This window comes from Lygodium microphyllum, chromosome 24 (assembly GCF_053477565.2).
Source record: "Lygodium microphyllum isolate KBCC chromosome 24, Lygodium_microphyllum_v1.1.10, whole genome shotgun sequence".
NCBI lineage: Eukaryota > Viridiplantae > Streptophyta > Polypodiopsida > Schizaeales > Lygodiaceae > Lygodium > Lygodium microphyllum.
The window spans coordinates 19,870,894-20,015,072 of NC_141158.1; the positions used below are offsets into that span (position 1 = coordinate 19,870,894).

General features: G+C 40.5%; 1 protein-coding gene across 6 annotated transcripts; it reads left to right on the top strand.

Annotated features, from left to right (window-relative positions):
• Positions 1–17,441: 17,441 nt before the first annotated feature.
• LOC148014894 (protein CHROMATIN REMODELING 5-like) lies at positions 17,442–102,849 on the top strand. 6 transcript variants are annotated; one of them, XM_087665781.1, is made up of 32 exons: positions 17,445–17,916; positions 18,858–19,316; positions 19,395–19,649; positions 19,732–19,805; positions 20,212–20,679; positions 50,997–51,224; positions 51,412–51,495; positions 52,356–52,415; positions 52,767–52,870; positions 66,096–66,147; positions 66,274–66,337; positions 66,429–66,522; positions 66,628–66,715; positions 67,700–67,834; positions 68,329–68,520; positions 68,594–68,661; positions 68,760–68,853; positions 68,953–69,077; positions 69,188–69,251; positions 75,913–76,125; positions 76,296–76,538; positions 76,729–76,839; positions 76,924–77,013; positions 94,171–94,356; positions 94,515–94,595; positions 97,116–97,358; positions 98,267–98,422; positions 98,565–98,742; positions 98,836–99,017; positions 99,328–99,732; positions 100,990–101,080; positions 101,175–102,849. In XM_087665781.1, the coding sequence occupies exons 2-32, from the start codon at positions 18,929–18,931 to the stop codon at positions 101,888–101,890; spliced, it is 5,532 nt and encodes a 1,843-aa protein (XP_087521907.1). In that variant the 5' UTR covers positions 17,445–17,916; positions 18,858–18,928; the 3' UTR covers positions 101,891–102,849. The 6 variants fall into 6 exon arrangements, with proteins under 6 accessions (XP_087521908.1, XP_087521909.1, XP_087521907.1 ...); XM_087665778.1 differs by having other exon boundaries at positions 17,445–17,697; positions 17,872–17,916; positions 18,858–19,649; XM_087665780.1 differs by having other exon boundaries at positions 18,858–19,649; positions 97,119–97,358; positions 101,175–102,847.
• The last annotated feature ends 41,330 nt before the right edge of the window (positions 102,850–144,179 follow it).

Sequence of the window (144,179 nt, forward strand, 5' to 3'; positions counted from 1 at the left end):
CCAAAAGCCATAGCTAGATAATTGCGCTTGATACCCTCACTCTATGCTGCTCAATGTGTGACAGACAAGGAAAATCTCGAAGCAATCAAATGAAAAGGGAAAGGACAATGTGACTTTGTGCAAAAATGGTACTCCAACCAAAGTATGGTAGCCAAAATTGGCCACTGACTAATGACACTCGTTGAGCAAAGGAAAGCCCTTTGGACATCAATACATGATCCCACGTACGTTGCCCCAACCTCATTACGAGTGTTAGAAGCCATGAGGTCCAGCTTTCTGCCACTGTCCAAAAACATCCCTTATATGATAAACTGCTTCTAGAAGGAGATCTTCACGTGGCTAGCAGGCTAGGAGTAGGGATCATGGTACTTGATGTTAGCGCATATGTCTTCTACCTCACTCAAGTCCCTGCAATCCTAGATCTCTATGCTTCCCATCAATACAACCCTGACTTCTTCAACTAGTTTCGTCCAAGCTTACATGACAGGAATCCTAAACTATCTCTTGGTTCTACATTAGAGTCACTCGAACCTCCAGAGCAAGAGAAAAACAACTCTAAACACAACACTCACTCTGATAAGAAGCAATGGAAACATGTTCCAATGGTGGGTAAGGACAAGAGTCTAAAGCAAATGCCTGACCAGGAGCAACTGCCAATGCAATTGAATGAGGGGCTAAACACAGGGGAATTAGCTGAAGAGCTAGACTCTCCAAAAAGAGAGGTAGTTGAACCCTCAGAACCTAGCAAGGCTGTCCAGTAGGTCGTGGCTATGTCCCATGAGGACACACCAGAAACAGAGAATGTTGAGGCTCGACCAAGCACATCAACAACTGATCTAGTTCAAGGTCCCGATTCTTCAAGGGATACACCTCAATTGCCCAAGAAAAAGAGGAGGAAACAACAAAAACAACAGCAATCGCAAGTGGTTGTAGACACAAGGAAGATTGAGACCAAGAGTGCTGAAGAGCTGAGGAATAAAGCATCAAGTCCACTGACGAATGAACCCATTGCCATCTCTCCTAACATCGATGAAACCTCGGACACATCCATCTGTTCTGATAAGTCAAAGCAACCATTACTATCAACAGTTGCTTGCAACACTCAATCCAGGGACAACAGAACTTGCATTGACCAATCAAGGGTGGATACAACACTATCACAACAGGTTGGCAAAACTATACCAATCACATCTGAGGAGAACCATGATGCAATAGTAGCAAAGCCTCAGGAGAAACATGAAAAGCCTGAGGACATAAGCAATCCTAGCATTGACCAATCTTTCTCATCTATGCCTAAGCCCCCATCTATACTAAAGCCTAGGAAAACTCCCAGAACCTTGCATGAGATAGCAACTGAGCAAGCCTTCATAGAACATAGAAGTGTCACATAGTGCTTGATTGAGTTGGATGCTAAACTCAAATTATTTGCACATGTCTACATCCTTGCAAACATGGGCACATTCCCTAGGGAGCATCTTGAGGAATACTTGCCATATACTCTATCTTGGGAAGAGTAAGAATATCTTAATGAGCACTATGACAACCTCCTACATGAACGCATGCAACTCATCTCTGATGCGAGGAGGCCGACGAACTGCACTTAATTGTGACATTCAATGAAGTGCTTTGCCAACCAAACCTCTTTGAGATAGAGCAACTAAAGCGACAATCAAAGGGTCGAAGTCAATTTGAAAAACATAGAAAACTGCATTACAATGGCCGAACTTGGAGCATAGATTATGACAGTCTCAGAGGAGCGACTGGCCAAATAGTTTCAAAGAGACCCAACCTATGTGGTGCCAACTTCCTTTTGAGTACCGACTACCGTTTGGGGTATGGACTTAGCCGGAACTAGCCAAGAAAACTCTCTGGTTGATAAAATTCTCATTGAGGAGGAGCTACATGTTGCTAGTAGACTCATACAAGGTACCATGCTACTCGATGTTGCAAAACATTTATTGTTATTGAGTAGGCTGCCACGAGTACTAGATACATGTGCCACACTCCAGTACAATCCTGAGTTTTACAATTGGTTTTTATCCTCATGAAGTGATATGGATTTATAAATATGTATATAAATAAACAATGTGTTTTGTGACTATGTATAAATAATGCCAAAAAAACAAGGCCAGCATATACACAAGCAATGATAACCAAGCACAAGTGATATGCATCAAAGTAAACACCATGGGATTCAGATAAGTGATGCCTCTTTGAAATGCCCCTGTTCATTATGATTGAAACATAGGACTTGCATGTACTCTCGCGAGTTGCCAAGTGAATGCAGGATGACACAGGTCTCTATATGAAAGTATTCAATGTCCAAGTCACCAAAGACCACCAACCCCGCAAAGAAACATTATGGAGAAAGTGATAGAAATACCAAGAACAAAGAGCCATGATAGAATCCCCACAGGAAGAGAAGATCACCCCTGCTGAAAGCACACATTGCATTTGAGCATGGGCCAAAGCATAGTCATTGGCTACTCTCTCTTTCTTTGCCAAACTCTACATTGGGGTAGGAGCCACACTCTCAGCAATGACAAACGTTTCTTCATCAACCACGATTCAATTCACCAGATGCTCTATTTCTTGTCTATGCATAGCTCACTCCAATTGCTAGCTCAATTGTACCGATATCTCTCATGTTACAAAGAGGTTTGCAAAATCTCAAGTGTATCTCTCCATCTCAACAGTTATTCCTCTAGCATCGAGGCTAGTAACACAATCATCTTTGTAATAACCATTTTTCATAGCCTTTGGATCTCGATATTTCTCAATCCAAATGAAAGGTTGATAGCCTCAATATATTGCATTGGTTGTATTCATTTTATCCAAAAAAAACCAAAAAAAGAGACAGAGAAGAAAAAGTAAAGTAAAGTAAAGAATAGAAAAGAAATAAAGAAAGGAAAAAAAAAAGCACTCATGATCACAGCACAACACTTAGGAGTCCTCAAATTAGGTACATCCAGTGACCTTGGTTGACTGGCTACGTCCCTAGTCCCCTAGCCCTTTACACATCCCCCATAATTGTTCAGGGCACATCAAGGGTGGGACATACCTAGGGAGCTTGTCTCTCCTATGGTTAGACTTGTCACCCTGAACCATTTGCATAATCTTTTTTCACACTCCATCTCAGTAGTACCATTGCAATCAATAATGGTAAGCAAGGCACAAAAGATCATGGAAAGTACATCGCACTCTTCGAACACTACAAGTAGCCACTAGCTACCAAAAGCTAAGGCATCAATGAGCTCAATTATGCTACATTGTGTTGTCAAAATCACAAATGATGTCTCCAGAAGCCTTCAAGTGTACTTCTCCTCAGCATCGACAATTTTTTCCACCCCATTGATCCCTCACTTCATCCACACATTGCTATGAGGAACCGGACTAGCAGTCTTCTAACTACGTAATATCTAAGTATGCACGTGCACTCACACAATATTTGCACAATAATCTATACACAATTTAGGTTCTCAAGTGTAGGACAATACTCTCATCTTGCTTAGAGTTCGACCTGTCTTCCAAACTAATCAGACTATGTCTTGTGCACAATAAGAAGGCTAACACTACCCCCAAGGAGAGACCACATATGAGAGGTTTTTCAATTGTAGGTATTAAAGACTCCAATGAAAGTATCGTCGGCTCTTCGTCAACACTCAACGCTGAATTATTATCCTTTATCATCCTACAAGCCCACCAAAGAATCGTCACCCACAGAATCCCAAGAATATCAACAGCTATGCCAACCCTTGAGTGCAACTGCCAACAAAAACCATCCCTATCACCAACTTTAACAACCCTATCACCAACCAATCATGCCAACAAAGTGCCCCCGATGACCTTCATCTGCACCACCACCGAAACTCCTCCACATCAAACTACAATAGTCCCTTCCACCCATGTATTCGGTGCATGCCAAAGCCTATTGCTTATGACGGTGAGTGCCATGGGATTGGCACTCATCAGGGAGGGGAGTAATGTTAACCCTCAGATGAACAAATTGGAAAATCCGAAAAATATAAAGCAAAAGACAAGGACAAGGCAAAAGTGAAACGGAAGATGAAGGCACGCCAAGAAAAATATGGAAACACAAGAAGTGTAGAAAAGTCCTAAATCAAGAAGAAAGGCGCACAAGAGAAAGCGCAAGTCAATACTTTTGTAAAAGAGTGCAAGGCGCATCATGATTTATTTTAAGAGCATCGGGCTCTTACCTATGCAAATTGTAAAGGTTGATGGACAGTAGGAAGGAAGCTAAGAAGATAGGAGGACAATGGGTAAAAGGGCCTAGGCCATGGTCGCCCATGTAAAAAAGGGGATAAGGGGATGACCGCCCAAAAGGGATTTAGGGTTTTGTATATAAAGTTGAAAAGTGAATGAGAAGCTCATTCTTGTGTGTGGCTAAAAGTAGCTCTCCTCCTCCTCCTCCTCTTCTTCTTCTTCTTCTTCTTCTTCTCCTTCTTCTTCTTCTTCTTCTTCTTCTTCTCCTTCTTCTTCTTCTTCTTCTTCTTCTTCTTGCTTGCTTGAGCTTGTGCTTGAGAGAGGGAGTGTGAGTGTGTGAGGGAGTGAATGTGTGAGGGTGAAGGACCGTGGTGAAGAAACTCTCCATCTTCTCCTGTTTTCTTCTCTTCTTTTCTCTTTCTCGGGGCAATGGAGCTTGGAGCGTGGAGCTTGAGGATGAAGCTTACTTGAAGCTTGCACTTGGATCGTGGAGCTATTGGAGTGCTCGGGAGAGGAGGCAACTCTATCGGGTATGGAGGTAAGCTCACTACACTCGTAGAGATAGATAGCACATCAGCTATGTGAGAGGTAGCCATTAGTGCTCGGCTTGGAACGCTTGAACAATAAGCAGTCCATGGGTCATGGTGGTTGAGCTTGAGCTCGCCTCTACAGAGAGTGTATGGTTGGGGTGTGTGTGTGTGTGTGTGATATATATATATATATATATATATATAATTGTGTATGAGAGAGTAATGCTAGGATAGGATCCAAATGTGTCACTTATGAGATGCTTGGCCAAATGCCTCACTTGGAATACTTGGGAAACATATGTTGCTTATGGGATGCCCACCATCGTAGAAGCCACATGTTGCTATGGATGTCACTTAAGCCATGTTAAAAAAGCGATATCTGTAGAGATAGCACTATGCATATTTTATGTGACAAAAGTTGACGTCACTATGACCGACAATTTATAGTAGTAAACTCTATCACCCTTGTTACATGGCCTTAAGATTGATGTCCATCACCTTGGAGATTTCTTATTTTATGGTGGTGATTGTGTTTTCCTAGATCTCTCCCTGTTGTGTGGCCTCAAGCTTGACATTCATCACCTTGGAGATTTCTTCCCCCTTCCTCCGGACAAGTGCTTTCAATACCACAATATCATCCTTTAGTTATTGAATCTTTGTATCATGATTGTCTTCTCGTTTCTACACACTCGTCAGCTCCTCTTCCCTAATTTTGCAATCTTGTCTCATAGGTTGCGCTACACCTAGTTATTGCTATTGTCTAAAAATTTTCCAAGTATTAGTAATTAATGTTTAACACCTTCTCAAGGGTGTCTAGCTTGGCATCTATGCTCACAATAGTAACTAGCCCTTGTTTTATCCAATTCATTCGTGTGTGCATAAGCATTTTTGTGAGCTATGGGAGGGGCAGAGGTGGTACAAACAAGGGGGGTGTGTGTGTATGTGTGCATGTGTGTGTGTGTGTGTGTGTAGAGAGAGAGAGAGAGAGAGAGGAAAAGGAGGTGAAACCCAAAAAAAAAAAACAATAAACACACATTACTAGTATTGCCACACAACAGACCCAATGTTGTTGCTGTCACCTCTCTATATATGGATCTTGTGTGGACATGGTTGCAACGACACATTTGGTTTTGGTCTAGTTGAAGGTTGCTTCTAATTGACCATACATAGAGAATATACTCATGAGATATCAACAATTGTATTAGTGTTGATCTAAAAGCATAAAGATCCTTACTTCGTAAATTGATCATTGGATCTTTCTTGTCTACCATTGGATGACTATCTAGACATTAACATTCTTGTGGCAATTTACAATTGGCAAGCATATAAGCAACCAATCACTTTTGCATGTAGGATAGCGAACTAATATTTCATGTTTGGAAAATAGTCAAGTGAGTGATTCCTTTATATGTTTATATTTTGAAATTGACATCAATGTCAATAAAATCCTATATACATACAAACCTACATTAGTTGTTCAACAAATCCTACATGTCATTGAGAAATTATGATCTATGCTAAGATTTGCACCCTATCTATGACTAGGCACTCACGTAACAGCTACTTTACACATTAAAATCTATAATCATGGCTTACATGCATGACGATATTGAATAATTAAAATAGGTATAGTACACTACTTTTGCTTTACCCTATGGAAAAACTAAGACTATAATTTATTTAGTTTTCCATTAATATAAAAGAAACTTGGTTTAAGTAAATTAGATTATTTTCTTAATCATCGCTCCTTTATTCCAAGGTTAAGTAAGTCAATTGATTTTACCACCATGGTTAAGTTATTATCCAATGTCATCTCAATCAACCAATCCTAAATGTTCACTTTACATTGAGAGAAAGTAGGGCAAATCTATCTTAATTGTTTGCAAATTATGACTTAAAACACCTTGTTCTTCTCATTTAGAATGGACAAGCTTAGCTTAGTGCAACACAATTACCAAACATTACAACTTTCTAGCTACTTGTACATAGGTATAGTCATATGTTCATACATGAAACTACTAGAACTAAAGTAGAGAAATCAAATTGTTACACAATTAGCATCATGCCACATTTTGTTGTATGACCATGCCACTTTACTCAACCAAAATTGCATAGAAGTCACCAAGTTGTTCAACCAAGTTTTTCATGGTCTTACCAAATTTGTGACTTATTCTTAAATAAAATCAAACTTGATTTCTAAATATGGAACTTGGTTTGCATGGCTAGGGAAGCATCCCAATGCAACCATAGAAATTGACAGGACCTATACTCTTCACATCATTCGAATTTTCATACCTTGAATTCAACATTGTTGAAGAGGTAGTTGCCTCCATAGAGCTTTTTTTTTTACAAGAGTTGCCTCCATATAGTTAATGTGGCTCAAAGCCAAATCTACTCTCCTAATGACACCACTACTACTTGACCTAAGCAAACTAAAAGCAAGGTGCCACTAACAACTAAGCAGACTAAATCACATCTTTTGAATGAGTTACTTGCTTTTCTAGGGTATTGATATAGGTTCACTCTTATGATATGTTGTAGAAAAAAAGAAAGACAACATGGAAACAATGACTAAGTATGAGCTACTTAGAAACTACCACCCATCCTCACCTTGGGGAGAAATGTGAAGTTGCCTCATTAAAACTTGAAGAGGAGGTGGTTCTTGAGATAGTAATAATAGAAACTAGGTGGGGGGAAGTGATGCTTTCCCTTCTCGAGAGGTCATCACACAAGTGCGTGCTTAATTGGAATATTCCCACAAAATGGACTAGCCATCAAGAGCCCAAAACCTTAAGGTGATGGATGACAGTTGATTTATCCAATTATGAAAATGCCTAGGATTCAAACCCAATCTCAACCCATTGTCGCTACACTAATAGCAAGTTGGTTTTCCTTGGGAAGTGTGGATTGCATTTCCAATAGTTAACACTGATATCACACCCTATAATCGAAACAAATTTATTGCAACCTTTTGTGCATAAAATCAACATCGTGTAGCACTAGTGGTGAAAGCTCAATGCATCATTCCAACCTTGGCATCCAACCCAGTTGGTACAACATTGAAAGGGCTTGAGTTGTGTTTAATTAGCTTTAAACCTTATTTTTGAATTGCGCACTATGCCAATGGCACAAAAAAACAAACATTTGACACCACAAGTAGATTTAGACAACATTTTAGGTGCAAGACATTGTTACACAACTCTATCTCAAGTAGGGCACGAGTGTCCTATACCCTCTCTTTGAAATTTGAAAAAATAATGGAAAAAGAAATGAAAATGATTTCTTGAAAGCCCATGATAAGTGAATGTGTTGATGAAGTAGAACCCAAGATCATATAGCCAATGCTTAGTGGCACTTAACCACAAGTGGTTAGCATAGGTCCTTACATATACTAATGTATAGGGAAGCTTTCTTTTTTGCATACAAACACTATTATACATACTCTAAGTTTCTTATTTTTGTCTATAGAAGATTGTAGTTATAGTTGAATCTTGTGAGTGTTATTTCAAAACCATAGCCATGGTTTCTTTCTCTGATTGTGATTTCTAAAAGGTTTGGAGCTCGAGTGAAAGCACAAGCAAGCAAAGGTAAGAGAGATGCAAGCTATGGCAAATGGAGAGAGAGAGAGAGAGAGAGAGAGAGAGAGAGAGAGAGAGAGAATATATGGGAACTCCAATAGGCACAATGTGTGACCGACCTTTTCTTATTCAATAGTCACTAAAAGAATAAAGAATAAAGTGACAGTGATGGGTGCCTACCATTTGCAATGTACAAGTATGCGGTCACGATGTGTGTACTAAATATAGGGCGATGGACACATAGGCACCTTTACCCCCAACAACCTCCCACTCGAAGGCAAATGTACCTCAAGTGAGGAGAGAATAAGAAAAAAGTGACAAGGTAAAAATGTACATAAAGTACAATAGGATGAGGAATAGATATCATCTCATCCTACACCCATCTTCTTAAGGAAGGCAAAATGTTTTGCTAAGAGACTTTAAGCAGATCTACAAGATTCTCATCAGTTTTGAGATCTTGAACAAGCTCAACCTACTTGTCCTCTACCACCTTTCTAATGAATTGATAGCTCACCTTGATGTGCTTTATATTCACATGGAAGATCGACAATTGAATAGCACTCATAGAATCTAAATACAATGTAGGGGTAATAGTAATACCAACACATCCAACAAAAGTGAAGATATACCCAGAAGTGGACTTTCTACTATCTGCATGTTATGCATAGTTGAAATCAGTATAACCCAAGACTGTAGTATCATGGCCACCATAACAAATGCACATATTTGTAGTGCCCTTTGGTATCTCATGATACCACGGCATCCCAAAGTCACCGGCCAGGTGTAGCCATATAACATGCCACTCTCACTACAAATGCTATGCCAGGGTGAGTGGCTATCATGGCATATATCAAATTTCTCATTACTGATGCATAAGGGATCTTGGCCATCTCTGCCTTTTGCTCATCTAACTAGGGACAATTGGCTTGGCTGACCTTCACATAGGAAGGTAAAGGATGGCCAATAGGCTTAACATCTTGCATATGGAATTGCTCAAGCATCTTTTGTATGTACACCTACCGTGACATGTAAAGTAGCCCCTAAGAACGATCATGCATGATACATATACCAAGAATTTGTGAGGCTTATGTCCTTCGTCTTAAAGCTCTTCTTGAGCTAAGTCTTTAAAGTATCCATCTCATCACGAGCTCTCCTAGCAATCAACATATCATCAATATAAAGCACTAAGATAATGAGACTACTATCACATGCCTTCTTCATGTAAAAATATGGATTCATATCATTATGAGTATATCCATGTGAATGCATAAAAGCATTCAACTTATGGTATCATTTCTTAGGTACTTGCTTAAGACCATAAAGACTCTCTCTCAACCTGAACACTAGGTGTTCCTTGCCTTTTTCCATAAAGCCCTTAGGCTACTACATATAGATATCATCATGGAAGTCCCCATGCAAAAGCCATTTTTTATATCCATATGATAAAGGTCTAGATCTAACTACTTAACCAAGGCCAAAACCAAGCGTAGGGTAGTCATATTGACTCCACAAGAAAATACTTAATCAAAGTCAACACCATTGTCCTACTTAAAACCCTTAGCAACCAATCTGGCCTTATATGCTAGCTTGGGGCATCTAGGGGTACTCTTCGACTTGTACATCCACTTGCATGGCAATGAATATTTTCCAATGGGCAAAGGAATCAATTCCCATGTATGTTTTTTTTGTGGTGAATCAAACTTACACTACATGGCCCTCTTCAAAGAGTAACTACCACCTCTACACATGGCCTCTTAACTGAGGGGCTCACTAGAATCCATCACCATCATGGAGGGCTCAAATCGATTAGGTTGACATTTATCTCAAGCAGACCACCTCAAAATAGACCGTGGGACTTGTACATCCTATCCAACAAGCTGTCTAACTGGTTGTATTGTAACATGAGGCTCCTCTTAAAATATCACCCTAAGTATCTTAGCTGCTACTTAGGCTGCTTATGTTTCTTCTCCTCATCATGGAAAGCAACATCATGGCTATGGATAACCTTCTAGGCTTGTGGATACCATGGCCAACATTGAAAGGTAGATAATACATATGATTTGTACTTAATAGGATATGCCCCAACCTTATATGAATGATCATCAATGAATGTAAAAAAGTACTTCGCACCGTCCAATGATTGACAAGGCATGGGATCACATACATGAGAATGCATAAGAGCCAATGGCTCACCTATGCCCATAATGCTAGAGTTCTTATGAGAATTGCATGTGTGCATGCTATAAAGACAATAATCACAAGAATCAAAACATTTGTAATTAAGAGGCAAAATATATTGCAAGGAAACACAAGATTGCATGTTCTCTTTGGACCTATGTGAAGACTACATGAACTAGAATGGATAAACTTTGCTATTGAAAAGCAATTTGGCAAGTTTAAGTTGGAAGGGACAAATCTCATGGAGTATGTACAATAGTTCTTTGATTTGATGGGTCAGCTAGAGAAGGTTAGTAAGACTTTGAAGGATAATGATTAGATATAAGTTGTATGTGATGTAAAAGTTGCTAGATTCTTTCCTTGAGTTCTATATTGTATAAATACCCAATGTTTTTGCACATTGAATTACTATTTTTTATTGGGGTTAAAGGTGTGTGCCCCTAGTTTCTCATGTATCAGTTACACTAACGATACCCGCACCCTGTATTAGTTACCCACACACGTGTACACTACAAGTGACGGGCACTCATCACTATCACTTCATTCTTTATTCTTCTAGTGCTATTTGAATAAAGGCAAGGGCAGTCACACATTGTGACTATTGGAGTTCCCACATCTACTCTCTCTCTCTCTCTCTTGCTACTTCCACCATGGCTCTTGCTTCCACTTTAAGGCTCACTCCCTTCAACTAGTATTAGATCCTCCCTCTCTGTGACCTTAGTCTAGTGGCATTGCTTTAACTTTCATTTGAGCTGCCTATAGCAGGTTTCAACATTAGTAGTCATTTCTTCACATTCGAGGTTTAGTATTGGTCATCCATTGCTTTGGCACTCATTAGGGCTTGTTGGAGCTTGGTCAAGGGATCAATAGGCTTGGGTAGAGCTCATTTTTAGCTCAACATGTCATTTACAAGAGCAACCATTACCTATGCTTCATCTTGAAGTCTTGGCTTACTGCAAGCTTGATTACGTAAAGGACAACGTACTATTTTATCAAGGATATTGTATGCCTATTGCCATTGGATGCTTCTTGAGCACTTTGGATGCTACACTACGGTATACCATTGATCTTATATGCTTGGTTATGCTCTTTACATGCTCTTGAGCTGAGATTGGAGATTTGACTAGTGGGATTTATGTATTAAACCCAGTTAACACTTGGATGTTACATTGAGCATTTGGTTATATAGTTGAGCTTGAGGGTCTTATAGTGAGATTATGGGACTTGGTGGCATGTACATGCTCTCGTCATGCTTTACGTACACAACTGATACTTACTAGGCTGATCTCACATTGCTTTTGAGCTGGCACCTATCTCTGCCATGTTGTTGTCAATGATATATACATCTTGGTTGTCTATATACTTAGCTTTTGTTACATTGCTTAGTCAATTGTGCCTTTGAGTAGTCTCTTCTGTTACCAGTGATACCTACTCTATGCATGATGGTTATGCCTATGTGATGTATCTCAATTTGACACATTTATCCTTTGATAGTTCTTGGTGCTAGTTGCATATTCACTCTCACTACTCGTTGTACCTATTCCCTGGTAGTTGCAATTTATATTGTATTAGTGTGATTGCCCTCTTTGGCCATTGATTTCTTACTATTGTACTTCATTTTTAGCATGTTGTAGTTGTAGTTTATTGCATTGTTTATGCGAGCAGTCACCTCCATTTGACAGTATTTTGCATTGAGTTTGTGGATAGCTCATTACTTGGTCAGCACGCCTTATTTTTAGCTTGATCCAAAGTGGTTTTGGGACTGATTCACAAGTTATTAGAGCAACATGTTTTGCCCTTTTGTGCATTTTCTTGATCTCATTACTCGTGGTTCTAATGATTGTGCTATCTTTAATGTTGACAAGTTGGATGACACCAACTATAATTATTGAAAGGCCAAGTCTTGCAAGTTTTAATGCAAAAAATTTAGGTTAAGCCTTTGAAACATGAAGATGTCAAGTCAAAACATATTGATGTAGATGATTGGGATAAATTGGATGAGCTATGCAAGTCCACCGTCATTTTATCCCTCTCTAAGCAAATCTTCTATAATGTTGTCTCTAATGGGCAATCCACATGGGACTTATGGGATAAGATTCGCAATGTCTAGCCCCACTTAGCATATGTATTGGCTGAAGCAACTCGTAGACCTTCTCTTGTAGGAGGGCACTTCCATATTAGCTCACTTAAATGAGTTTCATTCCATTCTCAACCACTTGTCTTTGCAAGGGATTGCATTCAAGGATAATCTTTCCCCTTTGTTCCTCTTGGTTAAACTGCCTGAATCATGGGATATATTTTATACTGCTATGTGTGTAAACATACTTAATGATGGGGTAAAGTTATAGGATGTAGAGGGTGCACTCTTAAATGAAGAGATTAACAAAAAGAATGCCGATGCTTCCTGCACCTCTCATGCTTTAATAGTTAGAGACAATAATGGTAGGAGCTGTAATGACCGCCGTGTGAGAGACTCTTAGCAGTCTCGTTCTCAATCATGTGGACAGTCTCACAGTAGGTCTTGTGGCCATAAGTCCTCATTGACTTGTTATTACTGTGGGAAAGCAAGATATATTCAGTCATAGTGCCATAAAATATGCAAGGATTAAAGTATAGGACAAAAATGATGATCGTAACATTGTCCTTAGCAAGTCCAATGTTAAGATTGAAGAGATTAATGTTGTGCTGTCTGATTTCGATGATGATTTCATACTTGCAACTTATTCTCTTGATACTTCATAGCTGATTGACACTTTGTCAAGATATACTCAATGTGGTTGATAAATTTAGGGGCTTTCTTTCATATAACCTCTCGTAGAGAGTGGTTTTACTCCTATCACAATTTGATTGGAGAGATCGTTGATATTAGCGATGTCCAACTACAATTTGGTTTAGATAGCACATTCACTCTCACAAAGAGCCTTATCTCTGGTGGCACTTTGGATGTTGCAAGCTATGTTGTTTCTTTTGGTGATTCCTTATGGAAGATTACTCGTGGGAATCTTGTCACTACACGTGGTGTTAAGTTCTATACTCTTCACCCCTTGCTTGTATTTGAATTTGTTGACTATGTTTTGGTAGTGGATGCAGTTCCACATGTATCTCTTTAGTATTGTTGCCTTGGATACATATCCTTGAAAGGAATGAAAATTCTTACATGTTTGTAGTATCTTCCGCCCCTAGACTATAAGTGTTTTGAGTCTTGTGATCATTGTTTATATGGCAAGCAGACATGTAATATGCATAAAAAGTTTGGTATGACACGCATGGGTGAGTCTTTGGCTCTTGTTCATTTTGACGTATGTGGTCCCATGCCTTGCAAGTCGTTAGGTGGCGTGAAGTATTCCTTTACCTTGTTTGGACATACCCTATTAAGAAAAAATCATAAGTCTTGTCTACATTTTAGCATTGGTTTGCTTCGGTCGAGAACTAGTCTAGGTATAGACTAAAATACCTAAGGTTGGATAATGGGGGTGATTGTCTCTAAAGCCTTTGAGTAGTTTTGTGATGAGAGAGGTATTAAGTGTGAGTTGACTGCCTCGTAACTCCCCCAAAATGGTATGACTGAGCACATAAATATGACAATTCAGGAGCAAGTTTGCAATATGCTTAGCCATATAGGCTTATCACAGCATTTTTAGGCTAAGGTATGACTCAATGCAGAAAAATCATAAATGGGATTTGCTTCTTTTGCCTAGTGGAAAGTGCCATGCAAGTGGGTGTACAAGTTGAAAAGTATCCCTAGACGTCCCAAGTTGGCATACAAGGCCAAATTGGTTGCTAAGGGCTTCAAGCATGAACATAGTGCGAACTTTGATGAAGTCTTTCTGACTGTACTCTTGGTATTGGCTTTGGTTACTCAACTTGACTTGGATCTTTATCAAATGGATGTAAATATGAATTTTCTTCATGGGGACTTGCACGATGAGATCTACATGGAGTAGCTTAAGGGCTTGCCTAGTAAAGACCACTTAGTATTCAGATTGAGAAAGAGCCTTTACGGTAGGAGGCACATAGGGAATGCCACAAAAAAATTGATGCTTTTATGTATTCACAGGGATATTTCCATAGTGATATGGATTCGTGTTTATATAAGAGAAGGCTCATGCTGGCAACCTTATGATTTTGATCTTCTATGTGGATGATGTGTTAATTGTTGGGAGTGCTCATGATGAGTTGGATGCCTTGAAAGGTCAACTTAAGAAAAGCTTTGAGATGAATGGCATGGGACAAGGTTCACGTATTATTGGGATGCGCATTATGCGTGATCACTCTAAGGGGCTCCTTTACTTGTTATAGAAGGAGTATATCCAGAAGGTCCTTGAGTGGTTTCATCTATTGAATGTTAAGCCTATCAGTTGTCCTTTACCTTCTTAGATGAAGGTCAGTCAAGCTAATTGTCCACAATCTAATGAGCAAAAGGCTGAGATGGCCAAGATCCCTTATCCATCTACAGTGGGCAATTTGATGTATGCCATGATAGCCACTTGTCCTGTCATAGCATTTGCAATGAAAGTTGTGGCATCCTATGTGGCTACACTTGGTTGATTGACATTGGGATGCCGTCCAGGATATCATGAAGTACCTAAAGGGCACAACAGTTATGTGCATCTATTATGGTGGCCAGGATATAGAAGTCATGGGGTACACTCATTCTGATTATGTCCACCTTTGGCTATGTCTTCACCTTTGTTGGAGGTGCTATTTCTTAGATGTCCAAGGTGTAAAAATGCATGGCCCTATCTATTATATGGAGGTAGAGTATGTTGCAGCCACTGAGGCTTGGAAGGAGGTTGTCTAGTTAGGTCGTTCAATGGTAGACCTTGGCATTACTGATGAGGTCCCTACACTGCATTTGGATTCTATGAGTACTATTTAGTTGGTCAAGAATCCGGTCTTCCATGTGAAGATGAAGCACATTGAGGGTGCATTACCACTTTGTTAGAGAGGTCATTGAGGACAAATCCATTAAACTTGTCAAGATTTCAATTGACCAAAAGCCTACAGATCTCAATTATGATTTTGGTCCATCGATAAGTCCATTGACCATGTGTCTACTAAATCCCCACTTTGCTCAACACATCATATGCTAGCATGGTTTGCATTGCAAATTTGAAATCAAATCATTTTTGTGATTTCCCTCTTGCACTCACAATTTGGGTTTTGCTTTATTACAATCATCATATTTCAAGCCCACTCACAATAATATTTTGTCTTGTTTTGAAGATTTAACATATAATTAGAAAACTTTAATTAGAGTTTTTCAAATACAATCACATTTGCCAAGTCCTTATAGGGAAACTACTTATTCATAATTAAAAAAGTAAAAAAAGTGGCCAATTGCAATCACACTCCACCTTCCCAACATTCCTTAACCAAATGACTCCACCATGCATGTAGCACACCACCTTCCCCATGTTTGAACTAAGTAGTAACACCTTCGCAATTTCTTACTAGATATGACAATAAGTTTGGTGTCATATTGGTGGTCACCATAATGCTAGACAGCAAGTGTTCTTATCTTGAAGCTCTAAGAAGCCTATATCCCCACCTTTGATAAAAATAAGACTACCTTCTAAACTCATAATAAGTAATCATCTCTCTCTTTAAATTGCTATGCGAGAGTCAATTGTGTTACTTCTCGAATTAGTTAGACATCCATCCAATGATCCACATACAAGGGCAAGAACATCCAGTGTTGAAGTAGGTAATTTGTGTGAGAGATAGATCCCATAGCTTTGCATTATTTTTGTCACATTTGATAGTGCACTATTCTCAAAATGCTTTTGGTCCCTCTATTTAAGAACGAGGGGTTTTAGGACTTTGTGCCATTGAGCTTTGAGCCTAGTGTGGTAGCCATAGGTGTCACAAAAGTAGTCCAAGTGGATGCATGCACATGTTGTAGTTGAGTATTGTGGGGTAAAAGACATGGCAATGGTGATTAAGAAGTGAAGAATGGGGGTTGATCCAACAATTATGTCTCAATTGATAATCATTAAGAGGGCAAAATAAGGTTTATGTCGTTAGTTTGGATTTTATTATTAAGCTTTCTAACGAATTGAATAGTGAAGAGTGGTATGTTGGACTAGGTCACATCAAAGGTAGCGTGAGTTGCGTACAAGCACACATGATAGACAGATATTTGGTAGCATGAATGGTATGGTAATGGTAATGGAGAAATGAAGGAAGAGAGGTCAAATTGACTATTTAATCTTAGCTCATTACCCATAGGGAGCTAAAGAGGAGGTCTCTTATCATAGTTTATGACTCTGGTGAATTACTTGAGTAGTATGCTCAACTAGGTGACATTAAAAGTGTCCACATGCATGCGCGTGGATGTGGTTGTGGGGGATACTAGGTGGGGTGGATGATATAGAAATGAAAGCCTTGCTACTGGATAGTAGGATCAGCTTCTTTTGCTCTTCTTTTGGTCCCCCATTGTCACAGGCAAACACTTTGTTTTTTAAAGACCATGTCTGCATTTTTCAATAGTGGCAATGACCAAAAACTCCATTGCTTCCAGTAATTTCTTAACTCATCCCTTGCCAACCTTTCAACGAAGAGATTCACCACATCAAAGCTCAATGTCTCGATGCTGCAGTGGTTACTAGTGAAGACGCCCTACCCTCACCATCATGCAAGAAGATGTTATTGTTGTTATTGCAACTGCGTGCTTACGCTTTGCGTTGATGAGAGGCACTAGGTTTACACAAAAAGCGGTGGACGAGCTGACACGTGGCAGTCGGACATAGGGTGGGGTTGAACGAGATGGCAACGAGGGAGGAAAACGGGAGGATTGGGGGGGGAGGGGTGTAATCCGACAAATTTAATCCCGCCAGGTTAATATAATTATATAACACGACTAAGAGGCCAAAAGGAGTCTATTAAATCGATCGTCCTCCTCTCTCCTTCCTTTGTTTTGGTGCGTTTTATTACTTTTGGTTTTCCACCTGCAGGCATCCGTCCCCCCTTCTCTCTCTCATTCCTTCTCTCTCTCTCTCTCTCTCTCTCTCGCAAAGGCCAACAACAACAACAGCAACAACAAGGCGAGAAAAAAAAAACGACAGGAAGCGAGCTTCTGCGCTGCCATCGCAGAAACCCTAACCTGCTCCCCCTTCCCTCCGCCACCCCGCCCCTCCCTCGCCTCTCCCTTGCCCCCGCTCGCCTCGCCATCGCCTCTATCGCAGGCAGATCCTCCTGCCTTGGCCACTGTCGCTGATCTTTATCCCTTGCCTTACATACCGTCTATCCATTTCATCGGCCCCCCTTCTTTGCGCTTTTTCCACTCTCTCATCGTCCTTCTATCGCAGGGCTCGGTGTTTCTTTCTTTTTTATTTTTTATTTCCTTCTCCATATTGCAGGTGTTGCTCTCTCTCGGCGTGAACACTTCTCTCTTTCTCCACCAGGTAAGTCTCTCGATCACTCCAGCTCTCGTTCGTTTCTCTGCTGCATCCCTTTTTGGTCTCCATCGATCCATTCTCGCTCTCGCTTCGGTCAATCTCCATGTATTCTTCATCGTCTTTTTGTGTTGCCAACTTTACTCAGCGGTTTGCTCCATTTGTCCCCGGCCTGTAAGGTGGCATGACCGGAAGCATTTGGAATTGCCATGTTCTCATTAGAACTATTATGCCGAGGTTCATTCTGAAGAAATATTCTGATCTATCAGGCTTTCTCTAGTGCTTCAAAGGTTCACCACCTCGCCGAGCAATGGAATCCTGCAAATTACAGTAGGAGCTATTGCTTCTAGTCGATCCAATCTGGATTGGACTTAGAACGCAGAATCACCGCCTTTAGCGTTTTGCTTGCGCTGCCAGCCTGGCATCCTCATGGGCAATCCTTTGAGCTTTCCCTGCCATGAACGGATGATTGTTGGTGTCGTTTTGTGTATTGTCCACTAGCCGTCTCTTGTGAATTTACCTCAGGTTCTTCCTCTATTCTCATCAATCCAATACTCTGATCGGTCCTTTGTTTTTTCATTACAAGTATCTCGATGTTTCTGACTGGATGCTGATGATCTAGTCTGGTGGCTAGCTTGAAATTCCAGCACAGGTATACCTTTACTTATGCTGCTGGCAACTGGATGGGATGCTTCCCCTCTGTTAGGACTTCCATCCCCAGTGCTCTATGAATTGGACTCTTGCTGTAATCATGTTTTGATTCTCTTTTCCAGCAAAAGCTAGGGGTCTAACTAGCTCAATTGTTGTCTGGTTCTTCAGCAACAAAAATCTTTTAAACCAAGACATCAATGCAGCCCTTCTTGACAATTTACTGTATGTTTGATAATTCAGCAAGCGCGTCCTCTTCTGAAATCTCATTATTCTCAATTTGATTCTGAGTGTGCGTGCAGGCACTGGTTGCTATCCTGGAGCTGATACTGATCTCAATCAGTTTGAGGTGTAGCTAGGGTTGTGGCAACGAATGGCTTTTTATGAAGAAGAAAGCTCTGCTGATGAAGATGACAGTTTGACACTTGCACAGGCTAACCACAATTTGACAAAACCTAGGGGCACAGACAAAAACATGGGTGGCCTTGAGTGCAGCTCAAATGAACACAATGGAAGAGGGATGAGCTCAAAGTATGTAGCTAGAAGCAGTGAGGAAGACAGTGGAGCCAGTGGATGTGAGCGAGACAATGACAATCATGCTATTCACAACTCTGAACAGTTATCAAGGTATTCAATGAACAATCATGTGCATGAACAGAACTCCCCTGGTTATGATGAAGTGGAAGACTTGAAAGGATCAGACTCAGATTTTGCAGCTGAGGAGCAAAATGTCAGCTATGACATTTCACGTTCAAGAAGAGGTCAGTCATATGTTGACAATGACAAGGACAGTTTTTCAGATAAAGAATATTTGGACAATGAGGGTGAAAATGATGCAGAGGACGAAGATTACAGGGTTGAGTCTAATGGAGAAGAAGATTTCTGTGAGTCGGATGAGGAGTTGAATGAAGCTACGGCCAGTGGTAGATTTAAGGGCCCTTTTATGTCTGCCAGGTCTGTTAAAGCAAGAGGCAAAAGGTCTGTACAAGGGGTTAGGACAAATCTAAGTAGGGGTTCTAGCCTTCGTCCCAACCCACATGTACAGTTTGATGCTGATATCTATGAAGAAGAGGATGATGTCGAAGAGGAGGAAGGTAAGCAAGTTTGTCCTTGAACGATCCAGTCTGAAATAGTCGATTTATGCATTACTTATAGCTAGTAAAGTTCAAATGGCAGATGATGATCCAGCAGATGAAGACTTCAATCCGGAAGACACCTCATTTGCTGGAGCTGCTCACCGCTCACGGAAGGTACACCTTTGCATCTGCTAGCAGTGGTGGTTTGGTATATTTGTTTTGCTGATATCTGTCTGAACTTTTAGTGTCAATTTTCTTGTTGCAATGCCTTCTTTTCAATCAACCATGACAATGAGTAAGGATAATACTTGTCAGAGCTGGGCCCTGGTTGTAAAATGTACTGGTCCTATATCTATCTGATATTGCATGATATGCGGAACATTGGCAGTGATTATTGGAATAGTGAGTGTTAATGACCTAAAAGATTGTCACGACATATAAAGCTTGCAGTCTGCAAAAGATTATACGTGTAGCCATCTTCAGGTCAAAAATGCCTGAGCAGGAATCGCCATTGATAGCTTTTCATTTGGATGTGTTATGCCATGTTGGTGAATTTTGCTTTTGATTTGAATTTTGGCAGGTTGACAATGATTATGAAGAAAGTGAAGATGAGCTGGATGATGAAGAAGAAGCAGAGGATGGTTTGCAGCTGTCAGATGAAAGTGATTATGACTTTGTATCCTCAAAGCCCAAAACAAGCCACAGACAAACTAGGACTCGCAAATCCTCCAACAGCAAAAGCACTGGTAGGAGTGGGCGGACAAAAAGGGCAAAATATTTTTCTGACCTTGAAGAAGATGATGACCAGGAAGCGGATTTATCAGTAAAGGATGCAGATGAGGATAGCGAGGATGACGATTTTGTAGGCACGAAGAAGAAGTCTGGAGGAAAAGGCGGTCGTTACATGGCTATGGTTGTAAAAAGGAAAGGCAAAGATTCAATCTCAAGAGAGACGAGAACATCAAGCAGGTCTGTTCCAAGGAAATCTTATGCTGAAGCAGAGGAAAGTGATGATGAGGAAACACAGAAATCCAAGAAGCAGTCTAAGGTACAGAATATACATCCGTAGGAATCAGTAGGATTTTAGATATATCAGTAGGATTTTGGATTATATCTGTATCATGTAGTGCAAATGTTTCGTCCCTCTGCATCATTATAAATTGCTGTGACTGGGTCTGGTTTCATGTTTAGCTTTAAGCCCTTTGAAATTAAAATTTTCAAAGATTTAGGAACTAGCATCAGTTTAGTGGAAACTCAAGTCTTTGATAACAGCCATGTAAATGTGTAGATATGACAGGGATACATGTTTAGGCTGAGGATATCACTGCTGTGATGTGCCACAAGGAGTCACAAAGGCCAATGCAGCCTTGGTTGGGTACCAAAGGCATAGGTGGGCCAAGACCAGGTTGTTCAGCAATTGGCCACTTGGTGCTTGAATCATGGATTTGGACAAGAAGCCCTATGGCTGAAACATGCCCTCACTGGAGGTTCATTGGTGGCACATCTGGTGCATTGAAAAACGGGACAACCTTCTCTGCAGTTGCATACTTGCTTTCTACTATATTATGTTCACTCAGCCTTGTGCTCAGTCTAGTGCACTGTTTTGTGTGGCACCTCTCCTCATACAGCAAATCTATAAGAATGATTGTGTGCATGAGTATGTACTATGGGTTGTTCAATATCTGTGTATTAAATTTAATATTAGATGGGGTGATTGAAATCCTGCGCTTTTGGTACCTGTGAACTTTATGCCTTGCAGCGGAAGCTCTAGAGACCATGGATTTATTGATTTGTGTAGGCCTTTGAAGTCCATGGCTACAAATATAGTTGCTATATAATTAGGAGTTCTAGATTGAGGCATACTCAAACTGGGGGCTTGCTTGGATTAGTGCCTCTAGGTAAACTCCATTGGAGCTGTTATGGGTTGGAGACACTGATTAGGGTGTCTATGATGGCATTTGGAGTATGGTGATAGTCAGGTTACTTGTGCCTATCTTGTATTATGTATTCATAACTAGTGTGAGTTTGAATGATAGCAGAATGAGGTTAATTACTATCTCCAATATGTGTTGACAATGCAAGGGTAGATTAGGGTTAGCTAGATGAAATAATTGTTTGGTAGAACCTTAGGATTCAAGTGATGTAATTACCATGCTTAGGGAGGTAAGTTGTGATTGTGGGCTGACCTTTGGGGTCATGAAGAGATCCCTAAATGACTGCTCTTTCGGTTACTACAGCTAGCACATTTCATTCTCTTTGGAGCTTAGTAGCTTAGAAGAAAACAAGCAACTATGTGATCAATGGCCCCATATGATAGACACAACGTTGATGTTGGGGCAGTTGGTCATACAGTTTGAGCAGCAATATTGGGCAAATTTTTTTTATTTCCTTGGAGAATCTGAGTTTCCTCCGTGAAAAGTGTCACGGTTGGAGATCCGTATGAGGTACTAGCAGTCTCCCATTGGGGTCAAGCCGAAGAAATAGAAGGGAGCACAATTAGGATTTTTCTATTTTTTAGGTTTGTCCTTTATGGTCAAGAAATCTTAAAAGCAAGGAAAAGTCATTTATTGCCTTTGTGAACACTCCAAGCCAAATGAGCTCACCAAGCAAAGGTGCCAAGCACACAATGTTGTGTAAGCGATCAACGGAAATTTTATGCAATGGTTTGATTCACATTGTGATGAAGGAATAACCAACCGTCAAGTATTGTATCAAGACCAAATTGAAACCATGTAAGGCCAAGGGCCAACATCGATCATGAGTTTCCGATCCTGTATGGTTAGTTATGGTACTTCTCAAGGACCAATATAATGTCCATAGGACTCATCATAGCCAAAGAGCCACTAAGCCTAAGCAATGCTTCTCCCAAAATTTATCTCATGCCTCCAAATTTTATTGTTTCAACACTTGTGTTTTTGCTTTTCCACCTTCGAAGAGGGCCTTGTATGTGTATTGTTGTTGTGACACTTCACTATCTTCACTTCATTGTCGCTTGATTCTTAGCGTTCTTGACTACTCGTGTGTGTGATCTACTAAACTCTCGATTGAGCTCTTTCGACCTTAAGTGCCCCAGATATCTCTCTCTAACTTCTATTTGCATTCACTCTCATGGCACCTTTGTATTCTACTGACGAGGAGTCGAAAGGGCTTGAATTGCTATTATGGAGGCTTGGGTCGTGTAGCTATAGGGGGGTTGCAGTCTACAGGTGGCGCTTTGCATGTTTGGGATTTTGCAGTTGTAGAGAGAGATGGTGATGTAAAGAAATTACTCGAATATAGGATACAAACACAATCATATGATAAAGCACAAATTGATAAAAGAACATAGTAGGGTTGGGGTAACTTATAGACAATGAACACAAAAGTCTAAAGATAAATGAATGATGAATGAATAGATACAATGCTCAATGCAATAAACACACTATGCAAGGTGAATACCGAATCTCGAACTTTTCTCTCTGAAGGATCGAGGTAGAGGGTATGAGTTGGAGAGAGTGTCGTACTCTGTACGGATCCTAAAACATAGCAGGCAGCCTCCAAATGTGTATGGCATCCACAAATGCGGATTTGGGTCAAGGAGGAGAGAGGAAAAAAGGGCAGTGAGGCAGCAATAAATTGCTGACTGCTGCAATGGGCAGCATCTACCTAGGTTAGCTGCCATGTGGCAGGCTGTCTGGTCCCTCCTACCGGCGTTGACTATCCCCTCTTGTCCTACCCATGTGCCTACTGCCTGTCCATTATCTGCTGGTGATTGTGTTGGCCTGTGCAAGAGCTTTGGTAAATAGATCCACCAAATTATCTTCTATCTTGTAGTACTCCACATCAATGGTTAGATAAAGTGATACATGGATCTCTATGTGCTTTGTTTGCACATGAAACCAGCCCACTTCAAATCTATCCAGCTTCATAACACTAGACGGGTATCATGCGAACTTGCTAGATAGAAAGGACCAAGGTCAAGGGTTCCTTCTAGAAAGCAAAGAACTCGCAAGGCAGCTTGCCATTGAACCTTCTTGGGCTCACTCTGTTAGCAGATTAGTTAGTTCATGGCTGAGTTTGTACATGTGGTATAGCAGGCCGGGCACTAGAGATATTTTAGGCATTTTATTTGTTAGTATTTATGGGGATTTGGCATTATTTGCAGCCAGTTGCCGACCAGTCATATTTTATGGCATTTATTTGGCCTATATATTCTCAGGCTCCCTCCTCCTCATTCATTCATCACTTGACAGTTCTTGGGGAGAGGCAGCATGTGCGAGTGCCTCCACAGCCGGTGACTCACATTGCTTCTGTACTGTCTCATGTCTTGGTATATGGATTCCATTTCCTGAGCATACATCTGAGTTCTCATTTGTATTGTGTTCTCTCTTTTCTTTTGTCTTGTGTTCAACAGTTTATTTCAGCACATGTTAATGCTTTCATTGCTGCATCACTTCTGACATGGTATCAGAGCTCAGGATTAGTGCTCCTGCTGTATTTTGCTGGTTTAGGACTGTTTTCACCCTCGTTGATCAGGCGACTACTGCTCCAACCAGGCGACGTGTTTTACCTGCGTTTTTTGCCGATGTCAACATCTGTATAGCCTACGTTTTGGTGCCTCTGCATCTCCTCTTGGCTAGGTGCTTGCATTATCAAGCCGTTTTTGTTGTTTTTGACAGTTTTTGACTGATTTTTTGACCTTTTGCAGCAACTTTTGGCTTATTTTGGTCAGATTTTGGGTTATATGTATGTGAATTTTTGTTTTTTTGTAGTCTGTGCTTGTGCAAATGCCTTCTTTTTTCTACTTCTCTTCTAAATCCTCTATAGATGGCTGCTCCTTGCACATCCACTGATGACAAGCTCCATGGATCTAATTATCTTACATGGAGTGTTGTGATGAAGGCTTGGTGTATATAGTTGCAATTATAGGGGAGGCTTTTGTCAGGTTCTAGTGAGGCTCTTGCCGCTTCAGAGAGGGGTTCGAAGTCAAAGAAGTTGAAGGCCCAGTGTTATCACTGTGGCAAGAAGGGCCATTTGCAGAAGGACTGCAAAGCGTTAGCGGCTTCCAAGAGGAAAAAGGAGCAAAAGACGAAGCGGGATGCGGACTCCTTCAATGAGTCATCATTTGCCTCAAATTTTGACTTAGATTCTCTGGCCAAGGTGAAGTCCAAGGCTTAGAAGGGATTTTCTTCTTCGGATCGTGGGAAGGGCTTAGTGGTCCCTTCCTCAGCCGCTTTCTAGTGGTGGTGATGTGGTCATCCCTTACGACTCTCCAGTGCCAGAGAGAGAGAGTGAGAGGGTGGTAAGATGTGGCAACCGTGCCTTATCTATATTTCTATACAGATGCACGGGATCCAAAGAGAGACATCCTTGACACATCGATCGAAGTCAGGCAGGTACAAATTCTGGAGTTGGGATTGACATCTAGGTTCATGATGGGCTGGTTATTTGACAGAGAGTGGGTGGCTTTCGTCTAGAGCTCACATGAGGGGACACTTTGGCGGTTTGGCTAAAGGACGGGAATTCATGGTCATTTATGCGCTGTGGTATTGGTGAGAGGGTAATCATGTGTGCTACATCAGAGGCATCATTGACGGACATGAGAGCTACTATACTTCTTCTCTATTTTGAGGAGCTGGTATGATCGATATCGACCTCAGGTTCTCTTCGAGGCACCTTGGTGGTGGCTTGCGCACCCACTACTTGGGTATCCATGGTTCTACTCTGATGGACATTGTTGTATGTACTATGATGAGACATTATCATTATACATTGTATTGTATCAGATCACCTATGATTTGAAAGAGGGTGTGAGTGGATTAGTTTGTACATGTGGTACAACAGGTTGGGCACTAGAGATATTTTAGGCATTTTATTTGTCAGTATTTATGGGGATTTGACATTATTTGCCCAGCCAGTCGGCTTGCATTTAATGCTGGATGACCAGTCATATTTTATGACATTTATTTGGCCTTTATATTCTCAGGCTCCATGCCCCTCATTCATTCATCACTTGACAGTTCTTGGGGAGAGGGAGCATGTGCTAGTGCCTCCATAGCCGGTGACTCACATTGCTTTTGTACTATCTCATGTCTTGGTATATGGATTTCGTTTCTTGAGTATACATCCGAGTTTCATTTGTATTGTGTTTTCTCTTCTTTTCTTTTGTCTTGTGTTCAACAATTTATTTCAGCACATGTTTATGCTTCCATTGCTGCACCACTTTTGACACACTCATGAACCTTGCAAATAGACCAACTAGAAGTAAAGATCAATCCGACTATTAAGGAGCCATATCAAGGATCCAATTAATTGTTGATAGTGGGAAGTATCAGCAATGTGGTTGGCAAATCAACATGGGTTACAACCTTTCAATTTGGATCCATAGGAGTAGAGATCAGCTGACAATCGGTCATTTGAAAGGTGCACAAAAGTTCTTATAGGTATTGTTGTAGGAAGGGAAAGATCCCCCTCATGGGCTTCTATATCTCATGACCTAGAAAGAAACGAAAAAGACCAATGCCAATCAACTTTTCATGAAGCACATTCTTAGTTTGCTTGATCATTTGGGCATGATCACCTATCAAAATGAGATCGTGCACATAAAGCACGAACAATATGTGCCCTTCGACTGAATAGTGGATTTATAAATTTGGGTTGAAAGTAGACCTCCAATATTCCAACTTTTCTTGAAGGAAATAATCGATCTTCACATTCCATGTATACAAGGCTTGTTTAAGACCATAGAGGGTCTTCTTTAATTAATATACCTTGCCATCTAAGGATGAGAACCTAGGAGGCTGCTGAACATAGATTTTTTTCTTCAAATCTCCATTCAAAAAGGTTGACTTGATATTGAGTTGGTAAATTGGCCATGACCTATGGTTAGCAAGGGCAAGAGCCATCTGAATAGGGGCCATCCGTCACAAGGATGTGAAATTTTTAGATGCTTTAATCTTGTTGATACCATTTGATTAAGTTATTAATCAAATGTGCAAGATCGTTTAGCACATGTGATGCACATGGTAGTTATTTCATGGTTGGTAATAAGTCAAGGATCTCGAGGATGCAGTGGGTGTCTAAGGCAAGAGTGTCAGGGTGAAGCAATGCGGAAGCGAATGACCGTGACAAAGAGAGAAGAGAGAGAGAGAAAGAGACAGTGAAACACAAGAAATCTGCAGTGAAGAATGCTGTATAAGAATGCAGAATTATATACGGGTGCAAAGAGAATATCAGCGTATGTCTTTGCCTTGAGGACCTCGATCTCCGTCAGCCCGAGTGCTGTCTTTGTCAGCAGCAAGCTGTAATCTGTCAGATACAATTGATAGACAATGTGCTGGAGGGCTGTAATAAGTAGCAGAAAGAAATGCCAAATAATGACCAGGTCGGCTGCATTAAATGCAGCCAACTGGTGTGGAACTGTCTGATTGGATTGGTCGACTGCACCCTTTCCAGATTGCCACGTGGCATCTACCTTGGCAGCGATGACGTGGCTGCTGACGTGGCACTTGCGTGTCTGTTGCTCTGACCTGCTCTGCACATTGTAACACTCCTAGCTGTCCAGGGAATGACAATATCTAACACCCCCTCTCAGATCCTGGACAGGTCATAAGATTGAGGGATCTGGCATGGCTTCGAAGAAGAGCTTGAGGAAGCGCTTTCATAAACAAATTTGCAAGATTATCCTCCATCTTGCAATACTCCACATCAATGGTCGCATCCAAAAGCTTCTCCTTGATAGTGGTACTGGATCTCTTGTCGCACCGCAGAAGAGTAGGACGAGTCTAGGAGCAGCCAAGCTCCTCCAATAATCTCTGAAGCCACACAACCTTACATGTGGAAGACGCAGCCCAATACTCCGCCTCAGTAGAAGAAAGGGCTACTGTGGGCTGCTTCTTGCTACTCCATGAGATAACACCTGTACCCAAGGTAAAACAATAGCATGTAGTACATTGCCAGTGGTCCACATTGCCAACCCAATCCGAGTAGCTCCAACCTGCAAGAACAAGATCTGAAGCACGTGTACGTGCTGGATAAGAAATTCCTAGGTTAGAGGTTCCCCTCAAATACTAAACATGAGTGTTGAGGAGCCAAATCAATGATCTAATGAGTTGAGGGTAGCGGGAAGCATTCGTCAAGGGAGAATCTGAGTGTGAAGTGGCCTTCCAGTTCGGATCCATAGGAGTAGAAATGGTTCGACAAGTCTTCATCTCAAAAGTCACCAAGAGCTCTTGAATGTATCTCTGCTGAGAGATGAAAATCCCCCTATGAGACTGATAAGCCTCGTGACCCAAGAAGAAATGAAGAAGCTCCAAGTTTGTATCTTGAACGTCTGATGTAAAGTTGTCTTTCTCTCTTTGACCTTCTGTGCATGGTCACCTATAAGAATCAAATCATCAACATACAACACAAACAATACACGACCAACCTTGGAAGTATGTACATAAAGTTGCGGATCGGCCTGGAACCTCGATAATCCAACTTTGACTGAAGGAATGAGTTAATCTTCTCGTTCCATGCACGCGGAGAATCCTTTAGGCCATACAAGGCCTTCTTCAACCTGTATACTTTCCCATTTGAGGATCCAAAGCTAGGAGACTACTCCACATAGATCTCCTCCTTCAAGTCACCATTGAGGAAGGCCGACTTCACATCCAACTGGTAGATAGGCCATCTCCTATGGCCAGCCAAGGCAAGAACAACTCTAATAGTCGCCATACGAGCAGTGGGGGCAAAAGTATCATGGAAGTCAATGCCTAGGTGCTGAGCAAAACCTTAAGCAGCAAGGGGGCCTTGTGCTTGTCCAAAGAACCATCACTAAGGTACTTGGTCTTAAAGATCCACTTGATGCCAATCACCTTCTTGTAAGAGGGACGAGGCACGAGGTACCAAGCACCATTTTTCTCAATAGCCTCCAACTCGGCTTGCATAGCTTTCCGCCAATGGTCGGACTACAAAGCCTTCTTCACGGAGGTGGGCTCTCCATCTTGCATAACACGGGTCATCAAAGAATAGTTAGAGCAAAGAAGCTCCGAAGAATGTGCCTGGTGCCTCCGTAATCTCTGCGCTTCATCTTGCAGTTCCCACTTCTCAGGAACCCCCTCGATCCTTGAATCTCGGAGTGTGTCATGGGCCCAAGAAGGAGGCTAGATCTCTCCTCGTCGCTGTGCATTTGCTGAAGACTCGGGTACATCCGCCGACGGAAGCTCCACTGGGGTGGGCGGTGGAAGAGAAGACACTGTATTTGAAGCAGAATCATCATCAAGAGACTTGGGCTCCAAAGGAACTGTCTCTGGAGCCCAAGTCTCCCTTGGATCTCCAAGTACGGGATGCTCCTTACCCCCTTTTGTGGCCGGAACTTCCATGCTCGTATAGACATCTCGCTTGATGGGATCAAACAAGCGATAACCTTGGGACTGGGAGTTGTAGCCAACAAATACGTGTCTTCGGGAAGTTGCCTCAAACTTGTCACGTTGCATCTTCGGGATGTGCACATAGGCGTCACACCCAAAGACCCGGAAACAAGAGACATCAGGCTTAGCCCCAAAGTAAGCCTCAAAAGGTGTCATCCTGTCAAGGGCCGAAGTGGGAGATTGATTTAGGATGTGGACTACCGTAGCCACTGACTCGGCCTACAGAAACTGAGGTGTCTGTAGGTGCTCCATGATGGTGCACGCCATCTCGATCACACTTCGGTTCTTCCACCCTAAAATGCCACTCTCTTGAGGAGTGTTGGTATTAGCAATCTCCTGGTGAATGCCCCTATCTGCACAAAAATGAGAAAACTCATTAGAAACAAATTCACTACCCTCGTCTGATCGCAAGGTCTTCAATCTCCGGCCTGATCGGTTCTCCTCAAAGAGAAGCCAATCCTTGAAGTGGGAGAAAGCCTTCAACTTCAACGTCAATAAGTAGGCCCATGTCATCTCGCTGTAGTCATCTACGATCAACATGAAGTACAAGCTTCCCTTTAGGGACCCGGTCCTCACCCGGGCCACAACGATTCGTAGATACAAGCTCCATAGGTGAAGTAGACCGCCTCGAAGATTTGTTGGGAATCGTATCTCGATGCTGTTTTCCACTAATGCAGGAGACATATGGTTGTTGGCTCACCACTATGTCTGGCAAACCTCGAACAAGCGATCCTCACGTCGCCTTTCGAAGGTACTTATAGTTCAAGTGGCCAAATCGAGCATGCCATAGCTTGGACTATGTTTGAGAGGTAAGAGTGGTAGAAGACTTTAATTTGTAGATGCCATTCTCCTCATACCTTGAAGAGAGAACCTTTCTCGATACACGATCAAGAACTAGAACAGCATCATTGTTAAACTCCACCAAGAGACCAAGAGAACAAATCTTATGGACCAAAAGCAAATGATACCCTAAACTTGACACATGGAACACCTCGAAAGTGTGGGTACTACCACATCCATTTGGAATTAGCTGCATCTCATCCCGTGTAGCAATAGACACAGAAGAGCTGTCTCCTATGAGAATGTGCCCACGCAACGGTCGCAAATGGGTAACACCAATTGTCGAAAGAGTCATTTGTCATGAGCCATCATTGTCCACGATACACTCTCGAACCTGGGGAGTTGTCATTGCAGCATCACAGGTCTTCGATGTAGGGTTCTCAATGGCTGCTAAGTGTAGAAAAGCAGCTGATGAGGATGCAACCATCGCTTTAGAATCCTTTGTGTCCTTCTTCTTAGTGTACTTCTTGTCCTTGTCAGGGCAATCCTCCTTCAAATGGCCGGTCTTACCACAAATATGGCATGTCGATCCTTTCTCCTTGTCCTTCTTTGGTTTGTTGTCCTCCTCCTTCTTCTTTTGGTCATTCACCTTCTTGTGAGAGGCTTGACTTATCAATGCTTGCTACTTGGAAGCATTCTGTCCCTTCAATGGCTTCTCTTGGTCCAAGACCATAGGAACCAACTCTTCCCATCAAAGAGTCGACTCTCGCCCTGAAGCAATAAGAGTGGAATAAAAAGTACCAAATTGTTGCGGCAATTGGAACAATAGAGTGATCGCCATGTCTTTGGAGGAAATGGGCTTCCCCGCATTTTGAACCTGCATCTGAAGCTATCTCAGCTTGTTGATGTGCTCTCGCAGTGAAGAAGACTTGTTCACAGACAGGGTTCGCATTTGCACCTCCAAAGAAACCCTCTTCATCAGGGTCATCCGGTTGTACATCTAGTCGAGCTCCAACCGTATCTCTCGAGCCACCGTCAAGTGCTTGATGTGAGCTATCACGGCTATAGTATAAGACAAAAAAAGAAAAGAACAAATCTTGGCATTCAGTTTGTCCCAATGACACTGGGCTTTGGTCAACTCCGCACGAGCACTAGATGAGAGTTTGGACTCATCTCTCACCGAGGGCCGGTTGATCTTCTCCATCACAGTCTTTGCCAAATCATAAGACTCCAATATGGCCAACATCATCACTTGCCAGATACGGTAATTGTTGCCATCAAGCTTTTGATTTGATGGAAGAGCCGGTAAGAGAGGCACCTTCCGGTTCATGATCGCCTAGAACTCCATGTCAGTCTCTATAGACATCTTCACTTGCAATGCTTGCACAAATGCAAAAGAAGCCCCCTTTGATTGTGAAAACACAGCTTGCTAGGGCTCTTGTCTCCGATTCCCAAACCTTCTTTAGCCATCGAAGATGATGAAAAGGTAAAATCTGCACTTGAAGGCCAAAAACACAGCCTTCTATCTTCTCTAACAGCAGAAAAACAGCAGTGACTTCAGCAAATCTTCTCTTTTTTTCGCACACACATGGTCGCCTCAGCCTTGTTCTGATGTGCAGCCCACCTGCTCGCACTTGAAGATTGAAAACGCAGCCTTGTGTCGTGCTGAAAACTCCTCTTCAGATAGGTCCAATGCTTTGATACCATGTCAAAGTGAAGCAATGCAGAAGTGAATGATCGTGACAAAGAGTGAACGGAGAGAGAGAAAGAGAGTGAAACGCAAGAAATCTGCAGTGAAGAATGCTGTATAAGAATGCATAATTATACATAGGTGCAGAGAGAATATTTGCGTATGTCTCTGCCTTGAGGACCTTGATCTCCGTCAGCCCGAGTGCTATCTCTGTCATCAACAGGCTGTAATCTGTCAGATACAAGTGATAGACAATGTGCTGGAGGGCTGTAATAAGTAGCAGAAAGAAATGCCAAATAATGACCAGGTCGGGTGCATTAAATGCAGCCGACTGGTGCAGAACTATCCGATTGGATTGGCCGATTGCACTTGTCCAGACTGCCATGTGGCATTTGCCCTGGCAGTGATGATGTGGCTGCTGACGTGGCATCTGCCTGTTTGCTGCTCTGACCTGCTCTGCACAATGTAACACTCCTAGCTGTCCAGGAAATGACAATCTCTAACAAAAAGTTGTGATAAGTTATGCAAGCTAGGCTTTGGGGTTTAGTTGTTGGTGTCGGTTTTGACCTCAGGACAGTTATTTGGCCAATAAGTGTCCGTGGTGACACGAGCGACTAGCATTAATTAATTAATTAATTCCAATCTTAGGGTCAAAAGAGGTTGGGGACCACTCCAAGTTGCAAATGGCCTAGCCAAGTATATTATGGATAGGCACATTTAATTTTGGGTAGGGTTAGAAGGGCTGAAACTAATTTTCAAGGTTAGTTAATTTTGAAAATTAATTAAATGGTTGGATAATGCTGAAAAATGGGTTTAGAAAGATGCTACATGGCAAAAATGGCTATGTAAATTGAGAAAACGTTTTAGGGGCTGGGTCTCAGCCATTCAGTCAGTTTGTAGCTCGGAAGGGGGTGGGGGTAGAGAGAGCGAGAGCAAGAGAGAGCTAGCGTCCATTTTTTGATTAGAGAATAGCAATTTGCTACAGAAGATAGTCATCTGGGGGACTTGAACAAACAGAGGACAGTAAGGAGTCACCTTCCAAGGGCTGGCAAGAGCATTGTTAATCAGGTGACAACACTTTGGAGATGCTTGCCAATAGGTGACTGCATTAAATGTAGGCTAGAGTAGGCACTAGGTAAAAATTAGGGTTTTCTCATGAAGAAAATCAGATTTCTCTCTCATGTTGACTTTCTTTTACCTTCTCCAACCCATTTGCTCCTAGGAGATCTCAGCATTTCTCAGTCATTTTGAGCAAATCTCAGCCAAATTTGGTGGATAGAGAGATCACTGCTGGAAACCCTAAAATCAAATTTCTCTCTTATCTTGGCTTTCTTTCACCTTCTCCAACCCATTTGCAGGAGATCTCAGCATTTCTCAGTCATTTTGAGTAAACCTTAGCCAATTTTGGTGGCCAGCAGAGAGATCAGTGTTGTAAACCCTAAATTTCTATAGAAATTAGGGTTTAGCAGCCACCTCGGGATCTATTCCAACAAGAGAAAGCATCGTACATTGAAATCAGTACCTAAAATTCATGGAATGGATAGGGATTTCAAATGCCAGACCATCCATTGTGAATTGGGGCAACATTTGGCCAGTTGGTGGTTTCATTTGTGTAATACTTGGGTGAAAGTCAAGGGGCAATTAGCCTAAATTGCTTGTTGATTGTATGTATAGCAATGAGCTTTTGGAATAGCAAAGGAGAGCAACTTGTACTCAATTCATTAGCAATTAAAGTTAAAGATATATTGAAAGGGGTGTCTGTTTTGGGGCCAACCGGGTATTTATTGTCTAAGATTGTTAAGGTAAATTGCGTATTTCAATTTATGTTTATTTGTTGATTGTTGTAATTAAGTGCTTAATTAAGAAATTACCCTTTTCAAGAAGGAAGGTTGGTTTTATGGTTCCATTTCTGGGATATCACTCAATTCCTTGATTTAGTGGGTGTGAGGCACTTGATTGCAAAGCCAAAGCTTTGTGCTAGTGTTGATTTTTGCTCTCAGTTGAGAAATTACAGCAATGTTTTCATACATTGAGATGCAATCAAGTAGTGGTGATGCCTCTTAGTATGAAGATTCACATGGGAATGAAGAAAATGCAATGCCTGATCTCGGACAAGGCTCAAACCATGGACATGAAGCCGAAAATGTTGCTATTGGGCAAGTTGCAGGGCCTTCAAGGCATAATGAGGTTGATGACCAGCAAAGTGAAGAGGAAGTTGATGACCAGTTCAAGAATTAGATGAGGATAGCAGCAAATCTCTTTGTTGAATTGGCAAAGGATCCTCAATTCACCCAATTTTTGAATGCTCGGAAGAAGGACAGTAAAGGCAAGAAGAAGAAGACATCTTCTACACCTTTGGGACAACAAGGTGCATCGAAGGTAATGCCAAAGCCTTCATTTGAAGCTCCCAAAGATGCTAATGAAGCGAAATAATTGGTACCTATGGGGCAAGGAACGCAAATGCAAGGCCATCATGGAAGTGCCAATCCAATGGATTTTGGACAGCTGGGCATGCATGTTATGATGGGGCAGCTACGATATTTTGTTGGAAGCATAATTTTTCATGCTATGGTTGGACAGGGACCGCATATGGGAATGTATAGGACAAATCCCCATGGTATACAATAGCCAATGCATGGTATGCAAGGCCCAATGTATTCGAGTATGGTTGGAAATATGCAAAACTCTATGTATGGCAGCATTGAGTTGATGCTTGGGGTACAAAGTAGCATGTTTGGTAATGCATTTGTATTCCCAAATGCTTATGGGACTCAAGGAATGAATGTTGGTCATGCAAATGCTCCATTTGGTGTTGGTTTTGATGTAAATTCAGCAAGTGCACCCTTTCTGCAGTAGCTAGTGTATGGCAACTTGACACCCAAAGGGGCAACAAAAGACTATGATGAGGGTGGAAAAGCAGTGAAGTTTGAGTCCTTTAGTGGTGCACCAAGATAGGTTGAAAGGTTTGAATTTCATCCAGTAGTTTGATGTAGCCTCTTAGGGGAGAGCTTCACCACGTCCTTGAAGATTTGAAAGGCAGCCACTTTCTTGAAGGGAATGCATTGTAGTGGTGGTCCACTCTTTTGATGCAAGGTAAGAGCGCCATCACCGTGGGTACAATTCTAGTAAATGTTTGCATCAAATTGATTGACAAGTATCTTTGAGGTGGATATCATGACAACTTGCTGGATGCTAAGGAATGTAAGAATTTGGAGCAATACAATAAAAAGTTTGGGATGCATTGCTGCCTATTACTTCTTATTGCCCTATATTCCTTCATGAGCAAGTGGAAAAATATGTTTGTGGCCTGCCTAAAGGAATCAAGGATTTTTGCATTAAATCCACCATGTCTAGCATGTCTCAGCTCATAGAGACTGATGCTATAGCTGATGCTTTGCTCATGAGAAGGATCCGGGATTCATAGAGAGCGGGGAGAGGCTGAATAAAAAGTTGTTAAGGCTGAGAAAAGGGTCAGATCTGAAAATTAGCCTATAATGAGGCCAAAACAGCAAAGAAAAGGCTCAAAAACATTGGCACAACGAAGGGAATTGATGGTTGGAGATAAATGTTTTATTTGTGAGTAGGAGGATTACATTGCTAGGCAGCAAGCTAGGAAATAAAAAAATCAGGGAGATTCTAAAAGAAAGAAGCCCAAAACATCAGTAGGATTGGTGTGCGATGTTGTTAATAATGAGCCTAATGATGATGCTACTAAGTTGTGCATAGATAGGGCAAATTTAGGGATCAACATGCATTGATTTTCTTTGATAATGTTGTATGAGCCAACTTCATCTCTGTCGATATGGTAGCTCGTCTGGGTATTAGAGAGGATGAGATGGGATTCACGGGGGAAAGTTGGAATGACTTGTAAAGGCTATGCAGAGCTTGTCACACCACTAATTGGAAAGCTTCGATTGCATATATAGGGATATGTGGACAATGAAGAGTTCTTTGTTGCTTCACTTGAGGGTTGTGATGTATTGCTTGGCATGCCATGGTGTCACCGTGTACATGCAATGATTGATTCTCATGCAAAAAAGATATAACGATTGATTCTCGTCTCAAAAAGATCACTATTCAGCATAATGGAAAGACACTTACATTTGACGTAAAGTTGAAAGGCGAATTTATCCCTGTTGTATCTGTAGCTGCCATTTCTAAAGTATTGAAAAATCATCTTTCAACGTACTTGGTTTTTACTAAGGATAAATATGATAGCAAGAATGTATGCTAATTGCTCAAAAGATCATGCCATAGGTTTTATCCTTGGAAGTAGCCTATCTAATAAGCCACCCTACAAAGTTGGTGCAACTCAATAGGAGGAGATTATGAGTCAGGTGAATGAGTTGTTAGAACAAGGGTTGATTCAGCCCAGCTCATCTCCTTTTTGTTCTCTAGTGCATTTGGTGTAGAAAAAGAATAGTTTATGGCATATGTGCATTGATTATGGTGCTCTAAACAAAATCACGATAAAGAATCCTTTTCGATTCCTTGGATCGATGATGCTATGGATAGATTATAGGTGGTAGCCATATTCAGTCATATCGATTTGAAAAGTGGGTATCATCAGATGCACATTAGATCGAAGGATGTGCCTAAGACAGCTTTCAGAACATCTTTTGGGTTATATTGAGTTTCTTGTCATGCCTTTTGGGGTTACAAATGCTCCCGTCACTTTCAATAGGATGATGGATCTATTTTTAGGCCACATAGAGGATTTGTGGGTGTTTTCTTTGATAACATGATTGTCTATTTAAAGAACAAGGAAGAGCATAGAAGGCACTTGGACAGTGTGTTCAATGAATTGCGTGAGCATAGGCTAGTTATCAATGACAAGAAAAGTGAAATCTTTTTGCATGAAATCCACTTTTTGGGCGTATTGTATCGGTTGATTGTACTCATATGGACCTTGCGAAGATTAACGCAATATGATCATGGCCATCTTTGAGAAATGTGCATGAGATTCGTAACTTCTCGGGTTTATATTCTTACTACAGGAAGTATGATGCGGGCTGTTGAAATTGAATCTCCACTATATACTTTGCAGAAGAAGGATGTGCCATTTAGATGGATAATAGTGGAAATTTCAGCATTTGAAAAGTTAAAGGAAAAGATGACTTTAGATCCTCTGCTTGTGTTGCTTGATCTAAGGAAGTTATTTGTAGTTCAGTGTGATACATGTGGTAACAATGTTGCGTCTGTTTTTATAGATGGCCGAGTCGTAGCTTATGAGAGCCGAATTCTCTATGGTGTAGAAAAGAATTTGCAGGTCTATGAGAAAGAGTTCTTGGTTGTAATTCATGCATTGTGTGTCAGAGTGCAGCGGTGCGGAAGCGTAGGACTGAGAGAGAGAGAACGCAAAAAGAGAAGACCCCCTCCTTCACGGAGGTGGGCTCTCGATCGTGCATAACACGGGTCATCAAACAATAGTTAGAGCATACAAGCTCCGTCGAATGTGCCTGGTGCCGCCGTGACCGCCGCGAACCATCCTGCGGTCCCCACTCCTCAGGAACCCCCTCGATCCCTGAATCACGGAGTGTGTCACGGGCCCAGCGAGGAGGAGGCCGAACCTCCCCTCGTCTCTCTCCATCAGCTGAAGACACTGGAATATCCACCGGTGGTAACTCCTCAGGGGTGATCGGTGGAACAGTAGACCCTGTGTCAGAAACAGAATCATAATCAAAAGGCACGGGCTCCAGTGGAACCGTAGAAGGAGCCCAACTCTCCCCTGGATATCCAAGAACGGGATGCTCCTCACCCGTTGATATGGCCGGATCCTCCACAAACCGCACATCGCGGCTAGTGTACACATCCCGCTTGACGGGATCATACAATCGATAGCCTTGGGACTGGGAGCTGTAGCCAACAAATACTTGTCTTTGGGAAGCTGCTTCAAATTTATCACCTGTGAGCCTTGGGAATGTGAACATAGGCATTACACCCAAAGACCCTAAAGTAACAAACATCTGGCTTGGTCCCAAAGTAAGCCTCAAACGGGGTCATCCCTTCAACGGCCGAAGTAGGGGATCGATTAAGGATGTGGACTGCAGTAGCCACAGCCTCGGCCCACAGAACCTGAGGGGTCTGTCGGTGCTCCATCATGGTGCGCGCCATCTCAATCACACTGCGGTTCTTCCGTTTAAGAATGCCATTTTCTTGAGGAGTGTTGGTATTGGCAAACTCCTGGTGAATTCCTTTATCTGCACAAAACCGAGCAAACTCATTAGAAACAAATTCATCGCCCTTGTCGGATCGCAAGGTCTTCAACTTCCGACCCAATTTGTTCTCCTCAAAGAGAAGCCAATCCTTGAAGTGTGAGAAAGCTTCTGACTTTAATGCCAAAAAATAGGCCCATGTCATCCTGCTGTAGTCATCTACGATCAGCATGAAGTACGAGCTCCCGCGCAAGGACTCATTCCTCATAGGGCCACATAGATCCGTAGATACAAGCTCCATCGGTGAAGTAGACCGCCGCGAAGCTGTGTGGGGAATGGCATCCCTATGCTGCTTCCCCCGAATGCAGGAGACACATGGCTGCTGGCTCACCACTATATCCGGCAACCCTCGAACAAGCTGTCCACGTGACGCCCTCCGAAGATAATCATAGTTGAGGTGACCATATCGAGTATGCCATAACTCTGACTGTGACTGAGAGGTAAGAAGAAGAGTAGAGAGGGCGGTAGAAGACTTCAATTTATAAATGCCGTTCTCCTGATATCCGGATGATAGAACCTTCCTCGATCCACGATCAAGGACCCGCACCGTAGTACTGTCAAACTCCACCAAAAGGCCAAGGGAGCAAATCTTATGAACTGACAGGAGATGATACCCTAAGCCTGGTACATGCAAAACCTCAGAGGTATGGGTACCACCTCGTCCATCTGGAATAAGCTGCATCTTACCCCGACCTGCAATAGATATGGAAGAGCTATCTCCAATGAGAATTTGCCCACGTGAGGGTCGCAACTGGGCAACACCATCTGATGAAGGAGTCATGTGCCAGGAGGCACCACTATCAACGATCCACTCTCAAGCCTGGGGGGCCGTCATCGCAGCATCAGAAGCATTCGGTGAAGCGTCCTCAATGACGGTTAGATGAAGAAATGCAGCTGATGAGGGTGCAGCCACCGCTCCAGAATCCTTGGTATCCTTCTTGTTGGTGTCCTTCTTGTCTTTGTCAGGGCAATCCTTCTTCCAATGGCCAGTCTTTCCACAAATATGGCATGTGGAGTCTTTGTCCTTGTCCTTCTTGGACTTGTTATCCCCCTTCTTCTTCTTTTGGTCCTTCCCCTTCTTCTGAGAGGCTTGACTTGTCAGCGCCTCCGACTTGGAAGCATTCTGTCCCTTTAACTGTTCCTCTTGGTCCAAGACCATAGGAACCAACTCTTCCCACTGAAGAGTAGACTCTCGCCCCGAAGCAATAAGGGCAGAGTAAAATGTACCGAATCGTGGCGGCAACTGGGACAAAAGTGTGATCGCCATGTCTTCGGAGGAAATCGGCTTCCCCGCATTTCTGAACCTGCATCTGAAGCTGCCTTAGCTTGTTAATGTGCTCCCGGAGCGAAGAAGACTTGTTTACGGACAAGGTCCGCATCTGTGCCTCCAAAGAAACCCGCTTCATAAGGGTCATCCGATTGTACATCTGATCAAGCTCCAGCCATATCTCCCGAGCCACCATCAAGTGCTCAATGTGAGCGATCACGGCTGTAGTACAAGATAGAAAGAGAAAGGAACGAATCCTGGCATTCAGTTTGTCCCAATGAGACTGAGCCTTCCAACATCATGACGCGCCAAATGCGGTAATTGTCGCCGTCGAGCTTCTGATCTGCAGGAAGAGCCGGTAAGACAGGCACCTTCCGGTCCATAATCGACTGGAACTCCAAGTCAATCTCTGTAGACATCTTCACCTGTAATGCCTTCACAAACGCAAAAGCAACCCCCTCTGACTGGGAAAACTCAGCCTGCTAAGGCTCTTCCGCGTCCTGAACCTTCTTCACCTGCCGGAGGCGATGAAAAAGCAAAACCTGCACTTGTAGGCTGAAAACTCAAACTTCCTCCGCGTCAAACAGCAGTAAACAGCAGCAAATCCACCACCTGGACTCCTTTCCTGTGCGCCCACACTTGCTTCAGCCTTGTTCCAAGGTGCAGCCCTCTTGTCTGCCCTTAAATGCAAAAAATGCAAATTTGTGTCGCGATAGAAACTCCTCTTCAGGTTGATTCTGCGCTCAGTCAGCCCTCTAACACTGCTTTGATACCATGTCAGAGTGCAGCGGTGCGGAAGCGTAGGACTGAGAGAGAGAGAACGCAAAAAGAGAAGAGAGAGAAAGAGACAGTGGAAGATGAAGATCTGCTGTATAAAGTGTGCTGAATACAAAGATATGCAGATATATACACGGGCGCAGTGCGTTGGACTGCATGTCTCCACCTCGACGATGCAAACTGCTGTTCACCTCGAAGTCCGCTGCAGTCTGCACTGTCTCCTGTCTGAAATCTGCGAACAGAGATGGAATCTGCGCGTCACCGGTCTGTAATCTGCGAGCAGAGAAGTGTAGGAGACTGCTGGAGATGTCGGCTATTTATAGCCAGAATCTGGACAAAATAGGGCGCAGAAAAATATCCTGTTGGCTGCATTAAATGCAGCCGACTGCCTGCACTGGTCGGACTGCCATGTGGCAGTCCGACTGCCTGTCCGACTGCACACCTGCCTTTGCCTGGCTGTGATCTCTAACATTGTGTACATGGAAGCATTATTTGTTGGAGACTGATTTTACAATGTACATAAACAATCAGACTTTGAGGTATTTCTTGATGCAAACAAAGTTTTCAGAGAAGCATATGAGATGGGCAAATTTTCTCTCTAAGTTTCATTTTCAGATTGTACATATTGATGGTAAAAAGAATGTTAAGGTTGATACACTATCACGTAAGCCACAAATTTCAGTCGTCAACATGGTTTATCACACTGAGTTGGATGCCATGAGAGATTAATATGTTGTTGATTCAGAATTTGCTAATGTTTATGATCAGCTTTGTAATGGCCAGAGACATGAGTACTTTGTGCTAAGAGATGGATTTCTAATGATGCATGGACGACTGTGTGTCACAAAGCGATTAAGGGCAAGAGTTATCACTGAAAGTCATGCTTCTCCGTATGGAGGACACAGAGGTATTAATGCCATGGTTAATGCAGTGGAGCATTTTTTTAATTAGCCAGCTTTGTGGCATGATATAGAACAGTTTGTTAGGACATGCATCATATGTCAGAAGGTAAAGCATGATAAATAAAAGATGCTGGGTTGATTGCAGCCCTTGCCTATTACAAATAGGCTTTGGCAGAGCATTGCAATGGACTTTATTTTTGAGCTTTCTAGGACACCTACATGGAATAATGAGATATGGACTATCATTTGTAGGTTTAGCAAACAAGCCCATTTCATTCCGGTGAAGAAGAAAATACAGGTTGATCATATGGCACAATTGTTTTTGTAGCATATCTTTAAGTATCATGATATGCCAGAGTCGATCATTAGTTTTTGAGCAATGAGACCCTCGGATGACTAGTTTATTTTGGAAGGGCTTTGTTTGAGAATGTGGGAACAACGTTGAAATTCTCATAATCCTTCCATCCGTAGGCAGATGCTTTTAGTCTCAAGAAGCAAATTTCACGGTGTTAGATCTTTTGAGATGCTATGTTTTAGACCACAAGACATAGTAAGAGCAGTATTTTCCCTTGGTTGAGTTTGCTTACAACAACACAGTGCATAGTTTCACTAGCAAAGCTTCATTTGAGGTGGTTGAGGGTGGCAACAAGGTACCACCTATCTTGCAAACTAAGGATCAGATCTTTGAGGTTGATTGTTATGTGGAAAACTTGGATGCAGCCTATGCAAAGATAAAGTATGCACATCAGAGATCACAGGAAAAGTAAAATAGGGTAGCTCATCATCATAGACGTGCTTTGCAATTTACAAAGAGCGATTATATATTGCTGTGTTTTGAAAAGGCAAGGCTGAAAAAGATGGAAGGAGGAGTAAGATTGTATGTGAAGTTGGGTATGAGATATTATGGGCTCTTCCAAGTTTTGGAGAAGATCAGAGATGCGACGGTCTGAAATTACCTTCACATTGATGGATACACAATGCCTTTCATATTAGTTTGTTAAGGCCTTTTTATGGTGATGTGTTAGAGGATATGTTTGCTAAAATTCAGCTTGAGGTTAAGGAGCTGAATGAATGAAGGAGCTGTATTTTGATGCTCGAGTAGATTTTTGACACATAAGGAAAGAAAGGTTAAAGGTAAAGTTTCCAGAAGATAATTGGTAAAATTTCAGAATTATTCACCAATGGATGCCAAATGGATGGAAGAGGATGACTTGGAAGACCATCATCCGTTGTTTAAGTTTTACCTGGATGCCTTTCAGTTAGAGTTGACTTTAGTTCGGGCTCAATCAAGTTCAGTAGAGTAGAGGTTCGAAGTATTGTCTGATGCTCAAGGGGGAGGTAGCACTTCCACTCTACTAGTTATGGACAACTCTCGTATGTAGTGGATCTCGGATGTATTTAGCATGCATCCAAGGTATTGTGCTGACAGTATCTTTGCCATGAGGTCACTACTTAGTGTACTAGTTAGTGTGAGATGTATGCAGATGAGTATAAGTTTTACCTAGTCACTAGAACTATACTTTTGTATCAGCCTATAATCAATTCGACATGAATTTTGCCTTAATTTTGAGACAAATTTTTTGATAAGTTTAGCTCGGTTTTTGATCAGTTTGAGAAATGTTTATGTTCACTTTTAGAATCAATTTTGCATCAATTTTTGCACCGATTGCTGGTCAATTTTTGCAATGAGTTTGTGATCAGTTTATGGTTACATTTGCAGTAGTTGTGATCAATTCTCAGATCTGCAAGTGATTAGTTTATGATCAAACTATGCTCAGTTTTCAATGGTTTAAAGTTGGTTCTATGGACAACATCATGTTAGTAAATGCCATTGATACTTTCAGCCATGCTTTATGCTGAATTAATGCTTTTCTATGGTTGATAGTTAAAACAATTGAGAAACATGAGTTATGGATGCATCCAATGAGAGTTTCTAATAATAGTTTTGGATTGATTTTTAGTTTTATGTCATGTATATGGTGGCTGGAAATTTTCTACAGGTAGTGTTATGGTGAACTAGGTGAGTAGGTACAAAATGGTATACAGACTCGATACAATCTAGATACACTTCAAGTGCAGTGTGGAATTGCTCATGGAGCATGGTTATCTTAAGATGTCCCGCATGGGCCTCTCTAGCATGGAGAGGTTGAAGCAGCGGATTATGGCTTCTTGATGGCACTATAGCATCCGCTGTATCTGTAGGTGATGTCTCCTGCGGAGGCGTGGGTCTGCTGGGTGTGGGCAACGAGCTCTGCCTCTCTTTGTAGCTCTATCCAAGGTGACTTCTCAGGGTGGGGCCATTGGTCGGTTGGGTGTAGTCCTCTTTGTAGAGAGGGTGGCCGAGGGTCTGTAGAACTCTTGGAGGGTGCATTGCTGTGTGTTCCCAGCTGTTTGGTCCCGGACCCGTAGAAGGTGGTCTCTATCGGTTGGATGTAGTCTTTGTTGTAGAGGGGGTGGCCGAGGGTCTGTAGAACTCTTGGAGGGTGCGTTGCTGTGTGTTCTCGGCTGTTTGGTCGTGGACCCGTAGAAGGTGGTCTCTATGTTGGCGTAGCTCCAGAAAGAAGTGAAGAAGTCCCATATCCTTCATCTCAAACTTCTCATGAAGTGCTGCCTTTGTTTGCTCGACCATCTGGACATGGTTACCCGTCACAATCAAGTTATCCACATAAAGGACAAATAGCATAGGACCTGCGCCTAAGGTGTGGACATAAAGCTGTGTGTCAGCCTTGAATGCTGATACCCCAAGTGCTTTTGGAGGAATGAGTCAATCTTCTCATTCCAAGCACGGGGAGCTTGCTTAAGGCCATAGAGGGCTTTCTACAACCTGTATAGCTTACCATCAAAAGAACCAAAACTTGGAGGTTGCTCAACATAAATCTCCTCTTTCAACGTCCCATTCAAGAAGGCAGACTTCACATCTAGCTGATAGACCGGCCATCTTCTATGGCTACCCAAGGCAAGAATTGCACGAATAGTAGCCATCCGAGCTGTAGGGGCAAAAGTATCTTGGAAATCAATGTCTAGGCGTTGTGCAAAACCTTTAGTAATAAGGGGAGCCTTGTGCTTGTCCAACGTGCCATCACTGCAGTACTTGGACTTGAAGACCCATTTGACTCCAATTACGTTCTTATGAGAAGGCTTAGGCACAAGGTACCAAGTGCCGTTCCTCTCAATCGACTCCAACTCTAGCTCCAACTCCATCGCATTGAGGTGTCTTAGCAGTAGCCACAGTCTTAGCCCATAGACATTGAGGTGTCTGTTGTTTGAGGATGTGAACTGCAGTAGCCATAGTCTCAGCCCATAGACATTGAGGTGTCTGTCGATGCTCCATCATGGTAGGGTCGATCTCGATCACACTGCGATTGATTAAGAATGTGAACTGAAGTAGCCATAGTCTCAGCCCATAGACATTGAGGTGTCTGTCGATGCTCCATCATGGTACGGGCCATCTCGATCACACTACGATTCCTTTGCTCCAATATGCCATTCTCCTAAGGGGTGCTTGTGCTGGCAATCTCCTGGTGAATACCACGATTTGCACAAAAATGAGTAAGCTCATTAGAAACAAATTCTCTTCCCTTATCCGATCATAAGATCTTTGGTTTTCAGTGCGATCGGTTCTCCTTAAAGAGCAACCAATCCGTCAATTGGAGAAAGTCTTCGAATTCAGCTTCAATAAATAATCCCATGTCATCCTATTGTAATCATCCACAATTAGCATGAAATACAAGCTCCCTTTAAGGGACTCGGTCCTCATTGGTCCACAAAGATCAGTAGAAACAAGCTCTAGGGGTGCTAAAGACTGCCTTGAAGCCTTACTGGGAACATCTTCCCACAAATGCAGGATACACACGGTTGCTGGCTTACCACAATATCTGAAAAACCTCAAAGAAGCTGTCCCTTAGATGCCTTCCGTAGGTAATCATAGTTGAGACGGCCAAACTGAGCATGCCAAAGCTCAGATTGTGTTTGAGAGGTAAGAAGAAGAGAAGTCAAGGCAGAAGTGGCAGAAGAAGACTGCAACTCGTAGATTCCATTCTCCTCATAACTTGAAGCAAGGACCTGTCTTGATCCACCATCAAGAGTCCGAAAGGAATCCACATCAAACTCGACTAAGAGACTGAGGGCACAAAGCTTGTGTATTGAAAGCAAATGGTATCCCAAGGCTGGATATAAAGCACCTCAAATGTATGGGCACCATCTTGCCCATCTCGAATAAGATGCATATTACCCTGTCCTTGAATAGGGATAGAAGAACTATCACCGATGAGAATGTGTCCATGCGAAGGCTGCAAATGAGCAACACTTGCTGTAGGAGTCATGTGTCAGGAAGCACCATTGTCAACAATCCACTCCTTAGTGCATGGGGATGTCATTGGAGCATTAGAGACCTTCAAGTTTGATGCCTTAACCACCTCCAAGTGGAGGAAAGTAGCTGATGAGGGAGTAGCCACCGCTTAGGAATCCTTCAAAGATTCCTCCTCCTCCTCCTTGTTGGGGCAGTCCTTCTTCTAGTGACATGTCTTGCCACAGATGTGGCAAGTGGATTTCTTTTCCTTTTCCTTGTTCTTCTTTTGGTCATTTCCCTTCTTCTGAGGGGGCTGACCTATCAATGCCTCTGATTTAGAAGCACTGGTCCCTTTCAATTGCTCCTCTTGGTCCAAGACCATAGGAACCAACTTCTCCCAACGAAGAGTCTCTGATCGCCCTGAGGCAATCAAGGCAGAATAAAAATCACTGAAATGAGGCGAAAACTGTGAAAGAAGAGTTATCGCCATGGCTTCAGAAGTGATCACCTTTCCTGTGTTCTACACTTGCATTTGAAGCTGTCTCAACTTGATGATATGCTTTTGCATAGAAGATGATTTGTTGACACTCATGGTCCTCATCTGCACTTTCAAAGAAACTTGTTTCATGATGGTTATGCGATTATACATCTAATCAAGCTCCAACCATATCTCCCGGGCCACTGTCAAATGCTCTATATGGGAGATCACAGCTGTTGTATGAGAGAAATAAAAACGAGCGGATGTGAGCATTTAGTTTGTCTCAATGCGCCCGAGCCTTTGCCAACTCCAACTTATCACTTGTAGAGAGTTTGGACTTGACTCTCGAAGAAGGACGGTGGATAGCCTCTGTAACAAGCTCCGCCAAATCATAGAACTCCAAAATGGCTTTTGATACAATAGTTCTTGCCATCGAGCTTTTGATTTGATGGAAGAGGCAGTAACACGGGCACCTTGCGGTCCATGATCGCTTGAAACTGTCTCTCGGCCTCAAAAGACATTGTCACCTAAAATGCTTGCACAAAACACAAAAAGCAGCCCCCTTTGGCTATTGTAATGCAGCCTGCTAGGGCTCTTCTCGACTCATCTCGCTCCTTCTTCACCTATAGGAGGTGATGAAAAGGTAAAATCTGCACTTGAAGACCCAAAACACAGCCTTCTTCCTTCTCAAACAGCAACAATCAGCATCAGCTTCAGCAACTCTGCTCCTTTCTCGCGCACCTACGCCCACATTCATGTAGGTCCACCACCCTTAGTCTATCCTTCAATGCTTTGATACGATGTCAAAGTGATATGTTGCGGAAGCGTATGACCAAGAGAGAGAGTGAACACACACACACACACACACACACACACACACACACACACACAGGAACACAAATTCTGCAATGAAGAATGTTGTATAAGGGAGTAGATACATACACGGCTGCAGAGTGTATGTCCGTGTATGTCTCCACCTTGAAGATCTCACAATCTGTGAACCTCGAAGTAGTCTCTACGATCAGCTATTCGAAAACGTGTGATCAGAATAACTAAAAGTGTGTGGAGGTTGGGCAAAATAAATAGCCCAAAAGAAATGCCAAAAATAATGTAGGTCGGCTGCATTAAATGCAGCCGTGGTCAAGGACATTGAATTTCCCTTGGAAGTAACGTTTGGTATCATGGGGGTTAGAGATTTAAATGATTTAATGTCCTAGACCAAGGTTTGTGAAAAGTTTCAACACTTTCAAGTTCAAAGAGGTTACAAAATTAAAATTGAGGTAGAGCAACATTGAATGTTCTATGTAGCTTGTTTTTGCATAGGGAGGACCTAGTGAATATGGAAATTTGCCAAATGTCAAGTTTGGGTCAGTTTTGGACAGCTGCATGCGAGTGTAGCTTCCATGTTGGGCTGTTCTTCTCTCATTCTGGTCAAAGAGACAGCATTTGAGCCATCAGGGTCAGCAAAGAGACCTGATCTATAATATTTTCTAGGGCTTGAACTGTAGGGCAACTGTTGTGCAGGCATTTTTGTCCCAATAAATTCGGAGAATTTTGTCTAATTTGCTGCTCCTCTCTTCTTCTTGAGCAGATTTGATATTTCTCAGCACTAATTTGCTGATGTAGCTCTGAATATTTTTAGAAATTAGGGTTTCTTAGCTGTCTTGAGAAGTGTGCCATCAAATCTCAGCCATGCAACAAGGGGATTTGATGGAAATTTGAGAAATTACAGTAGATTTGAGAAGGATTCCTCATCTACAGCAAGGGTGACTCGCGTGCAAGTGTAGAAGACCTAATTTGTGCTTACATCTGCTTCAAATCAAGGGGCAAATTTGGGGATTTTGATGCTGATCACTGTTTGAGGGTTGAATCATTATATTTTCTTTCTCCTCAAGAGACATTCTCTATCCTTTGACAATCTATCAGGCCTTCCCAGCCATTCACAGTTTTGCTCAGCTATGTGAAAGGTGATGGCAATGCTTTTGCTATGAAACCCTAATCTAAGAGCAGAAATTAGGATTTCTTAGCCACCTCAAAGTGTGTGTCTATTAAACAGAAGCCCAAAGATCAGATGCTGGACATGAAGTATTTAGAGTAGATCCCCGATGAAGATTGGATATCCACATCGAAGTTGACCCGCATGCAAGTGTATTATATTCAATTTATGCCCAACCTGTTTCAGAATCATATTGGATCTTGATGCAGGTGGTCATTGATAAAAGCCTAATATATTGGAATTTGTAGAGAGATTTGTCCTTATCTTAGTGCACTACAAAATCAATTAAACAATTTAAAGAAACACTGCAAGGGGCACTAGTTTTGGAGGAGATCGGGATTTTTCTGTCCGAGGTTAATTTGATAATGTATTTATTTCAGTTTAGTGAATGTTATGCTTGCTGGAAATTTTGTTAAATTAGGTCAACTACCACCCCATCCGAGAAGGAAGCTTGGGTTCGCTTTCCGACAATTAATATGCACACTTCTCTTGACATTTTCTAAAATATCCTTGCTTTGATAACTATTATCTTGAGTAAATGAAGTGTGGTTTCATAAAAACATGTAAGCATGGTCACAAGGATGTGAAATTTTGATACTTTGCTTAGCATTTGATTAAAAGTTAATCAAATGTGCAGATGTGACTTGCACATGTGAAGTGTAGGTTAGTTATAACTGATCATTTAATTTGACAAATGTGACTTTCACATGTGGAGTGTAGCATTTGGATGTTGGATAGGTACTAGATAGTACTACTCGGTGTCAAAATTTGGCCTAGACCATTTAATTAGCCCTAAGTATGAGTATTGGTGAGTCATATTATTTTTTTGAGCCATAAATAATTATTAAATTAATTTTCAAAATTGATGTTTTGAAAATTAATTTAATAAAGTTGGATAATGTTGGAAATTGTTTTCGGTAGGTTGTTACTTGGGAAAACTTGCCCATGCAAGTGAAGAGAGTCATTTTGCAATGCACTAGTTGGAGAGAGGCTATGTGATAAGGTTACTTGCTGTTGGAGACCATTTGCAGCCATGAGGGCAGGCTTCTAGACCAAGCGATTGTCATTTGACTATGGGTGATGACAGTTTCGGGAGGTCTTGAGTGGTAGTCTATGACAATTTCCATGGCTGTCTAAACAGGGCAGCAACTGATTTTCTTGATTTACCCTCAACAAAATTCAGAAATTTCCCTCTCCTCAGTATTTTCCTCTCATCCTCCAACCTATCCCCATTATTCCTCAGGAATTTCCAGCAAAATCAGGCATAATTAAAGGCCAAACTTCAAGCAAACAAAGGGGCAAATTGGTTTGAAGGGTTGCTGGTCATTTTTTGACAGCAAGAGGAGATTGGAGAGTGTAAAAGATTCAAGGAATCTCAGTGTATTTCCTTCAGATTGCAATACAAGTTAAAGAGATACCACAAGGTTCGCTAGTTTTGGGGAAAACAGGCTGTCCATTGTCCAAGATTGAGTGGCAAATTGTTCATTTCAGTTTTATGTGATTAATTACTTGCTGCAGTTGTTGATTAATCAGGTCATACCACCCTCTCCGAGAAGGAAGGCTGGTTTTGAGTGTACATGCATGTGTCAATGTAGTGTGCACTTGAATAGTTCTACTTAGACTAGTAGGTTGAGGTTACTTTTGATGCCCTCTTGGAGACATTTCTCGCTATAGAATTTTGAAGCATTAGATCGTATAGAAGCCTCTCAATTTGTTTGTTTGACAAATGAAGGCTTAAGATGTCTCACATTGGTAGACACTCCATGTTATTAGGTTTTCTCAAGAACAACTGGGACACTATTTATCAAGGGTTATTAACAGCATGAAAGGCCTGTGCAATAGGTCAGGCTTTTGGTGCCTACTTGTGCATTGCTTGTTGTAGGCCATTCAACTTCCTATCTTGCTAACAATTCTTCTTTGCAAAGGGGTTTGTAGTTTTCCTATTCGCACAATTGGGCGGAGTTTTCTACGAGTTATCTAAATGAATATGGAAAAAGGTTCATGCCGTTTCTATGGATGTCGTATACAATGTAGCATAAGTTGGTACCTCAACATTCAAGTTTGTAGCCTATCATTAATGGTTTGTAGCAAGTGTCCTACTTCTTGCTTCTGTATAGGCTATGGTTGTCATGGTGACATGTATTTTTAATGCTTAGCTTTGGCATTATTAAGTTGTGCACATGTGAAGTGCAAGTTAGTTAAGTCATGGTGATGGCCCAAGTAGGTTGTTAGTTGGGCCATTAAAGAGTGGTGATTTTGGAAAGGTGAATTGGCACCGGCCTGTTCTTGGATAAGGACAAATGAACAATTAAGTAATTTTCAAAAATTAAATTCTGAAAGTTGAGTAATTAATGCTGGAAATTGCAATTAGAAGGCTATCAAGTGGCAAACTTGCCCTTCCAAGGCTGAGAGAGGGGTGTTGGGGCTGGCTGAGTCTAATTCCAGCCATTTTGTGCAGTGTGGAGGCTGAGAGAGATGGGAGAGAGGTAGATGCTGTTGCTGCTTGCTGCTTGCTGCAAGGAAGGTTTCCAGCCACCAGGAGGTCCATCAGCAGCTGGCAACTAGATTAGAAGGTCATCAGGCTGTAGGGAACTGCTGTACCAGGCTTAGGGGCTGCAGGTGACAGGTTTACCGGAGGTGCGGACCAGCTGGTGACAGCATTTTTCCTGTCACAAATCAGGTGACAGCAAATTTGGGGCATTATCCTGTGATAAAATCGAGCAATTTCTCTCTCCCCAGCCTTCTTTCTCATCAACAATCAATCCCTCTGGAGTCCTCAGCCATTTCCTGCTCCAGAAGGTATGAAGTGAAGAAGTTGCTGTTGAAATGCCAAGTACAGAGCAATTAGGGTTTCTTGGCCACCTTGGGATTTGTGCCCAATTATTGAAGATGCCACACTCAATGTAGCAGCTGAAGACAAATAATTTGCAGCTGATCCAAGGCATGAGCCCATTTTCCATTTATTGTGGCCTGCATGCAAGAGATTGAAGACCCAATTGTGCTTGGATTGTGGGACAATCAAGGGGCAAATTAACTTCAAGAGTTGCCGGTCACTTTTGACAGCCATATTGAAGGAGATTGGTCCATATCTCAATGTAGTTCAACCTTTGGCAATACAAATTCAAGAAATACTGCAGGGGGTGCTAGTTGTTGGCGCCAATCAGGTGTCGGCTGTCCAAGATTAAGTGCTAAGAATCTACCTTGTTGCTGGTTGCTTTTCTTACTTGAAAGGACATGTATGTTGATTGCATGTATTTTAAAAAGATTTTGGATTCTGTCTGTCTTAGAGTTGTCAGTGTTCTTTGTTTCAGTATAATTTAAACAAATAACATGTATTTTATATAGTTTGTATAATGTAAGCACATCAGTATATAATATAACCATATTAGATAAACGTGATGCTATTTTTCTGACATTTGAAGTGTCTCATCTTGGAACTTTTTTCCTGTAAAACCTGCAATTGAGTGCTCTTAACATATCAGGTGTAGGATGTTTGCATACTTTGCAGTTTAATTAGGTTTGTTCATGGAGAATTAACCTTGTTAGTCCTACCCATTGGGGTTAATCTCTTCATATGCAGGCTTCACTTGATGATATAGAAGAAGAAGATGCTGATGCAATAGAAAGAGTATTGTGGCATCAAGCCAAGGGGATCTCCACCACCGGCGAATCTAGACAGCCTGAACCATCCTTACTGGATTCAGATCCTTTTGCAGATCTGAATTGGGAGGATCAGGAATTTTACATCAAATGGAAAGGCCAATCCTACTTGCATTGCCAATGGCAAACATTGTCAGACCTTTTCCAGGTACACAACCAACCATAATCCTCCAATCCTATTTGTGTTGCCGATGGCAAATATTATCAGGGCTTTCACACAGAGAGAGAGAGAGAGAGAGAGAGAGAGAGAGAGAGAGAGAGAGAGAGAGAGAGAGAGAGAGAGAGAGAGAGAGAGAGAGAGAGAGAGAGAGAGAGATTTGTTCATTTTTCTGCAGTTGAGCGGGTATAAGAAGGTCATTAATTATACAAAGAAAGTTGAGGAAGAAAGGAGTAAGAGGCGAGCGCTTTCTCGTGAAGAGGTGATTTCATATGCAACTTGGATTTAACTTTTAAAGCTGAATTACTTAAAGAAACAAGCTATGTGGAGACTTGTAATATTTTTCTTCACCGGTATGGAATGTAAACAAGCATATCTGATTAAACGTTTCACCAATTTCAGTGGTCTGTTAAGCATGAAGTGTGCTTCTGCATCCAAGAACTGTCCTCTTTGTATCATTTCTGGATACTTAGATGTTAATTGCAGTCAGAGGTCTTTTCTCAATGTTAACTGTAATGAGAGACTATGCAAGTTTCTGCCTTTTCAGGCTGCTCATGACAATTTGTGAAGGCTGATGCTTGCACTGCATTTCAACAGGTTTTTAAGAGACATTTCAACAGGTTTTTAAGCTTTGTATTTGTGATCACATGGCTTCAAGGACTTTAAGACTACTGAACAAAGTCAGCAAAGTCAGTCTTGACATATCATGTTTCTAGAAGTTATTGCTTTCCAATCATTCTTTTGCCTTAACTACCTTTGCGAGGATTGCTTTGAGTCCTGACTTGTTTCTACCACTAAGTCTTTGACGAAGGGCATTTAGGTGTTTGCCTTTGACTTTACTTCTCTTCCTTGTTTCTCTTGCTTCTTTTCTTTGTCTGCTGCCTTTTCAAAATTTCCTTTTGAATCTTGTGTATGCATGCTCTCCTGGGGTATTTCACAAACATTCAGATCAACATGCTGGTTCCTGTTTCTTGGTTTTGCTTAATATGATTCCCCTAAAATCATCCGGCTCATTATGTTTGCATTCCCGAGCAGTAACGGATATTATGCTTGTTGCTTTATACTTGGTGGAATTTGTTCCTTGCAGATTGTGATAGTCTAATAATTTACATGGTTGTACAGGCAGAGTTGCATGATGTTAGCAAGGAAATGGAGCTAGAGCTATTAAAGCAATACCGACAGGTCCATGTTTCAACTTATCTACTTCCTGTTTACTTGAATGCACCTTTGTCTATCCTTGGTTTGTAGTGTTATCTGTTGTCTGTGTTATATTTCTCAAGTTTTATTCAGCACATGGAGTTGTAATCTGTTCATTTCTGCATAATGCAGTATTCTCTACTGTCTGTATAGTTATGTGTTCCCTTTTTTTTTAAACATGGAACACTAATCTGAGGAGTGTCTATATCTTGTCAAATGTGTCATTGCATTGTATGTCTCGAAAATGTCTACTTGTTGATCAGTTTGCTTCAGTGAGGTTGCTGTGTTTGCGATATCCTATCAATACCTGACTCTGCTTACAGAATCATTTTGTAGGTTGAAAGAGTATTTGCTGACAGGAGCTCCAAGTCTGATTCTGGGGAGGAGGTCCAGGAATATCTAGTAAAGTGGAAGGGCCTTTCGTATGCAGAGTCAACATGGTAAGCAGTCTGCTTGTGCAACAGATTTGAATTGTTTATCCATATATTTGTATGCGGACAATGAATTGCAAAACATAAACATATTAGGGCTCTGCCATACCATCAACAGAACTTGCACCATTTAGACAGGCATGAAAGATTTAATGCATATTTACATTAGTTTTTGGCCAACTTTTACACAAATTGGAAGGGGGCCTAAGGTTTTCACGGGCCTAGAATTATATTGCTAGCACCTGTTACTTTGAAGATTTACTTGATCTACACACTTGAGGAAGACTGGATTTGCTGTTCCAGTTTTGGTTACTTGTATGATATGCCTTGCAAACATTTTGAAAAGCTGAAGAATGTTTGGCCCAAACATGCTTGTTGTTTTTGTTTGTTTTTTTTTGGGGGGGTTTCGTTGCTTAAAAATTGTTGTGCCTATATGGAAAGAGGTGTTTGTCTAGCTGTTTAGCCTCTGCTGAAGCTTTGCCTTTGCTGAGGCTTTATACTTACTGATACAAGAAATGGAAGTTTTCATTGCAGCTGCATTGCTACTGGTTGTTACGTAAAACTATTGAATCATGCCTACCAGATGTAAGGCCATGCTTCAGCCCAAAGCAGCCAAACATTCTTGAGACATACCACAACTTGTATGTGTGTGTTTGTTTTGCGGATGTTAAAAATTATGTATATTTGTAGCAGATTCAGAAAGGGGAAGTATTGGTTTGGGGAGTGGTTGTAACCGTGGACTTTACTTCCAAGTGTCCACGTGGGACTGTAGCTTTGTTGTGATAGCAATGCACTGCTTAGAAATAAGAGCCATTAATTATAATTCCAACTCCCGTGATTTTCAATGGTCAGTGCACCTACAGGTTTTAAGGAATACCGATGCTGTTGCAATTTGGTGTGATCACAGAAAGCTAGGTCTAGCAAGTGCAGACTGAGTGGTGCAAGTGTCTAGCAAAAAAGCAAGGATGGAGTGTGTTGGGTGTAAAGCCCCTTTGGGTGTAAACTCCCATTTATCCCGTGTATATAAACTTACGGTGTGAACACACCCTTTACTTGTACCCTAACATATAAATGCATTTTTATTCTTTGTGTACCGTGCAATACACTCGTACACTCTTACTCAATTCTCTTAGCTCTCAGCTCTATCGCCGCTCATTCCAGTCTCGCATTCTGTCAGCACTCCAGCTCAACAAACTGGTATTAGAGCAGTTGGTTGCAACGTTCGCGCTTCCCTAGAGTGTCACAAGTCGTGGGACAGGATCTAGTCGACAGACAACACTCGACAAGTGTGGCAGATCAGGATAGCGTGCAGCAGGTCGAGCTGAGGAAGAAGCGACCGGCACAGGTCGCATAGGTTGAGCTGAGGAAGAAGCGACCAGCACAGGTGGCACAGGTCGAGCTGAAGAAAAAGGCGACCAGCGGGCATCAAGTGTACCACTGGACATCAGGTTTGCCAGTGGGTGACCAGGTTTGACACACGTGATACGGGTCGATAGTTGACGGGGTCAGGCAGAGGCATTGACGTCACGTGTCAGGTCAACGTGAGCACACGGGCGAGACTAGCAGATAATTCTTTATTTTTTGTTGTGAAGTGGCTTATTTTAAGCCCTTGTTCGCATGTGCAAGCACAGTTTTCAGACTAGTGCATCCTTATGCTTGGAAATTTGGGGGTTTTCCCAAATCTGATGTTGGTAATATATAACAAGACAATTTGACCAGAAATTTGCAGAAATTGCACACATTGGTTCCAAAAATTTCAGGGCTTTTCTCATATCAATGAAATTTTGCTTTGCAAAGTCAAATTTGTTGACATTGATGCACAATTGACCTGAGATTTTTTGGGGCTTTTGCAAGATTTTGGCAAACTTTGCCAATTTCGCATGTTTTATGGTCTCAGGTTTATGTATTGATGCGATCGGTGTAGCTTTGTCAGTAAAATTTTGGGGCTTTTGCTAAAATTTGAGAATTTTGGAAAAAATGATGTCTAAAATGTACATTGGAAACATTGCTGATGCAATCTTGGTGTTGTAAGCAGTGAGATTCATCTCGCACTTGTGAAATATTGAAGAAATTGCAGAGAATCTTGGTTGTCAGAAGTACTTGGTCACATATGTATGCAGTACATATGTTGGGCAGCTCCCATTGAGTTGATATATTATTGAACAGTCATTTTGCAATAGTCTTAGTGATCATTTGCAGATCTGGGAATGCAGATGTACTTTTGGTGATGCTGTTGAAGTGGGAGTCACCTAGCAGTGATGTATGCTTTGAGTATATACTTAAATTTCGGTTATATTGCTGAAAGTCATCAGTTCTACTGTTGTACATGTACTAGAATTAAACCTTGCTCTCATTGACTGAAAATTTGGGCTGATATTAACTGAATATTCAGCTCATTTTTCACTGTTATAAATTGCAGTATTGTTCTTTGGGTACATTGCTGAAAAATGGCTGCAAATGCTTCAAGCAGTAGTGCTACTAAATTTCTTCTTCAAATCAAGAGATTTGATGGCATTGGTTTCAACTTGGGGAAGGAGAGGATGCAATGCATTTTGTTTCTCAAGGATTGTGATGATGCTCTTTTGGAAGTCAAGCCTGCAACTATGATAGATGATGATTAGGCTAGACTCAACAAGAAGGCCATTGCATACATTAAAATGGTTGTATCTGATGATGTACTTATGGACATTAAGCGTCTTGATACAGCTTATGCCATGTGGAAAATGTTGACGGACACTTATGAAAATACAACTCCGGTAAATCAAATGCATCTCATGCGCTAGCTTGTAAACATGGAATTGGATGAGTCTAAGCCAACATCGGAGCATTTGAGTGCTTTCATAGGGATTTTGAGCCAGTTGCAAGACTCGGGTTTGTAGCCCTTCAATTTATCATTGAAGGCCATTTTCTTGTTGGTTGATGACTTTGCCTAATAGCTGGGAGTCTTTGGTTGCCTCATTGAGCAATAACCTTGCTTTAACCTTCGATGGTGTTAGGGGCTCTATTCACAATGAGGAGATTAGAAGAAAGTCGAGTAGAGAAAGCAGTGGTTCTGCTTATTATCTTAGAGGCAGGTTAGAAAAGAGGTGTAATGCAAGAAATAAAGGCAAAAGCAGGAGTAAAAGCAAGGGCAAACAGCAGGATGTCACGTGCTATAAATGTGGACATAAAGGGTATAAAAAGCCCGATTGTCGCTACTACAAGAAAGAGCAAAAAATAAAGAAGTAGTAATGAAAGAAAAAGAAGGATGACAAGAAAGATGATGACAACTCTCCCTCAAAAGAAGTTACAAAGACAAATGTTGTATCTAGTGTGGTTATTGAAGAGATCTCTAACACTGGAGAGATACTTGTTGTAGCCTCATGTAATGATGCAAATGTTATGGCAATAGTAGGTGATATGCACATCACTAAAAAGGAGGTGGTTGCTGCCTTACTTTGAGGTCATGATGGACTGTCTCAATCATGGATAGTGGACATCGGTACCTCTTTTCATGTCACTACCTCTTTGTAGTCATTTTTTGAATACACTTCAGGTTGCCTTGGCAAGGTTTACTTGGGCAACAATTATGCATGTGAAATAGAGGGTGTAGGTACCATTCACTTGGCCCTTGAAAATGGCCAAGAGTTGATTTTGCATGGTGTCAGACATGTACTTGGCATAAAGAAAAGTCTACTATCAGTTGGGCAAGAGGGTATTTTACTACCTTTGGTGGTGGATCTTGGAAGGTCCACAAGGGCTCTATGTTGATTGTTAAGGCAGCAAAAGGGGGACTTTTTATTATTTGCATTGTAAAGCATTACTCGACAAGTTTTTAGCTGTGGCTAAAGTTCATTCACAGATGGAACTTTGGCACAAAAGACTTGGTCATATGAGCTAGAAATGCCTTCAGGTTTTCTCCTCTTCAAGGAGATTTGATGTAAAAGGCTTTGGTCTCCACTTTTGTAATGATTGCATATATGGAAAACATGTGAAGTCTCCTTATTACTCTGGTGTTGTTAAGAAGTTGAATGCTCTTGACTTAGTACATTTAGATGTGTGCACTATGCTTGTTAATTCACATGGGAGTGCATGGTACTTTGTCACTTTTATTGATAATTTTGGTAGAAAGTCATGGGTGTATGTATTAAAGAGCAAAAATGAAGTGTTGGATGCTTTTAAAAAGTTTCATGCTTTTGCTACCACACAGAAAGGGCTTAAGTTAAAAGCTATAAGAACGGATAATGGGGGCGAATATATTTCTAATGAGTTCAAAAGGTTTTGTGAGATGCATGGCATTAAGAGGGAGTTGACAGCCCCTTACAATCCTGTATCAAATGGCGTGGCTGAAAGGTATAATCGTACACTTTGTGAGAGAGTTAGATGCATGCTGTCCACAACTAATCTCCCGCAATAGTTCTAGGGAGAGGCTCTTAAAACTATTGTTCATGTTTGCAATCACTCTCTCAATTGTGCATTGGAAAATGGCATTTTTGAAGAGGTTTGGTTTGGCAAATCTGCTTCATATGACCATTTTCATGTCTTTGGTTGCGATTCTTTTGTGCATATTCATGTTAATTAGAGGACTAAACTAGACATGAAATCCATCAAGGGCATCTTCATTAGATATGGAGATGAGGGAGAGAGAGGCTATAGAGTTTGGCTTCCTGAGGATAGGAAGATAGAACGCAACCGAGACGTAGTATTTAATGAAGCAAAGTTGCTGAAAAATGCTACACATGGTGACCTTGACAAGAAGAAGGTCGAGTTTCAGCATGAACAGCTAGCCATTCAGCCACCTTTAGTTGAAGATTCTGTCCCTTTTGAAGCTGAAAATGAGCAGCAACCTAGTGTGCTACAACCAGAAGATAATGGACAGCAAGTTGATGCACATGATGGAATAGGACAGCAACAAGAACATGCTGAAAACAAGTTACAGCAGTAAGAAAATATGCTGAAAACCAGCCACCAGATGATTGTGTGCACATACTTGAGGATGTAGGCCCATTGCTTATCAATACAAATTATTGGGTAAGAAGGTCTACACGTGTCAGAAGGTAGCCACAGAGGTTTCAAATATCTTTGGATTGCATTTATTGATTGATGAAGATGAGCTTTTGACATTTAAAGAGGCACAATCATGTGAAAACAAGAGAAAGTGGGAGCTTGCTATGCAGGAAGAGATGAAGTCTCTGTATGCAAATAACACATGGAAGCTTGTACCTTTGCCCAAGGATAGGAAAGCTATTCCCAATAAATGGGTTTATGAGGTGAAAAATATTGATGGGAAGCCCAAATACAAGGCACGTTTGTTTGCTAAGGGCTATACATAGAAATGAAGGTGTAGACTTCCAGGAGGTCTTTTTACCAGTGGTGAAGATGGTGATGATCCGTGTTTTGTTTGCTCTTACTGCATCCTTGGATTTAGAGTTGGATTAGATGGATATGAAGACTGCTTTTTTTCATGGTGACCTGGATGAAGAGATGTACATGAAACAGCCCGAAGGTTTTGCTATTCTAGGGAAAGAACATTTAGTTTGTAAGCCGAAACACAACTTATATGGATTGAAGCAGACCCCTAGACTGTGGTATAAAAAGTTTGATACTAGAATTGGTCTATGACTTACATAAAGCGGTAGTTCTTTCAATTAATACCTGGTCTTTTTCACATACACACATAAACAGAGACCTCACTCCCTCGCTCAACACCAGATTGGCCCTGAAGTTCGGCCCCCCTTTCGGTATTTCTTATCAATTAAAAGATGAAAAGTTACAAAAATGAAATGTTCCAAAGTACAAAACTTGTGAACAGTTGGCTTTCATATTTTTTGAGCAAATTTCAGCTGCATAAGGACAGTACAACATACCCAAAACAACATCCCAAGTAGGAAAACACTTTCTGTGACCATAACACAATAATTCAAGTGCAGAATTGCAATCCGCAGAACTCTGTATTTACTGTTTTTACTATCCAGCATATCCAGAACAACATCCCAAGTAGGAAAACACTTTCTGTGACCATAACTCAATAACTCAAGTGCAAAATTGCAATCTGCAAAACTTTGTATTTATTGTTTTTCACCTGTCTCTTGACCTGTTCTCAGCCTTATTCCATTCCAGATCTGCTACATACTAGTTGGACTACAAATCCTTTGACCTTGGCATCATTTCAACAATAAAATAGTCCCACAAACAACACTAAATGAAAACTGAAAACATTGTCTCTGTGTGGCACGGTCATCACTTTTTTTAGTTCCTGCATTGGAGAAGCAATCAGCTACTCCTGGACCTGGATAGTGAGGCTCTTGCCTCAGCAAAAGTGCAAAGAAAACACAGAATTGTACATTTGGTGGAATCAGCCCATCATGCAGAGTATTTCCTCTGAGAATAGAGAGAGAGAGTTGACCAGAGGGAGTGAACTCTACCTCATACATGAGTTAGAGACGAAGAAGTACTCTCCATAGCTGATGTACTTGCAGCAATTTGCCCTCAGCCCTTGAAAACTTCACGCTCAGATTTGCCCCTCTTGCCTATTACGTTTTTTAAAAATGCTCTTTGTCTCTTTTGGGAATTTATGCCCGAATTGTGACACATGGCATACATGTAACAATTTTCCCGTTTAAACCTTCCGATCTAAAATTCTACATGATCGGTGCAAAACTCGACATCGACACAACGAGAGAATTAATTCTCGTGCAAAAACGAAGATAATGTCGTGAACAAATTCTGGGGCTCAAAAATAGTAACTTTCTAACTTTTAGGGATGGTGATCTCTGCATTCCTCGAGTTGTTTTGAGCAACTTTTATCATTGCAACCACATCAAAAAGTGTATTGTGGTTCCATTACGGTGACTTTTATTCCGTGAACATTCTCACATGTGCATCTTCTATCTTGGCCAGAGGCTCATTGTCATGCACCATCTCCAGTGGTTAAGCACACAATCCCAAACCATTGTCAATCTATTCTTTAGTGCCCATTCAATATGGAACTGGTCCCAAGGCTCAGACAAACCACTAGTCTAATTTGTCCAAATGGCTGTCTCTTCTGGCCATGCAAAGATCTCGGCTTAATCCAAGAGAACTTTGGGGGTAAAAAGCAACAACAACTAAAGAAAAGAAAAATAAAACATTTATATAAGTAAATAAGAAAAGCAACTGCAAAAAGTATCACCACCTGGTGACAGATATCTTCATGCTCAGTCATGGATTTAAATGTGGTTATGTAGATCATTGCTTATACACTCAAAAGGTTGATGATGGAAGCCTTATTGTGTTGGTCTTATATGTGGATGACATGTTGATTGCAGGGAAGCATAAGAGTACTTTGAATGCTCTCAAAAGATAGCCGAGTTCAATCTTCTCGATGAAAGATTGAAGGCAGCTGAACACATTTTGGGCATGTGCATTAAAAGAGATAGAGGGCAGCACTTGTTATTTCTCTCACAGGACAAGTACATCAGCAAAGTACTTGACAGATTTAATATGGCTGATGCTAAGCCTCTTGGTGTGCCTTTACCACCATATACAAAGCTTAGCAAAGTTGATTGCCCAAAAGATGACGCAGTTGCTAGTGGGATGAAAGGCATACGTTATGCATCAGCTGGTGGTTCTTAACTTCTTTGATGTATGCCATGGTTGCAACTTGTCCAGACATTGCTCATGTAGTGGGAGTTGTTAGTAGATTTATGTCTAACCCTAGCAAACCACATTGGGAAGTAGTGAAATATATCTTTAGATACTCAAAAGATACACAAGACAAGTGTATATGCTATGGAAAGGGTAAACTAGAGCTGTAGGGGTTTTGTGATTTGGACATGGCGGGAGATCTTGACACTAGAAAGTCTACCAATGGGTATGTCTTTACTTTGGCTAGTGGAGCTATTTCTTGGTGTTCAAGGTTGCAGAAAATTGTAGCATTGAGTGCTATAGAGGCTGAATATATCTCAGCCACAAAAGCTTCTAAGAAAGCTATTTGGCTTGGCCATTCAGACAAGGATTTTGGTCTTTCTTCACGTACTCCAGTGCTTGGTTGTGATAGCAAGAGTGCAGTATGTTTGGCTAAAAATGCCATGTTTCATGCACGTACCAAACACATAGATGTTCGGTATCATTTCATTCGATAGGTCTTGGATGATGGCCTTGTCACACTGACTAAGGTCAAAGCCCAAGATAACCTTGTAGATGCTCTCACTAAAAGCCTTGCAAAGCTCACATGAGCATTGCATTCGACTAGTGGGAGTTGGATAGTTTAAAGGCACCACTTCAGGCCTTTAAGTGGGAGGTTGTTGGGTGTAGAGCCCCTTTGGGTGTAAACTCCCATTATCGCGTGTGTATAAACTTACGGGTGTGAACACACCCTTTACTTGTACCCTGATATATAGACACATTTTAATTCTTTGTGTACCGTGCAATACATTGGTACACTCTTACTCCATTCTCTTAGCTCTCAGCTCCATCATTGCTCATTCCAGTCTCGCATGCTGTCAGCACTCTAGCTCAACAGAGTGTGTATATTATCTAGAATGTTTGATGCAATGTGTTAGAGTGCCAAGGAAGGATGCTTTTTTAAAGGCAGAAAATGGAGAAATTTTAAAACTGGCCGGGTCGGCCACATAAAATCAGATTGACAAGCATAAGAGAAGTATGGTAGGTTCTCTGTTAGTACAAACTCTCTAATCAGGGTTAGCTACTATGCATCCAGTTGGACTGGATTGAGTAGGTTCTATCTCTAACACATAATGCAAGTTGGCTGCCATTAAACTGTTATTTTACTTATTCCTGTAAGTTGAATCACGTTTCTTGCAAAGTGTGTAAGATAACTGCCTTTATTCTTGTCCCTTGAAAGTTCTTTAGATGCCAGTATCTCTCTGTTAACTCATCTTTTTCATGTGTTTCGTGACTATGACAAACTAGATATTGTCTATAGATTAATCGTTCACAACATGGTCCTTCATGACAAGAGGCTTCAAGAGTATCCTATGCGATCCTTGTGAAGAAAGAACAAGCAAAACCCTAAGACTCCAAGGTTGCATTCCGTGTGTGTACGTAACATTACTTTGTATGGTACTGTTCCATAGGTTCATTCTGTATGGTTTTGTACAGGCATTTGATCAGCGAACTGGTCTTTCATGAGGCAATCGATAGCTACCAGGTCTCGGTATGAGTCTCTTATTGACATTATCAAGCGGGATGCAATGGCACATGTGGCCCTTAATGGGGGAGTCCTAGATGAGTTTGCATTATTCCACACTGGTAGAAAACGATTGTTGTTTAAGATTTGACACTTTGAGAGAGTTGAGGCGAGGGGAGGTTTGGCAATCAGTAGTCTCCAAAGAAAGACCTGTCTCCAAAGAAAAACCTACATTTGAACACGGTCTTATTCAACTAGCCTTGCATCATAGTCATTTAGCCATTATTTCTCTTCCTCCTACCCACTCCTCCTCTTCCAAACTTCCATCTTCCAAGTTCCACTTCTCATTCAAAGTTCTACTCTTCTCCTCACCTCAGCCTCATAAAAGGGCAGCTCTTCCTCTCATCTGATCATCACAAATCAACCTTCATCTTCTTTAATCTCGCTCTCTTGGGCTCAAGCCTCATCCACCTTTTGTTCAAGCTTCATCGACACTTTAACCTACTCTTCCTCTACTGCTTTCCCTCCATCTTCCACTTTCATCCACACCTTCTCTTCCTCTCCCTCTCCCTCTCCCTCCCCTCTCCCCCCTCCCCCCTCTCACTTTCATCCACACTTCCTCTCCTCCCTTTCCATGATCTATCGTTAAGTTGCATATTTTATGTGTGTGAAAGTTTGTATTTGTTAATGAATGTACGGAAAAACGTATTTTATTCTTAAAAATTGTGTACACATTCCATGCTATACATATTCACATATTGAATGTATCATACGAATCACATGAAACCACCTTGGACCACTTTGAGAGCCTGTGAAGAAGTGGTAGGGTTTAAAGTGGAGATGAAAAAATGCACAACAAACACAAGTAGTGAATGAATTAGAAATAAGAGCATGAACAAATGATGAATAAAAACCAATGATTATAAAATGGGGATCCTTGGCCTTGGTGTCTTGGGATCAAGGTTCAAGCATGAACCTCGAAGGAGGCTTCTATGTGGAGAGAGTGAAATAGAGTCCGTTGTATGGGGGATGCGAGAGGACATATTGGATGAATGTGGCCAGCAGCGAAGGGAGCTAAAAATATCCTCCATAGCTGTAGGTGATGACAAACATGACTTCTTGGGGCTGTAGCAGCAAAAGTGAAAGTGTTTGCTTATGGAAAGACGTGTAGCAACAAACATGCAAATGTTTGCTGATGGGTAGGGCCTCCCAGAAGTAGAGCGGCTGTTGTACCAGATGTGCCACTGATTGTAGTAGCAAGAGCGAGAGATAGACACAAATGCAGCCCTGAGATGGCAATGATAGTGGCCTCTAGGAAAGGATACCTGCTATGGTTGATAGGCGACGGCTGTATGATGAAGACAACAAGTCCTAATGATATGCTTGCCTCCCTCCAAGTGGGTGGATTCAGCAAAATGCAAGGGCTAGCCATTGAAAGGTGATGGTGGCTATAGAAATCAGGTTGAGTAAGGCTGCTGAGTGCTCAATCTTTGGAAGGACCAGCAAGCACAAACACAACAGTTGAAGACCTTTGGAGCCTTTGGATGAAGAGTTCAAGTGAGTAGTAGGTGCCCTAACATGGGTAGTTGCTGAGTTGTTATATCCCTAGACATCTGGATTGGTGCTAGTAGCATTGGTCACGGTTGGTATGAAGTGACTTAGTAGGAATGGAATAAGGACACTTTGGGTTTAGGGTAGTCAAGTCTTATAAAAAGGACTGAAGGCCCTATTGTGCACATTCATTGTGTGATCATCACTCTTGGACTCTTGGCTTGTTGGCTGACGTATTCGTACATCGAGATGGTGTGGGTTGGTGGTTTGGGACACCAACCCTTGGGATGTGGTTGTGGCTCGGAGTGCTTCTAGCTCAGAGGCTCGAGGGTGAGCCGGTTTGGCTCTATGGCTGGGAGGTGAGTTTGATGTCCAGTCTCTTTTATATTGAGTTTTGCTTGTGTTGTGTCTCGTGTGCAGGTTGGATCCTAGGGGGATGTTTCATTGGTATTAGAACTAGGTTTTGAGACTCGAAACCTGGCTTTGATACCATTGAAACATTCCTCGAAACTTGGTTTTGATACCAATGGAATGTTCCCCAAGGATCCAAGACTCGAAACCTCACTCTGATACCAATGAAATGTTCCTCAAAACTTGGCTCTGATACCAATGAAATGTCCCCCTAGGATCCAATCTACACATGAGATACAATGCAAGCAAAACTCAATATGAAACTTGAAACCTGGCTTTGATACTAATGAAACAGCCCCCTAGGATCCAACTTGCACATGAGACACGATGCAAGCAAAACTCAATATAAAAGGGACTAGACATCAGACTCAGCTCCCAGTCGTAGAGCCAGATGGAATCACTTGGGAGCTAGCAACAATCTGGGCCATGATCACATCCCAAGTTCATTGACCATTTCTAGTAAATAGTCTTCCAAAAATTGGAAACTCGATTGTCCATGTTGTCCTATGAACATCCAGGAACTAATGGGCAGACCAAACGAATGAATTAAACCATGGAGGACATGCTTCTTACATATGTCTCTCGTAGACAATCTGATTGGGAGCGTTCTCTCTCTCAGATTGAGTTTGCTTATAACACTGCTGAGCATTCGACTATTGGTTATAGTCTGTTTATGCTTATGTAAGGTTTTGAGCTGAAACTACCGATTGCCACATAGCTTGGGGAGGGTGAAAATGCAGTCCATAGTCGAATTTCTGCATGATATGCTGATGATTGCAACGAAAAGGATTAAAGCAGCGCAGGATCGTGCCACGTTTTATGCTAACCAACATTGTACTCCCAGGAAGCTCCAGAAAAGCATGTGGGTTTACTTTAAAGTCCCAAAGCACTCCAATTCCATGACTACTGACAAGTGCTATAAATTGTCTTCAAGGTATTGCGGTCCTTTCCAAATTACCAAGAAGATTAGTAGCATATCCTATGAGTTGGAGTTACCTTTGGAGATCCGAGTTCACTTTGTGTTCCATGTAAGTCGTTTGAAAGAACAATTGGGACAAGGTGAGCAAGTTGTCGTGATTGAGGAAGTCCTACGGCTTGAGGATATTGCTCGTTATGTTCCACTCGAACTTGAATAGGTTCTTGACCTTAGGACTAAATGATGCTGTTGGACCATTTATCTCGAGTATTTGGTCAAGTGCGAAAACCGCCTAGAGGCGAACTCTACTTGGGAGTTGATATGCTAATTGAAGTATCGTTTTCCTCACTTCATCCTTGAAGATAATGCTGAGGACAACAATCATTCATAAGGGGGCAAGTGTTATGTCCTTGGACATCCGGATGGGCGCTAGTGGCATTGGTCATGGTGGTTACGAAGTGACTTAGTGTGAATGAAATAAGGACACTTTGGGGTTAGGGTAGTTGAGTCCTATAAAAATGACTCAAGGCCCTATTGTGCATATTCATTGTGTGATCATTGCTATTGGACTTTTGACCCATTGGTTGATGCATCCGTACAATGGGATGGTGTGGGCTGGTGGTATGGGATGCCAACCCTTGGGATGTGGTTGCGGCCAGGAGTGCTGCTAGCTCCCAGGCTCAAGGGTGAACCTGTTTGGCTCTATGGCTGGGAGGTGAGTCTGATGTCCATTCCGTTTTACTCATGTGCAGGTTGGATCCTAGGGGGATGTTTCACTACGTAACAACCAAACTAAGACTAAGATGGTGACAACTTCAGAATGCTCCGAATAGGGCGTGGCAGGAGCTCAGATGTGATAGCATCCATAGAGTGCCTATGGGAGGAAGGGGACAGCACTCTGAGAAGAGGGAGAGTGGTTGGAAGAATGAGTGAAGCCATGGGTGTTCATAGAGAGTGACCATGGAATGCCCATAACATGGCCTTTTATAGGGGATCTTTGGGTATTTATCCTGCTGTGCAAAAAATAAAATCCTTCTTACTTAAATAAAGCCTTTTGGGGCTGATTTAAGGAGCAAAATTAGGCATAAATGGATGAAAATTAATTGTTGATGCTAGCTTCGACTTTGGTGCTCAGCAATCCTGATATCTCATGTTTTGAAATCAGTTTTGGGACAGTTGATTGCGCTTCTGTTCCTCTTTATACTCTTCAATCACAGCATGAGTTAGCTGCTTTTATTTTGAGCCAGGGAAAAAGACACAGATATTGCTTTTGCTCAAGATGCAATTGATGAGTACAAGGTATTTTTCTGGCTTTCACTACTCATTTTAAGAGCTTTACAATTTGGCTTTTGAAAAACACTTATTGTTCCTGATATGCCTCCTGTTTTTAAATTTGTTTTTGTGTGTGACATGTTTTATTGACAGGCTCGTGAAGTTGCAACCTTGGTTCAAGGGAAAACAGTGGAGTCTCAAAGAAAGAAAGGGAAAGGTAAAGGGTTTTCAGTATGCCATTCTTTCTCTGGAAGATACAGATTTGGATAAGAGTCTTGACATATGCTCACCACTGCAACTTCTTTTAGTTACTCTGAGAAAGTTTGAAGAGCAACCGGAATGGTTGAAAGGTGGCAATCTGCGTGATTATCAACTGGAGGGCCTTAACTTCTTGATGAACAGGTCTAGATTTGTGACACAAAGTTGAGTAGATTCTATGAAAGTAGGTGCACTGGGAGATAGCTAATTACTCCTCTGTTTCTGTGGTTTTCCTGCTGTCTTGACCAGCTGGAAAAATGATACAAATGTTATACTTGCTGATGAGATGGGTCTCGGGAAGACTGTTCAATCAGTTTCTATGGTTGGGTTTTTACAGGCAAGTTGTTTATGCTTTATCCTTTCCTCCTATTATTGTTTGCCCTAAAAGTCTCACAATATGTGTCTGGATGATGATTAATAATATGGTCAATATGTTCATTACCATGGTCGTGATTATTAAGACCATCATGTGATTCTAGACATGGGTGGATAAACAAACAGTTTTTTCAGTTCAGTGGACTAAGAAAAGACTTGCATTCTTGAAAAATGTGTGACAGATGGTGCAAGGGCTCCATCATATGGTCTAGTAGAGAAAACTTGAGTGCAATGTTACCAAGTCAAGAAACTAATGGGCTTCTGAGTGATCCATAGTACAATAGAGTGGGAGTTACGCAAACTACATGTAGGATTAATAAATGAACTTGTAGAACAACAAAGCTTCAATGATTGCAAGTGATTTGCAATGGTAACTGACGGCATACTGTGCTGATTGTTGTAGCTTAGGATTCTCTTCAATCAAACAAGATCTTTCCTGGTATTAGGAGGTGATATCATAGAACCTTGACGAGGTGCACCAAAATCTTTTAACAAACACATTCAAGTCTGTGTAACAGCTCTATCTTTCAATGCTAGTATTCTAGCCATTCGGCTCTTGTTTCTCCATCCTTTTGAAGATCCGTTTCATGCTTGTAATGTCCTTTCTTAAAATTAGTGTATCCTAGTATTCTAGGATAAAAAGAAGGTTGATTCTTGTTTTTTCATGGAATGCTAATGTACAAGGATTTGAAATGACACCCAGCAGCTCTAGAGAATGAATCTAAACACATTGCCATCTTTAGAAGTTGAAGGATGGTCGGCATTTTGGTCAATGTTCCCTAAAACATGGCACATGCACTAAATGTTTCCCTCTGAAGATTTGAGTTTATTGACTGTTGGCAATTTAATTATATTCATGTCTCCAGTCTTTATTTGGCATTCAAAATTGCTGGTTCAGGTAGGGGCATAACAAGGGAAAGCTGATATGCTGTCTTTCTCTTTGCAGAATTCACAGCAAATACCTGGTCCCTTTCTTGTGGTGGTTCCTCTCTCTACTATTGCAAATTGGGCAAAAGAGTTTAGGAAATGGCTTCCAGACATGAATGTTGTTGTTTATGTTGGCAATCGTGCAAGTCGCGAGGTATTTCTGGGAGGTAGTTTCACCAGTGTAATAGGTGTATTTGCTATAGCTTGACCTGGAGGACAACATGTTTTCAAAAATAAGATATGACTACATCATATATGTAAAACCAGTTTAAGTGAATAGGGCAGTTGTTTTCTGTTTGAGGAGCTATTTCATTTAATAAATGGTATAGTGACTGTTAAAGTTTCTAGTCTGTGGATCAGCTTTCTACATGCAATGCTAAAAAAATAAATAGCCTAAAATAACACCGTTAAAGTGCACAGTGTAGTTTCATGAAGACAGTCTATTAATTCTAATGTATAGACAGGTTGTAGAATGATATTTAGAAATCTCAGCGTTCTATATAGCACAAATTAGGCACTTTTATTCTGTTTTCAGACTTATGTTAATGTTGGTGATGGTGTGCTGAGGACTATTTCTGCAGATTTTAGCTTGGTACTCTTTAAGTACCGTGTGTGGATTTTCATTTCAGGCTTAGTATTGGTATGCAGGTATGCCAGAATTATGAGTTCTATACTCACAAGAAAAGCGGCCATCCTATCAAATTTAACACACTACTGACTACCTACGAGGTGATACTAAAGGACAAAGTGGTTTTATCCAAAATAAAGTGGGTATATTTGATGGTGGATGAAGCCCACCGATTGAAGAATAGTGAGGCAGCTTTGTACACATCATTGTCTGTAAGTACAATTGCCTACTGCTGTCGTTTTATATGTTTCCAGCTGTTGTTGACTTATCTGATGTATTATGCAGGAGTTCAGTACTAAAAACAAGGTTCTTATTACGGGAACACCTTTGCAGAACAGTGTCGAGGAGCTATGGTTTGCTTTTCTTTTTTGTTAAACAACTGCTATGCATGTTGAAACAGTTACGATACCTTTGATCTCTTTTTTCATGCTACAATTGTGGCTATATGTAGGGCTCTTTTGCATTTCTTAGATGCTGAAAAGTTTGGGAACAAGGAGGAGTTTGTGGAGAGATACAAGAATTTGAATAGTTTTGATGAAGTGGAGGTTGCTCTACACCTTTTATCTAATATTCCATCATGCTGTGAGAGAGTTTGGAGTGTCCTGAGGATCCGTTTTGCTTGCGTTTTGCTTTTTAATTTACAGCTTGCAAACTTGCACAAGGAGCTTCGACCGCATCTTTTAAGAAGAGTTATTAAAGATGTAGAAAAATCTTTGCCACCAAAGATAGAACGCATCTTGCGTGTGGGGATGTCTCCGCTTCAAAAGCAGTTGAGATTGCTCAACATATAGTTGTGGCTTTCAACTATCGTCAGTTGTTAATGTGCTAATAATTTGACTGTAGTGTTTATTTAATAAATGCAATGTCTCTGTACTGAAGGTATTACAAATGGATTCTGGAGAGAAATTTTCAAGACCTTAACAAAGGGGTTCGTGGGAATCAGGTCAGTTATATAGGCCTGGCTATTTATGATTTTGTTATAATGATAGCTGTGCCAGTGTCACAGCAAGGTCTTTTCTTATCTTTATTTGGCCTAGGGATATTGCAAGTCTCAACAAAGAAACCCATCAAATCTACATTGGTTGGCAGGTTCATGTTAAGTCTTTCTTGACTGCATTGAACAAACGATTAACTTTTCTACACTAATGGGATTTTGAATTTGATAGGACGTTTTGTATTGGCTGCAATTGATGGGGGTTTCAATCGACAAGCACTTTGAAATTTTTGTCGATATGTTTTTATCAGATTTCACCATAGAGTTTGGTGGTATGTTAGTATGCTTAGCTCTAGCAGGAAAATTAGTCAAAGGGACCTCACTAAGCTAAGACACTGGCTTAGCCACTGACTTTGTATTTGCAAACATATTTCTTTCATATGTTTAATATACTATCTCTTCACATCTAAGGAGTTTGAACATCAAGTTGGGATTGCTAAAACCCATCCTAATATGCAAGAATTCCTATGCCAAAGTAAATGCTACAACAGAAAAGGGATGACTAATGGATGGGAATCATAGCTAGGAAATGCAAAACTTTTACAGAGTGGAAATGCCATGTCAGGAACTGAGTACATCCTCGTTGAAGAAAGAGTTACAAGTCCATGTACATGAAGTATTATAAGCACAAGGTGGTTGCTCTCAAGCGAGACTGCCTTCTAGTACAATGGCTAACAAAAAGGCTAGCTAGTAGCTAGTAGTACCAAATTGTATGAGCAATCCTAAATAAAAGGCGTTAAGATCCTAAATGCCTAAGGTGGCCGCTTGAGACCGCCGCCTACGTGCCCTTGAGAAAATGTATCTTTCGTGATCAAGAGATCTTGGACAATTGTGAGGCAAATGAGAGGGTATAAGGATAAAAGAGAGTGAAACACGCAAAGGATTTGGTGAGGACTTCTGCATGTTCCTTCATGCTAGGAAAAAGGGGGGGGGGGGGGGTGGGCTCCTCGAACTATGCTAGTGGCCCTGTCAATGCTTGGTGCCGCCCTCAAGCTGGCACCAATGATCGTGCATGCTATGCTGACATGTGCACTTTGGAGAAGAGTGAGTTTGTGCAATAGCATTGTTGCTTCCCATGTGTGCCACTTGCACTTTGTGAGTGTTGCCTCTCTTAAGAGTAGCATGAGCTCTTTAGGTAAGACCTCCATGATTAGAAAAAGAAAAACATTGTAAATTATTGTAGAGAAAAATCAAAAAATTTGGAACCCTCAATCCAATTGCTCCTTGCCTGTCTTAGAGAGTTATGTTGGATACTAATTGTAAGACATTGAACCCTAATTTGCACAACTCAAGAGAAAATGAGAGAACCCAAAAAGGTGGAAGAGATCTTCAAATGATCGTGCATGCTATGCTAACATGTGCACTTTGGAGAAGAGTGAGTTTGTGCAATAGCATTGTTGCCTCCCATGTGTGCCACTTGCACTTTGTGAGTGTGGCCTCTCTTAAGAGTAGCATGAGCTCTTTAGGTAAGACCTCCATGATTAGAAAAAGAAAAACCTTCTAAATTATTTTAGAGAAAAATCAAAAAATTTGGAACCCTCCAATCCAATTGCTCCTTGCCTGTCATAGAGAGTTATGTTGGATACTAATTGTAAGACATTGAACCCTAATTTGCACAACTCGAGAAAATGAGAGAACCCAAAAAGGTGGAAGAGATCTTCAAATGATCGTGCATGCTATGCTAACATGTGCACTTTGGAGAAGAGTGAGTTTGTGCAATAGCATTGTTGCTTCCCATGTGTGCCACTTGCACTTTGTGAGTGTTGCCTCTCTTAAGAGTAGCATGAGCTCTTTAGGTAAGACCTCCATGATTAGAAAAAGAAAAACCTTGTAAATTATTGTAGAGAAAAATAAAAAAATTTGGAACCCTCCAATCCAATTGCTCCTTGCCTCTCATAGAGAGTTATTTTGGATACTAATTGTAAGACATTGAACCCTAATTTGCACAACTCAAGAGAAAATGAGAGAACCCAAAAAGGTGGAAGAGATCTTCAAATTTTTATTGTAACAATTACAACATGTTGGGTATGGAGCTCGCATGTGTGACTAGTAGACAATGGCGAATGGAACTCCATGTGGAGAGAGAGGGAGGGAGGGAGGGAGAATCACCCATGACAAAGCCTTGACGAGCCATGGCAAGGCAATGTAGGTCATTCCAAAGCTGACGATGTTTTTGTGTAGTAGAAGGAGCTTACACGCCCACCAGCCACAAAACCTCTCCCTCATATAGTATTTCCAGAATTATAAATCGGCCTTGAGAGTCCTAAGACACCAACGATGGTTATAGGGAGGATTTGACAACCAACATAACTCCAGATTCATGTGGAGCTCGACCATTAAAAAAACTGCATAATCCTTATTGACATAAGTAGATTCGGCCAAAGCGTGTTGTTTATGCTCCACAACACAAAAAACATCCCAATTTCCAGCTAACACAACTTTCCACAACTGATATTGCTTATTGCCCGAAGAACTACATTTCACATTCCACAAAGCAATTCTCATAATAAATCACAAATGAGAAAAACAACTGAACCACCACTTTCCCTTTCCCTTTCCTTTTTACATCCATAGCTTTAGTTGATTGGAATCTCTCCATCTCATTTTGGTTACATTGACAAGATTTTCCCTTTACAAACTAGCAATTGAAGCACGAGAAGGAAATTGCTGTTGTTGTGAACAGAAAACATCCCGAGGAGGCAAAAGCCTCCCATGCGCATCAAAGCGCAAAGCAGAATCAGAAGGCCTTTTATCATCCACTGTCAGTGCACGTGAAGATCGAGGTTTCATGTAAAACCCCCTACCTTTGCGTCGAAAGGTCTTGAGTGATTGGGTGTGGCGGTGGGTGGGCAGGAGTCAAATGAGAATCCTATCAGTCATTACGTCTAACCACAGAAACCCAAGAATCCTCCTGAGGAGACAAATTCCGCCTAACCTCGAAGGAAAAGTCTTGACTTGGTTAGTAATTAGGTCAAACCGGAATGGATGGATTTAATGGAGGTTGATATTTCTGAAGATGAAGTGGAAGAAGTGCTGTGTCACTTACCTTGAAGGAAAAGTCCTGGTTGGGATAGGCTTCCTAATGAGTTGTTTTCAGCCCATGTGGAGCAGCTTAAGGACCCTTTAACTCGTGTGTGTCAACAAGTATGGAATTCTGGTAAGATGCCTTCAAACGGGAAGATTGCTGTCATTCGGTTGTTGCCCAAGGCTCCTTCTCCAACCTCTTTGAAACAATGGAGACCCATTTTTGTCATGTGTTCTTTATATAAAATCTTCTCCAAAATCATTGCCAACAAATTGCAAAAAGTATTTGCGCACTTGGTTCTTCCACGTCAATACGGTGTCATTAAAGGTTGGAATATATTGCACAACATTTTGAATGTTCAATAGGGAATTGACTATGACAAAGCTTCAGGCCAACAGGTTGTTATGCTTCAACTTGATATTGAGAAGGCATTTGATCATGTTAATTGATATTTTTTGCGGCAATTAATCAAGTAGTGGATGCGTGGTGGGTCATTTTGTTTCGTGATGTCAAATGTGAGCGCTTGGGTGATCTTCAATGTGTTGCTAGAGTTCTTCATTTGATGCTAGAGGGCTCCAAGGCAAAAAGCCCCAAATTTTGATGGACAAATTTGAAGAAACCGGGCTCAGATTTGAAAATCTCCAAATGCGTGTGTACAGCCCCTTACAACCAATGCTTAAACATTAATTGACTAAGGTTTGATTAAAAACCTTAGCCCTATGATTACAAAGCCGTGGGCTGATGGAGAGCTCGATTGGTCAATCGGACAGCAATGCAGGCAGGAAGACTTGCTGCCAGGTCATGATGTGGCTGAGGCTGGATCAGACTTAGCAGATGTCGTGGAACGGGCGGTGATATGCACAATAGGCAGGTGACGACAACCGTCATGTTGACCAGTGCGAGAGGACACGATGACTAATAATGACTGCTGGTTCATGCAGCCTGGAGGTGACTGGGTGAGAGAAATGGTAGGGAGGTGAAGGAGATGTTGTTGACATGGTGATGGGACAGGCACTGCCTGGCAAGAGCAATCACAATGCAGGTCTGGTAGTGCAATGGGATGAAGTGGGAGTGCAAGCTTGGTAGGAAGAGCAGAACCAGGGTACATGCCTTTCTTCTTCAACTACTACTACTACTACTACTTTTTCTCCCTCCTCTTCCTCAGGTTTCAACTTCCTCTTTAGTTGTTGCTGCTGCTGTATCATGAATAGCAGGTCATGGGATGTGCATGTGGGCTGTTTGTTCACTCCTTAGGGACAGATCAGATTGCTTGCTCTGATGCCATTGTTGGGTATGGAGCTTGTGTGTGTGACCAGCAGACTATGGCAGATGGAACTCCATTTGAGAGAGAGAGAGAGAGAGAGAGAGGTGTGTGTTTACGTCCCCAAAAGGCCAAGATGGCCTATGCGACAAAGAAATGAGTACATTATCTTGATTGGAGAACAACAATGGAAGTGAAAAGGATTAACTATGACTATTGCAAGTATAGGCAACCATCATGTACAAAATGATCTCTTGATGATCCTACCCCGATCAATATGACTCTAGAAACAATGTACCCTTGGAGAGAGAGAGAGAGAGAGAGAGAGAGAGAGAGAGAGAGAGAGAGAGAACATTTGCAAGTACACACAAACTGAAATATAGATTGATAATAATATGTGAGATGCAAGTAAAAGTGATAGGGCTTGCATGTATAGGCTAAGCTGTGTACCTAACCCTTTGACCCTTATTTAATGCCAAGTGGTGTAAAGGATGGTCACACCTAAACACGCACTCTTACAAACAATAATGTGTGTTCACACATGGGGATGAATAATAGGGATCTGTATGTCAAGTAAGTGTGGAGCGATGGAAGGAAAGTAATGAAGCTGCTGTATACACAGAGACCTGTACAAAAGAGCAAAAACACTTGAACTTATAAATAATGAACTCAGGAAAGAGATCCATATAACAAAGCACAAGAGTGTGTACAACTACACAGGCTATTGGCAACTACACGCACTCTTACAAACAATATTGTGTGTTCACACATGGGGATGAATAATAGTTAGCAATAGGAATATGTATGCCAAATAGGTGTGGAGTAATGGAAGCAAAGTAATGAAGCTGCTGTATACATAGAGAACTGTACAAAAGAACAAAAACACATGAACTCATAAATAATGAACTCAGGAAAGAGAACCATATAACATAGCACAAGAGTGTGTACAACTACACAGGCTATTGGCTCATCCTGGCTTCCTCACAATCATCTGAACATGGGCAGTATCCTGTTGCATTATGCTGGGGAGTTGCATGTGTTTGGAGCAAGCAGTTGTAGAGGTTGGTCATTCATGTGAGCAGGATGATCCCGCATGCATGGATAATGGGATCATGCGGGATGATGAATTGATTTTGGCCCCTTTTGTTATTGTCTGGCAGGTATATGACTGCCTGGTGAGAACTTGAAACTTAAACTAAAATCGGTCCACCAGCTGCTGATATACTTGTTGATGTGGTGATTATGGACAGGTAGAAGCAATCCTTTTAGCAGTAGGAGATGATATGTACAGCAAGAGACTGTGGGGAGGGGTTGGTTGCAGATGTGGGTAGGATGATCTTTCATGTATGGAATAGTGGAATCATGTGGGATGTTGACTCCCTTTTTGTAAAGTTGGGTGGGTATATGACTGCCTAACGAGAATTTTTGAAAGTTAGACTAAGTTTTGTATTAGCTGGTGCTGTTTTCAAAGGAATAGTTTTGGCATTAAGTTTTTCTCTGTACTTAAAGCCTCTACAAGATGGAGTTAAATTACTACATAGGCAGCCTCTGTAGCGATCTCTGGTAGATGTGGGAGCACCCATAGGTGGTATTACATACTTTTGCTTCACTTTAAACCTTCTTGGGTTTGCATTTAGAGTCTGAACAGTATGGTAATCTCTTGTCAGAGGTGCACATTTCAGACACCTGTCCACTTATGATTATTTAGACTTTGTATTTTTGGTCCAGAGTTTGAAGCATGGGGCTATTTCTTCTAATGGCTCCAAAGAGGGTTTTTGCAGTTTTGATTGGGGGCTAGAGGCTATTTATTTTGGTGCCTCAAATTGCTTATAATCTTTTCAAGTCCATAAACTTAAAAGAAAATCCACAATCAACATTGAGCTGGATTTTGAAGTTATCCTGCCAGTGGCACCGCACAGTGAGCAAAAGAATGTCTCAGAAAGGTATTGGCTACACTGGCCAGCTCCATCACTCAGGAGATTTGGTGTGAGGGTCCTAGGAGGAGAGGAGAGCAGGCTTTTGCAAGTGCCAATGTAGCTTTTGAGTGCACAGTATGTTTGTTAACATCAGTAGCAGCAACAATGTTGTATTCTCTGGTAGGTGGTTCTACCAGCAAGCACTTTTCCAGTTTAGAGATGGGGCACTGAGGGGCTGTTTATATTTTTTCACCTGAGATACTCTTAGTAAGTCCACTCCAATCAATGCAATGAAGAGCTTGCAACATCAAAAGTTGAAAATGTCTCCTTTCTTTATTTTCTGTACTGTGGTTGGAACGTTATGTCTATACCATGCCTGGAACAGCTTCTAAGCTGAAATATTTGCAGGTTTCTCTTCTGAATATTGTTGTTGAGCTGAAAAAATGCTGCAATCATCCTTTCCTTTTTGAAAGCGCTGATTATGGATATGGAGGGGATGCATCCATGAATGACAACAGCAAGGTTCAGCGTTTGGTCTTGAGCAGTGGGAAGCTGGTAATCCTTGACAAGTTACTATTACGATTACGGGAGACCAGACATCGAGTTCTTATTTTCTCACAGGTGCATTTTAATTGCTTTACAATGTTAGCATGAATAGCACTGATGGAAGCTTATATTTGTATATTAGGTATAATTCTAGACCTACTGAAATGATTTTTGTAATTCCCACATGCTGTGCTCTAAAGCTTAATAAGTTGGGTCATTGCCTGACATGTTTTGCTGCGTTTCAGATGGTTAAAATGCTAGACATCTTAGCCGACTATCTGAGCCTAAGGGGGTTTCAATTTCAACGGTTGGATGGCAGCACACGGGCTGATTTGCGGCACCAAGCAATGGAACACTTCAATGCTCCTGGAAGTGATGATTTTTGTTTTCTCCTCTCTACTCGGGCTGGTGGACTGGGTATAAACCTTGCAACGGCTGATACTGTGATAATATTCGATTCTGACTGGAATCCTCAAAATGATCTTCAGGTGATTGCTTAGTCTTCCTTCTAAAACAGAAGCATAGTTTACCAATGTTGATTTTTTATGAACTGTCTTGGTCCTGAAAGCTTCTTTTCTCTTGTTTTTTAAACAATGGACTCAGATTAATTTTTTTCAAGGTTGGAATAGTGTCTTGGAGATCTCATTCTATAAATAAACTGTTTACATGTTATTGCAGGCAATGAGTCGAGCACATCGAATTGGGCAGCAAGAGGTTGTGAATATCTACAGATTTGTAACCAGTAAAAGTGTGGAGGAAGACATTTTGGAACGTGCAAAAAAGAAGATGGTAAGAAGCCTAGTGATAATTTACTTAGTTATGAAAAGGTAAAAGCGTCTGGAATAAGGATTCTCATCCTCAAAGGATCTGCAGGTTCTTGATCATTTGGTGATTCAAAAATTAAATGCACAAGGCAGGTTAGAGAAAAGAGAGACCAAGAAGGGAACATCCATGTTTGACAAGGTACTATAAGAAGGGTTTTATGGTGGTAACAGTTATACTTGTCATGCTCATCGTGTGCGTGCTTATTTATTTCTTTCATGGTTTTCTTTATCTTTTCTCTTTGCCTGTGGAAGCTTGGTTACAAGATAGGACAATTAAGGGTGGTCGCTTTATATACATGAAGTTGTGGTTGCTTTGAATATCATAGACTTGCATTCAATTGCTTGTTTCTATGAGCTTGTTATTGAGAGGTGCATGATGCGAGTGTATATGTAGTCTCCTCAACATTAGTTTTAACAATTGTTACAGCAAACACCTTAAAGACTAAAGACTTGATGGTAATACTCAGATCACACATGACACACTAGATGTAGGGTGATGAAGGTTAATACCTTGCTAGCATAGACTTTGATTAAGAAGAATTGATTGTGATGAAGGTTAATACCTTGCTAGCATAGATTTCGAATAAGAAGAATTGTTGGCTGTACAAGAGTATTGTTTTTTCCAGACATGCATTTCTTTCATTCATTAGACCGGCATAAAATAAAAGGTGTATTTGCTTTAATGCCTGCACTGAATACGGGCATGAGCTATGACATTCTAAACCCAGTTCACATACCTTTGAAAGACAAACTGTTATTAAATTTGCAGTGTTTTTATTTTACTGCAATTTGGTACTCCAGAATGCTACATGTTGCCGAGAGGGCGGCAATCTGATCATCAATGGCTTGCTTAACATTGGGAGGAGAAAAGAAGGACCAAATGACACACTTCCTTTGTAGCTATCTTCAAAATCTTTGTAAGCTGTAGCAATTAAAGCTGAAGAAAGCTGACAAGCCTCTACGAGAACCTTCAAGCATCTCTAGCCATTCTAAAAACTCAAATCTAGCTCAAACCAACCTTAAACACTCGTGAACTCAACTCCAGCACACTCAAAAGACTAGATGGGCAATTCTAGCTCAAACCTACCTCGAACACTCGTGAACTCAACTCCACCACTCTCAAATATAAGGTAGTAAATATGCAAACACATGGACACACTTCTCATTCACTCCATGATACAAGCAAAGAAAACCTTGTGCGAGCTTGTATTAACTTCAGGTCAATAAACTTATCCTCTTGATTACACCTTCTCATTGTTTGTTCTCTTGTTTGCTGTCATCTCTAGATTGACTTATGAGGTACTTATTTATAGGTTACACCTCCCTCTATGGCTTTGCAAGTTCGCATGTCTTATAAAAATGTGAAGGCAAAACATGAAGAAAAAACACTTAACTTAATTTACTAAAGGTAAAAGATCAAAGCTTTACCTTTTTCAAAAGAATTTATATTTGCTTACTCTTCTTATGGCAAGAATAGCAACAAGGTCTAGACAAAGATCTAAAATTGACAAGAAACACATTGCTATGAGTAGCCTTGTACATCAACAAATGGAGTATGGCTAGTACATCATTGCCATATTCCATTTGTTTTTTTTTTTGGGGGGGGGGGGGGGGACCATTGTCATAGTCTGCTACAATAAAGGAGCTTTTGCTTCATGCTCGATAAAAGGAAGGAGAGAGGTGGCCATAGCCATACTACAATAAATGAGTTTTTGCTCGATGCTCAATAGAGGAGGGAATCACCATCATTGTACTACAATAAATGAGTTTTTTTCTCAATGCTCATTAAAAGGAGGACTACTTGTTGCTCTAAGGCATAGTTTTATGGGACGACATTCTCTAGCTTCTTGTCATAGTTCCATTCCACCCTTGTAGTGCCCTAGTTTTGGCCCATGTTAGAGGCCCTTTTATGGTAACAAGGGACAATAATTTCTCTCCCCATCCTTGTTCTTGTCCTCATCTCAAACTATGCCTTGTCACTATGCTTTGAGGTAAGCTATGCTGACATGACAATCCAAATATCTCAGTAAGGTAGTTAACGTGCACACAAAATGCAACACAAGCTGTACTCACGACATTAAATTCATTGAACAATTGCTTTTCTTACTTCATCCTTGAGTATATTGCTGAGCACAACAATAATTCATAAGGGGGGAAGTGTTACATCCTTGATATCTAGGATGGGTGTCTACTACAACATTGGTCACAACCTTGGGTTATGAGTGACTTGCACTAAGGATACTTTTGTGAGAGAGTGCAACGGAAGAGAAACACAAACACAAAGAGAAGAGCGCGTGCACATACACACACACACACACACACACACACACAGAACAGAAGATGAAGGAAGAATATTGCACTAAGTAAAGAAGAATGTTGATACACAATGGAGATGGACTGATTAGTCCCTGCACACGACCCAAAGTGCCAGTGACGGCACCGGATCAAGCTGATGACGATGGCAACACCAATCATGGAGAGTCAGAGTGTGTACTTGCAAATGGAAAATTGAAGATTGAAGATTGAAGAGTGTGTGTGTTTGCCGAGTGGGGGATGTAACTATAAATAGCCAAAACACCAAAATCTGGCCGATTTGCTCTTGTATGGGGCGGCTGTCCAACAATAAATGCTAGTCACTAAAGAGAAAAATGTTAGAAAAATAGGGGAGACCTCGGAAAAATCCCAAATGACAAGGACAATGTTTGGCAGGTGTAGGTAGACTGGGGAAAGTAGAAACTGGCCTAGAAATGCACATGCTAGGAGCTCCTATGTCTCTATCAAACTCTGACAGGAGCTCACCACTAGGAGATGACAAATTGACATGACTAACATAGGCAGGCTAACGACTTTAGGGTTGGGACAATTGAGTCTCATCATTAGAACTCAAGGCACAATTCATTCATTGTATTATCACTACACTTTCACTCTAGGCCCAATGGTTGTCACGTCTGTACATTGGGACAATATGGATCGATGGTATGAAACACTAGCTTTTGGGACATAAGTGCAACCAAGCAAGGCCCCCCTCGCCCCCCCCGGCCACAAACCCCCGCCCGCGGCCTAGTGTTTCTTTGTTTTACGGCCAATGGAAACCATGAGTGGAAATAGATTAACTTAACTTATGCCGTTGATACAAAACCAATCAAGTAACCTGCAGGTGGCAATTGTTATATAGACGTCACCGTTTTTGAAAGGAAAAGAAAGAGCTTGCATTTGGTCATTTTTTTGCCGGATTTGTCTTTTGCCCAAATAGGTATTTTTCCGGTGAAAAAAAAAATCGTAGACCGGATTTTCACACTCAACTAAATACTTGTCATAAAACAATTTGATGGGATTTGCTTTGTCCTATAGTCAAGAGCCAATTTGGATTCAAGTGAAACATATTGAGCAATGCCTTCTAGTCGTGTGGCTTCCTTAATTGGGAGAATCACTTTACTTATACTATTCTTCTTTCAAATCACTAATGTGGAACACATGATGAACTCGGGATTTTCGGAGGTAAATCCAATTGGTAAGAGATGCTACTAATCATCTTGGTGATTTGAAATGGCCCTTAATACCACAAAGATCACTTATAGCACTTGCTTGTAGTCATTGAATTGGAGTCCAATGTAGACCCACATGCCCTCTTGGAGCTCTCAAGGAGTGAAATTTTAGTTAGCATAAAATGTGGCATGATCTTGGATTATTTTAGGGCTTTTCTAGGCAATTGTTAACATTTTATGCATATTTTGTGATACTTCAACTATGGACTCTATATAGTTACTCCTTTGAGCTTGATGACAATTAGTGGTTTCAGCTCATTACCATATATCAAGATAAACAAGCTATATCCAATAGTAGAATGCTTAGTATTGTTATAAGCAAACTTAAAATGTGGAACACAACACTCCCAACCAAATTTTTAATGGGAGTCATTTATGTAACTTATCGTCCTTGGTTTGTTTTGCACTTTTAGTTTGTCCATCAAATTTAGGATGTTCCAAGGAAGACACATATAAGCAGTCTTTAGTTTTTAGAAGACAAGTGAACTTAGAATCACGGTCATTGAATATTTCACTGTGCAAATTGTAAAGTTTACAAGATGCTCGATATGGCAGAATGCTTAGTATTGTTATAAGCAAACTTAAAATGTGGAACACAACACTCCCAACCAAATTTTTAATGGGAGTCATGTATGTAGCTTATCCTCCATGGTTTGTTTTGCACTTTTAGTTTGTCCATCAAATTCAGGATGTTCCAAGGAAGACACATATAAGCAGTCTTCAGTTTTTAGAAGACAAGTGAACTTAGAATCACGGTCATTGAATATTTCACTGTGCAAATTGTAAAGTTTACAAGATGCTCGATATGGCTAAACACTTAATGTCTATTGTATTTGGAACCACCAAGTGCTTGAGTCAATTGCAATCATGACCCGATGCGCCTGAGCATTGTATATTTAGTAGTCATTTACTTCATTGTTCATTGTGTTCACTATCTCTGAGTTACCCTAAACCTAAATGTCTTCTTAATTTATTAGTTAGTGCTTTGTCATATGATTGGTTTGTGTTTTCTACGTTTAGAGGAGAGCATTTCTTCACACAATCCCTATTAGATCAAGGGCAATTTGATAAAAAGGCTTGTTAGTCATTTATAATAGCAAAAGGCATTGGAAAGTGAAGGAGATTGAAGCACTCTCAGTAAAAATTGGATATCTATTGTCCAAGATTAAGTCGTTGATATTTGTATTTTCAGTTTGTGTCCATTTTGTGCTTGTTATAATTACTAAGGAAGGCTGGTTTCAACAGTGCTTCATCAAGGGCTCACTATCTACAAAGTGAAATGAGTTCTTCACAATTGAAGCAAACACCACCAACATGGTGAGTAGCAAACACACTATGTAGTGAATATTGAACCTCAAATTCTCATATCTCTAGGGTCAAGGTAGAGATTATGAGCTGTAGAGTGTGTCATACTTTGAATGCATCGTGAAATGTAGTAAAGCAGCTTTTGTGTGTTGAACAATAACAAAAGGCAGCCAGAGAGGTTGGATCTGTGGGCGACATTTGGAAACAATAGAAGATTGTGCAGGAAGTGTAGGCGACAGTTGGAGGAGAGAGAAACTCAAGAAATGCAGATTTTGGATGATGGTGATAGTGTTAGACTGATGGCGATAGCTCTAGATGATGACCTCAGTAGCAAACGTAGGGTGCAGATTGCAGGTGATAGCTTCAGGGTATTGGACGAGAGTTTCTAGTTGCAGGCGACAACTCCAAGATGTAGGCAAAAACTCACAAGTGGAGTTGGAGACTAGAATGTTAAAATATCAGAGTGGCAGCATAGGAAAGTGTGCGCAAGAGGGAGAAGAGAGCTCAAAGTACAAGAACAAAATCTTGCTTAGTAAGTTGCTCACAAGTACAACTGGGGTGCTTTCTCTCACTTGAGAATGAGCCATCGGGCGATTTAAATGGCCTTTGGATGGGTAGCTAGGGCTAGGGTTTCCCCTGCCCTCCAGTCCATTCACACTCATCTACCCTTATCCACCCTTGGATATAGTGGGTTCACATGCTTATCTCTCAACACCACCACACACGCCGGCCTACCCTTTTCCTCTCCCCTCCCCAAAAAAGAAAAAGAAAAAGAGAAAAAGCTAGAATGGCATTGGATTATAAGACATGTTAATGTTTGCCCCCATCCTCAATTAAATGGGTTGCCTTTATGAATCATGGTAGAAGAGTGGTTATAGGTAGAGGATTTATAGATTTTGAAGAGTCGATCATCAGGTGTTGTGGAGACATACTTATATCCAATTCTTTTGGTATCTCAGGGGTATTAGGGCATTTACTAGTTAGTAGTGATATGCCCTGTCTTCTTATATTTGTTGCATTTTATTTTGTTAGGATATTTTTTTCAAGAATTGCTTACAACACGTCTCTCTTTATTGCAAAATGAGCACTTAGTGGAAACGGTACGACCCAAGAGTTGCTCACAGGTTGTTGAAGTAGATGCTTGAGTAGTGTTGCCTTCTTTCTAATTTTTTTCTCCTCATCTAAACAAGATTGGATGGTTCTTTCTAGGGTCGGGTTAGGGATATTTGTAAGAGTAGTTACAAGGGTTGGGAACACCTTTTTTACAGTTTTCAAGAGAATGGCAATGGCATCTTTGTGAATTAGAGCTTGAATTGAGGATAGTTGTGCCATGAGCCCCTTCATATGAGAGATAAACTTAGCCAAGTCTTCTCCTTGCTTATACTCTAAGCTAAAACATTCGATCTTGAGGAAAATTTTTGAGTTCTTTCCTCTAGTCCCATATTGCTTTTCAAGCTCATCCCATTTCTCCTTGATAGTGGAAAGCTGGTCAATGTGATGAATCAAAGATTCATCCAGATGAAGCATGAATATGGCCTGGGCTCTTTCATCATCTTCTACATCAATATTATTGGATGGGTCAATAACAATGGTCCCTTTGATAAAGGGTAAGTAAACCCACTCTATCATTTTGTACTTCACTAATACTTGCCATGGATGAAATTCTTTTCCATCAAACTTACGGATTTTAGGTCCATAGGCCATGACCATGATAGGAAGGTCCTACCGATTGCACTACGCAATGGTAGTGTCTAATCCTTTACAATGACCAAGAAGTGCAGAAGCAAATGAAATGATGTTGACATTAATAAGAATAGGCTCAAATGTGATGTCGAACATGATGAGATAAGAGATGATGAAAAATGGTCTATGTGTTTATAGTTAACACATAGCTTTACAATGGTCAAAATGGAATGACGATACTTAAGCTCTTGATGAACATGCTTAGGGTCAGAAAACTTTCAGATTTTTGAAAGTAATCAGCAAGCAGTGATTAGCAAATTCAGTATTAGTGCTAGGAAGCACTCATTGCCAAGCATAAGTGAAGCACTTTGACATTAACCACTTGCATATCAGCTTGAGGAGTCACCTTTGGTCGAAAATGCTTTGAACTTGGAGCCTTTTGATTGAAGGCTTGGCTATGGCTGCTTGCAAACACACCGTTAGGGTTTCAGTTTGTGTGACCTCTAGAGAAGAAAATTTTGGGAGTCGTTTTGGGGTTGTTTAAGTCAGGCTAATGCATTGTGAGTGCAACATCCCCTCTCAGGCCCAAAATTGAGCCATGAGAAATAAGCACGTTTGTTTATTTTCTTGTACCCCAAGGTGCCCCATCCCAAAGTAGCCAGGGCATCTGGCAAGTGTGCATGTGGGCTGCCGAGTGACCTACCAAGACTATAGAGGCGATGGTTAGCTTTCCAAGGAGCCTAAGTGATCACCCTAGAGAGGCCAAGGCATCTGACCGAGGGTGCTCGTTGGCTATCTGAGGGCCTACCAAGTCTTGCAAAGGCAAATGGAATCAACAATGGACCTTTTTTGTTTTTTTTTGGTTGTTTTGTTAATGGCTTTATTGTAGTTTGACACAAGATTTAGCATTAAGTGAGGGTTTCAAAGTTGTCCCATTGATTCACTATGCCTCGAAGGATGGGAAATAAGGATGGATAGCCTCACTACCTTCATAAAACAAACAAAACAATCTAACAGACTACTAGGATAAGTGCCTAGGGATTCCGAAGGGTGTGTGGGTGCCAATTATATGGAGAGTCTATGGAGAGACAAGCAAAACGATGGAGGAGCAAGGAAGACAAAGCATAGCCAGCAAGCAAGCATACAGAAAAAAATGTCTTAGGAGACTACCATGTGCAATGCCATGAGTATGGTGGATCTAGAGTTGACCTTCCCAAGGGTGGCAAAAAGGGGATAAATGTGCATAGATGAACATGATGCCAATGCATGGTGTAATGCAAAGTAAGGTGCAAGTTTTCATGCTTGTGCAGAATGCGATGCAATGGTGCCCTTGTCCTCACACCCCCAAATAGAGAGTTCTCACCATTGGGTGCCCAATGCATTGGTAGGATTGGCCATTGAAATTTTGTGCTTCCCCGCTTTCTTGTTGATGTAGGAGGATATCAAGCCTTGCCTTGAATATAGGGCATCAATGTCTAGCTCTTCCCATGAGTGGTGGTTGTGGCTGTGGAGAGGCAGAGCTTGAGATGAGCTGAACTGGAATCCAAGGGAGTGGACTTGGCCAACTTCCTCAATTTCATAGATGTCAATGAGTTTATGCGGATTGGTAGAGATATATTGATGTGGACTCTCAAAACTTTGGCCTTTATAAAGGAGAGTAGCTAGGTGCTTTCTAGTAGGTCTTTATTTAGCAGTTTTTCGCTCACCAACTTTTGTCTTACATCAAGAACTTCATTTAGAACATAGTTTCTATGAGTTTTAGAGATGGTAGTTTTGGAAATGGAGAGAAATAAAGCTTTGGAGTTTTGACTATTTGAAATTTTTGTGGAAATGGAGTTTTGGAATACATTAAAAAAAAAGGAAGATATTGTGTGCGTGGATGCATGTGTGTACACAAACACATATACACGCACTTGTGTGCATGTAGAAAATGGACGAAAGAATTGGTGTTAAGTGTATTAGAGTCACTTAACAATCTTAAGGGAGTGGACATGAGTAGTTTGAAAACAAGATATATGATTCACAATTTCACATTGTCGTGCAACTTGCTAGATTGTGGAATTAGCCAGAATGACTTGCAAGTTCTTTTTTTGTGACCAAAAGGGAAAATTTTTGCCCCAAAAAATTTGGGGTCCAAAGCAGGATTTTTGCAAAATGGGATTGGCCAGAAATGGCTATTCCATTTTGGGAGCTCAAAAATGGTGTCTATGGAAGCTATGTTTAGAAGACTATACATAGATCTTAGTTGCCAAAAGCACAGGGCCCCTGTAGCATGCTCTCATGCACCTGCCAATTGCATCATACTGCTGTTTGTGTTCATTGCTTCTCTCTCTAAACATCCTGGAGTATTGGGATAATTGAAAAAAACAGACTAAGAAACCTCAGAAAAGTTGCAAGGAGAGATTTATTCACAAATATTGCTGCGAGGGTCTCCTATTTCTCGGATCAACACATTGGTCAAGCCATTCTGCATCTCTCATCACTTTGGTACCATCCTGAAGTTTTGTCCCACTAATGGCGGGTTCTTCCTTTCTTTCTTGAGCCATACAACCGAGTGCCTTGTTGTGGCTATTAACAGGTCCAGACATAGGTGGTCCACAAATACTCACATATGGTCTGGTTTAGTCACATGTACCGATATTTGGGTGTTGTGAAAGTTGTTGGTTCTAGTTGATGTCGTCTATGTTAGTGTTTGGGCTTGCACTTATCAGTCATTCCTGTTTATGATTTGTTTAAGTTTGTTGTATTCCATTAATTCCTATTTTGGTTTACATTTACAGCCTTGAAAAGGCTTAATTTGTATCATTTATTAGTTTCTAGCGGCCCCTGAGTGAGTCAGGATGCCACTCTAGACAATTCAGTGATTCATGTGCTTTAGGGCAGGGGCATTCATCTCTCCACAGTTGCTCTCATTCATTCTTCTTCATTTCCCTATCACACCTTTAGCCTCAGCCCTCTACCGTTGTTGTCCACACCCGTACCTTGGTAGATATCTTAGTTTGTGGTGCTGCCCAGCCAATCATGGTGCCTTACTAGCAGGTGATTTCATTCTGGAGGCCGCCTTCACATTGCCATCTGCTCTAGACACCACATTGCTGCATTTTTGAGTCCACACAGCTTGGCGACCTGTTCTTCATGATTTCCATTGCTATGTTTGCTGGCTTCATTCTCCTTGGGACTGCTACAACAAAGCATCTTCATCATTATTGTGTGTCTCTAGCTCTTGCTGCCACCCCAGCTCTTAGGTAACAGTTCCTAGCCATCAGCCACTTTATGAATTTTTTATTTGCAGGTTTTGGTTGCCTACAACATGTTGCACCCTCTTTTCCAGCCGTAGGCCAGATACATGCGTTTTTTTGTTTTCTTCACTCCTAAAGGGCTACCCACTAGTTGTCTTGATATCAGCCACTAGCTTGGAGAGATTTCAGCATATCCTTCATCTCTGACAGCTCCTGAGAACTATCTTTTACTTCCTCTATTGCTGTCCTTCATCTTCCAGTGTCTACTGCAACATTCCATTGTCCAGAGGATTTTGTTTCAATTCCCCAGTAGATCATCTCTTCGCCTCATCATTGACACCTCTGCTTGAAATACTGCTTTTTGAACTAGAACAGAGATGGGAGATCCAAAAGATGAACAATAGGTGTCTCAAAAGCACTTTGAGAGCTGAAGGTACTCCTAAAAACAAATGTGGAAGTCACTCCTGAAAATGCTAGTATTACTACTAGTAGCTCCTTTAGAACAGAGATAAAAGCTCTAAATCCAACAAATGCCTCAAAAGGCTTTTAGAGCTGTAGTGACTTCTAAAAAAGAACAAGGAAGTTACTTTGACTCTCTTAGTACAAGTACTAGTTTTAAAGCAACAGAGGTGCCATCAGGGTTTAGTTCCAGACCATCAATACTAGTTCTAGACCATTGAAGTACTAGTACTAGGCCAAAGATGGAAGCTTTGAATGGTCAACTGTAGATGCCTCAAAATACTTTAAAGAGAACTGAGGTGACTCCTTAAAAAGAATGTGGAAGTCACATCATATTTTTTAGTATCAACAATGTCACCATCATGGTCTACTTCCTTTGGGAACAAAGCCCTCGTGCCTTTTAAATGTGCTCGGGGGTGAACACACCCTTAGCACTTGTACTTACACATATATATCTATTTGAAAACCTAAAGGTACACTCTCGTCATTGTATCTAAAAACGTGCTCACTCTCTACTCTGCTCTCTCTCACTCTCTTTGTCTCACTGCACGTAACGACAGTCTATCTCGATCTCCGTGCCTAACCGGTCCCTACGAATTGGTATCAGAGTTGGCAAGAGACAGCCAAGGTGTTGCAGGAGTTCGAGGAGTAATAGTTGACAGTCGACAGGTGCAGGGGAGTCGTAGGCAGACTCGTGTGCTGCAGGAGTTCGACGAGTAGCAGTTGAGGGGCAATCGACACGAGCAAAGGGCGGTCGATTGGTTCAGGTTGACGTGGACCAGGGGCATGACGGACAGCAGCTGAAGCGTGAGCAGGGGTCGTCGCGTGACGTCAGGGCGATTGGCGACAAGCGCGAGCAGGCGGGCAGCGTCGTTGCGAGCAGGCGTCGTCAGCGTCACGCGATGCCTGGCGTGTCAATGGACCTGTCAGAATTTTCTGTCAAAATCAATCTTTTTTTTTTGAAATTCCTTTTACCCACTGACGGGTGTTCACGCGTGGAGGCATAGCTTCCAATTTTCATGCAATCTTGGCCCAGAAATTTGGGGCTTTTCCCAGATTTGGGGAATTTGATGCAGGACAAAATCTGTCTCAGAAATTGCAGGACTTTGTGACATTTTGTCCCCGACATATGGGGCTTTTCATGTACATGCACAAATTGGGCTGGAATTTACCCAATTTTCTCAACATTGATGCACATTGGACCCCATGCAATTAGGGGCTTTTGCAGTTTGGGCAAAATTTGTGCAGCATTTGGGCATTTTATGTACATGCAGGTTGAATTCCACGCAATTTGGACATCAACACTTGGTAAAATTTGGGGGTTTTGCTGAAATTGCTCTATTTTGGCAAAACTGGCTTGTCCCATGCATGACAGAGAAAATGCAGATGTGTGTTTGATGCTTTGACCACAAAATTTTGGGGCTTTTGACCGTTTGTGTCAAATTTTATGCCCGTGGGTACATGTACAACAGAAATTGCAGCTGAAAATTTGGGATTTCTCATGTAATGTGATGCATATGCCCTTGGAACAGCTGTAATCAGTTGGATAATGCTGTAGCACATGGTTCGGTGCTTCTGAAAATTTAATTACAGATCTGAAATCTGTGCTTTTGCGTGGTTGTTTATTGCTGATTGGTACTTGTTTGTACCTTAGTCACTTGGGTGACAGTTTGGGCTTGAATTTGCTGTTTTTTGGTCACATTTGGGCTGAAAATCATGGCTGGCAGCAATGATAGCAGTAATCTGATGCACATAAAGAAGCTTGAAGGTGCACATAACTTTGCAGTTTGGCAAAAGCAGTGCTACAATATCTTGTTACAAAAGAAGTAGGCAAAGCCGATCAAAACCAAAGGGGCAGAGCCCGCGGACATGGAACAAGACGATTTGGATGAGTTAAATGAGCTTGCATGCTCAACCATAGAGCTATCGATTTCTGATGCCTTGCTATTCAACATTGAAGGTTTGGATTCTGCATATGCTATATGGACTAGACTAGAAGAATTGTATGCACAAAAGAGTGCTGCAAGCAAAGTGTATTGGCTGAAAAAGCTTATGGATTTGCGTATGAAAGAGGGTACAGCAATGTCTACTCACTTGAGTGAGTTTAACTCCATTTTCAGCCAACTGGTTGCCTTGAAGTTCATGATTGATGAGGAATTTAAGGCTACGTTCTTACTTTGCACTCTATTAGAGAGTTGGGATACATTCAGGACTGCTATGAGCAATTCTAATGTAATCCTTTTGTATGCTGATGTAGAAAGTGCTCTACTTATGGAAGAGATGAATTGGGAGAACAATGCATCCAGTAAGTCTTCCAGTGCTTTGCATACTAGGGGCAAATCACAGCAAAAGGGCAAATATGATGGCAAGGGACGTAGTAAATCACATGGCAAAGATGTTGAATGGCATCGTCGTGGCAAGAAGGGTCACTTTAAACGTGGCTGCTACAAATGGAAGAAAGAGAAAGGAAAAGGCAAGAAGACAGATGATAGCAAGGAAGAGAAGAAGGACAGTCGGCCTTAGAAAAGCAGTGTAAAAATTGAAGAGGTGAATGTAGTCACTCATGACAGTGACAGTGGGAGCGACGTACTCTTTGTCTCTTCACACTTTGGGGCATATGCTTTACTTGCAAATACAGATGATAACATGCATACCTGGATTCTCGATTCAGGTGCTTCCTTTCATGTCACCCCTCATCGTGAGTGGTTCTTCGCATATATAGGGGGTCGACATGGTGTTGTCCATCTTGGGGATAACTATGCATGTGAGATTGCAGGTATTGGCAATGTGCAGTTACAGTTTCAGCATGGCTCTGTCTTTACACTTCAGCATGTACGGCATGTACCTCAGCTCAAGAAGAGCTTGATTAGCACAGAGTAGCTAGATGATGATGGTTTTCATACCACCTTTGGTGATGGAAAATGGAAGATCTGTAAGGGATCTAGGGTTATTGTCAGAGGTTGCAAGAGTGATACTTGTATCCACTTCATGTATCTAGTGTGCGTGACCATGTTGTTGCCGTGACCGAGCAGCCAAGCATTTCTTTGTGGCATGGCCGGTTGGGACACATGAGTCAAACATGAATGAAAGTGCTTTCTCATTTGGGTTACTTGCCTTGTCTTCGTTATGCTGATTTTGAGCATTGTGATCATTGTATTTATGGCAAACATGCACAGATGTCTCACAAAAGTCTCTTTCTTTGAAATCTTCTCCTCTAGAGTTAGTACATTTGGATGCATGTCAATTGCCAGGATTATCTTTAGGGGGGAAAAAATATTTTGTCACCTTTGTCGATGATGCTACACGGAAGGTATGGGTTTGTCCCATTCGTAGCAAGGATGGAGTGCTTGATAAGTTTAAAAAATTCTTGGCATTGGCTGAAAATTAGATAGATAAGACACTTAAGTGTCTTCGCTCTGACAATGGTGGGGAATATGTGTCCAAGGTCTTTCAGGCATTTTGTGACAGCAAAGGGATAAAGAGGGAGCTCATTGTCCCTCGTAATCTGCCCCAAAATGGAGTTGTAGAGCGTATGAATCGGACCATACAGGATAAGGTCCGTACGATGCTATCTCATGTTGTATTACCCCATGGTTTTTGGGCAGAGGTTGTTATGACAGCCGTTTACTTGATTAATCGGTCACGAAACAGGTCTTTGGGAGGGGGGGGAGGGGAAGTTCCCCAAGAAGCGTGGTCGGGTAAGCCACCTTCATATGCTCATCTGAAAGTGTTTGGATGCGAGGATTTTGTGCACATTCGTAAAGAAAAACGCACCAAACTTGAGTTAAAGTCTTGTAAATGCATTTTCCTATGATATGGTGACGAGGGTGAAATGGGGTATAAATTGTGGGATCCCGAGAAAAAAAAAGTAGTATGCAGCAATGATGTTATCTTTTGGGAAGATCGCATGCACAAACAGCCCGAAAAGACTGAGGAGGTCCGTAGGGTTGTATTTCGGGAAGAAATACCTTTTGGACAGCAAAATGTGCCCATTGTACAGCAGCAAATACCTGCTTTAAATGAACCTGTAAATGCAGGAAATGATGCTGGAAATGATCAGCCAGCTATTGCCCATGAAAATGAGCCATTACATGTGCAGGAATAGCTAGGACAACAAGCTGTTAATGTCGATTTGCAGGCTGAAATGCCAAGACAGCATGTTGAAAATGGAAATTTGCAGGAACAGCCAGCAAACAATGACCATTGGGTTAGGAGATCGTCTAGGGCTACTAGACAACCTGGCAGGTTTATTCTTGGTACAATTAATGTCGCTGATTATGTTATGTTGACAGACTGTGGTGAACCGTCTTGCTTCAAGGAAGCAATGGATAGATAGGACAGCAAGAAATGGTATAAAGTAATGTTGTCAGAGATGGAATCTCTTGAAAAAAATGGCACTTGGGACTTGGTGCATTCGCCTAAAGGGTAGAAAATCCTTCCATGCAAATGGGTTTATAAGATAAAGTTCACTTCTGGTTCCTCACCAAAGTACAAAGAAAGATTGGTTGCAAAGGGATACAAGCAGGAGCATGGAATTGACTTTGATGAGATTTTCTCTCCTGTAGTTAAGATGACTACATTGAGAACCATTTTGGGCTTGGTCGCAGTTGAGGATATGGAGCTCATACAGATGGATGTAAAGACTGCGTTTTTACATGGTGATCTGCATGAAAACATATATATGCAGCAGCCTGAAGGATTTGTTGAACAAGGGAAATAAAAAATGGTATGTAAACTCAAAAGGAGTTTGTATGGACTGAAACAAGCACCAAGAGAATGGTATCATAAGTTTGATACATTCATGTAGTCCCAAGGCTTTCATAGAAGTCAAGTGGATCACTGCTTGTATACCAAGAAGGCAGCAGATGTCAGCTTTGATTATTTTGGTTTTGTATGTCGATGACATGTTGATTGCTAATACTCATGCCTTGGATTCATTGAAGCAAAGTCTTCATGGCAGCTTTGACATGAAGGATCTTGGTGATGCAAATCACATTCTTGGCATGCAAATACTCAGAGATAGATCGAAAGGCTTACTCTATCTATCTCAGCAGGAGTATATCTACAAAGTTTTGCAGCGTTTCAATATAGAGGGGGGAAAAGCAATTGGGGTTCCATTGCCTCCATATGTGAAACTTAGTGCAGAGGACAACCCTACATATGATAACGGGAAGGCTGAAATGACCAAGATACCATATGCTTCAGCTTTTGGCAGTTTGATGTATGCTATGGTTGCTACACGTTCTGACATTGCCTCTGCAGTGGGAGCGGTTAGCAGATACATGGCAACCCTTGGCAAGAAGCATTGGGATGCAATGAAAGGTATTATGAGATACCTCAAAGGCACAAAGGAGTTGTGCATGTCTACTAGAGAGGCAGAGTATGTGGTTGCCACTGAGGCATGCAAGGAGGCTTTATGGTTTTCACATCTGGTGGTAGAGCTTGGCATCTCAGAGTTACCTGTTCTCCATTGTGATAGTGAGAGTGCTATCATGCTAGCACGGAATCCTGTCTTTCATGTTAAGACAAAGGACATATAGGTGAAGTACCACTTCATTAGAGATGCACTTGACAGCAAGAGCATTGAGCTTGTCAAAGTGCATACAGATGATAACCATGCAAACCTTCTCACGAAGGGTCTTCCAGCAGAGCAGTTTGCTCATTGCCGACAGATGATGGGAGTTGGATAGATATATATTTTTTTATTTGTACATACCTGGACTTAGCTGATTCTTTTCTCCTCTTAAGGCACATTGCCTTTAGGGGGGAGGTTGTTTGGAATAAAGGCCTCGTGCCTTTTAAATGTTCTCGGTGGTGAACACACCCTTGGCACTTGTACTTACACATATATATCTATCTAAAAACCTAAAGGTACACTCTCGCCATTGTACCTAAAAACATGCTCACTCTCTACTGTGCTCTCTCTCATTCTCTCCGTCTCTCACTGCGCGTAACGACAGTCTATCTCGGTTCCCGTGCCTAACCGGTCCTTACAACTTCTAAACCATCAAAATACTTGTTCTAGACGGTAAAGATATACTAGTCATAGAACAGAGATGGAAGCTCTAAAAGATAGATTGCTTTATTTTGCTGTCAGACAATGAAAGATGGTTTGCTTGAAAGCATTTCATGCTTGGGTTTTTATTTAATTTGCTAACTACACAATTATAGAGCAATCTCAGTAATATTGGAAATATGATTTCCTTGCTGATTTTACTGTAAGGTTTCTCATCAACACAAAAGGTCTAGGAGAGATGTGTACTTAGTGCAGTTATGTCGTGAGGGCATCATGAATGACTATCAGCATGCTTTTGGTCCTCATGGCAGTTTTGTACCTTTACTGCACTTAGGTCCAGTTAAGGCATTGTGAATGGATATCAGTATGTTTTTTGTACTTGTTGACACCTTTCATCTTACGGGCATTAGCATCTTGTCCATTTATTCTTGTATACTCATTGGAGGTTACATGGGCATCTTCAATCAAGCTCTTTCCTTCTACCGCTGGTCTTGCAGTTTTAACATATTTGTCCTAGTCCTTTTAAGTTATAGGGTTCTAAAAATGTAGTGTGTTATCATTTGTGTATGGCAGACTGGGAAGGGAGTTTTTCTTTTTTGTTTTCTTTTCTTGGGGGGGGGGGGGGGGGGGGAGGCACTCTGTGTATGTAGATGGCACTTCTTAAGGGTCTTACTGTGGATGCTGTATTATTATGTACATATCTTGCAAGCATGGAGAGACAAACCAGAAAAGGGGTGAGGGTGCATATTTATTCATATGGAAACACCCCTTAACAATCTTATTGGACACGTTGCATGGCTTTGTTTGACACGTGGCATGGTGTCATGATACATTTTGAAATGCGGCAATGCATGCTCACTTGTAAAGAGAGTTTAAGCTATAAAATGACCACCAACGTAGACTAGATCAATCATACTTGCAAGATTGACTTCATTAGATTAGTTGTATTCATGCCCTGGGTAAAATTGACTTTTGAATACGATCAAAAGAACAGTTTAAAATTTACTCTTGCCAATTGAAGGATACTAACTACTATGTTGCTATTGCAGAATGAGCTTGCTGCAATATTAAGGTTTGGTGCAGAAGAGCTTTTCAAGGATGACAAAAATGAGGATGAGTCAAAAAGCAAACTAGAAAACATGGACATTGATGAGATTCTTGCCAGAGCTGAAAAAGTTGAGTCAAAAAGTGGTGATGAAGATGGAGAAGGAAATGAATTGCTTAATGCTTTCAAGGTATCACCGTTTTGACGAGAAAGCCCATGTTTCCAGCATGTCCTTCAATCTTTTGTGTGAAGCAGATCATCTGATGTTCTTTGACCTGTCTTTTAGAACATATTATCTGGTCAAAGCTCTTTGGAACTTACTGGTGTTGTTACTGAATCTGCTTCCAGGTAGCCAACTTTAGCACTACTGAGGATGATGCTACATTTTGGAGCCGTCTGATTCAGCCTGAAGCAGTTTCACAAGCAGAGGTAATTCATGATACTGGATAGAAGGAGTCAGTGGCCATGTACAATAAACACATAGGCTTATATGTTGACTTTGCTGCCACTCAAAGAGAGATTCTTCTGAGAGACACACTGGTGATCAAATGAAGCCAAAAACTTATCAAAATTGATTGTTCAGCTGAACTTGATTTCGAGAGGAGCCCGTTGTGATATTTAAATTGTGATAACTTGCCACAGGTTGTTCATATTTTGTTTTATAAGACTTGATTTGTAAATATGCTCTGCTTATACTTTGAGAAGATGCTCTTATGGGTCGGTGGAAGTTTTTAGTTTTATGGTTTATATAGACAGACCACAATCATAGATATCTCATGGGTTTCTAGTTTGCAAAGTACCACTCTTGCAAATGCAGAAAAGAAATCATTTTACAAACATGTGTGTTATATGGCATGTATCAACAAGTTTGTTACTCAAATGCCTTGACGTGCTTAAATCTTGAAGGAAAAGCCTAAGTTCAAATCCTGTTGAGGGATATGGAGAAGGTAGATGCACGTGTGAAATTCCATAGTTGACTCTATAAATACTACTTATGACATAGTATGCTTAACAAGTAAGATGCTTGCTGATTTTGATGAGGAAATAATTTGAGCAAATTGAGAGAACAAACGCATGTGGTTTACCATAAAATTAATGGGAATGATTATAGCTGTAGACACATGACAGAATTGGAGACAAATTGAGGAATGAAGATAGACAAATTGAGGAATGAAGATGGGCAACCCCCTTCTAAAGGAAACATATGTTTGCTTAACCCAATCTCCTTATTACTGAGCTAAGTTACCATCAACTCCAGAGGGAATACATACTGCTCGCTCTCATAGATTATGCATGATCCACATATACACATGCTCACATGCACATGAATTTAATGAAAACTTCAAGTTATTCTTTACGATTTGCAGTGTGTGAGAGAGAACATTCAATCATTTTTCATACTTGAAAGCAGTAGCACATCAGCTGGCTGCTTCTAGCATCCTAGAATGGAAGAAGCAAGCTAAAATAATAAAAGGGAGGGCCTAAATCTGGTTTACAATCTGCTGATCTGAAAAACAGAAGTGAAATAGGTCTAGAGTTGAGGGATACAATGATGACGGGTAAAAGGTAATGAATTTGAAATGATTGTGACTCACTTTAGGGCGATATTCAGCTGATGTTCAGAAGGTTACAGCAAAGAAACCTTTTAATCATCAAGGGGGAAGAGCTCATTTTATGGGAAAATTAGTCCCAACAGTAAAGAGGGAAAGTGGAGTAATAGAAGGAAATGTCATGAAGGGGACAATTGTAGGGCGACTTGAAAGTTTGGATGACAGGTGTCTTGATATTGGTATGCTTGTTAATGCTTCATTTTCCACTGAAAAGTGTTAAGAGCAAAATTAGATGATTTTCAATACAACATATCCAGTGATTGGTCCTTAATGTTGGTATTAGTTTCAATGATAACTGGAAAACGATTAAGGTGTAAACAGAGAATTCTTAAGTGGCATTGTGCATTCATGTTTATACATGTTATGCATGTATGCACAACATACTTGACCCTTTGGTTTGGTATCTTTGAGATATAGTTGAACTTTCCTTACCGGTTTAATATTAGGTTTTTGGTGACAACCTGACGAAAGCCAACCATCAATGATGTATCCAGTGATTGGTCCTTAATGCCTAGGTATTAGTTTCAATGATAACTGGAAAACGATTAAGGTGTAAACAGAGAATTGTTAAGTGGCATTGTGCATTCATGTTTATACATGTTATGCATGTATGCACAACATACTTGACCCTTTGGTTTGGTATCTTTGAGATATAGTTGAACTTTCCCTACCGGTTTAATATTAGGGTTTTTTGGTGACAACCTGACGAAAGCCAATCATCAATGATGTATAAACTGTATATAATAACCAAGTGTCTTTCGTTTTCCAACTGTTGACTATCCACTCAAGCCTGATTTTTGATAAAATACAGACTTGTTTTTGTGCGACTGCAACAAATTAATGTTGGCCACACACTAAAGTGAAAGGGTTTGCTTGGCTACTTGTTCCATATTCAGACATTCAAAGAAGTATCAAAAGGCTTCTTATGCAATCCTGCAGACTTCCCTGATATGTGTAATTTGTTTGTTTTCAGTTTCTGTACGACTGTCAGATCATGGTCAACAATTATGCTCCAATACCCACTGCTTTCTTATTATAGATTGTCACGGTGGACTACACTATTTTGCATAATAACCTAGTTTATGCTCTATAAGTTTGCTTGGATGCCCAGTGCTTTCCCCATTGTAAATCATTGGGGTGGGACATTTCATATATTTCATGATAATAGTTAATTGTGGTGTGTGGGGATGATGCTTTTCTGTGATTGATTATTTAGGACAAATCAATATTGAGTGTACACTGCTTTCCATTGTGAATTATTGCCTGAGAGAGGCATGTAGCGTTAGTATGTGTTTTAGTACAATCTACTTTACTGACACGTTCATATATATGTGATTAGCAGGAAGCTCTTGCCCCTAGGGCGGCAAGGAATCTCAAAAGCTATGCTGAGGAGGGGCACTATGAAAAGTCCTCCAAGAGGAGACGTGCAACTGAAGGGAAAGAACGGCCCACGAAACGTGTTGCTAGAAATCCAGATATAACTCATGCACCTGGTTCAAAAATAGAGGGTGCGGCTGCCCGTGTATTCGAGTGGCAAGGTGGTGGTCTTTCAAAGAAAGATGCAAATGCATTTGTTCGTGCGGTAAGGCTTGCACAACAAAGCACAAAGACTTTGAAAGATTAGACCGTATGCACTGTGTTCCTTTCCATCTTCACACATACATACATACATACATACGTGCCATGCATGCATGTATACACACATACTTACATGCATAATAATGCACGTACATACATGGGAGAGGGAGGGAGGTCTAGTCACATCATGAAACACAAGCATTGAGTGGTTACTAGGAGAGATATAGACATTCATCAACAACTATGGTCCATACTAAGATCAAAATACCCAATGCTGATCAACAAGGCAATGCCACAACACTACACAGACCCGAAATGCTGGGGTCTACAGTCATGCACAATAGCTAGCCGTGCTGCTTTTGCCACGTGTCGTTCAGTGACTGCAAAGCTGTTTGTGTTGGCTTTTCCACTAGCTTGAAGCTTAACAAAACGCATACAAGAAGAATAAAAGGAATGATTAAGACATAATTGTAAATTGTGCTAATCAGCTAAGCTCCGAGTTGTTTTCTGCATATTAATAAGTTCTGCATGTTGGTCCGGAACTTCATTTCAATATATATATGTCAAGTGCTCCTAGTTTGGGCTGAAATTTGTACATGTGAACCCTTGTGATCTCATCTTGCAATGGTAGGCCTATTAGCCTTGACCTTCCCTTGAGCAGAGAACCAAAGGATTTGGATCATCTATGCTTTTTTGTAGAGGGATTTTGTACTTTGTATGTTTACCTGGTGATTATCTCTGAGGTGCCATTTAGTAGAGCTTTCTTGTCTTAGAAAAATGGTAATAGGACCAATGCTTGTAAGAATGTTATACAGTGTGTCCTCACTGGTCTTTTCCTTGCATGTGATGGCATTTTTAACTTGATTGCTGTCATGTTTATAGAAACATTAACACACAAATGTTTGTTCACAGGTTAAAATGTTTGGAGACAAAAGCCGAATTGATATGATTGCTGCAGAATTAGGAGGGGTTTTTGAGAATTCACCTATACGAGCACAAGTACAGCTCTGGGAAGATCTTGTAAGAGGTTGTGAAGATGCTATCAAGAATTCCAGTTTGAATGGCAAGGTGGTAAAAATGTCACTTAGTCTGTTTGTTTTTGCTGCATTACCAGTTGAGTTGTTACTATTGTTACTGTTGTCATTGTTATGACTCAGAGCTGTTTGCAATATACAAAAATTGTGACAGAAGGTGATTTCTCCTTTTGCAGGGGGCTATCTTGGACTTTTTTGGTGTGTCTGTAAAAGCCCAAGAGACTCTTGATAGAATCAAAGAACTGAGTTTGCTAGCAAAGCGCGTAAACAGATATCCAGATGCTGTTTCTAACTTCCGCCTGAAAACACATCCTAAAAACCCTTCATGGTCCAAATCATGCAACTGGAATCAAGGTGCTAATGTATATTTGTTGTCATTCAGAGTGTCACCTGTGTTTGATACTGCTTTGCCCTTGACCACTGACATTACCTTCTGTAACTTTGAAGTTGATGATGCACGGATCCTTCTGGGTGTGTATTACCATGGATATGGAAGCTGGGATAAAATTAGAAAGGATTCCAGACTTGGGCTTTGGAATAAGATAGCTGCACCTGGTGTTCCTGCAGGGCAAACATTTTTACCAAGGGCTCCAAACTTGGATGCTCGTGTAAATGCACTTCTACGGAAGGTACATCTCACTGTACTGAAAAACATCCCCCCTTTACCTCCCTCTTTTTCTTTGTCCTTTTTCTCTCTCTTCCCTTTCTTATTTCCGTTGTTTTTCAAGTCGCCAAGGTATAGAGAATTTTCACACAATTTGACCAGTAATGATCTGCTAACAAGTAGGGTATACAAGCTACAGTGATGCAAAACATGAACTCTCATAAGCTACAATACTTAAGTATTGAACTGGTAAAGAAGCATTCGTTTTTTAGATTTTTGAGATGTAAATGAAGTTTGTTGCTCACATTATGTAATGTGCTGCATGGTACACATAGGAACTCGAAAGTGAAAGTGCATCGAATAAATCTGTCATTGTGGCAAAGCCTGTGAAAGGTAAGGTTCCACTTAAACATGACAGGGAGGAGAACCTTAAGCCTTCACATCTGGATATCTCAGAAAAAAATTTGAGATCAGGTCATCAACGATCAAAAAAAGTTAGCGCTTCTCATATTATGAGTAACAAAGATCAACCGAGCAGGCGGTTCAAGGTTGAAGACTCTGCAAAGGAGGAAGGTGAAATATCAGACACAGAAGAACCACAGTACAAGGAAAAGTTGGACCAGGAAGCCAGAGAGGAAAGATGGCGAGATTGGTGTGAGAAAACAATGCAGGACCATATGCATATATTGAAAAAACTAGAGAGGCTTCAGAGGACAAGCTCAAATCTCAGTAAAGATGAGGTATGGCTTGTTATTTGGAAGAAAGTTCCTGTCTTTTTGGTTGGTTTGTTTTCCTTTTTGGGTGGGGGGGCTTGTAAGTTGAAAAAGCTGGCAGTTAAAGATAATTAGTAGTATTATAAAGTATAGATACAGAGTTGAATTGTTTTGAATAAGGTGACCATTCTTTTAAATCAAACATTTCTATTGTTCAATACATGAGGATTGGAGTCAAGGAGCACGAAGATCTGTACAAAGACGGATGAAAAGAAGAATGGATGCTATTAATGTGTTGGGTGACTGGTTTGCACCCAACAAACCTGTCCCTCAGCCCACTTTCTACTTGTATATTACATAATACGTCTTTTTTTGGTTTTTTTTTCATTTGTTTCTTTTTTTTTTTTTTTGGGGGGGAGGGGGGGGGGGGTTTGTGTGGGGCTTGCTAGCTGTATATTTGTCATACTGAAACCTTTTATGTTCGAGGTGCCCAAACATATCACCCATGGACATGCAAAGTGCCACAGGTTACACTTGTTTACACTAGGGACTCAGGTTAAGAAAGGACATGTCCTTTCCTTATAGAACTAACAGCAATATTTTAGGAGGGATAATGTTTGTTGTTCCTAGGTAGGTCTTATCATCACCAGCTTGTTTGCTGCTCAAGGGGTCAGGGTTCACCAGCTTGTTTACACTAGGGACTCAGGTTAAGAAAGGACATGTCCTTTCCTTATAGAACTAACAGCAATATTTTAGGAGGGATAATGTTTGTTGTTCCTAGGTAGGTCTTATCATCACCAGCTTGTTTGCTGCTCAAGGGGTCAGGGTTCTACAGTCTATGTTCATAATGTTCAGTCATACTGTGCAGTTGGGCCCTGACTCCCATTATATTATGTAAAGTATGCAGCTAATCTGTCTTTAGGATATGCGTGTGCACATGCTTATTATTGGAGGTAAATTTGAACTTTCTTTGCTCATAGGCTAGATGGGAACACTTAATCACGTGCACTGCGAATTGCTGACATGTTTTTTCCCTAATTTCATTGTCCTGAATTTCAAGAGTGAGGTTTTTGTGGTGTGTTGACTCTTCCTCTTATCTTAAGTAGGTCCTCAGAAGATTGACCGGCTGCAGATTTTCTTTCCCCAGGGTCATTATGGTGGTATTGGAGATGTATCTGGACTGAGTAATGGGGAGGAGATGTGTCTGCTTGTGTATATAGCTAATAGGAACAAACAGTGGCTTTCTCAGGTTGTGTTCTCTAGCTGAGATTGTCTTTATTGCAGGTGCTTAAACGTGTGAAGGAGTATTTGCAGCTTCTTGGTAGAAAGATAGAGCTTATTTTGCATGATCATGAGGGAGCTAAAAATATCTCCAGTGCGTGTCTTACTTTTTTTGTGATTTTCTATACTCTAGTGGGTAATGTATTGGTAATTCCCAATTTGTGTATTTACTCTTTTACTTTTTACAGGAATAGAAACAAGACTTTGGAACTATGTGGCAAAGTTCTCCAATCTGTCTGGAGAGAGGCTTTCCGATATATATAGAAAGCTCAGAGGAGAAGAACAGTCTGATCTTAGACTGACATCTGCAGATTGGAATAGTAGCAATGCAGCTGCACCAAGTGGAAAGGATGCTGATGCCATGTTGGCAGGAAACTTTCATTCCGATGGTGCTAATGGAAGAAGATTCCACAAGCCTCAATCTGGCCAAGGAGCAGAGTCATCATCTTGGGATTCCGAGAAGGGTCAAAGGGATACTGAAGCATGGAAGCGGAGATTGAGAACTGACAATGTAGTTGATGAATCTGCAAGCCAGAGTATTGTCTATAGTAGGAGAAGGGGTTCACAGGCTGCAGCTTCTGAGGCATGGGATCGATCAGGAAGGGTACAGTCCAGTTATTTGTCTGGTAGTGGTTCACGGAACCAAGATGGGTTACTGGGACCTGGTGGCTGGGGGCAAGCTGACCGAAAGTCAAAGTGGGGTGGAGATGATTGGGGTAATTTTGGGGATGGTTATGATAGAAGAACTGATTGGAACCGTAGGAGTATGCTGGATAGGTCACATTTTGGTCACCCACCACTACATGGTCAGGGAGACTTTAATGCACCCAGGCCAATGGGGTTCTTTCCGATGAACCCAATAGGCACTCATGCATTTCCAAATGATGGGGAACGACATCGGTAGAGATTTTACACTTCGCAGCAGCTCTCTCAACCTTGATACTGACAATGGAGCAGCCTGCTCAATCATTGAGCTTTCCTAAGGAATAAAGTGCCTTGTATTTTTAACAGATGGAGTTGGACAGTTGCAAGATTGGCAGAGCACAGTTGCACTGGAAGGTGGAAAAGTCAGAACCTTCTGGTGGCAACTTGCAAATAAGTCCATTCCACTGCAGATCATACTCCTTTTTCTTACATCTCCTTGCTGCAGTAGCCTATTGACCAAAATGGTTGGATCAGGCATGATAATACTGCCGCAGCAGATTTTTCTGTACTGCTTAAGAAAGATATCTGAGAGTTCAGGACTGATGAAGAAACAAGGTGGCTGCATGATGCTGTACAAGGGGTGATTGTTAGAGACAACAAAGCAGCAACAATTGTACAAATTGCTTGGTTGTATGCCGCTGGGCCATTGACTGATTTTTTTATTGTCACTGGCAATTGGGATCGGGAAGGGGTTTGGCTTCCTTGTAAGAGGGTTGACATGCATGAGGAAGGAACGGCAGGAGCAGCAGCAGCAGAGATAGCGAGTATTGGAATATGGTTGTCTTTACCTGTTGGACCTGGCTTTGGCTCCATGGGAAGTACATCTTCATTTACTCCAGCTGGACTGTTGGTATGGGGAGTTCAATTGCATACCCCAATTTAGTTTTGTATTTAACCTCAGCTGTATCCAAATTTTGGTGAGTACACAACACAAGCCTGTATGCCTTTTAAGGGAATCTCTTGATTGGATTTCCTCAGTCTTTTGTACAGATGTGGTCTATTTGGACACATCTTCAAGTATTCATGAGTATTCCAGAATGTCAAGAACAAATGTTATTCATGGCCGAGCTCTAAAAGGAGCTCTACAAATGTAATAAGAGTATGTGTTCTTTTTAAGCTGCTTCCAAGTTTTACCATTACTGGCTTGCATTTGGGTTACAGGTAAGTGTGGACACTTACTGACAGCTCATTACACCTAAATCTCCCCTTCTATAGTTTCAAAAAGGTCCAAGACCTCGGGGGGGGGGGGGGGGCGCGGGGGAGAGGGTGGGGTGGTACTGATTAGAAGTTGTGTTCTCAAGCACAAGGTGATCAAAGATTTTAGGCTTAATTGGTTGCATCAGTGGCAGTCATAAACAGCTTTTAAAAGCACTCATAAGAACGGCAGCGTTAGTCATACCTTTCATCTTGGAAATGATGCACTATTTTGTCTACCATGATTTAACTGAGGGCCTAAGGATGTTGATTATTGGTGAGGTTGGAACTCTTAGTTTGGTGGAGCTAGAGGCATCACAGTATAATTCTGTACCCCCTTGTATTATGCTGCCTGTGGCTGGGCATTGTTTGTATTCATGCATTCACACTTAAATGTATTTGTGGCTTGTGCCATATGAAGGTTGTGTGCATCTGAGACTCAGTATGGCTCATTTGCTTCAGTATAGAAAGTGCCTGTATGCAGGTGTCCATGCATGCACAGAACGTGCTGATATGCCTGGATGTGTCGGAAGCCTTGCAACATTGTGAAATGGGATGCACATATTTTTGCTGCCAGTTGGGCTTGGTCTATGGACAGCAGCCATGCCGAAAGACATCTATGGAAGTGGCCAAGTGTGCTTGGGGGCTTCTTGAGGTGCACAGCAGTCTTATGGATGTTTTTTCCTTAACGATTGTAGAACAAGGAGAACAATCGGAAGTCTGTTGAAGTAGCAGGAGTACAGATGAGAAATCATGCCCTCACTTTGTTAATGTATGTATCTCAGTTGCCAGTTGGCCTCAATGCAATAGTTCCATGGACAGCTTGGCAGCCATGCGAAATTAGGAAAGGCATTTTGAAGAGGTATGGGGCCTGCAGCCATGCTAAATTATTTATGGAATCTTTTGACTCAAAAGGTCACTGTATAGTGGCAAGGAGGTGAAAATAGAAGTAGCACAAGTGCATGGCTATGTCTAGGCAGTTGCTCTATCACATATATGAAGTGATTCTACGCATGGTAATGATACGTGCTTATGTATAATCTGTATTATAAAGGTATAAGCTAAATGCATGAAGCTAAATGTATGAAGACATAAATATGCTTAACTTATAACAGTGAAACATCCCTTCTAAAGCATAGTTAGGCTAAGTCTATTAGGGTAAGTAAAACATAAGTAAGACCTAGTGAATAAACCATCTTAACTACATGATTTGAGGTGTCGTAATACGTCTTAAAGACAAGCCTATTAGGGCAACATGATAATGTTGAGCTCTTTAGTCTACTATACATAAAACCTGCTAAATAGAATATGGAGATATTGTAATACAGGCCTCTCCAATCGCAACCAATTTACCTTTTGAGGCAACGTTCTTTGGCACACTCATCAAGCAAAGTTCCTAAGTATCAAAAAATGGAACTTTGACCAATAGTATATACTTAATCTAGTATGGAGCATGGCAAATGAATCACTTGTTGCTTGGATGCCATTTTAGTAGTAGCATGTTCTTTTTGCTTATAATTCTCTCTATAATTCAAGAGTATATGGTTGAAGGTAAGAGCTGCTTCATTCATGTTCAAAGTGACCATTTGGTGCAAATTGTTTCGAAGGCCTTACATTTTTTGAGTTTGTCGTAGAGTCGATACATGAGGAGCATCCAACTAGGCTAGTAGATTGGATGTTTTTTCAATTGGTTGTCTATGTAAATAGTTTGAAGGGGATATGTGCTTGCATGTAATTTGTACCAACAAAACATGATCAGCACAAGCTTATAGCAAAGTTATAAACTATCTTGAGATCCTAAAAACATATTACCCATCTTATCCTACTTGAAATGAGATATTGTGTAATATGAGTCTCTCGACTTGTTATCAATGTATCTTTTGAGAGTACCTTCTTTGACACATTGATGGGCCAAGTGCTTTAACTTTTGAAACAAGGGATACTTTGTCTTGTATGGAGTGCAAGAGAGTTCCTTGTTGCTTGGATGTCAATTGAGAGTAGCATAACCGTTCTACTCATAGGTTGTCTCTTTATCAATGTTTACTAGGAATAAGATTGGGAAATTTAGGGCATCTTAGTATAGCACGAGCAACCATATCCTCATTAGGGATTATAATCCAAAACAAAACAAAGATAATATATTGTCAAGAATGTTGGAGCATAAGAAGCAATAAGATCCTATCTAAGTTGGGCTAGCTTATTTCTAGGTTTCCACACCTAGGCCTTTTACATACATAATGATGGCATGGTAGCCTTTTGTTAAATTGATAGTTGGAAAATTGTTTTTGAAAAACATTGCATCTTTTAGAGATTGTTTTCTATCTTTTGGGTGAAGATAGAAAAGAAGCATCAATCTATGATAAGTGCCCAACAAGGCTCGTAGGTTGAACCTCTCTTCAAACACCTTTTTTTTTGTTTGCATATATGATTGAGGGAAATGGGGAGTGAGCGCATTTTCTTTGAAAGGATGACTCTTGCCATGGTATCTTTCTTGCTCACACACACACACACACACACGCACGCACGCACCCGCACACAAGTCATATTCCCCAAGTACAATATAGAAACCATAATCTAAAAGAAAACATCTAGCTAGGAAACAACAAAATACTAAAAATACAAAAAAAGCACTGGGGATCTAATACAATGTGAAATTGTTGATATGGGTATCTGTATCATCCCAAGATCTCTCTCATCGGTCTATCCAACATGGGTAGGCTAAAGCATTGGCTTGTGTTGTGGTGCCTCCTTTGAGGGCATGGATCTGGGTTTTAGGAAGTGTGCTTTGCATCTCTCATCACTTTGCCTAAGGCGACTCCTTATAGCATTTTGAGTCTCTCAAAATAGTCATAACATAAGCGCCCTCTGATCTCATAGTACATTGGTCACCTACGTATGTAGTGATCCTCATTCTTTGGCTCAAGCTAGGAAAGCTAGCTGATTCGACTCTCTGAGGGAGAGAATTTGCTCCATGGCGGCTATTCTCTATTTGCAATTGGTGTGAGGAACCTCGAAGTTGACCAATGATGCATTGTACTCCTTGGGACAAGTGTATGTCCATGTGTCTTGGTTGAATCACAAAACCAACATGGGATGTTTGTAGAAGATACTTTTGATAGAAAGCTATCTTTGCCTGTAGATCTTGGGTAGGTGACAACCAAGCCTTGCTTGTATGTAGCCAAATAATGTTCATCATGATGAAGTTGTTGAGCTCCTCTCAGTTGACCTCTAAGAAAGGGAAGTCCAAGTTGTACTATAGGGGGGTGGAAGTTGATCCATATGTAGCCCATGTAGATGCAACCATGTGTCTTTTTAGGCATATCAACAATCAATGTCACCTTGCAATGCTAGCTGTCTTCTAGATTACATGAGAGAGAGAGAGAGAGAGAGAGAGAGAGAGAGAGAGAGAGAGAGAGAGAGAGAGAGAGAGAGAGAGAGAGAGAGAGAGAGAGAGAGAGAGAGAGAGAGAGAGAGAGAGAGAGAGAGAGAGAGAGAGAGAGAGAGAGAGAGAGAGAGAGAGAGAGAGAGAGAGAGAGAGAGGGAGAGGGAGAGGGAGAGGGAGAGGGAGAGGGAGAGGGAGAGGGAGAGGGAGAGGGAGAGGGAGTTGTATCAACATATTTTAAGATGTCTTAGAGTTGATGTATTGCTGTCACCCATGCTGTCACCCATATCTTCTTGTATCAACATATTTTAAGATGTCTTAGAGTTGATGTATTGCTGTCACCCATATCTTCTTGGTTTTGTGTCTTGGTTGAATCACAAAACCAACATGGGATGTTTGTAGAAGATACTTTTGATAGAAAGCTATCTTTGCCTGTAGATCTTGGGTAGGTGACAACCAAGCCTTGCTTGTATGTAGCCAAATAATGTTCATCATGATGAAGTTGTTGAGCTCCTCTTAGTTGACCTCTAAGAAAGGGAAGTCCAAGTTGTACTATAGGGGGGTGGAAGTTGATCCATATGTAGCCCATGTAGATGCAACCATGTGTCTTTTTAGGCATATCAACAATCAATGTCACCTTGCAATGCTAGCTGTCTTCTAGATTACATGAGAGAGAGAGAGAGAGAGAGAGAGAGAGAGAGAGAGAGAGAGAGAGAGAGAGAGAGAGAGAGAGAGAGAGAGAGAGAGAGAGAGAGAGAGAGAGAGAGAGAGAGAGAGGGAGAGGGAGAGGGAGAGGGAGAGGGAGAGGGAGAGGGAGAGGGAGAGGGAGAGGGAGAGGGAGAGGGAGAGGGAGAGGGAGAGGGAGAGGGAGAGGGAGTTGTATCAACATATTTTAAGATGTCTTAGAGTTGATGTATTGCTGTCACCCATATCTTCTTGGTCTCCAAATGAATAAGATCCAATTTGATGATCTTGCCTATCTTTGATGCCTCGAAGTGTGAGATGGTGCATTAAGGGACTACTGAAATGATGGTAGGCTGTTCAAGCTAAAGCATGTAACTCAAACCACGATGTCATGTGCATATACCAACATGAGGTACACCCTCTGATAAAGGGCTAGCCACACATTTATCTAAGGAGTTTTTGTAAGTTGTGTGAATGACACTGATCTAGTAAGAGTTTTCACTATAATAGGAGGAGCCTCCAACTCAACTCTAACAATATCATGTGGATGTAACTAGGGTATCAAAAAGCCATAGCTTACTATCATGGCCCACTAACTAGTTATATAATGTTAGAATACCTTAGGTGAGTCTTTATATATTAAGATGATATATAATATATGCATCAATTTGGCCTTGACATTGTATCAAAAGCTTTGTGGATGTCCACAAATCAACAATAGATTCATCTCCCATAAACTTTACCCTCCTCAATAATGATTGTAAGCATGAAGACATGGTCCAATGTTGAAAGTCCTTGCTTGAATCTAGCCTTCCCTTTGTGCCCCGAAGACTACTTTTTGCATATTGACTCAATTCCTATTCAAGGATGGAGGCATATAATTTGGACAATGTATGGCCAACCATGATGGTACAAAGTTGGTCAACATTGATGATACAATAATTACTAGGTAAGGTGGGATCTCTTAACTTGAGAATGAGCATAATGGTATTAGTGCTCTAGCTCTTTGGTAAGGCTTTACATGTGGATCTTTGAACATGTATGCAAGAAGTTTTGCCACCATATCTCTAGCATATATTAGGCTCTCAAGTTTGAAGCCATCATGATCCTATGTCTTACTTGTGCATGGTCTATCGATGGCCTCTCGAACCATGCCCTTTATGAAAAAAGTAATTGTTTGTGGGAAGGATATTAATAGATCTCTTAAAAGGGGGTGGTTAGATACTATCTATAGGGTGGCTACATATTGTCCCCACGTGTAAGGGAATGTGATGGTTGTGGTTAGGCAATGCTCTGTGAAAAGTGTCCGAGCCTCTTTTGGAGTCCAAGATCAAGAATAGATAGTATAAATCTATCTACAATCTGGGCAAGGAAAGCTCTAAGGAAAACTCTTTAATTTTAGACTACAATGATTCGAGATTTAGCATGAGCACTAACATTGATAATGATTTCATTCAAGGTTTGAGCATGTGCATAGTGGGCTCTTTAGTCCCCTTTTGAATTCTTCTTTTGTGAGCCTCTTGGCATTCTCTCTGTTTTGTAAATGGCATGTCCATAGTTGCAAGGATATGCATGTAGTCTTGCTCATATTTGGGGCAAGGAATGTACTTATTAAGTCATCTATTGTGGGTGGAAAATTTTAGTCTTCTCTTTAGATGCTAGAGATTATATCTAGGTTAATCAAGGTGGTCTTCCATATTTCCATTTTAATATGAGTTAGATCCTTCCTGTTGTTTAAGAAGATTGGATTGTTAATGTTATCCTTGATTAGTCTCACCTTCCACATTTGAGGATGTTTGTGCAAAAAGTCATAGTGAATTACTTTCATAATGACAAAGCTAATGGAAAACTTAACCCTACCAATCTTAACTAGCTAGTCCTTCAACACTCCTTGCGGGCAGATCTTGAATTCATCAACCATGGTTAGATTCAAGTGCAGACTCTCTGTCATAACGTTTTCTCAAGCTTTGAGAATCACCCAATTTATAATACTACTCTAGTGTTGTGACAGTTCCTCTTCACACGGAGCTACCTAGGGCTTCTAGAGGGAGGATAGCATGACACTTGGCCCCTTTGCAAAATATGCTAAATCCTAGTGCTCACTTTGATGATGTTTGCATTTTTGGTGTTTAATCGAGTAGTGGTGCTCTTTGCACTTGAAGCCTTTTCTTGCTTTGGAAGTGTAGTGAGTTTGTCACTTATCAAGGTAACTTTGATTTCATCATGCCTCTTTCTCTTTTTTGATCTCCTTTTACCTATCACTAGTTTGTTGGCTGTGGGAGGGCCAAGGATATTAACTCTTACTTTCTTGCTTTGAGATCTCGTGATGGCATTCGCAAGGATTAAGATGGTGTCCTCATCATTGAATCTCCTTAAAGAGACTTAATGACACTGAAGGTAGAATTGCCTTACTTGTGCTAGGTTTTTTCTTAGGGTAATTGGAATACATGTGAGTGATACCTCATTGGTCTATGTGCTTATCTTCAAGAGGTTCCTATTTCTAAGGGCATTATAGACACATGTCATGGCTATTTGTAGTTACAACACTATCATCTTGCAAGGTTTGATCATTTCTCTCCCTCTATCACATCCTATTATTATGATAGGATACTAGTCCATAAGAATTGTGTTTCCCTCTTTGTTGCATGTGATGTAGGGACGTGTGTATTCTTCTAGGGGTTTGTCAATGGAATGTACAAGAGCATCACTCACAGTGTGAGTAATGATTGGCCCTGAAAGTCTAGGTATTTTGGAAGATTAATAAATGATCTTGGAGCCATTGATATTTTGTTAGATGGGGTAGGCAAGGCCATTGGTATTTGGTCAAGTAGGGTAGGTAAGGCCATTTTTTGGAGTCTTTGGTAGAAAGGTCCACGATTTTGTTATTAGAATCCAACATTAGTTTAGAGAGTAGGGTAAAAAAGTCTTGTTGGGCTTGGTAGGATAGTCTCATTGCCAAAGTTTTTGTAGTTCACGGCTAGGTCTAAGACACTTCAATGGTAGGTGGTCCCTATCATAGTTTGTGCACTACACATTTTGTTCATATTCTCTTAGTCGTTTTACGTTTTTCATGATTTTAGAGAGCTCGAGATGCTACAACTTGAAGGCAATCATGATATCCTATTTTGTAGCGAGAATTTGAGTGCTTTTATTAGATTGTAGAATACTGTCTCTCATATTCTCCTACTTACACTTCCACGTTCACTAGATGTACAATGAGGTTGTCCCCATAGTTGGATTTGGAAAAAAAAAATCCCCTGAGAGTGGAGAATGATGACTTCCGAATGGCATCTATTCTCCTAAGCCACATGGTCCTTTTTTGCCTAGGCACAACCCAAAGGTTGTGCTCTTTTTGAGTGCGAGGTTAGGTCTTTTGCATCACATGCTTGTTGGAATCCCTCTATGAAGATGTAAGGGTCATTTCTCATATTTGTCTTGTTGTGTGGTGATTAAAGGGATCTTAGATTGCTCCTTGCATCCAAGAGTGATACCTAGTACCACTGGCAGCATGTTGGCCTACCTATAGTATGCTTTAGTTATCAACCAACCACATTTGAACAATGTCTACTTAGGAGCCATTAGAGAATCCTACCAGCCTCGTGTTTAGAAACAAAATCCTCATGCCATTTATCTCGCCTTTCATCCCAGCTCTTTCCTATAGCGCGGTCCATGAGCTTGCTGAGAGGTTTTTTGCTATGCGGGAGGAGATTTCAGAGCCACATTTTGTGGGATGCAGCCAGCATAGCTGGCTTACACGAGAGAGTGGGTGGGGAAGATGGACGTGAGTAAGCATGCACGAAGGATGTTGAGAGTTTACGAGGCCAAAGGGCTTGTGTGAGCTTTCTTATCGAGCGTCAAACGGTGGTTGCCGTTCTTTATTAGAAAATGCTTTCTTGATCATAATTCATTAAAACATTCATAATTAAACATGATTAGCATGAGGTTAGCCTTCGTGACATAGTGTGTGATAAAGTTACAAAGCAATAACAAGATCTTGAATTGAAATGATTTTAGTCTTTTGTGGTTATTAAAGCATTCATAGACTCGGATGTGTGACTACATGTGTGTGTGTGTGTGTTATGGTCCCTAACCTTAAGCGATATAGGACTATTACCATCTAAGAAATACTTGCAAAATATTTTTACATGCCACCTTAGTTGTTCCTCTCTCTCCTCTCATTGGATATGAAAGGTCTCTAGCTTGCAATAGTATTCTTATTTAAGTAATTATGTCTCCACTTCTGAGAGAGGCATGCATGTAAGATATGATTCGAGGCCCAAATGGAAATCTTAATGGACTTTGGCAAATGCACCAAATGTTGAGACCTAAAACAAGTCCAACATAATGTCTCTCACACACCAAGTTGACTCTTGGGCCTCACAACAACCCAAACCTTGTGGCCTTGCAGCCATGAGGGTTGGCTAAACACTAGAGATACTCTTTAATACCCTAAGACACGACATTAGTGTAGTCCACTTTAAATACAAAAAGGGTGTAAGCATCCCTCGTTCCATATATATAGACACCCATCTAACCGAATGTCATGGCCTCTATCTCAAGCATTTTTTCTCATTATTAGGGTTGGTTCCCATCAAGTCCTGTTCTTTATGTGATATTTGATACTTACTCCTCTCTTTCTCAATGTATCCCTCTTAGAAACCTATGAGTCGTCTACCTATAGTTTAAAATACCTCGCATACACTCGTCGGTTTACAGACAAACAAGTGTTGTGCAATGGTATATGCAAGGATGAGACTGTAATGCATGTGTGGATGATTCATGCTCAAACAAAGTTTTAAGAAACCATCGTGTTTATGCAAAAACATATCTTCCTTTTTGCCATGAATGTAGGACTACATTGCAATGCATTCATTGTAAACTCATCGTCGTATTGAGCCCACTGGTCTCCTACTACCATAACACACACATGCATTCACAAATCCAAGCGTATTGAATGCTTTAATAACCATAAAAGACTGAAATCCCTTCATTTCAAGACCTCTATATTGCTTTGTATCTTTATCATGCCCATATAGTCATGGTACTAAGCCCATCGGTCTCCTAGTCTTACAACCCCTCATGTTAAGAAAAGTCATAGTGTTGGAAAGAGTGTTAGCTTACCTCTCTCACCCGTAGCTAGATGTATTACCCCTCCCAATCATCACATTGTAGTGGTGGGTTGACTCCACCAAAAAGTCCTTTAGGACTTGCCCAAACTATCTCCATAGCGATGGCACAACCAATCCATTAATTCTTGCCCAAGTGATCCAAATCCTAGTAGAGGGACAATGGCTCTATACGCTTTAGGGTATTTGTTATGGATATTTAATGGAGGGCAAAATGAGGATGTTGAAACACATATCAAATACTTCCAAAAATTAACACTTAGTTGTCAAGTAAATGAGCAAGCACATCACATGATCTTCTTTATCATGGTGTTGAAGGGCAATGTAGCTCATTGGTATTATTGCCTTGCAACCAACTCAATTACCATTATTCATGAGTTCTATGCTTTCTTTTGTAGGGAACTTTCTCCCAAAAAGGGTAGGGAATACTAGATGTATATCCTTAACAAGACACATCAAGAGTTTAACAAAAGTGTTAGGGCATATGCTTAAAAGCTTCACAAGATGTTCCATTGTCTAGATGCAACTACCCCATTACCCGCTACTATTAATTTGTAATCTTCTTGAGGGGGTTGGATTTTACAATCCAACTTCAATTAAGTAACATGACACTTAATGATTTGGATGTTGCTATTATTGCTGCAGAAGGGGTGGAATCTAGGATTCAAGAGGCTTATGTGCAAGGGGTCAAAGCCTCTCAATCCCTCAAGTAATACCTAATGTAATGTTGATAAGCCATAACTTGTTGCAAGCATTATCTACTAGTGGCTACAATGGGATAGATTCAGGGGCCCCCAACTCAAGGGTTTCCCCAATTATCTGCTCGTGGGATGACCACTGTAATCTAGCCAACCAATACTAATGTTGTCCATAAGTAATGGACAAACTCCCATAGTGAGACAAGGAGTTGTGCAGCCAGCTACCCTTTTGCAATTTGGAAAAACTAACATAGTATTAGAGGACATTTGGACTCAAGTTTGGGAGTTGTAGGAAATTTCACCTTAACATAAAGAGAGATAATTGAAAAATCATAAAAAATTACAAAAAATATAAAATTTAAAGTTTACTTATTTTTTCAAAATACATAAATTAATTTGTAGCATTTAGTTGTCAATTAGCCTTAACTAAGAATCTAAATGTTAGTACCTGGAATAGACTGTCCCCATGCTTAGAATTTGATTGCTTGTATCTAAATTGTTTGGGATTAATGGTGCAATGTCTTTTTATCAAAATATGTCTCAAAAAACTGTGTGAATGCTTGACTTGAGTGCCTGCCACATTAGGTTTTGAAACATTTCATGTATTCTAATTTTTTGAAAGCAACTTCACAAACATCACAAATGTGGATGGTTGAGGCTATATCAACATCACAAAAGGGGATGGTTGGGATTGATTCAACATCACAAATGTAGATGCTAGAGCCTAATTCATCATCAAAGAGGAAGCATGTAGATTTGTGATCTAATGCTCATATATAATCTTTGCATGGTTAGAGATTTAGGAGCATCACTTGAAAAAGAAGCAGAATGGGAAGGAGTGCATGAAGATGGAGAAGAAGACGATGAGAAATTTGGGTGGATGGAATTGGCCAAGGGCTTAGTGGTGGAGATGGATATGATAGGTGGAGGGATGGTGGTATCACTCAAATATCCTTCCCAAAGTAACTAAGGCATATCTTGTTGACTATGATGATAGATGAAAATGATGGAATGTGCCACAGACATTATAGGACCATGTTGATGCCATGGAAGGTAGAGATTTGAGATACCCAATACTGATGAAGATAGAACCCCCAATGATTGTAGATTCCCTTCATATTTTGTAGTTCAAGGATATAAAATCCTTAATTAGCTGTTTTGGAGATGGTTATAATAGCCTCTTAGGATATATGCAACATTCAGATGAGATTACCAATGCATATAAGTTGAAAGAGATTTGTTAGAGAGGGAGAAGGCCTCTTTGAGGCTAACACTAGAGTAATGCAAACACAAACTATTATAGAATAAGGAGACTATTATAGAGATAGAGAAATAGAGAGATCAATTGAGGTTCAAAAAAACAGTATTAGGGATTCGTAAATGGCATAGAAAACTTCAGAATTATTCAAGATATGAAGTTATAAAGTAGTCGAAGAAGAGAATACATGCAGTGAAGTACGTATGCTATTTGTTACTTCTTTCTCCATCTCAAAAAGTAAAATTTGAAGTATTTTTTAATAATCAAACATTTTTCTTTTGAATACAAAGATATCTTGCAACCCAATTGAAAAAGGGATTCAAGCATGGGATGTCAATTGCGCACATAAAAATGCTTCTCAATAAGGAAGTGATCAAAATGACAAGGAAGTGATCAAAATGATCTTGAAGGATCAAAGTATCAAAAGCTTGCAAAATGGGAGATTGAGGCCTTCTTGAAAGAGAACCAACTTAACCTAAGAAATATGTAGGCCTTCTTGAATGTATATCCAACAAAGGATACACATCTATTTATAAAGCTCTTCAATCTAAAATAAACAAATCTAGTTTGTGTAGATTGATATTGCCAAATTAGTCATCACTTAAATCTATACAAAATCAAATGAATGAATAAGTTCTAGGAGCTCCATTTCATATCAAAGATAGGTACTATGGAGCAACAGGGGAGGTGGGGGCCTATAATAAATACAATAATATATTTTACAACTTGGAGGTCTTGTAGTCATACTCTATTCAATTATTTGAAATTACTTCACATAATAGTGATGGTATCCAAAAAATTGTACTCCATCTTAATGGGTGTCAGATTGTGAAAGATACAAAGCTAAAATGGATTACCATCACCTTGATGAACATGGCACTTAATCTAATGATTTCAAAGAAAAATGTAAAATTGTTTAGTGTCCAATCTGAGAACAATATATTTTCTCCAAGGCCCTTTGAGATGATTAATATATATAGATTGGAAGGAAAATTTACTTTTGCAAAAAATGGAAAACCACACCTACTTATATCTAAATTCATTCAAGTAATCGATCAACATTCCTTAGAAGAACTAGAGCAACAATCAATAACACAATTACATGATGAAATTGAGACACAGAGGTCATGAGTAGAGGAGTGAGCTTCACCATCGTATTGTCACTTTACATAGATACAATAATATGTATTTTATTACATAAGGATGTTTGCAAAAATTGATGAATGTTTCATTATGTCAAGTTTTCTACAAAACTTATCAAGTATTTCATTGTGTATGAGCTTGTGAGGAATTGTTGGTTGTGAATATCCAAGCCTTTCCTTGTCTTTGTTTGGTTTGTCAATCATCGGATAATATATTTCATTTCTACATTAGAGTTTTTCTAAAATTCATTTCTTCTTTGTCTCTCCAAATCTTGTGTTGCTTTATTTGAGATGTTCTTAGTGCCTCTTTTGTGTTAGCTCTATGGACAAACTTTCCGTGGGTCCATTGGTACAATTCTTCTCAATTTTGTTAGTTTACTTTTCTCCTCTACCATATCTTGTATTACTTAGATAACCAACATGAGCTTGAGAATGGGTTTTCTCCATTCCTTGAGTTCATACTAATAGACTACCATATTCCTTGGAAAACCAAGGGGTTTGATTATATATAATGTGGTGCCAAATCATAAAAAATGAGGGATTATCACTACACTTCCAATTAAATGATTGAACTTTATTAAACTTTATGAAGACAACTACCATGTAAGGGGTATATGTCCATGCAATAAGTATCGACTTTTTGAAGTGGTCTAATGTTGTTTCAAAGGCATCATAGTCATGTGTATTCCATACTTGCATGTCACAAAACTTAACGATTATATCTAAAAACTTCCAAACATTGGACTTACATGATCATACTTCACCACTATGCATTGTCTAGAGCTATATTATGGATGCACTTCCACTTGTATTAAACCTTTTGAGTGAAATGTATTCCTTGATAAGGATAATCATTTGAGATTGGTGCAAATGAAAATCTTTGTGCTTTCACACCTCTAATGGAAAGTTTCTTCACCATGTCAACCATCTTTTTCTCATCCTTTTCAATCTTTATGTTTCCACCATGTAAATCAATGTTTAATAGTGCCTTCTTAAGTATTGCAATTGCCTTGACATGCATAAACCTAGGTTGTATTGTCCAAGCTATATATATATATATATATATATAGGAAAATTAATTTCTCAATAATTTTGCATAGACCATCATTGTGTAGATATGGACTCTTGACAATGGAATATCTAAAATTTGGACCTTTTAGGTACCTACCTATCAAGTGCCTTTTTCCAATTCTTCTTTTCAAGTTCCATTACATGGGCTCTTTGATTTGGTCCCCTTTGTAATATTGTATATGCATTTTAGGGTATTGGGATCACCTACTAGATGCCACTCTAGTTGGTATCATCCAAAGCTTTTCACTCCAAGCAACATGCTTAGTGAACTATAGAGTTATTATGAAAATCAATATACTATCCAATTGAACATAGCTTGAAATAGACCTCTAACATACTATGTTTGCCCTTAGCATGGTTTAGAGCCTTAGTATTTACTATTTCCTGTGTAAAGCAGTCTTTAAATGCCTCATGAAGTGTAGTTTGTAGGCAATTGAAAACAATGACCTCCTGAAGAGGTATTGTGTGTCTTTATCATGTATGGATCATCATTCTGGATCACAACCAATTGTATAATGGAGTTTCTTACTTAGCAATGCAATATGACAGTGGGCACCATGATTCATATCTCTATTTTTGTCTTATTTTGAGTATATGCTCTGATTTCTATCTCCGATTAGCCGTTATGAGTGTTGCAGAGTGTAGTTCTATGTCTCTAATGTCATTATTCTTGAGCTTCTTACTAGTTACTTGATGAGGTATCAGGTATTTTCTACACTGTTGATGCAATTTACTCTATTCCTGCATGAGGCAATTTAGTTCTAGTATGCATTCGGTGGCATAGATTTGGGGCTGAAACACTTGGAAATCATGCTTTCTTGAACCTTTGGTGTGGATGTTTAATAGAAAAACACCTCTAATTGATGCCTGAAATTTGAAGCTCTATAAAAAACCACCCTATTTTGGGGAGGAAAACCTAATTTCTGTATGTATTTTGAAAGGTTTTTAATGTTTAGAAATTGTGCAGAGACTTGAAGTAGCAACTAAGATTTATGAAAACCAACTTTGTTTTATGGATGAAAAACAAATTTGCTATATGGAGTTCAAATGGTTTTTTGTGTGTATACCTTGTTATTATTTCTTTGTATCTCTGGTTTAATACACCAGCAAAAACGACTTTGTTTGATGGCAAAAATTCAGATTTTCCGTATGGAGTGATACATTTCATACAACAAAACGTTGCAATTCTATCATTCTTACCATGCATCACTTATTTCAAACCCTACTCAGAAAACATTTCTTTTTAATGCCAAAAATATGTAGTTTTTGGTCAGAACCTGAAGTAGCGACTACTTGAAGCACTGATAACTACATGAAGAAATGACTATTGCCTAAAGCAATGATATATTAGCTAACACATGATGATATATTTCATAGGGTTAATTTTTCCTTTCTTCTTGTATGATGGTCAATTACTTTGTTATTTTGTCTAGCTACAAGTCTTGGGAATTGCAAAAACCATTAGCAAAGCAATGACAACAAGAGTTTCAAAAAATGTTAGGAGGAGAAGCATGAAGATTTTCAATCTTGGATGAAAGTAGAGACATATTGTTCACAGATATATTTCAAAATGCAAGTACTATTGCAGGAATACCCTTTTTGTAACAAACTCTGACTGGATCTAATGCGAAAGAGGAATCACTATCTTTTGTCTACTACAGGAAACCTACAAAGGATTAACAAGAGACTATTTAGGTTTCATTTTTTATATTTGAAGTTTAAATTTTCAATTTGATTGATTGCAATGAGTAAATTAAAGGACAAGAAAAAGTGGTACAAAGTTTACTTTGAGTCTGGACATACTTCAAAGAGTTGTTCTTATATTCATGGATCATGCGAAGAAGGAAAATCTTATAAGTTCAAGTTGGAAGATGAATAAAGCATGGGAGAAGTTGGATTCTTTGGAGGATATTCTTCATGATGCTTATGAATGGCATGATGATCATGAAGGCAAGAAAGTGAGGTCTTGTTCAAGTGTTAAAAATATTGGGAGATTGCTTACAACACTTGAAAATCTCAAGGAAATATATGAAGATGTTTTGGATTCTGATTCAGATTCCGATTCAAGTTCAATTGATGATGATGATGATTGTTGCTCTTTACCCATGGTCATGCCAAAGATTGAGGCAAAGGGAGAGAGAGATGATAAGAGCCAAAGAAGCCAAGAATCATGGAGTGCCCCAGACCCAATAGAGTAACTTGCCAATAGGAGAGTGGATCATCACACACTTTACATAAATAATCTCAAGGTATTTTCTATATTTTGATATTTTTCAAACTATCATAATCAATCTCTAATCATCTTTAATCAAGAAGGAAACAAGCAAACAATTATGAACAATGAAGATGATCCGATTTGGTGATCAAGAAGAATAGTTATGTATTCAAGAAGATGATGCTATTATGGATAATAGCTTTGAGGATTATGGTTTTCGCAATGAGGATGTTGTTGTGGATGATTTTCTTGGTTATCTTATTGATGTTAAGGAAGATAATGCAGCTACTAAGTTGGATTTCAATGAAGGAACTTTGCAAGAACTTGAAGAAGTGCCACTACTTGTAGTGAGAAATGCACCATCTTTGGATGCATTTGTTTAGGATACTAATGTTTCCAACATGCCATATAATATTTTAGGTCATTGCATTGCCCGATTTGAAGAACAAGTGAGTGTTCCGCTATAGAAATTGTGGAATTGCAAGATTAGCAATGTAATTCCTTTGCAAGAAGAGCAAGATTGCAAGATTGGCACTACATTTCCTTTACAAGAGTTGGTTGAATATGAAAAATTATAGAATGCAATAAGTTTGTGTGGTTTTTCTGAAGTTCCGCATGAGTTACACTTTATGATTCAATCTCTAACTAAGATGATTAATTGGTTTTCTGTTGAGCTTGAAAAGGAGAGAAATGTAGCAAACGTTGTAGCAATTGAAGCTTTATCTGTTATTAATCAGCTTCAAGAGGAGAATTTATTACTACATCAGGAAGTTTCTCAATTGCAGAATGCAATAAATTTCCAAGTTTCTCATTGTTTTGAAGTCGTTAATACTCTCGAGGAAGTTATTCTACAGAGGGATAATGAAATTGGTGATTTGCATACACACTTTGTATTTTCTCATGCTTCAAGTCAAGATGTTATTCTTGAGGATCTCTATGCATTGAATGATCAAGTTGTTGATGCTTCAATTCAAACTGCTATTCCTAAAGTCTTTGAGGACTTTGATCAATCTATCACTGAAGTTGGAGTATTTGGAAGTATGCAAGTACCTACAGTGGATATCTATGCAGTTCATGTTGCAATAGAAATGGTTGATGTTATTCATGTTGTGATTGGTTTTGGAGCATGAAAGTGTTGATGTTGTATGAAGTGGATGCTTGTAGCGAGTGTATGTTACAATTTTCTGTATCAAGAGAGCTCAAAAATGATATGCAAGAACTTGAATTTCAGCAATCCTTACAGCAAGACCCTAAATTCTTGCAATAGTATCTCAACTTCTTGCAGCAACTGAGAGCAATATTTAAAGACCCCTGAAGTACCAAGACAGAGTGGGTTAATGCAAAATTTAGGCAATAATTTAAAGTTGATGGAAGCGAAACATGATGATCTGAGAATTTTAGAGACCAAGGAAGACGAAAATGCAAAGCTTTGACTATTGCGGTAGAAGATTTTTAGTAATTTTTTTTTGATAGCTAGATTGAAGAGAGACGGCTTCCTGGCTGTTCGGGATGTCAAGTCGAACATGTAGGATTTTTTGGATCTGGATTCGAACACGGACGAGATATGGAAGGTTGGACGTTGCCAAAGTTGAAATGGACAAAAGGTTTAAAAACAATTGGGCATGGCCCTTTAGGGTGCCAAATGGTCCCCCAAAAAGATTTATGATGGGGGAGGGCATTTTTTTGAAACAGTGTTGTTAAGAAACAACCGCCCCTCCATCACAACGATTTGTGGAGGAGGGGGCTATGGGGGCTGAAAGTAAGCAATCAAACAGAGAATAACAATGATCTCCTGCAAATTTTCACTTCTCATCACCACTTTGCTGATCAGAAAATGGTTGCCTAATGAAGAAGTTGCAAATCTTTTCTTTCTCTCTCCTCCCTCCTTTCTCCTCTTAATGGTTCTTCACACGCATGATCCTATGGAAGAAGGGGAAAGAGTTGGATGCGAGATACTGAAGGAATAATGGAACTAGAGTGGAGTAGATCATAGATTGGAGTTGGAGAGAGTGTTAGTAGTAGAAAATAAGCGTCAACGGCCTCCCAATAATTAAATACGCGCCTCCAAGTCTGAGTTTTGATGTACAAGCACTCATTTCATTCGTTTCATGAAAGATGTTTGATGAAGTTGTTTGTAAATGGATGCTTTGATTGATAATGTTAAAATTTATTAGAAATCTTGAAGAAAACCAAAAAAATTGGTCATTTAATAATTTACATCAAAACATGCAAAACCCACAATTATGCGGTTTTCATAAAAATTATAAATTTTGGGAGATTTGTTTTGATTTTGGGATACATATGGAGTAGAAATGAATATAAAATAAATGTTCAGTAATTGTGATCAATCCCAATCCATAAAATAGAAATATCTAAATTTTTATCTAAAATGAAGACATAGTGAAAAATTGAAAAAATTTAGTTTGTTGTGCTAGAAAATTATGGAAAAACATATTTTATGTCTCTGAATGTATGGCATGGTTGTAGCATGAGGGATAAGCCTCAATTCAGTCTTGTCTTCATGTTAAAGTTCGTTTTACCACTTTTTATAAGAAAAACACATGATAAAACCACTCTTTACGACTATCTACAATGCATAACCTAAATGGTAGGGGGGGAAGAGGGGTTTTGATACTATTTAGTTGCTAAGAACATATGAAATTTTGATCTATTTGTTTATGCATACCATATAGGATGTTTATAAATTAAGTTAAAAGGGGTCAAGCAATACAAGGATGCTTGTTGTTGATCCTTAGCAACGAAGCATGACGTATAGGCTGAAAGCATTGAAAGAAATGTTTGTTGCACTTCACGATGTTGATTTATGAAACATAAAATGTTTGAGCACTATGGCATTCACAGTTGCATTGTGCATATCACATGGTGTAACTCGTGGATGCATTCCAATTGGTTTCTTATACATATGACCCATGTTGAGTTGTGAGATACCTAAGCGATAGGTTTAGGTATTCGAATTCCTTGGGAAACTGTTAAGTGAGAAAATATCTTATCTCCTAGAATGATTTAAAATAAGATTGGATTTTTTGACATGTATTATTTGTGTTAGTGGTGCATCAAGGGGTCAATCCCCGAGGTGTAGGAGAGCTGCAGTGAGGCCACAACATTCAATTGGAGGGGTGCCTCCTTATGTTTGTGTTATGAGGTATTTTATACCAATCTATGTGTAGGGAATCCCTCTGAGGAGTGTGGAGAGAGTTTAATTGTTGGACTATAATTCAAACCAAATGCGAGATTCACAATACGAGTTAGGGTAGTGTGTCTGTTAGATGCTCCTGGCCGAGGGTGTGTGGTTTTTGAGTATAGAGAGTCCTGGCTAGTGCTGCTTAGAGCCAGTGTCGGGCCTGTTTTACGTCTGGACAGCAACAAACAAACTTTCTAGAGTAGCAACCTGAATTTTTCATGTACTTATAGTAGTAAGCAGAATTTTTACCATAGTTGCAACAACAACCATTATTTTTCTAGTACCTACAGTAGCAAGCTGAATTTCTACTATTCCTATAGCATCAACCAACATTCCTACTATTCTTATAACAACAATCTATATTTTTGCAGCTCTTACAATAGCAAGAAGTGCTACAACAAGCTAAAAAATAGCAATTATAGAAGAAGTTTAAAGATCAATGGTCTCAAGAGTCTGGCAATGAGCAAATACATGTTATAATAGGTTGGATTGATGCTAAAAAAGATTACTCAAATGATCTGATGCAGATTAAAGTCATGGAGGGATATGATGTAGATCATAAAATGATCACTATGTACCATTGGATCAGTAATCTACTTATTCTATTATGGTTCTATATCTTCATTCTCTATGGATGTCATTGTATATGATGAGTTCTCAACCCTGGCATATTTCATTGAAATGGTTGTATTATAAAACTATGGCTCATTACTCGTTAGCAGTAGCGGTTAGCTAGCTGCAGATACTTTAATTCCAACTATAAGGCAAGGAGACATTATTAAACTTGCAACTAACGGATTTAGGCTCCGAATACCAATTGAAGTAGATTATGATGAGCCACAGAAGGATTCACATGTTTAGCAAGTAGTTGGAATCAATTTTATGCAAGTCACTACTGTAGTGCTTGAAGCAGTAGTAGGGAGGAATTCTATGGTCATTATGGTCATTTGTCAGTTTTGTGGGATAAATAGTTCTCAAAGTTTGACAATATCTCATTTCACTAATGTTGGTGATATTTTAGTGCTGGCAGTAGTATTTATTTGTCTTGAATGGGCAAAACAGATGTCATTCTTGTTACAGGAAACTACAATCTTGATGAAGGCAATTGCAACCTTGCTACGGGAGATCGTAACACCACTATAGGAAACAAGGTTACCGTAGCAAGAAACAAGGTTATCACATTTGAAAATAACTTTACCACTACACTACCCACTGCAAGTGACAGTTAACTTGATACAAGAAAGTGATGACCTGATGCAGCAAAGCAGTTTTTTGGAGCAAGTAACCATTAATACCATGCAACAAAGTCAAGATATTGATAAAGAGATTCATATGTTACTAGATTTGAATGTAGATCTTGATAGATCGACATTATGTAGACTATTATTACCATGATGAAGAATGCTTTGATTAAAGTTATGTATGATCAATGGATTGTAATTGTAAGGAGAATGTATCAGGGTTTGAAGCCTCAAAACAAAGTTGAAAATCAGTTGTCTAAGTTGATGCCATAAGATGTGATATTAGTGAAGCTTTGTAGGATATCAATCAACAAGTTAAGATAAGTGAACTTACTCTAGAAAAAATTCAGCAAATGGAAGTTGTACCTTTCCCATCGCATGATCATAATGTATAGAAACAATCTCATGTGATGTCTACTAATGAGTCTCATGATGCTCATGAGCAACCTAGCTCATGAAATGTTTTGGTAGCCCACTCAAATTTTTTATGTGTCCATCATACTATGACACGTATGCCTTTATTTTGTCTTGAATATCTCTTGAGTGGACTATGAAACTATAGTAGAGGGCTATAAGTATCCTACTAGAGAGGCTCTACTTATGGTTTCTCTTTGTGGCTTATTTCATGGTGCAAGGCTATGAGTAAGGCATAATTTTTCTCATTTGGTATGTGACTTTTGGATAAGGCAGTTGACACTATGAAATGACATGTAAGGTTCAGGTCATGGCTATATTAGCCATCCACTGGTTTGTGCCAAGTGTTACTTGTTGGCATGATGCACTATGTTTGCCCTTAACATGACCTGAAGAGGTATTGTGTGTCTTTCTCATGTATGGATCATCATTCTAGACACGACTAGTTGTATAATGGAGTTTCTTGCTTAGCAATGCAATATGACAATGTGTGCCACGATTCATATATCTATTTCTATCTAAATTTCAACAAATAGTCTGATGTCTATCTCTGATTTGCCATTATGAGTGTGGTAGGGTATAGTTCTATGTCTCTATGTCATTATTTGTGAGTTTCGTACTAGTTGCTTGATGAGTTATTAGGTATTTTTTGCACTGCCTAATGCAGTTTACTCTATTCCTATATGAGGTAGTTCGGTCCTATTATGCATTCGTCATAGATTTGGGGATGAAACATGATTTTCATATGAAGCCAACAACTTCTCACTCCATATCTAAATGGTTGATCGGCCAATTTGCAATTATTTGGGAGTCAAGTCCTTGTTTGATCTTCCCAAGTAAGGTACATTGAGTTTTTATAATGTTTCTTCAAATTTATCTTGTAAAGAAAGTGTTGCCTCATATTGGAGTGCATAATTATAAATTGCGGTCAAAGTCTCTTTGTTACTACAAAGTAGTATTCTATATCCTTATGTTTGAATCCACCAATAGATACTCTTCTTCAAGATTTTGTGCTCTAATAGCTAGTAGGCAATAGTCCTCCTTGATGTCAAAAAGGACTTGGATGTTAGTTAGGAGAACATATCACCATCATCCACCTTAGTTGCTTGTCCATCAACTAAACCCACCCTTGTGTTATTCCTTCTCAAAGCCTTGACAAATTGAGTAGCTTGCTATCTCTATTGGCCACATCTTATGGTTGGGAGACCTCTCACACCTCATTGATGTCTACTTTCACATCTTGTTGTGTATCTTTTACATCTAGGACATGCTCTTTGCCTCCTTCATCTTGTAGCAACACTTATAAAAAGCAAACCATCCTATGAAAATGCTCCATGGTATGGCTCCCTTGATTGTGCTCAAGGCATGGGATGTCTCCCTTTGTCATGCTTTTTAGAACCCTCAACAATGCTTGATTGAACTTCTTCCTTAGGGGTCTTTTGGCAAAGACACAAGTGATATGCATGCATTAGACACCCTCTATATGAATCTCTCTAAAAAAAGTGTGACCTAAGAAACTGGCCTCTTGCACCTCAAGGTAGCTTCTTGAAGCCATCATCCATTCCTTCATAAGGGCAGTGTGATAGAAAATACATGGGAAATTTTTGGTTGTAGATGCTCTTGTTCCATTCAAGAAAGGAGATCTTGAAGCATATTGTTAAGAGTGTATTCACTCGTCCTAAGATGTTAAGCCTCCTCCATATGCTGCACCTCAGTTAAATCCATTTGAAAAAGCATAACTATATCAGGATCTACAATCATGGGGATCCTCAAACCCCATTGGGGGGGGGGGGGGGAACTAGCACAATGTGAGGGGAACCTTCAAGAAATTTTAAGAGTCCTCTCTCACATTGTGCTAGTCTATTCTCCCTCCTCCCCCCATGTGTTGTGTGGGTCTTGGAACCCCGCAATGTAAGGGAAGGGTGTGTAGGGGCAGCATAATGTGAGGGGATCAAGAATTTCAAAGGACCTCCTTTGGGAGGCTTGGAGAATTTTAGAGTCCCCCCTCACATTGTGTGGGTCATGAAAGGGAAGTGGAACCCAGGATGAAGAAGCTTGGTAGTGAGAGCTATGGCGGATGGAGAGTAAGAGAAAGAGAGAGAGTGAAACTCAAAGTGGGAACTCCAACAACCATAATGTGTGGTCGGGCCTTCCTTTATTCAAACTGTCACTAAAAGAATAAAGAATAAGTGACTGTGACAGGCGCCCGCTACCTGCAGTGTGCAGTCGTGGGTATTGTTAGTGTAGTAAAGTGTAGTAATACATGGGCAGTTGGGCAGAGTTGCCTTTACCCCCAACAACCTTCCACTTAAAGGTGAATCTGCCCTAGTGAGAGAGAAAAAGAAAAGACAGTACAACATGTACACATATACAATAGCACGAGGAAAAAAGACGTCATCTCATCCAACGCCCATCAATCTCCTAACGAAGGCAAAGTGCTGTGTAGTGAGGGTCTTCGTGAGCAAGTCTGCAGAATTCTGCTCAGTCAATATCTTGACAAGGTCAATAGACCTACCCTCAACGACCTCGCGAATGAAGTGATACCTCACCTCAATATGTTTCGTCTTCACATGGAAGACTGGATTCTTGGCCAACTGAATGGCACTCACAGAATTCGAATGCAATGTAGGCATAACATCTGTCATACTAAGGTCTGCAATTAAACGGCCTAACCAAATAGCCTCCTTGCAAGTCTTTGTGGCTGCAATATACTAGGCCTCTATAGTAGAAAGATCTGTACACTTCTGCGCCCTGGGCATCCAAGAGATAGCCCCTCCAGCATAAGTGAACACATAGCCAGAAGTGGACTTCCTACTATCTGCATATTCTGCATAATCAGAATCAGTGTACCCCAGGACTCCTATATCCTGGCTGCCATAGAAGATACACATATCTGCTGTGCCCTTCAGGTACCTCATGATACCCTTTACGGCATTCCAATGTTTCTTGCTAGGTGTAGCCATATAACGTGCCACAACCCCAACTACAAAAGCAATATCTGGATAGGTGGCTATCACGGCATACATAAGACTGCCCATGGTGGATGCATAGGGAATCTTGGCCATCTCGACCCTCTGCTCATCTATTTGTGGAAAATTGACCTGTGAAACCTTAACATGAGAAGGTAATGGATAGCCATTAGGCTTAACATCCTGCATATGGAAATGCTCAAGGACTTTATGAATGTACTCCCTCTGTGATGACAGATAGAGTAGTCCCTAAGATCTATCATGCGTAATGCACATACCAAGTATATGAGAGGCCTGTCCCAGATCTTTTATCTCAAAGCTCTGGTTGAGCTGAGCCTTAAGAGCATATAACTCCTCATGAGTTGTCCCTGCTAAAAGCATGCCATCCACATAGAGTACCAAAATCACTAAAGAAGTGTCACGGGCTTTCTTCGTGTACAAGCACGGATCCATAGCACTGCGGCTGTAGCCTTGTGACTGCATGAATGCATCAAACCTATGGTACCATTCCCTAGGTTCTTGCTTCAAGCCATATAGACTCTTCTTTAGCTTGCACACTAGGTGTTCCCTACCAGGGTCTACAAAGCCCTTAGGTTGCTTCATGTAAATCTCATCATGCAAGTCCCCATGTAAAAAGGCCATCTTGACATCCATCTGGTACAAGCCCAGGTCAAGCTGTGCAACCAAGGCCAAGACTAAGCGTAGGGTGGTCATCGTGACCATAGGAGAAAAGATTTCATCAAAGTCAACACCATGCTCTTGCTTAAAACCCTTAGCAACCAATCAAGCCTTGTGTGACAACTTGGGGTGTCCAAGGGTACTTTTTAGCTTGTACACCCACTTGCATGGCAAAGCCTTCTTACCGTGAGGCAAGGAAACCAAATCCCAAGTCTGATTCTTATGCAATAAGTCAAGCTTAGAGTACATAGCCCTCTCCCAAGAGTGACAATCACCCTTGTGCATAGCCTCATCATAAGTGAGAGGCTCTCCTGCATCTGTAACCAATACATAATCCACAGAGGGTGCAAATTGGTCAGGAGGTCGTCTATCTCTAGTAGAACGCCTCAACCCAAGCTTTGCTGCCTGACCGACATCTTGTCTAATATTAGCATGTCTAACATTTGGGCCATGAGCATCAGGTGATGCTACACGATGTCTAGCTGGCCGTGGAGCGGGCTAAACAGGAGCAGGTGGCTCCTCCTGAAAGATAACTTTGCGTACCTCAACTACTTTCTCACGCTGCATATGCATTTTGTCCTCATGAAAGATGACATCATGGCTGCGGATCACTTTTCGCGCCTGCGGATCCCATAGATGGTAACCCATCTCTCCCGCATCTCCATAGACAATGAAAATGCATTTGACACTTTTAGGATCCAGTTTATTGCGTTTGTCCTTGGGCACATGGCATAATGCCTCACATCCAAAGACATGTAAATGATCATAAGAGGGGGGACTTGCCTGCCCATACTTCATCTGCAACCTAAAAGTCAATGCCACTGCTATGCGACTTGTTAATGAGATGCACTGTAGTAGTAACTACCTTAGCCCAAAAGTGTTGTGGTAAGCCAGCCTAGCTAAGTATGCTACGAACACTTTCCTGAATGGTCATATTCATGCATTCAGCCATACCATTTTGGGGTGGGGTGTAAGGGGCGGTCAAATGAAGCTTAATGCCCCGCTCATCACAAAACTACTCAAAAGCACGTGATACATACTCACCCCCACTATTTGACCTTAGGCATTTTAGCCTTTTCCCAGACTCATTCTCTGCTAATGCAAGCCAACGCTGAAATGTGTCTAAGACATTAGATTTACTATGTACGGGATAAACCCAAACCTTACATGAGTAATCATCTTTGAAAGTAACAAAGTACTTTGCCCTACCGAGTGACTAACAGGGCATGGGCCCACATATATCTGAGTGCACAAGAGCCAAGGGCTCACCCATGCGTTTCTTACCAGACTTTTTATGCGTATTCCTAGTCCACCTGCCATACAAACAATGATCACAAGAATCAAAATGCGAAGAGTCAAAAGGCGGAAGATACTGCAAAGCATGGAGCATTTTCATTCCTTTAAGGGACATATGACCCAAACGAGCATGCCAAAGGGATATATGGGGGATAGAACCCACATATAAAACATGATCCTAGGTAGCTCCAGATACAAGTAAGGGATAGAGGCTGCCAGACTTGGCACCTCTTGCAAGCACAAGCCTGCCACGAGTAATCTTCCATGTAGAGTCTCCAAAAGACACAAAGTACCTTGCATCATTAAGTTGTCTAGGTGACATAAGGCTGCGAGTCAACGCAAGTACATGGCGTGGATCATGAAAAACAAAAGAACTGCCAGAAGGAAACTACAACCTAACATCTCTAATGCCCACAATGTCAAGAGACCTGTCATCACCAAGGCACAGAACTAGAGATGGTACGATAGGTATGAAACCAATCTCTATAGGGTGTCACATGAAATGACGCACCCGAATCCAAAAGCCAGTACTGCGCATACATAGAATGTATCTCAGAAGCCTGTAAGGCATTGCATGAAGCTACAAGTATGTAATCTTCATTTGAATTAGTTCCACTGGACTTTGCAGGTACAATACTGCACTCAGAAGACTTTTCTTGCACTTTATCTTTTCCCTTTTCCTTGTGCTTATCATCGTGCATCTTATGGCACTACGTCCTAATATATCCTGCTTTCCCACAATAATGACAAGTAAGATTAAACTTCTGTTCACAGGACTTACTGTGACCACATGACTTGGACCTGGACTTCTAAGAGTCCTTGCCCTTATGATCATTATCATGCTGCCATGTTTTCCACCTCTAACAGTCAATGCATGTGAAGAACGGGAAGCATCATTATTTCTCCTCTTGATTTCCTTATTCAATAAAGCACTCTCAACATCTTTGATTTTCAGCCCATCAAGCTTGTTCGTGCATATGGCAATACGGAAGACATCCCATGATTCAGGCAAGGTACCAAGTAGAAACAATGGGTGCAAGTTGTCTTTGAACTCAATACCCTATGACAACATATTCTTCATGATAGCATGAAACTGACTAAAATGAGATAATAGGGATGTCCCCTCCTTCATGCGAAGGTCCATTAACTGCTTCAGTCACTACATCTATGACGCTGGACTCTGCTGCGCATAAAGCTCTTGAATCTTTTCCAATAAATCCCATGCACTCTGATTCTCATCTTCAACAACATTATGATGGACCTCTTCTGAGAGTGACAAGATAATGGTAGACTTGCATAGCTCATCAACTTCCATCCAATATCATCATCCATATCCTCGGGTTTAACACCCTTGAAATGAAGGGTTTAATATGCAACTTTTGCACCAAAACCTGCAATATCTGGGACTTCCAATACCCATAGTTGGTACCATCCAACTTGGCAATGTTAAAGAGAGGTGTGTCTTTCAGATAACTAGCCATATTGTCCCAAATGAAGGCAAAAAAGCAAAATTGCAGGTGGCTGTAATTAGCAGAAAATGAACTAAAACCACTGCTAAAACTGATTGAAAGAGTGGGTATCACCAAGAGAACCACCTCTCTACCAAATATGATCAAGATAACATCAAATAGTAAGCATTATCGTCATAGAAGTGCTCAAAATCTGTAGATTTCAGCTTGCTAGAATAAATGACAGAAGTATGTAAAACTGTCCCAAAGTGAAGTAATCAACTGATACATATGTCACTGCAACTGCCAGGTAGCAAGAGACATTCAACAGTGAGTGTCAAGGGGCAAGAAGGTACCAAGAATTTTCAAACCAATAACCTGTCAGGCAAGAGACATCTCATAGGTCTAGAAGTCATGCATGTAATGGGTCTCGGGGTAAGAGAAGAAACCAAGCACAAGCACAACTGATAGAGCAAGAAGCTAGTGTATAATTATCCAAGATGCATACAAAACTGACAAACCTGTGATAGAGATAGGTGCTTTCCCCAATAGGCGTATCAAATCAGTCCACTACAGACTAACTGCAAACATAAAGCTCTCAAGAGAGCAAATGCATGTAACTGTCCCACAAGCTCAAGCTCAAGTGTAAATAAGACTCTGTGTACATCTGAATATACCAAGAGGCTCCCACTGGAAGTAAAGTCAGATGCAAATAGAGCAAGAAATGCTCAAATACATTGAGTACATAGCATCAGACATGCCAAATCCTAGTAGGGTACATCTGGAGTATAAATCCCAAGCTATCTCAGACTCGTAAAGCATAAGCCTAAAAACATTCAAATAGCATGTAACTGACAACCAAATGTAATGCCCAATAGGTCCAAATTGCTCAAATACATCTGATGACAAAGCTCCAAGTGACTGTCAAGCATGGGCAAACCAAGTGGCATCCATATCTGACCAAAGCATAAATGCAAGAGGCCTAAATGTCAAGCAGTGACAATAGGCATAGACCGGTCCAAAGCATGCCAATTGAAGCCAAATGCTAGTTAATGACAACCAAGTCGGAGCCTAATCCAAGCTCAAAAGCATTCTAAAACCAAAAAGAAGCATTTGAAAATCTCCAAATACATTGGGATGATCATTCAAACCTCTAGTAAAAGCACCCCGTATCCAAGAACCAATGCATACATCAAATAAATGAGCTTCAGCCTACTGTATTACAACATCATATTTACTATTAAATGAAGCTCAATGGGTGCCCAAATCTTCTCCAAATCAGTATCAAAGCATAGACATAGCATCCCATAACATCCCGCATCACCGGGCATCAAACAGGCAATGCCAAGAAGCATCAAATAGTAAATGTCAAGTGCTGCCCTGTTTTGACAATGCTGGGACTGTGTATACAGCAATGGTTGAAGGGGGAAGCACTCAAATCGATCACCGAGAGCCAAGAAATAAAGATGGGGAGTCCAACAATGATCGTGAAGGTTGCCAAGAGTGTCGGGAAGGCGGGGAAGAAGCGGGAAATGCTAGGAGCAGGTCAGCCCAGCCCCCTAAAAACGTGCCGCATTTTGCGCTGGCTGTTCCTGGGGGATGGGGGGTCTTTAACAGTGCTCTGAGCACTTGGCAATGTTGAGGGGGCTCTGATGCAGCTTGGAAGGTGCCAATGGAAGTTCGAAAGCTGGGGGAGGAGGCGGGAGATCAAAACATACCTGTAAGTGAAGGTGCCATGGCTACCATTGAAGCTTAGGTTGAAGCTCTTCAAATTCAGGCTAAAGAGAATGCCGAGCAAGCTCCAATGCCTTTGCTCTAATACCAATTGAAAGGGAAGTGGAACCAAGGAGGAAGAAACTTAGTGGTGAGAGCCATGGCGGATGGAGAGCAAGAGCAAGAGAGAGAGTGAAACTCAAAGTGGGAACTCCAATAACCACAATGTGTGGTCGGGCCTTCCTTTATTCAAACTATCACTGAAAGAATAAAGAATAAGTGACTGTGACGGGCGGCTGCCACCTGCAGTGTGTAGTGGCGGGCACTGTTAATGTAGTAAAGTGTAGTAATACACGGGCGGCTGGGCGGAGGTGCCTTTACTCCCAACAGGTCCACACCTGGATAATGTGAGGGGGAAGGGGAGGCAAGAGTTGGATATTTTTGGAGGCCCCCCTCACATTATGTAGATCTTGGGATCTATGCACAATGTTGGGGGGGGGGGGGGGGAGAGGGAGGGGGACATGGAGATGGTAAGAGTCCTGCTCTTGCATTGTGGTGGCTTGATCGGATATGTAGGAGGAAAAAAATAGAACTAAATTGAGGGATGTACCTTAGGATAGAGCGAGCTTCAATCCTACTATGCAACATGAGAGAGAGAGAGAGAGAGAGAGAGAGAGAGAGAGAGAGAGAGAGAGAGAGAGAGAGAGAGAGAGAGAGAGAGAGAGAGAGAGAGAGAGAGAGAGAGAGAGAGAGAGAGAGAGAGAGAGAGAGAGAGAGAGAGAGAGAGAGAGAGAGAGAGAGAGAGAGAGAGAGAGAGAGAGAGAGAGGACATTGATTTGATGATGATTGAGGCCTTTATAGACTAAGGGATTGCACATGTGGCATGAAAGTGTGCAATAAATTTTGACACATGTGAGCCATCATGTGTAATGATGTTATGGTACTGAGTGGCATCAACACATGCAATCACCTTATATAGGCCAAATTTGAAAGTCAAATTTTTATTTCACACATTGCATGCCTCTTGGAGCTCCATAGTCTTCTTGACCCACATATTCTCAGCATGACATCAAAACGATGAGTCTTCAACCCACAAATCTAGCACAACATGAGGGTGGGGCTTTGGAATTTTTTTGGGGGGGAGGCAAAATCTCGAGGCCCTTCCCACTTTATATTGCAAAATTTGAAGGCCTTGCCCTCGCATTGTGTACTATTTGAACCAACACAATGTGAGGGAGGGTCGGTGTAAAATCTTGAGACCTTACCCTCACATTATGGGGGTCATAAATTGGCACAATGCGAGGAGGGGCTATTGCTAAATCTAAAGGTCCCACCTTCTTGTGTATGGGACCTTGATTGATATAACACAAGGGGGGATGCAAAAACTTGAAGCCTCCCTCTTGTGTTGTGTGGGTCATGGACCAATACAATGTGATGGAGGGATGTTGCAAAATTTGAAGGTTCCACCCTTGTATTGTGTAGGACTTGAACCACACAATGTGAGGGGGGCCCAATGCAAAATCTCAAGGCCAACTAACTCTCATGTTGTATAGGACCTCAAATAACACAACATGAGGGGAGGCTTTGAGAGTTTGCATTGGCCATCTCGCATTGTGCTGGTCCACAACTCACACAACAAGAGGGTGGGGTCTTTAGATTTTGCACCAGCCCTCCTCATGTTGTGCATGTCCTACTTTTTAAATCCCATTTCCCCTATTTTTTACCCTTTTTACTACATAAAGTTCTTATATGGTTTGTCTTCTACTTTTCATAGAGATGGCTCAAACAAAGCAGATTGCCTCTCGATGAATGATCCTCACATCATGCAAAATGGATTAATGTCTAGGAATAGTATGCCTACTTTGTAGGCTAGAACTTTGTGGAAAGAATACCAACACTAGAGCTCTATCTCAATGAAGCTAAGGAGAATCATGAACCATGTTGAGGCAGCCATCCCGAAGTTGCCATTCACTAGTGTGGTCAAAGAGATATGTGACCAGAACAATCTAGACCTTCGTTGGTATTCTTTGGCCTTGGATTGCCTACATGAGGTTGTAAAAGACTTAATGGTCAAGTTTTTTCAAGATGCGTACATTTTGGTTTCGCATGCATACAAAGTGAAAGTTATGTAAGAGGGACTTTATATTCATTAGCTCTTGGGGTTTAGATATGACAAATTTTTGAGTCCACTAAGGGCAACTGATGGGAAGATGAAGGGGATTTAGGAAAATTTCTCCCCTTAAAAGGACTAGGAAGGTGAAGGTGATAGAGGCAATAGAGGGACCATCTCATTCTTACAACACAAGGATGAATGTATAGAAGATAAGTGAAGAATAATAGGGCATGCATGAGACAGAGAGCAGGAATCTCTAGGAGAAGCACACTAGCATGCATGAGGAGAACTATGAGGCCTTAGAAATGCTAGTCCTTGTTTTGATGTGCTTTTACCTCTAAGCAGTCCACACTAATAGCAACTAAGTGCTTTTCACTTTAGTAAGGATGATATTTTAGTACTCATAGGCATAAGGAGCTCAATGATCATGCAATGAATGCTATTTTGAGGTATGGGTAAATCTTGATACTTAAAAAATTTCATATGCTTTTCATTGTGAGCAGATGGCCTAACACTTATTGATTATTTACTTTTCCAATTTAATTCTTGTAAATCTTCCATTCTATCAACAAGAGAAGGTGCTCATAGTAGATGCCTTTTGTATAAGAATTGCAATCTAGATCTTGTATAGTATCTCATTATGGCATATAATGAAAGGTAATGAACTCTGTAATATGTTTCTTGTTGGGGGTTCAAGACAACTTGTGTAGCCACCTACATTTACCTCTACTTTATTGCCCACACACCTATATACTACAGGTGGCAGCCACTCATCATTTTCACTTTATTTTTATTCTTTATGCGACAATAGAATAAGGGAAGGCATGTCACACATTGTGTATTATGGCCAATTTTGAGGGGGAAAGGGCCTTTTAATTAGCATTCACTAACGATGAGATTAGTGAATAGGCCAATGAGACATTTCCATGTGTGATCAAATGTAACATTTGACTCTCCACTAATTCGGCCAAAATTTTTATAACAATGGTAAAAAGGTAACAATGAGCCTCTAAACTTATCCTCATGAGGCAATTCCAACCAAATAATTTGTCCTCGATAATGGCTTTTTCTCGGGTCCTTTTTCCTTGCTTTCAACTCCTTGATGTAACATGGGATACTTTAAAGTCACCTCAAAATAATAAAATGACTTTTTAAAATTTTAACTCAAAGAAAATGATTATTTAAAAGTTTTTGTAGTTCCCATCATTTTTACATGCATTTATTTTGTAGCTATCATTATTTAGTTATCCTAGGTTCTACAAACTTAGTTTTACAATATTTGTATTTATTTTAACATCATTCTTGGCAATACCTTAACCTTCACCTTTCGTGGGTTCTTCTTCTAGTGCTTCTTCTAGATGGCAATCTAACTCCATACAGGCATGTGTGCTACAATACAAGAGATGATGATCTATGATATCCGTTAGTGTACAAGCTCCAAGATTGAATAACAATGCTTCCCTCTTGTAAAGGTCCTCATAAGATGAATAAACAAAAAAGAGAAAAAGTGGGCTTTCTTTAGAAAGGATGAATTGTAGGATTCAAAATACAAAGTAAGAAATGGTATGCAAAACTCCAACATGTGTATACCACAAAGGATCTTCACTTGGTACCTTCCATACGACAACACTTTCTACCTCATTGTAAGGCAACAAAATTTATTTTTTGAATGATCGTTTGCCATGTGGTAGGCATCCCATATTCCTCAGACCAATGATGCCATCATGATTGTGACATTCTATAAATATGGGGACATTCGATTGCATAATTCATTTTTCCACCAGCTTTTGAACATTGGACACAGTCAAAATTTTCTCGCTTCTCCGACCTCTGTTGGCAAGCATATACCCATGCAAAACACGTGACACTTAACAATCAAGTTTGTGATTATTGGATGGTCTTCCACTACGTAGTAAGGTCCGAGATTAATCTTGCTACTAAGTATTGTACGAAGGTCATTTGATTGATTAAGTTTAGATATGAGATAAGACATTGTTTGCTTACTACTTTACTTCTCCCCCATTGCCTATATTACAAACATGAAAATAAAAGAAAGAGAGAAAAAAGAGAAAGGTACCATCATTATTTAATGCTCATTTGGTCCTAAAATTAGAGAAAAATGAGCAACCAATAAGATGCCCTTCTTTCCCTATCTTTATTTAGTTAGAATAAAATTAAGAATTAATATAAATAATTATAAGGCCCTTTTGGCCTCAAAAGTTTCCTAATAATTGGAGTTTTCACATATCGTCTTACTCTCTCTTGCTTGAACGTCCGCAGCTCTTGCTTCTCTCTTGCTTCTATTTCTACTCTTACTCCACCTTTCAACTAGTATTAGAGTGGCATTCAATGTTTGTGGGAGCTCATGCTTGGAGTGAGAAGTGTGAGGAGAAGCCTTGTTATGAAGGTCAAAGATTCAAGCTTCTTCTTTGACACTGATGCTTGTTGTCCGCACATTGATAGGGGTACTATTCTAGTAGTTAGGATCTAGATTCGAGTTAAGCATGTGCTTGAGCCATTGAGACTCAATTTAGAGTTATAATAGCCCATTTTGACATTGATTTGGCACATGTTAGTGGCTGTAAATGATGCAAACAACTTGGCTTTGGATGATTGGAAAGAGGTTTTAGATACAAAGAGATTGAGCAACATTAAAGCCTTTTAAGAGAAGAGAAATCATCAATCTCTTCCATTTTCTTCCTCTCAAATGTATGCATAGCAAAGGAGAAAGTAAACATATCTTTCAAAAATTTAGTTTGGATCCATTCTATCCATTTTGAGTAGATATAGAGTATAATGCAGAAGTTGTGGATAGCTATGGTAGCTTGACAACACTTTCATATTTTGGCCACCATAACTTTTGCATACGATGTAAATTGAGGCATTCTCTATAGCTCAATAATGTCTATGTATTGAATGTCTACATGCTATTCCGATATGCTACTTAATTCTATTGATGCTTAGCATTGTTATTTATACTCGATATGCTTATGTTGAGCTCTACATCTTGCATTTGAGCTCAAATGACTACATTTGGGCAATGATTGTTTGCTTTAGTGACTTCCACTTGCGCGCTTGAAGAATTATTGAATATATATGCTCTTGAATGTATATGTAATGTATTTTGGGTAGTTGGATGTTATAATCTCTAAGAATTAATCTTCCTTTGCTACTTGTATACTCTAGATTCACTTTCAATGGGAGTACTTGGTATTTTCTTTGAATTTTATGCTACATTGCTAGTTGCATTGTTCATCTCAATTTACTACACAAATTTTCTTGGTAGCGGGGGAGCTTATTCTTTTGCATGTTTATCTATAGCTACATACTAATTTCTTATAATTTTATGAACAAATGTGCTAAAAATCAAAATTTAGCACTTTTTTTGATAGCATACATTTGAGCTTTCTGCTTATGGACATCAATGCATTGGCTCAATCTTGCTCCTACTATACTCTTTTTTGCTTGGTTTTGCGACTGATTTTTTGTTATTGCAATAGCCCATATTATCTTTATTTGGTAGACATAATGTAGGTGCTTCAAATGCTTCCAATGATATTACTATCTTAAACATAAAGTTGGATGGGAATAACTTTTAGTATTTGCAGTCTCAGATTTAGCAAGTATTGGTGTAGAAGGAGCAAGTCGAGCCATTAAAATTAGAGGGCATAAATTGAGGACTTTATGATGCAGATGAATGGCAAGAGCTTGATGAGCTATGTAAGTCTTGCCATCATTTTTTCATTATTAAAGTAGGTATACTTTAATGTCACTAAGAATGAGGGTGGTGCTTTTGCATTATGGAAAAAGATTTGTGATCTCTATGATAAGAAGAGTCCTACAACTCAGCTCTTTTAGCTTAAGAAACTCATAAATCTTTGCATGAAGGAAGAGGCATCTATGTATTCTCATTTAAATGAGTTTCATCCCATTTTTAGTCAACTTGCTTTGTAGGGCCTTAAGTGTGAGAAGAATGCCAAGTCTCTGCTCTTACTTGTCACACTATCTGAGTCTCAGGATACATTCTGCACTGCTATGACTGCAAACCCTCTTGAAGCTTCTTTCAACTCAAGGACATAGAGGGTGCTTTGCTTATTACTGAGGAAGTAAATAGAAAGAATGTTGATGAAACATGTACTTCTCATACACTCATGGTGAGATGCAAACAAGGTGGTAATGGAAATAATAATCATGATAGAGACTCACAGGCAAACATGAGGCCAAGTCTAAATCTCATGCGCAATCATGTAGTAAGTCTCATGGTCCTAAGTTCTCTCTTATTTGTCATTTTGTAGGTAGCAAGGTTACATAAGTCCACATTGCCATAATATGTGCAATGACAGGCATGAAAAAGGCAAAGGAAAAGCACAAGATAATGTCGAACCTTCTGTTGATCACAACATTGTTATTAAGTCTAGTATTAAGATGTTAGAAGAGATAAATGCCTCGAAGTATAGCTCAAATGATTGCATACTTGTTGCTTCATCACTTAATGCTACTTAGTCAACTAATGCTCCTTCTTCTTACTCTTAGCGTTGGCTTCTTGATTTGGAGACATCATTTCATGTTATCTTGCATCATCATTGGTTTTATACCTACCGTACTATCACATGTTTAGTTTAGACTAGGAGATGGCACTCCATTGGATATTATTGGCATTCAGGTGATGCGAGATTGCAATTTGATATTGGTGCACCATTTGTGCTTTATGATGTACATCATGTCCTAGCTTAGATGAAAAGCCTTATCTCCACTAAATAGTTGGATAATGACAAGTACCATGTCCCTTTTGGTGATTTTATATGGAAGATTACTAGTGGTAGTCTTGTTTTTACTAGAGATGCCAAATTTGGTAGCATGTACCCCTTGCTTATATGTGGCTTCGTTGTTCATGTTCTGGCCATTCTCATGTATCTCTTTGGTATTGCCATCTTGGATATGTCACTTAAAGGAATGAAATTACTCCCTTGTTTATAGTATTTGTGCCTCTTGACTACTCATGTTTTTACTCTTATTTTCATTGTTTATATGGTAGGTAACATAACTCATAAAATATCCAGGTTTATGCATCTGGGTGAGCCTTTAGCTCTTTTCATTCAAATGTTTGTAGTCACATGTCTTGTTAGTCATTAGGTGGTATTAGATACTTTATGATGTCCATTGATGATTATTCACATAAATTTTGATCCTATCCTATTAAGAAGAAATCAAATGTATTAGTTACATTTCAACTCTTTCTTGCTATGGTTGAGAGAACTAGTTTGGGAATAGGGTGAAATGCATATGATGTGACAATGGGGGTGAATATATGGTTTATTAAAACCATAGTTGGTGAATAACATGGTCCCTTTCCACCTTTTCCCACCTACCAATACCGCCTACTACTGTAAGCCTATAAAAGGCACTCATCCCCGCACTCATTTGATCAATTATTCTCATTCAATTGTACTTGCATTATGCTTGGATAATATCTGTTGTTCTTCTTTGTCATTACTTATGCCTCATTATGATTGTCTATTTGCTCATCAGTGATCCATCTTAATATGCATCCTCAATATTTTAACATGGTATTAGAGTGGGTTTCAATGAGTCATTAGGCCACTAATTAAGTCACTTCAATTTGAATTTTTGGCTCCCTCCACTTTCCCACAAATCTCTCACCTACCTCCATAGCCACCCACCTTCATTGGAGGGCTTGAATCTCTCTTTCCAGGCGTTATCGGCTCATGCTTCCTTCTAGAGAACTCTTCCTTTGCTCTAGGCGCTCCTTCCTATCACCTCAAAGCATGACATTGTGCACTTAATGCTTTAGCATTTCATATGCAACAGATCATTGCCCATATATGTGCCATTTCTGTTCGTACTATTCATTCCACCTGTGTGCACAACAATGCTGATGATTTCCATAGGGTTTTTGAAGCCTACTATCTAAGCTACCTCCCTATCAAATCTCTTGCCATATAATCACATGTACGTGTTGAAATAAGCAAAAAAATAGTCATCTCCTAAAACCCTAAAGGGTAGCCATAACCACTGATCTCCAAGCTCATGTTTTACTTCATTATCTCACTTCCTTTGGCTTAATGATGTTAATGACTCTCTGATCTACTACAACACTCAGGTCCTAGCAAAGTTACCACTTTGAATCAACAAGAAGAAGACTCAACATCAATATCAACATCAAGTACATAGTATCTCTTGATACTAACTAGTGTTGGTTAACACTAATCTTCTTGTGTACTTTAACACACTCAAATTCAACTCCTTTGCTAGTCTATTCTCAGATAAAATTTTTGCTACTCTTGCCAACAAAATGGACAAAGATTCACCTTCATGCCAATTCAATGGTGTCGGATTCCACACATGGCAAACTAGGATCAAACTAATCCCTATGAAGAAAGGCTTGTGGTCAATCACAAGTGGTCAAGAGAAGAAACCAAGGGAAGCTGCACTCTCAATCATATGGGATAAAAATGATGATAAGTCTCAAGCTATTATCAAGCTCAAACTTGATGACAGCTACATTCATCATGTTGATGATTGTGAAACCTCTCAAGCAACATGGAATCTATCAGAAACCCTGTTTGGAGCTCACTCAAAATCCTCCAAATATGGCTTACTAATTGAAATTTTTAGGCTTGACATGAAAAGTAGCTTCTTACTTGCAACTATTTAAATTATATTGAAAGCTTGTTGACACAACTTGTAGGAATCAACTTGAAGTTGGATGGAGACATTTGCACATTGGAGTGCTTCTCAAGAGTCTTCCACTTGAGTTTGATAATGTGTCTACCACATTAATCAACATGCCAAATCCAAATCTTGTGGATATCAAAGCATCTCTCCTGGAAGAGGAAAAGAATATCAAGAGCAAGGGAGAATCAAGCACCCCAAGAGGAGACCAACAACTCCTCTATGCGAAGGAAAAAGGGAAGAAGATCATAGTTTGTGATTTTTGTAAGAAAATTGGGTCATGATAGGAAAAGATCTCAAAGAGAATATCTTGCAACAGTCAAAGAAGATGAAGGAAATAATGGAGTAGAAGAAGAAAAAGACACACAAGAACAAAAGGATAGGACTCACTAGTCCCTCTTTTGTAGCTCATTTTCTGATAGACTTTTTTAGGTTTTAAATGTGTACTTGCCTAATGTTCTTACCATAAGCATTTGTACTCCTCATGTAACCTTTGCACACTATATGTAACCTCTACACACTTAATGAGGCCTTGTGATAGCCTCTGGCTTTATATGGTTTTTTCTTTCCATGTCTAAACTTAGCAAGGTTCTACTCATGGTAGCCTCTGTATACTCAGCGCCTATCTTGATTGTGATTGAGGAGGGGTGTTGAGAAATATGCAATCACACCCACTATAGCCTCTTTGTAAGGAACAACAAGGTAAAGAATCACATTGAAAATAAAGCCTTAGACTAGGTCATGTATGCATGGTTTATTAAAACCATAGTTGGTGAATACCATGGTCCCTTTTCACATTTTTCCACCTACCAATACCACCTACTGTAAGCCTATAAAAGTCGCTCATCCCCACACATTTGATCAATTATTCTCATTTAGTTGTACTTGCATTATGCTTGAATAATATATGTTGTTCTTCTTTGTCATTACTTATGCCTCATTATGATTGTCTATTTGCTCATAAGTGATCCACCTTAGCATGCATCCTCAATATTTTAATACCATACACCCCGCTATAGAATGGTGTTGTAAAGCATATGAATGGGACTATTTAGGAAATAGTCAGTCAAGCAAGTTTATCATAGTACTTTTGGACTAAGATACTTATTATTGTAGTTGATCTAATAAATAGATCCCCATATAATGCTCTCAGTGGTTGAGTTGCTAAGGAGATATAGTCTAGAAAACCTCCCTCATATGCTCATTTGAGAGTCTTTGGATGTGAGGCTTCTGTCATATTCCCAAAGGCAAATGCAACAAGTTGGATTTGAAGTTTGTAAAATGCATCTTTCTTGAATATGGTGATACAGGTGAGATGGGCTATCGCCTTTAAAATCCGCATACTTAAAAGATTATTCATAGCCATGATATTGTATTTCATGAGGATGAGATGCATAAGCAACTTGAGGAGATAGTTAAGGTATGTAGGGGAACTTTTAGAAGGATTCTCCTATTATAGTCCAACTAGCCCAATTAGATATTCTACTGCAATCAGTGATGATGTCATGGCCCAAGATTTGCCTATTGTGCATGATTATGATATTCGACATAGAGAGGGTAGGCCACAACAAGCCCCATAGCTAGTCTTGAGATCCTCCCCACTAGAGATTTGTTAAGAAACACAAAACTTGAGCAAGGTTAGCTATGGAAGTTGGAGTTCATGGACAAGAAGCATGATGACAAATGATTGGACAAGACTCTTACTCAAGTGAATTAGGCTCCAAGATAGATTATCTTGGACTCATAAACACAATCTTGAGTAGACATGGACTAGATTGAAAGTACAAAGTACAATGGCATTGCATTCAAATGATTGTCAAGTACATTGCTTTATAGTTCGAGGATGGTATCACTTTTCCACACTACTGTACATATGGGGGATAAAGACAACTTCTCTAGAGTGTTGTATATCCCTTACCCTATTTCTCCATACAAAGAGGCTATATTAGGAGTGTGATTGCATAAATCTTAACACCCCTTCTCAATCACAACCATAAAAAGCACTAAGTATACAGAGGTTGTCATGAGTAGAACCTTGCTAAGTGTAGACATGGAAAAAAACAACCATATAAAGCTAGAGGTTTTCACAAGGCCTCACTAAGTGTGTAGAGGTTATAGTGCATAGGTTACATGAGGGTTACAAAGCTTATGATTGGAGAATTAATGCAAATACATACAAGGGTTAAAAAAGTTAGTCTCAATAGTGGGAATAGAAGGATTGATGAGGCTTGTCCTTTTGTTCTTAAGTGTCTTCTTCTTCTTCATGGTCTTATTATTCTTTGGTAGTTGCTAGGTAGGCTTTTTGTGATCTTTTCTTGGCATAACAACAATTTTCAATGTGTCCTGTTCTTTTGCAGAAGTCACAAACAATGTCTTTCTTCCCTTTGTACTTGTTATTGACATAGAGAACATGTTCTTCCTTTGAAGTGCTTGCATCCTCTTTACCTTTGAGCTTCTTCTCTTCCTCGAGGAGTGATGCTTTGATGTTTACCAGCTTTGGATTTGGTATATTAATTAGTGTGGTGGAGACATTACCAAATTCTAGAGGAAGACTCTTGAGTAAGACTCCAATGCATATGCATTCTTCCATTTTTAAGTTAATCCCTACAAGTTGAGTTAGGAGACTTTCCATATAATTAAGATGATTAGAAACGGATGTATTAGTCTTCATATCCAACTTGAAAAACTCAATCAATAATTCATATTTTGAAGATCTAGATTGGGCACCAAACAATGTGTCCAACTGTTTCCAAGTGGTATGAGATGTATCACATGTGTTACATGGTGGATATAGCTTGATGATGGCTTGGGATTTGTCATCATTATTTTGCCATATTGCTACAAGAGTAATATCTCTAGGTTCCTTGGCCATTGGTTATTGACCAAAGGCCCTTCTTCATCAATATCAACTTGATTCTTCTCTGCCAAGTGTGGAAGCCTATTTCTTTGAAGCTGTATGATAGTGAATCTTTCCCCATACTAGATGGCAAGAGCAGTAGAAAATCAACATAAAAAATCTTAGATCAATAGTAAATGAGTTGCTTGGATGTGTCAAGAAACAAAAGTGCCAAGAAGCACTAATGAGTAGCAAAAGATACTATGCTTGTTGAGCTTACTATTGAACTTTGATGGCTGAATCTTCCCCTCCTTGCTAATTTGATGTGGCAACCTTGCTAGAACTTTAGTGGTACAGTGAATCAGAGTGGTAGTAGGTTGATAGAATTGAGAGGAGTGAGAAAATAGAGTGAAATATGAGCTTTAAGTTGAGTGGCTATGGCTACCAGTTAGGGTTTTAGGATAGGGGCCTAGTTTTTTACTCTGTGTAGCCACCACGATGAACCATATGGCTTGAGATTTGAATGGGGAGAAACCTAGGTCATGATCTTCAAAATCTCTAAGATAATTGTTGATATTGTGGAGCATAATGATGGTGCCGATAGCCCGATAAGAAACAACATAGGTTCGGACAACGAGTTGAATACCACACAATGCTCGGCAAGAGAGAGAGGCCAATGTTCTACTATGATGTAACAAGGAGAAGCTCCTAGAGTAGAAAAAGATTCCTCTAGAAGAAATCTCAGTGATATATGGCCTAGTTGAAGAGATCTAGGAGCTCTAACAAAGCTGGGTGTTGGGTAGCTATGGCAATCAAGAGATGTAGGGTGAAAATGGAGTGAGAGATGAAGTCATCTCATAAAGTTGAGCTAAAAAGAGGTTGTGGGGAGCTAGAAGAACATTGATCTAAGCTAAACCAAGCTCACCATGGCTCTGATACCATGTTAAGAAACACGAAACTTGAGTAACGTTAGCTATGGAGATTAGAATTCATGGACAAGGAGCATGATGAAAAATGACTGGACAAGACTCTTACTTAAGTGAATTAGGCTCCAAGATAGATTAGCCTAGACTTACAAACACAATCTTGAGTAGACATGGACTAGACTAAAAGTA

Bases quoted from the DNA above. Each gene is read 5' to 3' on its own strand.
- LOC148014894 (XM_087665778.1), top strand. From the start codon at position 18,929: ATGGCTTTTTATGAAGAAGAAAGCTCTGCTGATGAAGATGACAGTTTG. The intron at 94,357-94,514 runs GTATCACCGTTT...ATCTGCTTCCAG, and splicing joins AATTGCTTAATGCTTTCAAG to GTAGCCAACTTTAGCACTAC. The intron at 98,423-98,564 runs GTGGTAAAAATG...CTCCTTTTGCAG, and splicing joins ATTCCAGTTTGAATGGCAAG to GGGGCTATCTTGGACTTTTT.